This window comes from Daphnia pulicaria, chromosome 4 (assembly GCF_021234035.1).
Source record: "Daphnia pulicaria isolate SC F1-1A chromosome 4, SC_F0-13Bv2, whole genome shotgun sequence".
In the NCBI taxonomy this organism is placed as follows: Eukaryota; Metazoa; Arthropoda; class Branchiopoda; order Diplostraca; family Daphniidae; genus Daphnia; species Daphnia pulicaria.
This window is the reverse complement of record NC_060916.1, coordinates 6,674,522-6,817,685: the sequence shown is the minus strand read 5'-3', so window position 1 is coordinate 6,817,685 and position 143,164 is coordinate 6,674,522. Positions and strand designations below refer to the sequence as shown.

Below are 143,164 nucleotides of genomic sequence, written 5' to 3'. Positions count from 1 at the left end.
ATCAATAGGACAAGTTAATAATGTGTCCGTTCTATTTGTTACTACTGTTAAACATAGGGGGAAATGCAATGACCTTCTTATCATTACACGCACAATACTTGGTTACTCGTCGTCCTCGGTGTCCATCTCTTGCTCTCCTACCAGCTGTTGGATTCCATTTTCGACGATATCGCCATCGTACGCGAGTCGCCTGATTTGGTCCAGATTTCGGCGGGCGGCTGTTGCTGCCTCCCGTAGGCGCAACAATATACGCCTAAGTTGATTTAAATAGCTCGGCAGAGTTCTGCTTTCTGGATCGTAGTCCTTTTCTTGATGTTTTTCTTCGCCCCTCCTTGACGGTGGGCGATCAGGGCGATCAAGACTCCGGATGTTCTTTTCATCTTGATCGGCTGAACGCGCACGCCGGACGGCGGTCCTTCTGGTGAATCTGGTGACTCTTGAATTTCTTGATTTTTCTTCTTGCTTGGCGTTCTGCAAAATTCTTCCCATTCTTGAATTATTTCTTCGGCTAGGTCTTCATTTCCGGGGCCTGCTTGGCTGCTTCCTCCGTCTTGCCGTGTCTCTTTTGGGGCTTCTTCTCTTCGTGTCACCATCATTTCCGTCCGCGTTCTATAGGTTGGTGTCTTAAGAATTTCTGGTGCGTGAATGACCGTTAATACCTTGTATTTGTTTTTTCGTGCCGCATCGTCCGCGCTTGCCGACCTTGAGCGTGGCCGCAAGTTGTATCCGGGTCCGTGCAGTTCTTCTTCCTCGGCTCTTTCTTCTGCTGGGTCGCGTCTCATCATTTTTGGAAAAATCTTTTCTGTTGCAATGTCTACTGTTGTCCGATGCGCTGCTGCTTTCTTACTGCATCGTTTTAATGTGTAGGCGTTCGTCTTTATATACCGACTTTCTGCTGACTGGCTTGTTTGATTGCATTTGGCTATTTGTTTGCAGCTGTTTGATGCTGCGTAGGCGTTCGAGCTATTTGAATCCGATACTCTGCGTGTTAATTAGTTATCTGGCATATGACTACGGATGTGCAACTGATATGCTGCTATATATATATTCTTCGAATGATGAGTCTTGCAACCGTTAACCTATGGCAGATCGTATGTTGCTATATGCGTCCGTCTTTGACGGCGCGATCGTATGGCCTGTGTGTTGTTCACAGAAGGGGGTTGGGCTTAGCTTTTTCCTTTGCCGACGATGCTCATTGGCTGTGGGCGGGCCAATGGCGTTGGGTTTGGGATTTTATGCGGCCGGTCCCTCCCTTTTTGTGATGGCCGCTCGGCTGCAGTTGCTTTGACTCTGTCTTTCTTTCTTTCTTTCTCTTCTTACTTTTCTTATGATAGGCTTGTGTGTGGATGATGCTTGATGGGTGAATAAATTGATACATATATATTCGAACCTTTGGTATGTTGCTTACGGTGGGCTCATCAGTTGATTTGCCTGAAGCCGTAGAGCGAACTCTGTCAGCTCTTTTTGATGTTTCATCTGCTTTAGTCTAAAATAGGCCAATGCCAGACAGGCAAATGATGCTATTGGGATGATCACTGTTGCTGATATTAAGCTCGTTTTTAATGAAGTGGTCCAGTTGCTCAGGCTCCAAAATCGCGACTCAGCGTGTTTATTTAATGTGATCTCTGAAATTGATTCTCCATTGTCTTCGTGGATCCTTGTTATTAGCTCGTTTATAACATTTTGTTGCTCGAATTCGCTCGTTTCGTAGGCTTTGTGTTGCAGTAGTTGATACTCCAGCTCGTTGTCATCGAGATCTGGGAACTTTTGTTGTAAGTTGATCGTTGCCAGGTGGTAGGTTGGATATACTCTTGTATAATTCTCAGATGTGCTATTCCAGGAATACGAATGCCCATTTAAATTAATTATTTGGTCCTTCCAGAAGCATTCTTGGAATGGGTGGAGCGAATAGCCATCCCGGCCGACAGTATAATTGTCGAATCGAGGCTCGAAACCGCACTTCGTTTTCTGTCCTCGAATGGTGACATTCTTCGCTTCACATTGTTGAATTATCAAGTGTACTCCGTTTGGTTTCAATCGACTACAAATAGGTAAGTTGTTTGCCATAGCTGCCTGCATTCCATTATTTTCTGCCAGTAGTTGTGTCGTAAATTTTCTGAGCTGTAAGTTGCCGCAGTATATTTCTTTTATTTCCTTCAGCAGTGCGTTTTCTCTTTCTAGTGTTTTATCTTCGATATATTGATGATGTTGAGCCAATAGTGGTCCAATTTCTTCTGTTTTGCCACTTGTTTTCCTCCTTTCGGGTTCGAATATCCACTGCTGATTTGTCTTTTTTGGTGAGCAATTTACCGCCTCTACTCGTTTGTCTTTGTAGGCCTCCAAACAATAAACACCGTCTGTTAGTGCTTTCGTTTGTGGATTCCAAACAAGGGGTATTATTGGTCTGTAGTTCTTGCGTCCTGAATCGCCTATGTAGGGCAACTTTTGTTTATCGCAACTTTCTTTTATTCTTTGTAACTTGTGGTCGAAAAAGCCCATGCAAAAAGTTGGATTTTTAAAATATTGCACGACTAGCGTTTGGGAGATTTTATACCATTGCTCATCCACCGGCCTGCACTGATCCAATTCTAGTGTCTGAAAGCTCAAACACATTCCGTGTTGACGGTTAAATAATTGCATGCCCTCTTTTTTCGCTCTGTTGGGCAGCTCGATATATCCGTTTTTTAAGTTTGCTAATTTGTGAAACGTGTGATTGCAGAATTCATACGTTTTGTCTTCATAGTGAAATTCCAATTGGTTTATTTCATCTACTAGCTTGAATGATCCGTCGTCTTGTTTTGTCGCGGTCCCTGTTGCGCATATTACTTTCTTTAATTTACATTTTTCGTCTTTTTGTAGGGTCGGTGTCTCCCAGATGATGGTGACGTCGCGGGATACTACTGATGTCTCGTCCGTTTTGTTTGTCAACACGCCGAACGGAGACATAACAGGGCAGGTAAGACAATCTCTATGTAGTTTTATCTTCTTTGTTGCGCAGTTCTTTTTAGTTTCGACTACCTCTTGCATCCAGGTGCCTTTTTGTGTAGGGTTTCCTTTGAATTCGTAGGCATTTTCGTTTAGCTCTGTCATCTTGTTGCCATCGCAAACATGGCTTTTAACTAGTTGCCTACACTCGTCTGCCGTAGTCACGGATGTGACCATGGTGTCGATTGTGTCGAATGAGCCAAAAAAATATCCAGACGTTGTCCTTGTTTTTCGCCATGTCATGCATAAATCTGCACTCCACACGGTGTGTGGTTCTTCCGTTACATAAAAATCATACGCTTCTATCACCGATTGGGTTGAAGTGATGTTATCGTCGCAATACGAGGGTAGGTTGATGTCCATCAAGCCGATTACTTCTGCGCGTCCGCATTCGCATACGGTAATGTTGTTTCCTCCCGTCGTTTGAGAACTCGCGCCAATGATGAGTAGTACGAAGAACATCTGTAAGGGAAGGTGTTGCAGATTTGTATTGATTGGTGAAATACTTGTTCAACACTAAAGGTACAGAGAGGAGGGATGTGATCCTTTTTTTTTTTTTTTTTGTTTTGTTTTTTTTTTTTCGATATCCTTCCTTCTGTTGTTCCTCTAGTTTCTTCTTGTTTGTACGACGAAATCCTTGTATTTTCTTGGGAAGATGACTTCTCGCGTGAGTATTCTTCTTGGCGCTGCGACCTTAGCACCAGCATTTGTCACAGCAGTTTTTGAAGCTGTGACTCTTGCCTGTGTTCCAGTCGCTGTCGCCGCTGAATCTGCCCCGCTCTCCCGTGTCTCATTCTCCATTATCGTTTGCGGATTTTTGGTGGCTGCTGCTCGAGCATCAGGTTTTTCCTTAGCATTCGATGACGCTAAGGTCATCTCTTTTGCTCTCGTCGCGGCCGCCGTTGAATCTCCTTTGCTCTTTTGTGCTGCATTCTCTATTACAGGTGGCGGGTTTTTGGTGGCCGTTACTCGAGCATTAGATTTTGCCGTAGCCTTTGTTGACGCTACGGTCATCTCTTCTGCTCCCGTCGCGGCCGCCGTTGCTGCTTCTTGATTCTGATTTTCATTTGTGTGTATCCTGTTGTTTGGGTTTTTGTCAACTGGCGCTCGAGTGCGTGATTCCACGACAGTCAATTTTTTATCAGCTGTGAGGGTTTCACTCACTCTCGTTCCGGTTGCTTCTGAAGCTGCTTCTTCAATGTTGTCTGTTTGTTTTTCACTGTTACACTTTTTCATTCGATCCACATGCGTGACGTATTCTTTTCCTTTCGGCGTCAGCAATTTATAGTTCACTTCTGATTTCTTTTCTAGTACTGTATACGGTCCTTTCCACCTCATGTTGAATTTTCCTGGGATATCTTCATCCACTTTTATCATTACTTTGGTGCCTACGTCGTATGTCTTTGCTGTTTTCACTTTTCTGTCGTAGTATTGTTTTTGAATTTCTTGGGCTTCCATTAGGCGGTCTCTTGCCGTTGATTTTGCCAAGGTCCACATTTTGGTGAACGCCATATTTTGATCCGTTATGAGTTCGTTTCTTACCGGTGCTAGAACGTCTCCTGGTTCTCTTGCATCCCTTCCAAACATTAAGTAGTGAGGTGTATATCCGGTGCTGGCGTGTACCGACGTGTTGTACGCGAATGTCGCATGTGAAATGTAGTCGTCCCAATTCGTCCGTCCTTTTGACAGATAGCTGGCCAACATGTCTGTCAAAGTACGGTTGAATCTTTCGACTAATCCGTCACAGCAGGGTCTGTACGCAGTCGTTTTCTTTCTTTTTACACCCAGTTGACTGTAGAAGTCGTCCATTGTTTTTGATAAGAAATTTGTACCTTGGTCCGTCAGTACTTCTTCTGGTACTCCATGCGTTAAGATAATTTTATCTCTGAACGCTTCATGGACACTATCCGCCGTTTGATCTTTCATAGCCGCTGCTATCATATACCTTGTTGAATACTCGCCCATCACGAGTATATACTTGTTTCCTCTTTCTGTCAGGTCCATCGGTCCTTGAATGTCCATTGCCATTAATTGCCATGGCTTATCCGGAGGTGTTATGGGATTAAGTGGTGCTTTACTTGACCCTAAAGCTTTTCTCTTTTCGCAGATTGCACATTTCTTTACGTACGTTTTTATCTCTTTAATCATTCCAGGCCAGAAATACCTGCAGCGTATTCTGCCTATTGTTTTCTTTGTTCCTAAATGGCCTGCCAATGGGTCGTCGTGGTATCTGAATAGGATTTTTTCTCTTAGCGCTTCTGGGGCTAGTATCTTTCCGTAACTGGTTGCTAATAATCCGTTGTTTAACACCGTAAATTGCTCTTCTTCTGAATCCGATTCTTGTGGGTCTGTTGCCAAATCGTAAGTGGGTGGGTTGAGGGTATTTCTTTTGCCAGTTTTCTTTTCTTTATTGTTGCCTTGTATTTTGTGATACACTTCCTCCCTTACTGCGAATCTCTTTGCTTGTTTATCGTATGTCTCCCGGGCTGCCTTGCAGTAAGCATCTTTTCCTTGTTCTGTTGTAAGACTCTCCACAATGAGACAGATTGGCGCCGTTGTCACATGTGGAGGGAGATACGTCTTTGTAGGGAGTGGAATTCGACTTAATCCGTCTGCGTTTGCGTTTGCCGATCCTGGGCGAAACTTCACTTCCACATTATACTTTTGTGTTTGTAGGACCCACCGTGTTATTTTTGCCGTTTCGTTTTTTAATGGGTTTTTAAATATCTTCACCAATGCCTGACAATCGGTATATACTGTAAACTTTGGACCGTAAAGGTATGTGTGGAATTTTTCTAGCGCGTAAATTATTGCATATAGTTCTTTGTCGAGTGTGCTCCATCTTGCCTGAGTGTCAGTCAGATGTTTGGATCCGTATGCAATTACTACGTCTCTTCTCTTGCCTTCCACCCATTGGGTTTGTCCCAATACTACTCCAACGCCGTATCCTGACGCGTCGGTTTGCACTATATATTCCTCCGTGAAATCCGGGTGTGCTAAGATGGGTGCCGTTGTCAATCTGAGCTTAAGTTTTTGGAATGCGTTTTCTTGTTCAGTGCCCCACACAAAATCGACGTCGTTTTTAGTCAGTTCTGTGAGTGGGTGGGCGATTTTGCCGAAATTTCTTATGTACTTTCTGTAAAATCCAACAAATCCTAGAAAGCTTTTTACATGCTGTTTATTTTCTGGTACAGGGTAATTTTTTACTGCCTCAATTTTCTTTGGGTCTGTCGCGGAACCTTCTTCTGAGATTATGTGTCCTAGGTATAGTACACTCAATTCGAAGAAACAGCACTTGGAGAGTTTTAGTTTCATCCCTGATTTTGCGATGAGGAAAAATATTTCTTCGATATGCTTGATGTGCTCCTCTTCTGTTTTCGAGAATATGATCACATCATCTAAGTATACTAGTGCAAATTTCCCAATAACTTTCCTCAGAATTTCAGTCATAATTCTTTGGAAGCATGGAGGTGCATTGGTCAAACCAAATGGCATTCTTTTGAATTGGTAATGACCATTTTGCGTTGTAAAGGCTGTCTTGTGCCTATCCTCCTTCTTTATTGGTATTTGCCAGTATCCACTGATGAAATCAAGCGTCGAGAAATATTTTGCTCCCTTCAAGTCGTCTTTTATTGCTTCAATACTAGGGATTGGGAATTTGTCCTTTATTGTTACATCGTTTACGAATCTGAAATCGACACAGAATCGTATTGTTCCATCCTTCTTTTTCACTAATAGGATTGGTGAACTATACGGACTTTTACTTTCTTCAATCACATCGTTTGCTAACATCATTTCTACATGTTTTTCTATAACCGGCAACATCACTCGTGGCTGGCGTCTTGGTGGTATATATACTGGAGGGCCCACTGTCGGAATACTATGTTCTTCTCCAATGGCTTCGCCGAAGTCCGAATCTGAAGTGGCGAATATGTGTTTATTTCTTTCCAGTACTTTTCGAAGGTCTTCTTTTCTGATTTCTGTTTTTCCGATCAATTCTTTTATTTCTTCTTCGAGTTTTTGATGTATAATGACGCATACTTGACATGGTTGAATTTCTGATACTTTGGCCACGATGTGGTACTGTTTGCCGTTATTTTTGTATGATATCCGCCTGCTGGCGGTGTTTATTCGAAACTCTAGATTTGTTATGAAATCCATTCCTAGGATGCAACTAACCGCTAAATTTGGTACTACGTGGAAGTTGCTTTTAATCGGGTCGCTATCCACCGAGTGTAGTTTCACTTGCAGTTCTACTGTTTTAACTTTTGGCATTGGATCCCCACATGCTGTAATGAGATTGAGGTTCTCTATTGATCTTTCCTTCTTTGCTGTTTGCGGTATCTGTTTTTCGAAGTCGGAGGAGATTACACTCGTTGTGGAGCCCGTGTCTATTAAAGCTGCTACTCGTCTGCTGCCTACTGTCACTAATATTGTAAATGGCTTATACTGTATTTTACACTGGGATGGGTCGCATTGCTTTGTTGATACATGTCCGAATGCGATTATTTCCGTACGTTCTTGTAGTTGTTGAACGGTCTCCTGGTTGGGTCTCTGGGAGCTTGAGTTCCTCTCACGTTTTCTTCGCGCCATCTTTGGTATTTGCGACACGCTCTTTTTATGTGTCCTCTATTCTTGCAAAAGAAACAGGTTCTGTCTTCAAGTCCTCCCGGGATCCCTCCGTTCCTTTGGTTATCCCAATTTCCTGTAGTACGATTTAGCGGATTACTCCTTGGTGGTTGTGTTTCTTGTGCTCCTTGACGTTGATTCTGTCTCCAGTTGTTATCACCTTGCAATCTTTGTCCCAGCGGGTAATACCGCGTGCGTCCGTCCACGTCCTCCGGGTTTTGCCTTTCTCTATATCTTGGGCTATAACTTCTGCTCCTTCCAGAAAAACGGACTTGTTTCTCTCCTTCTTGCTTCTGTTCGGATATGTGTGCTACCGTTCCTGCTGCTACACCTGCGGAGTCAGCAGACAACTGTATGTTAGCTATAGCTTGCATAATCTGTTGCAATTCGGGGTTTTTGTTTTTCTCGTTTTCTTGTTGCTCCGCTTTTTTATGGGCTTCTGATTCTTCTGTAAGGCGTCGCAAGTCTACGACTTGTTCGCATACTTGTGCTTTTTCCACTACTTCTTCGTAGGTATCTGTTGCTTTCAAGCTATTCCATAGGCTTGTCCTGATGGTTAGGCGCATTCCTTTCAACAAAGCCTCCTTTTTAACAGCGTTTCTTAGTTGTATTACTTCAGCGTCCTGGCTTTCTGCCGCTGCTCTTCCGTAGGCCGATTTGTATAGCTCGTCGATGCGGTGTCTGTATTCTCGTATGCGTTCGTTGAATTTCTGCTCTATCTTGCTGAGTTGCGCTCTTCTCATATCTTGTATCGTCGCGTCATCGAATCCCGCTTCCATGGCTGCTGTCCACGCTGCAAGGTCCGCTTTGATATTTACTCCTAGCGAATTATTAAATGCAGCTGCTGCTCTCCTTAGTTTGGACTGGAAAAATTTCAACTTCTGATCTTCGGTCCATCCAGCTTCTACGCCAACTCTGTTTGCTTTCTTTAGCCAGCTTTCAAATGTAGTGTTGTCATCTAGGTCGCCACTGAATTCTGGAATATCTTTTCTATAATTGACGGCTGCTAGATTTAGCATTCCCGTTGTCATGGCTGCTGAAAATGTTCGGAAATCTCCTGGATCGATTCCTCCGGCGCCTACTTGTCCAATAGGTCCTTGGGGTCCAGGTGGGCCTTGGGGTCCTGGTGGTCCTTGGTTGCCTGGAGGTCCTTGGTTGCCTGGAGGTCCTTGCTGGCCAACTTGCCCTGGAGCGCCTTGTTGTCCTGGTTGTCCATCTTGCCCCGGCTGGCCATCTTGCCCCGGTTGTCCCGGTGGTCCTTGTTGGCCTGGTGGCCCTGGCGACGGTGTTGGGGTATTAGGCATTTCCTCTTCTGTATCCGTCTGTTCGGATGAGTAATCTTCTTGGGTTGATGAAAGGCTTTTGTCGAATGCCGGGATTTCTGTTTTGTTTCTTTCGAATATGTCGATGAATTCTTTATCGACGCCAGCTATTTCTTTTTCTAGTTTAGTGATCTTTGCTTCTCTTTTATCGTTTTTTGGCTTTTCCTTAAGCTTTAGTACTTTGTGTTTGAGTTCGAAACTTCTCGTACTTAATTGCTGTAGACGTCCTGCAATTTGGCTTGGCCTTTGTGATCTCCGCAGTTCTGTCTCTGGTTTTGTTTCTACGCTGTCTTTCGGGACCACTTGGTTTGAAGGTGAGTCTGATTTTATATTTACCTCCAATTTGGGTTGTCGGTTGTCGGTCATGTGGGTCCTTGATGTTCCTTTTCTGGGTCGAACTGTCGTCGTCTCCAGATAGTTCACAAAATGTTCAAATTTGCACAATAGAGTTTAGACACTTGTACAAATTGAAAGGTTCAATATTTTGGCACGTTCACCACTTGTAAGGCTCGTTCCAGCCTTACTTTACTTGTAAGAAATGGGGACGCAACGACTTGTACGAGGATGACGTTTGTATTTGAATACACGAGATTAAACATAAAAGTACACGAATGCGACTATTCAATATCAGAATAATAAGAGAGAAAGAGTTTACCAGCGTGAAGGCCTGCTCGGAGAAGACTGGTTATACAAGGGAAACAAGGGGGCTTTTATACTGGTCAAGGCGGAAGTCAGCGTCGTAGATTGATCTCGTTATTGCTGTTATTGCCGTGTTGGGATTGATACTCTGGCTGATGTTGATATCGCGGTGTTGGGAATGGATACCTCCCGTGTATCGACATCAGGGTGTCGGCAATGGATACTTCCCGTGAGTCAGCCTCACGGTGTCGGCACTGGATACCTTCCGTGAGTCAGCCTCACGGTGTCGGCACTGGATACCTTCCGTGAGTCAGCCTAACGGTGTCCGAGAGCGGATCCTATTTGCTCAACGGACTCGTTTGCGCAGACGTCTTTTGAATTGCGCGCTTATGGCTGTCTGTGCTATAGATGCGCCGCTTGTTTGCTGGTTGCGGGTGCCCTCCCGTGGCTGGGTTCGGGTACTACTCTCTGCCAGAGCGGTGAGTTAGCCCGATCCTTACACTTTTTGACGGCATTCCCGCTGAAGGTAGATTTTCTTTTTTTTTTGGGGGGTGGGGGGTGGGGGGGGGGGGGGGGGTTTCAACACTTAACTTAAATTTTTTTTCTCTTTAGAAGCCGGGAAATCAATTATCATTCCAGAAGTCCAACAATTTGCAGCCGCGGTCGCGGAGATGGTGTTTGAAAAAGACTCACCATTTTTCATTTTGACCTTGCTCGGCGTCTCCATAATTCTGACGTTCCTCATACCGTTGGTCTTTTCGATGTTGAAGACCTGCAAGTGCCCTTGTCAGGAAAGTGAGTATTAAGTTTAAAAATTCTAAAATTATAATTATTAATATTTTTTTTCCTCAGATGATCCAACCGTGAATAAGCTCTTCAAAACCTTGGCTTCTGTTCTGGAAGCATCAGCTGCAGCGACAAACAAATCGCCGGAAGTTGCACCGCCGGCCGATAACGCAGCAAAAGTAGGAGTGGCTTTCGTGCAACTTCTTAGTTCTTACAGCTGCTCTGGCTTCAGCTCCGGTATTAGCTCCGCCTTTAGCTCCACCTTTAGCTCCGCCTTCAGCTCCAGCTTCAGCTTCGTTAGACTTAAAAAATCTTGAGAAGATGACGCAGGAAATCTTGGTGCATCTGAAAGAAAAAACTCGAGTTGATATGGAGACGGAGACGACGTTGTGAGGTAATTTCCACCCTCATTTTGCTACTCTTTTTCACCCTCTTTTTCTTACTTCCCCCTCTTTACTTTTTTGGTTTGCAGAATAGATCGACTATGGTAGACGTACCGTTTCTTTCTATTTTTTGGTTTGGTTGTTTTCTGCGTTCAGTTTTAAATTTTCTTCCAGTCTGTGTTTCTTAAGTATCAAACGGCACTTCAATTCTTAATGTACGTTGTCTTATTTTTCCCTTGACCCCTCTACTCTCTCCAAGTCTGTAGAGTTGGAATTATGTAATTAAAAATAATAATACAGATATGTCACTGTCAGTTGGAAATGACAAACGTGGATTTGATTTCCTTGTATTTTCTTATATTTTACAAATTTCCAATAGTTCAAAATATTCCTTGTATTCGATATTGTGTGCTCTTAACCGCCGAGCGTGGTGTGGCAACAGCTTAGAAGCATGAAAAAAGTTGAACTTCAATGTTTCTATTTGATTTATTAGCAGCAACCGCAGAAGCTCCGGCAGCGCGTTTTCATTTCCAGCTACACCTGCAGAAAAACCTTCAGCCGTTGCAGCAGCAGCTCTAATGAACATCGCCATAAACGTGAAGTAGCTGCTTACGCAGCAGAAGCTTTATTGTTTGTCATCGAACGGAAATTCATTTTCACCTGGATGTCCCCAAAGGTGCTGGGAAACCGGCCCAAGAGCTACTGGTGACCTGGGCGGAGATCATGCCTCAAAGGATTTTCGTGAGAGACAGAGTGAGATTCCTGGGAGCAAAATTACCATGGAAAAAAATCAGCAGGAAGAGGACGTGGCTCAACAGGGGCTATTTTAATGCTGATATTGGTACAATTTGCACCTATTTGTCTTTCAAGTACTATTGGAGAGCCAAAATGGGTGGAAGATCCGGAGGAGTTCGCCGCATACGTCGCCAATCTGGTGATAAAGACCAAACTTCCTATGTTGAAAGGAAGTTTCGGGTTATTGCTATAAATGGTGATGAAGTACTTCATCTGGCCCCCTGCCAAGTATTGGTGGCACGTACTTAAGAGAAAATGTAAGTATTAAGCCAACATTGTAAATATTTATTTATATTTAAATAAATTTTTTTGCTGTTTTTCCAGTCTCTAAACCCGATGACTCAACCTCAACTTCAACTTCAACAGCTCAACCCAATATGTCAAACATTGAGCAGGTGCTCATGCAGCAGTAGACGCTGCTGCGTGAAATGAAAGACCTAATAGGGGGCCATTACGGCAAGTCTTTGCCCCAAACTGGAGGCAACCAACCAACTGGTGCAAACAACCCAGGCTGAGCAAACACCCAAGAATCGGGTGTCCCGGGACACCGAAGAATCGGGTGTCCCGGGACACCCACCAACTGGTGTCCCGGGAATTTTTTTTCCCCAAAAAACGCAAAATGTTTCTTTTTTGTTTTGTTCCCCGATTCAAGCTAATGGCCATTGCGAATTTCCCGGGACACCCACCAACTGGTGTCGCAGTAATTCCCCTCCCCCCCCCAGAAAACGCAATATGTTTCTTTTTTGTTTTGTTCTCCGATTCAAGCTAATGGCCATTGCGAACCTAGAAATTAAAAGATGCTGAATAGAAAATGTCGTATTAGTCATGAAACAAAAGCTGTCGGCGATTCTTTCAAAAACTACTTCAATTCGGAGGAGGGCGCCGTGCCATGGCAAAATGCAGCAGTTGATAACGATGGATTCGATCCATGTGATAATTAATTTGATAATTATATTTTCACCTGGATGTCCCCAAAGGTGCTGGGAAACCGGCCCAAGAGCTACTGGTGACCTGGGCGGAGATCAGGCCTCAAAGGATTTTCAAAGAGCTTTTATTTAAAGATTAATTAAATTACATTTCATACGTGTTTTATGGTCAATTCAACATATATCAAAAGAACATGCCTTTGGTATGTTTACTGTAATTATGTATTTTTATCCCATTACAAGAATTCCAATCTCCTGTCCTTACTATTCGCTGGAAACCCTTTTAAATCAAACGTAATTTTATTTGATAGTTTCAATATTTTCATGAAATAAAAAAATTGCTGTATAAAATAGCCATACCCGTGGCAGAGAAAATCAAGGCGACGAGGAGGAGAACGTTATTTTTTTAAAAATTGTATCAAATCCTGTTGCCAAGACGGATTAATAAAAACGAAGCGCCAGATCGAGCCGGATTGAGCCGACATTGAATTTAAAAATTTAAATTTTAAATAAAATAAAAAAAAAGCGGGTGAGACGACGACACAAAAAAATGTCGAGAAAATAAATTTTCTCGTATCACTAATTACTCGATTTTATATTTCAAACTATAAGTTCGAAAACGTCTCCGTAAAGAAGAAAGGGTGAAAAAAAACTGCTTTATTGCCGGATTCAGAAAAACGAACAACTTTAAAACCATATCAAAGTTGTATGATATCTGGTTACATACGTCAAAAATGACACATGCGCGGCAACACAAGAGAACATCTCTAGATGCCGATGCTAGCCAGAATGAGAGCTTCTTTCTTTGTCTCTTGCGCCCCTCTACCGGACATTTCTACGCATCCCTTAACACAAACAAACTAAGCACATATTTAGGAGTTGCCAGATTGCAAAAAATCCAAAGGAGCTCTTCACATCGTATTTCCTTGACTTTTCAATGATAATTCTAGACAAATTACTTTTAAAGCTAATGCGCGTGTTTAAAAGCTTTTAAGAAATTGGGAAATTAGTTTATGGTTATTTCCATTTATTGGCTTACAAATATACAATCTTTAAGGCGGATATGTAAATATCTTGCAGTTTCTTTTTGTTCATTACATGTCTTATTCGACCATTTACCTATTGAAAATGACTAAAAGAAATATGTGTTGTCTTTTATAAAAGTTTGTGATGTCTCATAAGTGTTATACCCAAGGATGATAAATTCAACATTGAAATAGTAGCCACTAGTAGCGCGTATATTGTTCGTCAAATTTTCACAAGAAAGTTTATTTTTTAGCGCTAGATGGAGGTAAGAAACAATCGGAAAAATAATCGACAAAAATTAAAGGAAAATCAAATTTTTCCCACAGAAATTTAATCGCCGATTATATTTCAGCGATTATCGCTAGCTGCGGATTATCGGCAAAAAAATCGCGCGGTAAGTCTGAAGCTACGAATCCCAAGGTAAAAAAAAATATGTTAAACTTCGAAACCCGCTCAATATGTTAGGATAAATTTTATTTTGATCGAGATAGTACCAGCCCCATGAATAAATCTGGAAGCTTTCTGGGAATTCGCTCCTTCATATTTTGTCAGTAGTGCAGTCACTTGATTAAAGCCGCCATCTCGGTTACCCCTTGTCTTGCCCAAAAATTCAGGATGAAATGAGGCTGCATTAACAACAAGAAATTGTGTTCTGCACATTCGTATTCAAGGTTCTTAATTTTTTATAAGATTGGTAGTTAGGGAATTTAGAAGCGAATTATACCCAAAAATAGAGCGAGCTTTAAAGTTTAACACATATATTTCCTGCTAGGTAGCATAACCCCTTCATATTGAAAAAAATTGGAACAGTCGTAGTCCCATAAGACCCCTTGTTAAATTGTGGTAAGTGTTTTTTTTTGGGGGGGGGGGAGGAGAAGTAGGTGCAATGTTTTTCAGTGGGACTGCGGTTAGGGTATAGGCTATAGGGGGACAACACTCCTTACAAGGGCGCATCCAAGCAGCCGATTTTACTTCGTGATTATAACTTCAGGAATATTCCTGATCGATATTTCTCTTCAGCATTATCGAGGTTCTGGAAGTGATGAAATTGGATTTCTCCTTGAAACTGTAAAAAATTTAAAATTTTACAAGATAGTTTTAGAAAACGATTATTAATAATTATTAACTGCACATATTTGTGCGTGAAAATATGATTATGTTTCAGACCTGTAACAGGGTTGTTTTATCGGCCTGTTTTGGGTCGGTAATGAGCGCATATAAGTTAGCTGTTACAGCCTTGTAATACAGACTTTGTAAAACATGTCTGTTACAGATATGTTTTTCAAATTATAATTCAGATAGAAATAAGCTGGTCTGGGGTTGAACCATCGACCTTTCTACAATCCATTTTGCTATCCACTACGCCATATTTGTCATGTAAAAGCTGTATATAATATCATGAATACCGTTCATGTTCTAGTTTAATTGATTGTTTGACTTAGGATTTCTTTCTAAAACTGCTGATTATTATTCTAAGTCGCATAGTTTAGTATTATAACAATTATTTTAGAAAAATGTAAATATATATTAGTAAATATAAATAAGCCATGTAGTTCAGGTTTGTTCCAGCTCTGTGAATCAGTTTCTTGAAATTAAGAACATTACAAATGTATCTCAATATAGCCCTTTGAATCTTGGAATAACTGTAGTTAACCCATAATACAAGGAAGAAAGCTAGTATTATGCCGATTTGAGATAATGCAACGATAACTTTAAAAACATTATTTACATGGCTGTTTACAATACAAAATCATACTTTGAAAGCAAGAATCAGTTTATCATATAATCAGATATTTTCCTATTGTTTGTCTAGTCTGTGATCCAAAGTTTTTACAAACTTGCTGTACTGCTCTTTTTCAGCTTGGTGACACAAGCTCTGAGAATCAAGGGTAATACAGACTTTTATCTATACCCTGTTGGAGGTAAGTGAGCCATAGATATAAATATTAATTAAAACAGCCCTGTTTTATGTCCGAGAATAGCCAGTGATACACTGAGAAACCAAATCTATGTATCCCATATCAAAACCAAGGTATAGGTACATGTATGTTTTACATAGATAATACATCCTTGAAAATCAGACCTCATTCAGGTCTGTTACAGATGTGTCTTTAGTATGTTTCCAATTGTATGGGAAACAGAGCTAAACCATAGTCTGTTACAGGGATGTGTGCTACCTGGGAGCAATGTTTTGAATAACAATAGAACTGGCCGCACCACTCATTGCGTAAAGAGCGATATGTTGGACCCATTTAGATCTGTAGCATCGAAACATCAACACAAGCATGATCTACCAGTTTTTCGCTCTTGTTTGTTATCATACTCTCACCAGCGTGTCCGAGAGTAAATGTTTTGTTTTGAAAACTTGAGTCCTTGAGTCCTTTTTTGACAGAAATCTCATCCCATACCAAAGAACTGTTTCTGATATGTTTTTCTTTTCACGTTTAGTTACGCGCTATTGCTTCGATTGAAAAGTCGTTTAGTCCAAATCAACCGATTATTCCCCTTACTAGACTTTGAATGGTACTATACTATGAGATGGCAAGAGAAGGAGTCCATTGCTTCCATTTCCCCTCAGATGATCGTAAGTCTTAGTACTCTTTACTGTTAACAGCAAACATTAGAACAATCAATCCGTGTCGTAGCGTATTCCTATATTCAGGGGACGAAAAAATAGTTTCATGTTATTTTATTTCATAATTGGGAAAATTGAACTCATTTGTCATTAATATTTAATTGTTTATAAAACGTAAAAAAGTAAATGGGAATCTTAATGTACGTTTATGTGAAATGGAAACTAAAAATTTTAATGAGATTTTTTATTAAATGTTTTTTCTTCTCACGTCGCGTGGAGCGTATCCTGCCCCGGGGGAAGAATAGAATAGGGAAAACCGCCGGACACCTTTGTTCTCCCCTATTCTCTTCCCTCTATTTTTCCCCCGGGCTAGGATTTCGTCCCTGCGCCACCAAAATTTATCGGCATGTTTTCTTTCAAAAATCGGCAAAAATCAGCGCATCATTAGAAAAATTTGAAACTTTGTCCAAATGTACACGACTATGTCGTCTACCGTTGGTGCAAGTTTTAAGTAATAATTGATATATTTGATTTTTTAAATATTTTTTAAGTAGCATACACTTTAGCGTGCTCCAATGCTTTCGTCCTTTTTGGTATTGGTATTGGTAATTTTTAAGGTGCACGACTGCGATCAAGGATTTTGCAGTCATGGCTCTCTGAACATAGGGCCTCACGCACCGGCAGGTTTGGTTCCATTATTTGCTGGGGTGGTCAGTGCGCCATGCAGTGGTGTTCCCACGGCCTGTACACTGACACGTTCCCTAAACATAAACATCCGCTCAGCCACTCACAAAGAAATGATAGCTGGTGTTTTTGCAATGAAGCAAGTAGCCTCTACTGCGTTTTGAGAATGTCATGTTTATTCGGAAAATGTAACTCTAGGGATTGGATCGTATTCAATTGAATTTGGCTGGTGTCAAGCCACAGCTGAGAAAATTTCTGAAAATTCATCAAATGAGTCAAATCTGCATGGATATCTGTGAGAGATTCGATCCGACAAAATTAGCTGAGAATTTAAACTACCGTTGAAGTCGATAGTTAATGCTTTAATTAAATGTATTATTGCATAACATATCAAAAGGATGCAAGTATTCAACAGTTTATAAACGCAATTACGGAAATTATACTGATGGGAAAATATGAGCACCATTAAAGAATTGATTTCTTGGTCTTTCAGAGGAAATAGATTTAAGAATCAACCAGATTCCAACTTTTCTCACGTTTTGGCCAATTTTTGTCACATGTAACGCTGAATAACTTGTTCATCACGCGCGCTTATTATGATCACAACTTTTTTGCAGTTTCGCCAGTTTGTGTTTGAATCCTCAAAATAATCTTGGATAAGTTTATTTCCTTGTGTACAAAAGTTGGGTGTCATATTAGATACTCTAGCAAAATTCTAAACAAGATAAAGATTTTCAACTATATTAGTTCATATATGGCGTTTTGAACGCCACTTCGAACGTAACCAAATACCCATTTTTACATTTTTAATAATCGCTTACCTAAAAGTCAATTTGCCAATTCTTTTTTATCCAAATGGCAGTCTTTTCCCAGTCGTTAAAATTGTCTTGTGTAATCTTCTCACAGTCCCCAATATGTATTTTTCTAAGGAGATTAGTTTCTTTCATAAAAACTTCAAAACCTCTTTTGGTGATAAAACTACAGCGATAAAATACTAAGGTCTCCAGATTGTAGAAAGAATGAAGATTTGCCACTCGATGTGGGATTTCGTCTTTGAGGGTGTCACATCTTTTAATAAGGAAATAAATAAGTGAGGGGGAGGACAATAAAGTCAATAGATTTTGAAAAGCAATCCAATAGTTCTCTGAGGTTAAACACAGAACCTCAAGTTTCTTCAATATGGGCTGATCTATTTCGAAACAATTTCGTCCTTCGTCGGTAGTACTGACCATCTTATAACTATTACTCAAAAGGCATAGAGTTTGATGATTGGGACAACTTTCTATGACGACCATACTATTGACTTCAAGGAAGAATCTATTGATGCACAGTGTCTCTAGGGAACTTCCAAATTTCTGCAGAAGAGGAACAATGCCTCCATCAAAAGTCTGGTCCTTATAAAAAAAAACCTCATTGCCTTCTCTTTTTTTACGAAATTTCTGATTACAAATACGCAAAGCTTTTCTAAAGAGAGTAGACTTATGAGATCCACGTCTTTCAGTCCTTCAGTTCTCATCATTAAAAGGAAAACTTTAGTAACATTAGGGCATAAAAGTAAAGATTTTCTTAGACTTCGGCTCTTCCCTACCAAGACAGGTTTTTTTATATCGAAAATTTTGGTGCAAAGGAGAAAATCCCTCCAAAAATGTAGAAATTTGTGTTGCTATTACAGAGCTTCGAACTGTGACAGTATTAAAAATACGTGATTTCAGAGTCCATGAATGAATGTCTCTTTTGATTAGTGCGAGATCCAAAGTGCGTAGATTAGAAGTTGTGAGAAGATCACTAAAGAATGGGCTGATTTCTAATCGACATGGTGGTTTTTCGATTAATTTCTCCGTAATAATCTTGACAATTTTCTCCAACAAAAAGGATGCTAAAATTTTTATTTATTAAACGGTAAAAAACTAAATTTTAATTCATGCGAAACATTCAGTAACTTACGCAATCCATCAAAGCGATTCACTACACATTTCTCTGATTCAATGGCTTCAAGCACTCCATCTTCAAGTTCACTCAATGGCATATTATTACAAAAGTTATCCTGCGTCTCACCAATAAAATCTATACAGGTTTCTGAAAGGGACTTTGCATTTTGAACTTGCGGCATATTGACGAAAATATTTAATAAAAGAATGTTCAGCTATAATTCTCAAGCAGGGAATACTTTACAACAGATGTTCTTAGTGGACTGATGAGAATATTTTTGCGACTCTTAAACTTAATAATAAATCTGACGGAGGTGGGGATAGAGAGAAGACCAATATCCTTTTACTGAGCTCTGATTGGCTCGAAAAACGAAGAGAGAAGGAATGGAAAGATGACCTTCAGGAAGGTTTATTATCATTCCACACAAGTCCCTGTTTTTTTCAAGAAAGCAAAGTCTTTTCAATTCCTTACAGGTATACATGTCCCTATGGTCCCATTGGTGTGATATAAAGAAGACGTTTATGAAGGCCTCTTGGAGGAGTTTCCAGAGGAAATTCAATTAATCAAAATTGTAGGTCAGTTTAAAGGGGATGCTCGGTGCAAAAAATGCTCTCTACTCCGCTTCCACGATTCCACCCATCATCATGTTGGCCATAATGAACCCGTGTTTATATTACATTGTGCCGCACGACTTGCTGGGCAAATTCCGGGCTTTTAGTATAATAACGGAGTTAAATGAAAATCAATTAACACCTACTTCTTGGTTCTCTATTACTTACTTACTCCTGGCATTATGGTTAAATTAATGTGTTCTTTACCTCTGACGATTAAAACTTGCATTTTGAATGAATGATTAAAGACTATGTGCTAAACGCCAAAACATGGAGTAGACGTTACTGGTTCCATTTTCTTTGTTGTTTGATTAACTTAAGCTCAATTCCGAAACCATTCCGACCGTCTCTGAGCTTTTTTACATTAATTATCAAGTACAAGTTTTTTTAAGTTTAACTTACCGAATTACCGTTGACTATTAATAATTGAATGAGATATCAAGTAATTCCAACTATAAAATTATAACCACTCATAATGATCATAATTTGGAAATGTTGAAACTCGTGTTTAATTTCTTTAATAATCGTTATATTATTCTTAGCCTACACAGTAATTGGGAAAAAATGAAGAATAAAACACTCTGAGCAATCATATAACTTGTCGAAGGACTTGAACAAAGTCACGACGACCTTTTATGTAACCTAAACAATTATAAACATAAAAGATTAGAAAATAAAACTAAAATAATCAATTTTCATTACTTCATTACCTGCTCACATTAATTCATTTTCTTGAAAAAAACTAGAGACTTAATCAGTGTTTCTTTTCTTATTCGTCCGAAATCTTCTTGGATTAAATCGATGTTGATCCACCGCGAACCTTTATCTTCTATGCTTGAAAAAATGTTCCATGTCAAGTTGTAAATTCCAATACTTAACTCCAATTGAGAAGAAACTGTGGTTTTCGACAGCAAAAAAGCACAACTCTATCGCTGTGCGAGAGTAAAAAGCGCTAAGCAAAAATCTATCAGTAATATCGCCCATTGTGGCTGATTCAGTCATATCATCCATTTCATTCAGAAAGAGTGACGTGTTATTGAAAGCCTTTGTCTGAAACAATTTGCCAATGCCAAAAAGTGCATGCAGTTCGATCCTGATCCTGATCACGAATTCCAGGCTGCTGTAATATGATTCTATCAAAACATAAAACAAAGAGAAACTTCTGAAATACAGACACTTTAATATTTATCCAAGGGAAGTGGGACACTTACTTGCTTAATGAAGCCTGAATACTCAAGTCAAGAAGAATATGTGCAAAACTGGAGATACAAACTCTTTAACTCGGAAGATAGAACTACAAGTCGACATCCTCTGTCCAGCATGAGCTAGGTTTTTCGCCGTCCTTAATTATCACCCATCGCTTGCAGCCTGCATTTCCCTCGTTGTACAGTTGAATGTTTTTGCTTGAGCCGAATCCATAAAGTAAAGATCAAAATTTCCTGGGTTCTGTGAATTTTGACCAAAAGAGCTCGTCCTGTGGTCCACCATTCCATGGATACGAAAGCAATGCGGTCCACAACCTGGCGGAAGAGAAATGTTGGCACCCATCGTGGCAAAATCATTTGCACTATTGTAGTTTCCTATTTTCTTCGTGAAGTTCGCTGCTTGCGGATAACTGTTGGTCAAAATACTTTTAAGAAATTTGGGACATTCCTTTCGATCAGGGAGAATGTCTTTGCCTTTGTTGCAACAATAAGCGAATTTTTTATCGCTTGACATTTTTTTTTAAATTTAGAACGTGACAGTATCCGTATTTCAAGTCCATTCTAATCCCAGTTCTGGTCAGTCAATTTCTTGTCGCCAGTCTGTTTCCATGGTCTCCTCTAAAGGTAATCCGAGCCCGTCCATTTCTTGTCTTCTTCATCACCGTTTGGTTCTCGAAGTTGCGGTGACGTTCTCAAAAGGTACGAATACTGTCGTACTGCAAACTTTTTATGAACCATAAATATTGTGAAGTTCAAACACTTTCACATAACAACCTGATTGAAATATATTTCCTGATCATTTAAAATAGATTCAAACGAATATATATAGTGAAATACAAAATGCCTTAAATGAAAAATTGTGAAGTGTTAGGCGGTTGAGAGTTCATCGAGGGGTGGAGAAAGTTGTACATTTTTCAAAAAATAAAATCATATAAATATCTTACTTGTGATCTTAATAAATATAATAAAATATTTGCCACGTACAACACTTTGATTGCCAGACATCTCAGCCAAAACCAACTCGGCCAAGGCAACTCGGCCAGAAGCTTCTTTATGTTTTTTTTTGTGGCCAAGTCATCCAAAATATTTACATCATTTTCTGGTCAACTCGGCCTTGGTCAAAACTGGAATGTTAAAAAATAGGGCAACTCGGCCAAATACGGAAAAAATTCTTTTGTATTATAATTAAAATGCAGTGACAAAAATATGACGAAAATATAGGACAGGGGCAGTTAAAATGAATCAATCGAAGTTGCAGTCGTCTGGTTCCAATCTTTGGTCATCGACATTTTTTTTAGAATAAAATTGGCACAGTGCACTTTGGAAAGTTTTTCAAGAAACACCATTGCAGAAATTCACATTTCATTATCGTTGTAAGAAACCCACAGATCAAAATAGAGTTCACGAGGGTCCATGGATGTACTCGCTGTTTCAAAGTTTCCAGAACGAATTGGTGGAAATGGTTGACCATGGCATTCAACTGGCGACTGATGATCCCATGTTTAAAGAGGTAAACGGAGCATGGAATTGTATTCTAGTCCTCCAATAGACTGAGTAGACGAAGCAGCTTGATCCCTATTGAAAATGGGAAATTATATTACTGTTACTACTAAAAGAAGTGCTACCAAATATCTTACTTTATTGGAGCACTAGTTGACGAGTACTGTTGAGGATGGGCTTGACGTGTCAGAGATTCATCTTGAGTTGACTGAGAAGACGAACCAGATTGATGGGTCAGAGATTCATCTTGAGTTGACTGAGAAGACAAACCAGCTTGATGAGTCAGAGATTCATCTTGAAATGACTGAGAAGACAAACCAGCTTGATGGGTCAGAGATTCATCTTGAGTTGACTGAGAAGACAAACCAGCTTGATCCCTATTGAAAATGACAAATTGAATTACTTGTATTACTGCTACCAAATATCTTACTTTGTTGGAGCACTAGTTGACGAGTACTGTTCAGAATGGGATTAATGTGGCAGAACTTCATCTTGAGTTGACTGAGAAGACGAACAAACTTGATTGGAAAGGGTATCTTGGGTTGACTGAGGAGACGAAGCAGCTTGATCCCTGTTGTGAGGACTGGAATGCATTCTTATTCTTTTGGATGATAATTGACAACCGATGTCTTTCTGCAAAAAAACTAAATGTCATGTTATGAACTCACAATTCCAATTCCAATAAGGTCTTATTACCTTGTTTTTACTACCAGGAGGACGTCCTCTTTCTTTTTAGATCTGTTGTCAGGTAATTCATCTTTAGTTGACTGAGAAGACGAACAAGCTTGATGGGAAAGAGTATCTTGGGTTGACTGAGAAGATGAAGCAGCTTGATCTCTGTTGACAGGACTGGAATGAATTCTTCTTCCACCAGGAGGACGTCCCCTTTTTTTAGACTTGTTCTCAGGCATTTCTTCATACTGCCACTCACAAAATTGGTCTGGGGCCTTTCGGTTCTTTGCATCCGACTTTAACATATTCAAAAATCAGTGTACAGTGTACATACCAGATAGTTAATATTGAATATAAGAATACAAGACAAGTAGGTTTACCAATTAGCTGTATTGAAATAAGAGTAACTTTACCATACGAAACATGTAGACAGAGCGAACCAGAGATTACAAGTAAATGACGCAGGTAAACTAACAGAACTATAGATAGGAAACTTGACACAGGGAGATCAACACCAGTGCCATCTGGTGGAACACAGGGAAGAGAGACTTAGTTTGAATACATTCACGTTTAGTTTCAACAACAACATGGTCTTGTATTTTACATTTGCTTTGCGTAACATACAACACTTATTACAGGGCACTTTAGTTAGGCGATAATCGAATAGGCTCTGAGCATGATGTTGAGGCACTTGAGCACACCTTCAAACGTTTGGGCAACAAAGTTGAATTAAAACGAGACCTCAACTATGAGCAGAACACCAAAATGATCGACTATTTCAAGAACATTGACTGGAATCTATTTCATCACTTGGTCGTTTTAATAATATACCATGGAAACATAGAGAGGTTTGTAACAGTCGTGAGAAGGATTTTGAGAATTTTTGTTCTGAATTTTCAGGCATCAAAATTCCCGGGCTGTTGGGGAAACTTTTTTCCTTAGTGTCTATCGTGGAGAGCGTCTAATTGAGAGTAGTTTTTTATACTTAATTAGACATTTTAGAATTAGATTAAACCTTTTAATTATCATTCAAAAAGTTTTGGATATATGGCCCAGCCATTTCCCCAATTCTCCCTTCCAATAAAGGAATCGGCAAGTAGCAAAATAAAAGAGGACAGCGTTTTACCAAGGGCCATTTTTGCCGCCTCGCATTTTTTTCCTTGCTTGGCCTTGTCCGCTAGGTTTTCAAACAGTTAGAGATCTCAAGAATGGATCCCAAGAATGGATCTCAAGTTTCACCAAGTGATAAAAGAGATCATAAATCTTCAGCAGAATATTGACTGGAATCTCTTTGATCATATTGTCGTTACTATTATGTCTCATTGACTTTTAGGAAAATTTATCACAACCGACTGTCGTGATTATGACATTCAAGATTTTTGCGACAAAGTTCTTGGGCTGATGAAAACCCCAAATTTCTTTCTCAGTGTCTGCCGTGGACATCAACTAAATATTAGTAATTTGTATATCTTAATTATACATTTTGGGATATCAGTAAAAGTTTTATTTTTCATTTGTACGATTGATGAAGTTATTAGCCCAGCCTTTTCTTCGATTTTCCCTCACGAGAATTCAAATGGTAACTGGTTTACTCTGGACGGTTTTTTTACCGAGGGCCTGCCAACTCAAAATTTTTCATTCCTTGGCCGTTTCACCAGATTTCACAGCAGTTCGACATATGGAGGGAAGTAACAGATAAGCAGAGCGGTAATAACTATTTCTTTCATTAAATGCTGCAGTACTGTTGCAGTCTGTATTTGGGTTTATTTTTTACACAGACTTGATCCTCATCCCAGAAACATTATCAAAGTGTTCAACGATTCATAATCAGCTGCAATTGGCGGATATAAAGCACTTCCCTTAAATTACCGCACAATAAAGAAAAAAGTGGATTTTTAGGTAAAATATTAGCCGATCGCTATGATACCCCATTTCGTCTTATTATTCATATAGGAAAATTCGGAAATTGCTTTCCATTTGACTCCATAGTAGACCCGAACTACGAAAGTAAATTGTCGTGAGAAATGATAATAAGAATTTTGGGAAATTCTTGTAAAAATGGAACACAAATGAAGTTTCATGGTATACAATGACTGAATTTTGGTCAAATTTTCTAAGCGCTATTTTATAAAAATTTTTACATTCTATGGCTATGATGCTGATAACCACAACATTGTGGGGGAAAAAGAAATTTAAATTTAATTCCCTGTTTTGAAATTCTTTATTTTTCTTCTCATGATCCGGTTAAGGAAGGGGAAGGGAGACCGACTGTATAGGTTTGTCAAATCTCACCCTCTCCTCGCACTACATGTTTCCATTTTTTTCTCCCTTACCCGCTCTCTGCGTGATGAAAACCGCTATTTTCCTTAGCTATTTTCGTTTGTATGTTTACCCTCTTTTGCCAAGGTAGTCAGCTCTCACCCAATATCTTACGTGTTGGTTTGTTTACCCTCGTCAGGTAGGTCGGTCTTTGCCCATTTTCTCGTTTTGTCGTCCCACGAAAGAGACAGAGGCAGCTTCTTCAGTCTCTAGCCAGACGTCATACAGACTTCTTCTAAGGCCCATAAAGTGACGAAGGAGAGCGACTCTCTTCCTCTCCTCAATTTTTCCACCATATTTTGCAAACCAACGACATCTACTGCCACCCTTTTAGAGGGACCAGATGCCGAGCAGTTAGGATTCTCGTTTCGTTCAAATCAGCGTTCTCATCAACCTAAAAGAACACAAAAGAAAAAATTGCATCAAAAGTAGAAACTGGTTAGTTGCTTAAAGTGTTCATATCTGTTTGTTCTCTTTAGCCTTAATACATACAAATCAACCGATAATTTTACAGATGAAAATGATTTCCATTACTGTGATGATTATTAAATGAACATGGACAACTCTCGAGATGTACACATTAATGATGACTATTCAAGTATACAGTACCCACGCTAGGTATTGGATCACCACGGTCCAAAAGTAGCGTTTTAACCCACGCGAGATAGGCCTAACGACGGTGTCTCGCGTGGGATTTTTTTCAGTAAACTTAGGTTGCTCGTACGAAATTTATTTTTTCTTCTCAGAAAGATGAGTGACTACTCTTCATCTTTCTGATTTTTAATTTTTAAAAAGTGTTTGGGTTCTATGGGTAATTTTATCATTTTTAAATATTGGATCACCCAAAAATATTTCGCATGGCCTGTCCCTACCCGCGGCATGGCCTTAGGATATGACGGGGAGGAATCCTTTGTCTGCCATATCCTAAGGCCATGCAGCGGGAAGAGAGAAGACGATTTTTCGCAGTCCCACCATTGAATTCTTTGCGTGCCAGATTGCCTATCATGGGACAAGTGTGAATTTGTACGCGCTAGATTAATTTCGACTATGCCACCTTTCACCAACTCTTCTAACGGAACAAGACGCTATTCTCTGTCCGATCAACGGCCTGGCTAAATTGAAACCCGTTGCAGCCATGACAGCAGCAGCACTGATAAACATCCCAGCCTTCATAGCCCGAATCCAGAAGCTGGAGCAGTAAGTTATGTCAGCGAGAGCAGATTTAGCACCCACTCGTCAAGTGAATATTCCGCCACCACGTGACCACGGCACCCTGTTGTGTCAGTGGCGTTTAAGAACTTTAGTGAGAAGTTAGTAGAAAATTTGGCGACTAAATTGGAGAGTTTAATGGTCAGTAGAAGTGTTGGAAGGGATAGAGGCGTGCCATTTGAAAGGTTCAAGTAATGTTATGACGGATGCTCTCTCTCTCAATTTAGACGGGAAGTTGCTGAAATGTGAGAGAGATCATGTTTTTTGTATTTTGAAAAGTAGTAGGCCTTTGGGTTATGCTCCACGTGAATTGTTCTTCTGGTATGCACTGTCAGTTGCACAAGCATGCCGTTGGTCAAACCTTTTAAAGATTCCGTCCGATTCCTCCACCAGCTCACGCATTTGAAATGTTAGGCATCGATGATCTTGGTCCCTCTACACACTACGGATTCTGGAAGCAAGCATGTAATAGTGGCGATTGATTATCCGACGAAGTGGGTGGAACTAGCAGCCGTCCCTTATACTTCTACTTCAATTTATTCAAGACGATAATATTTATCGCCATAGTCATCCGAAAGTACTTGTGAGTAACCAAGGTTCTGCGTGTTCATCGAGAGAGTTCGGCGCCCTGCTGATGGAATGGAGAATCGATCACATCCTGGCTACTCCGAAACATACGCAAACGAACGGTTTATGTGAAAGGCTGAACGAGACAGTCAGAAACAGAAATTTCTCCCTTTGAAATGGTTGACGATAGACGCCCAGTGATGGCTCAAGGCAATAAGCTCCCGTGGCCACCTGAACGTCCCAAACCGTATGAAGTTTTTTCCGAAATTCGTAGGTCTGTATCAAGTGGTGAAAAAAGTGTGTGAAACTACTTATTTTGTGGAAGACTTGCCCTTAAGGCGGAAGAAAAAGGAGTTCAAAAGATTTAATGCCCATGTGTGTCAAATCCGTCGCTTTCACGCTCGTGATGATGTGGAGTGGGAGTTGGTAGAACATTCCGACGCAGGAGAAAAAGAGGAAGGAAGTTCTGAGTCAGAAAAAGTAAGTGTAGCTATCAACAACACAGAACAGCCAGAATTCTCACGAAATGCTTCGTCGTCTAGACCACCACGTAAAGATAGAATAACTTTAAAAAACACCAATAATACTATAAGACTAAGAGAAAAATTTGAGAAAAATGTCGTTAATTTCAATATTTGAAAGATAAGAAACACAAAAGGGGTCCATTTTTGCAATAAGATGAAATATTATTTCCATTGTTTGTGATTTGAACTTGCCGTTTTCTGAAGAAGTGAATCCAGGGTGCTGGCAACGTATTCGACCACTGCACAGTCCCATTACTGGTTTCTAGCCGAAGCAAGATGCAGCATTCCATTGGCATGACAGCCATGAATAATTGTGTCCAATATCTGTAATATAAATTAAATATTTCATTCCTGTTTTAATACTTAGGAAATACTGGTTTGAATACCCCAGAATGGAAACGGATGTAGTTAAATAAAGATTCTCGTCTTTTTCTTCTGTGCTGAGGGTTTCACATCTATATCGTTGTTCACCATCGTGACTGGGAAACCATTTTTTTCCCCTTTTCTTCTTGGTTTGACTTGACAGATAGACACGAAAAAAATAAGCTTGATTGTGTTGGCTGACACTTTTGCAGTAGAGTGGATAGTGCAGTCTGGTTTTGCCATTACCTCTCACATAAGGAACTATTCTGATGTTCTGTATGATGATAAACTCAGAATTTTGACTCAAGTAGTAAAGAGATATCCCTTGGATATCCAGGGGATGGATCGACAGACGAACTCGACGTTCAGTTACCTGAGGACGTCAGGTACGTCAGGTAACTGGGACATGCAGTGATGATCCAAATGTCGCTTCGTGTGACATCAAAATGAGATATCCGTGAGAAATTTATTTGGATAGACGAATTTTATGCCTGGAGGATCTTACATTGCGCTCAGCGGATATTTCATAAACTGCAAGAAGATTTCGAAAATAAATTTTATTTTCTACAACAATTGAATTGAACAAAATTACGGAACTTAAAAATAAATTACAAATTCAATTATTTTTACTTTAAGTTTAAGTGATAACAGAATTGGGGAATAAAAAAAACTAGGAAAGGGAGTAAACATTTCTTTTTTAAGGGAAAATACCATAGAATAGATGCCACAGCAGCCAATGCGCGTTCAATCGCATCTTTAAACCCGTTACCACCAATTGAGGATATCATGCCAACCTGGGGGGAGAGGAGAAATAAATGAATTTGTGAACATCAGACAGTTATGAAAAATAAATTCTCAAATTACTAATTGGCGTCTAACTTCTTCGTCCCTCAGGGAAATTTCATAACGTTCCAGTTCTGCCATTGTCTGCAACGGTAGTCCTTGTATTAGTGACAGTTTTTTGGTTAATAAAACCATTTGGTCGGGCCTGATTTTTCAATTGCTCAAGATCTTTGTGGTGCTGAAATTAATTTTCTACAACCATTTCAATACGCCATAGAACTTTCTTCACATCTGAACCCCTAATACTGTCATTTGGCAGTTCCAAATTAGCCGAAGAATACATGCCTGAACCTCTGGTAGTCAAATGGGCTGGGGACATAAAACATCTGCTATATATTACCAATGATACACCGATAATTGCTGATTGGGTAAAAAATGAATACCGTTAACTCTCAGATTTCTAAATACACCAGCACTCCTTGGCAACATTGACGTTGGCTCTTGAAGTTGCAAACGGTGATATTCTGGTACCGGGCCACCTAAGCCAGATGACTCACTAGACAGGAAGACGGACCAGCTGTAGGATAACTTTGTACTGATGACGAACCAAAAGTGGAATCTTCGTGCACTGACGTCGAACCAACTGTACTGTAATGGTAGACAGATGCGGGACCAGCAGTGGGATAATGGTCCAATGTTGAAGGACCAGCACCTGGATAATTGTGTGATGATGATGGACCAACAACGGAATAACTCTGCACTGATGAAGGACCAGTTGTTGAATTTGACGACGGACCATCAACGCAATTACCCCGCACTGATGAAGGGCCGGCGGTTAAATTAATCTGTACTGACGACGGACCAGCAACGGAATAGCTCTGCATTGACGAAGAAGCCGAAATGGAATAACTCAGGACTGATGACGGCATTGGGATAGCTTGACACTGATGGGCCAGCAATTGTATTGCTTTGCACTGATGACGGACCAACACCTGTAAAACTGTGCACTGGCGATGGACCAGCAATTGCATAACTTTGTCGTTGGGGAAAAGTTGCACCATAATTGTGTTGAAATGAAGAAACTTCTGAAAAAGTAAAAAACAAATGAATACTTCCTAAATGGAAATAACAGTTAACACTAACGCAAAGAAGCTGGTAGGCTTGAAAGTTGTTCGTCACTTCTGAGTCACTTTCTGAGCTATCTTCTTTGTCCGTATCCGCATCAACAATGGCACAATGAACACGTTTAGATACTGGTGGTGAATAGCATTAACGTGGACTTCTAACGAGGCTAATTGCTTTTCTTCCACTGTGATCAATTTGCATTCCATGTGATTCGTTATCGGTGTTGAGGTCTGATTGCTGCTTGGCCATGGCCTACTTAACTTCTAGGCCGGCGTTCGAACTATATGCCCCTTAGTGTAACTTTTTACACCCCATCCCCTTCTGCAACCTAGACGGTACACAGCACATCTAGCGGTGAAATCACCTACTACGTGGTTGACTGGATACAAAGTTGTAATAGAAATACACTTTCTGGAAATTTGAAAATTAAAAAAAAATGTCTATGAAATAATTAGTCGAAACACCTGTTGCCAATGGATGTCTCTTTATTGCACGTCACATAAAAATAATAATTAAAATAACAAGCAGACAAACTTGTAAGTTAATGATCATTGAGAGTATGCATAAGCTTAATTTTAAAAAATTAAATGTTCCGATCTTGCGACATTTTTTATTTTGGAAATAAAGCAAGTTAAAAAAAAAGAAATTCGTTATCATGAATTACATTCCAACGTGGAACGGAGAACAAATTGGTTAAATGCAATTGATGCCAATTGTGGTTTTAAAGAAAGGACATTTAGAAACACTGCTGGAAGAACTTACACAAACACCTTTGTTTGTCAGGCTCACTTTGAGGAAACATGTTACGAAGGTAATAAAAAGAAAATGAAATTGTCTGCGATTCCAACAAAGTTTCCAACATTTGTCGTTGGCTACCCACGGGAAACAAGAAAAATATAGCTGGAAAGTTGTGGAACAGAAGAAATCGCGGAAGACGCAGCACCTAAAAAGGACGTCTGGGCAAGAAATATGTTATTTTCAACTGATGGAAGATTTCTCTTGTGGCCCTCGATGGACTCATTAATACTTGTCAGATAAATGGATGGGTGGATCGAGGTCGTCGTCTCTTTTTTTACTGTCTGTTGTCTGCTGCTGCCTGGGCGGCCCTTTTCCATCTTGTTGTTTCCATTTTGTTGTCTTTTTCGCCAGTGTTGCAGTAGCTCAAGATGGATAGAAGGGGCCCTTTTTGTGTGCGTTTCTGCCATGCGAATAAAGTTCGACGATTTTCCATTACTGATGGTATGTTATTTATAAATATTGTGTTTGAATGCAAAAATTAAAATTTTTTTTTATTTCAGTTTGTTCTGTAGAATCAACCAGCGCGACATAAAAAAAGGATGCCAACCTGATGGCCTTTTTGAAATTGGCACAAGCTCTTTTCCGAAGAGGAATGGTACAACACTTTTCGTACTACATGGAAGGCGGTCATTAAAAAAACGATTCCGAGGAACCCCATCATATCTCCAAGTGTAGCAGCATTACACTTGGAGATGAATAATGAAGTTGTTTTTCGTTTTTTTCATTTTTCCATTTACGTTTCTTGAATCAAAAATCCTTAATTCAGAAGAAATCTCTTATTTTTTTAAATTTCCCATCCTACTTCCTAGACTTGAGCACGAAGTGCCCATCACAATTTATGTTTCAACCCCATCACCAAGTCATATAATGAAGTAAGTTTATCGTTATTGAGCTGATGATATTGCAAGGCATAGCAAGAACATCAGCTGTTCCATTTGTCCGTGGCAATTTTTATAAATGTGCAAAGGCAATTTACGGTGCCGTTTAGGTTAGTGGAAGGAATTCATATTTAATTTGTTCGATACTAGAAAACACGGAGGAAGAAATGACGGAGAGACATCTCATCAACGTGACGTCCTGTTAATAAAATGACTACCATCTCTCCCCCCCTCCCCCTTTTCAAACGTAGGAACCACGGAGGAAGAGATATTTTTTATCCAGCTCACGTCCGCGTCTTCCGTGAGACGGGAGGCTCCAAGACCAGCGGCCCGACAATAAGCATACAGAAAGTCCGTGTGAGCGTTGTGTGGGACGTTGGCCACTAGCAGGAGAAAATCTGCAAAAGTTTTGTCGAGTTCGTGCAGGAATGATTTTTCCAGTTGCGAGGTGGTGTGATATAGAGGGAAGTAGGTGACTACGTTGACTGTGCGCCCTATTGATACGGAATAAAGAGAAAAATAAATAAACAAAGATTCACTTTTTTTTAGAGAACAAAAAAGCTAGATGGGCGAGAAAAACGTACCGAATGGCGCAAAGTTTTGGCTTGTGACCAACGAGGTTCAACATCGTCGTATCAACGAAAAAGGATCGCCACGAAATCAGCAGCATTATTGATATGACGAAAGATAACTTGAGAGTTACCCAACAAGACGCCTCGCCCATAGCCTAACAAGTGAAAAATTCAACAATTTCCTGCAAAAAACGTTAAAAATGGAAGAATTCCTCGTTACATTGGTAAAGGATCCGAAGTAGGAACCGCCGAAAAGGTATGTTGATGTAAAATATGTGCGCAACCAGTTGACATTAAATAAATATGGCAAACCCTTCTCTCCTTTCATTCTTGTGAGATTAATGCGCTTGGGTATAGGGATGCTGTTTAGCACCTCCTTTCTCTCTCTTCTCTCTCTGACAGCTTTGACAGCCATTGACGCTATCTCGTGCTCTTTGATTCTTAACTAGTGGTTTGTTTCTACATCTACTAAGTATTAGAGTAAACTATATATTGCAATTAAAGTATATATATCTGCTATTTTAATTTATTAAGTGAACTATCAATACTCGATAAACTGCTTGCCAAATATTATTCTTAACAGGTTATGGGCCCAGATTAACGTTTTTTTTTTCACAAGGTTTAAAAATGGCCACTCAAAATTTATCTGCTAATGAATTGAGGGATTATGCAAAGTTTAATGGAATAAATTTTCCCCAATGGAGGTATGGTGTCATGCTAAAACTCAGAAGGAAGAAGTTGGAAAAACTTGTGCTCGGACAAGATCCAAAACCAGCAGAGGTAATTACTTTAACAACACACTTTGTTCCGTTAGTAAAGGAATTCTTAGAAGAACACGATGGTTTCTTATTTAAGGTTTGATTTCCACTGAGTAGGAAATAAGATTTTCCACTGTGTGTTCTGTTACGTAAATTTTTGGGATCCCACCCATAAGGTGATGTTTGTCATAGTAAATGTTCAGATTTATATATTTTTGGATACCACCCATGAGGTGACGATCAAATCACAGTGATTTTATTTTGGATTCCACCCATGAGGTGATGATCACATCACAGTGATTTTTTTTTTTGGATTCCACCCATAAGGTGACGAGTGAATTGGTGACCAGTGAACATTTTTTTGATGCAATTTTGCTTGATTCCACCCTTAAGGTGAAGAATGTTGTTGAGAAATGAATTTCTTCCTGTTGGAATTTTCAGAATGAATTGATTGTTATTGGGAATCCAATATTAATACTATATTTTTTTTGACACGAGAAAAACAAATACTAAATCAGATGTTTTTTATCTCAATACAGACATTTAACGATGCAAATGGAGTAACGAATCAAGATGTTATCGACAATTGGATTGAAAGAGATACTGATGCCTGTTCCATTATTTACTACAATATCGAGCCAACATATCAAACTTCAATTGAAGGATCTGCCACGTCAGCTGAAATGTGGAACAGACTGGCGCAGGAATATGCACAAGTAGCAGTGGCTAATTCAAGTCAACTCACAGCAAAATTCTTTCAGTATCTAATGGACCCCGGTAAAAACATTTTAAAATAAATATAGGAAAAAAAAAAAAAAAAGTTTTATATCAATGTTTTACGTAAAATAGGACACACTGTATCAGCTCATGTCAATAGAATGAGACAGATGGCAGAAGAACTCAAGAGTGTTGAGGCTCCCGTCACCGATCAACAACTTATTGAGAGGATCCTTCAAACGCTACCTCCGAGCTACTATAACTTTATATCGGCATGGGAAAGTGTTCCGCTTGCAGAGCGTTCGATTTCCAGTCTTACATCACGTCTAATACTTGAGGAAACAAGAATGAAAAGCAGAACAAACGGACCAAATCCGGCAGATATTGCCTTTTTTGCGTCTCACCCGAACAACAAGCAACAGCAGGCAATTGATTGTAATTCTGAGAACGCCTACGCAGCAAGCAAAAGTTACAATGGTGGTAGAGGAGGCTATCCAGGCTTAAGAGGTAATCGAGGCAGCTCTTCAGGTTATCGAGGTGGTTATCGTGGCGGTAACAACGGTTTTCGTGGAAGAGGTACGAACTTTAAATTCTACAATTTTCAGACCAATTTATTTAAAAAATTTTTTAAATATAAATTTCAAGGCTTTCACCGAGGCCCTAGCTTTGATCAAATTTACTGCTGGGCGTGTAACCAACCAGGACATAAGTCTTTTACGTGCAGAAACAAAGGAAGAAATGAAGAACAAAGATCTTCAAGGCAGAACAAATTCGATAACAACCGCAACCTGAACAACGACAACAATGGGTTTTCCGCCTTGTCTTCCTTCTGTTTCGTAGCAAGAAAGCCGACAGACTGGTACGCTGATTCTGGCGCAACGCACCACATGTCTGAACAACGACATTTTTTTACTACTTTCAAAGAAGTTCCTCAAGGGACATGGCACGTCAATGGTATAGGATCAGCCCAACTGTCAGTACTTGGAGTAGGAAAGATTCAAGTGTACTCCCTTGTTGATGTCGAAAGAAAAGAAGGAGAACTCACAAATGTTCTTTTCGTCCCAGGACTGGGTACAAATTTATTTTCTATTGGTGCAGCAACAGAAGTTGGCATCACCGCACACTTCATCGACAATGAGGTATATTTCAAGAAGAACAGTAAAGACGTTATGGTGGGTCAAAGGCTTGGCCAATCCTTGTATCACTTGAAGATAGTTGCCAAAAATCCAAGCAAAGAAGTATCTGCGACTACTGCTGTAAAGGCTCAAACCTCCCTCACACTCTGGCATCAAAGATTAGCCCATTTAAACAACAAAATTATTTTGAAGATGATATCAAGTAACTCTGTCAACGGTTTGACCCTCAAGAAAGAAAATTTGGAACACGGTCTATGTGAAGGATGCATTTTCGGTAAAATGCATAGGTCTCCATTTCCTACAGGTCGTAGCAGAGCCAAAGAAGTAGGTGAAATCATTCACTCTGATGTCGGTTTTGTCAACGTTCCAACACCAAATGGAGAGACCTGTTTCGTTTTATTCAAAGATGACTTCAGTGGTTGGACTAAGGTTTATCTTATGAAGAGCAAATCGGAAGCCGACGACAACTTCCTTAAATTTGTGGCGTTTTTGGAAGCAACCACGGGCAAGAAAGTAAAGATCCTGAGAACCGACCAAGGTGTGGAGTATAAGAAGAACAGAAGCTGGCGAGAAGAACGTGGCATTATTCATCAAACAACAAATCGTTATACACCCCAGCAAAATGGTGTGAGCGAGAGATTGAATCGCACTGCCATGGAGTCTACACGCAGTGCTCTTTACATGAGCAGAAACAACCCGTCTAATTTGTTAATGAAAAGCAACAAAAGAGTATTAGAATTATGGGGAGAATTTCTGCGAAGCTCTATTTATGTCTTGAATCGTACACTCTCAAGCTCATCTACCAAGACTCCATTTGAATTATTTTACAAAAAGAAACCTAATCTAGATAATCTACGAGTGATCGGTTGTCGAGCCTATGCGCATATTCCTGACTGTCTAAGGAAGAAACTGGATCCAAAGGCAGTGCCATGCTGGTTAGTAGGCTACAACGAAGAAATAAAAGGATGGAAGTTATGGGAACCAGTGTCAAGAAAATTCATCACGAGTCGTGACGTAATATTCAATGAAGATCTACTGATTAACGACTTCGACGGTGACGAAGAAAAACTAAGCGAAAGCAGTCTATTTGACCCACTTCTTCTCACAACAGAAATCCTTGGCTTGGTAAGAAAAAAAAAATTAATAATAATAATAATAATAAACCTTTTCTTATTGTACCAGACTTTGAATTTTATTTTTTTTACTCTTCTTTGGCATGTCAGCTGGAACCCATTCATGATGAGACGCAAGAAGTTGAAGAAATGGCTGCTGCAAACGTTCAAGATCAAAACGGGGTGATTCATCATGAGGTCCAGCCAGTAGGAAGAGAAGATGAGGCTATTGCCGAAAATGATGCTCAAGAGACACATGCTACATGCTGCTCCACTACTGCACGTTGAAATGGAAGAAGAAAACGACGATCAACATTCAGGAATTATGGAAAATGATCCGCTGATCCCAATAAATGAGCTTGATGAAGATAACGAGATTCCAGCCCAAGGAGTGGAGCAACCAATCGAATTCCCGCGCAGATCCTCTCGTCCAAAACAATACAACGCGAGATACAAAGAATTTCGACAGTCTCTGGGAAGACCTCTTGCAAAAATTGGACTCATTGAAACATTCATAAATAGACACGCATCAGCCTTGTTTATTGAAGCCTTTGAACCACAAAATTATCAGCAAGCATTAGCCTCCCCAGAATCAGAAAAATGGATGGAAGCGTACAGAAAAGAGTTTAATTCCCTGATGGAAAACAAAACATGGGAACTCGTACTTCTCCCACCAGGATGCACGGCTATAAACTGTAAAATGATTGGAAAATTGAAGCCAGCATACGAAGGAGTACCTGAAGTTTATAAGGGAAGACTGGTAGCAATTGGATCGCGACAAAGATACGGAATCGATTACGACGAAACCTTTGCTCCCGTTCCACATAGTGAAGCAGTGAAAGCCACACTAGCTGAAATTGCATCGCTGGACCTGGAGATGATACAATTCGACATTAAAACAGCATTTTTGTATGCTAAACTAGACAAACCTATCTATATGAAGCAACCAGAGGGTTTTGTTGTTACTGGAAAAGAAAACTTTGTTTGCAAACTCAACAAATCACTGTATGGCCTCAAGCAAGCACCTCGACTGTGGTTTAAGAGATTCGACGACGTTTTACTTAAATTTGGATTGAAAAACAGTGCTGCAGACCGGTGTGTTTACGTTCGCAGAACTGAGGATGAGACCACTTTTGGCGTAATTCATGTTGACGATGCCATTTTTGGTAGCAACAAACCGCAGGTTTTAATTGATATCAGATCTCATCTTGGAGAGGAATTTCAGATCCATTCACTTCCGCCAACGCGATTTATTGGCATCAACATCAAGCGTGATCGCCTGAACAAACGCATCTTCATGTCACAACAACATGTTATTGAGAAATTGGTCGCAAGATTTGGATTCCAGGATGTGAAGCCAAAAGCCGTCCCTGCAGACCCAAATGTGCGCCTCAGCTCTCATTTGAAGTCGAAGAGCGAGGGAGAGAAAATTGAGAACTATCGTGAAACAGTTGGCGCTCTTCTCTACTTGGCACTGCAAACGCGCCCAGATCTTGCATATGCTGTTGGTCAAGTGGCAAGGTATTGTCAAAACCCAAAAGTTGAGCACTGGCAAGCAGAACTTCAGATTTTTGGCTCTCAACGGAACAAAAGACTACGGCATCTGGGTCGGCGGAGAAAGAACAGGACTTGTCGGATATTCGGATGCTGATTTTGCTGGAGATGTCAACGACCGTAAATCTACTTCTGGCAGCATATTTTTTTTCCACGGTGGACCAGTAGCCTGGGCCAGCAAAAAGCAGCCTTGCACTGCCCTCTCGACAACAGAAGCAGAATATATATCTGCTTGTGAAGCTGCAAAAACTGCTGTTTGGCTGAGTTACCTACTTCAAGACTTCACCGGAGAGGAACAAAAGAAGGTGCCACTATATTGCGACAACCAAGGAGCTGTCAGACTGGTATACAGTGCTGAATTTCATCAGCGAACCAAGCATATTCAATTGAGATGGCATTGGATCAGGGAACAGGCAGCCAATGAGATAATAGAAGTCAAATTTGTAGGAACTGAAAATCAGCTTGCTGATATTTTTACAAAGGCACTTGCAGGACCAATTTTTCATAACATGAGAAGGAGAATCGGCGTCGGCAAGCTTTCCGATTAAGTCAATTCGGGTTTGAGGGAGAGTGTTGATGTAAAATATGTGCGCAACCAGTTGACATTAAATAAATATGGCAAACCCTTCTCTCCTTTCATTCTTGTGAGATTAATGCGCTTGGGTATAGGGATGCTGTTTAGCACCTCCTTTCTCTCTCTTCTCTCTCTGACAGCTTTGACAGCCATTGACGCTATCTCGTGCTCTTTGATTCTTAACTAGTGGTTTGTTTCTACATCTAGTAAGTATTAGAGTAAACTATATATTGCAATTAAAGTATATATATCTGCTATTTTAATTTATTAAGTGAACTATCAATACTCGATAAACTGCTTGCCAAATATTATTCTTAACAAGGTATTGGATAAGAAAACACGGCACCATGGAGCACCAGTTAAATATGTTTTGGAAGATGGTCCAGTAGGCCGTATCTAAGGCAATTTTTACGGTGACAATTATCACTAGGGTGGTTGTCACGATGCAGCCAAACAGCTGGTGGCTGGTCGTGGTGTACCCTAGATAAAAGGTACCTGCCAATATCAAACAGGATTATTATTAGGTGACAAACAAAAGGAAAAGAAAAATATAGGGTGTGTGAAGACTCAAATCAGAAGGGAAAGAAACGAGGAAAAGTAATTCGTTTCAGAACTAGTGCTCGACGCACCACCATACGGCATAGGATGAGGGTAGCTTTGATTCCTCTCTTCTTGCACGAGCCACTGGTTATATAATAACTCTCACGTTGCCACGGACGACTTTTATCACAATAGGACCCGGTGCATTGTCAAAGATTCAAAAGGAATTAACAACACTATCGACACCAACGAAACTGTCTAGTTCTACTTCCATTAATGAAAAGTTAATTGTAGGTGAAACTACAACTGAAACAAAAGACTCCGATCATTTTTGTGTTTAAGAGCTGTAAATTTGTAATAAAGGTCATTTCAATAAATAAAATTTAGAGGAAAAGCAATTTTCATCGAGGTTTAGATTGCGGGCCACCGTAACACTCGTAGTCTCTTTGTGTTTAACATAAAAAGTAAAACAAAATAAAAATGATGCTGGGTGGGAGATTAAGAATTTTTTGAACGTCACTTTTTGAGGAGTCTTTGGGATGTTTGGAATTTTTTGAACCTCAGGTATTGAGATGTTGTGAATGTTTTTGGACCTCACATATTGAGGAGTCTCTAAGATTTTGAGGAATTTTTTGAACCTCACATATTGAGGAGTTTTTGAGATTTTGGGAGAAAGAAGGGAAAAACAAAACAAAAAAATACCGTAAGCTGGCCAGGTGTCGTAGGCATAAGAGGAAGCCTTCTGTGCGAAGCATTGGAAATCCGATGTTATCGGGGTCTTTGGCACATCTGAAGAGGGGCTCAGTCGTCAAGTTAAATATGATGGAGCTTAGCCCATCGCCCTGTCGTACTCGGGATGTTGATTCGATTGGGACTAGGTCCTCGTTGACGAAAAATTGGGAGATGTTATTCTTATATATGTCAGCCAAAGTTGACTGGAGTTCAATAGGTATTGAGAGGCTGTTGGACAGCTCCTCCAAAAAGTCGTGCGGTAGAGAGCCAATCGCTATGGCGAGGTCGTGCCAGCAGATGATGAGATCTTTTCGGAGGTGCTTGGCTTCCCATATAGGCAGTTTCCAGAAGCATGGAGTGCTCCTGAATTCCGTGGACGCCAGGCAGAAAGCCTTTGTGTTCGGTTGACAGCCATTAATTGTTGCTGGCTACCGTGCATAGTCGAGACGCGATGGTGCCCGAGAAGACCTTGTAGAGCGTGGAGAGGATGGATATGGGCCAGAAGTTGCTGAAATCCGCCGGATCACCCTTTTTCAAGATTGGAATGGTCCTTGCTGACTTCCATCCCGTGGGAATTTCCAAAGCGTAAGACAGCCTCGTACTGTTTCTCCAGAAGCCTCCCCTCCGGATCAAGTTTGATAATGTCTCGGTACTCTATTCCATCGGCCCAGGGGGCTGTGTTGGTGGCCCTCTTGAGTTTCCTGATGTAAATTGCTACAAGACCATGAATTAAGAAGAGAAAGAAAAACCTTCAAAGTATATTTTCTTGCATACTTCGTTATTGATATTGATGTTTATTGTTTTCTTACCAATAGGAATTCAATTCAAATTTAAAAAAAACTGTTGAAAAGACATACGACATTCAGAGTTATAACGAAAAACCTTTTAGCAGAATGTGCAAATATGTACACAATGTATAATACCGTCAGATATGTTTCCAATGTTTACGATGATAGAGGATGTGAATTAGAAGAAGAATACTGCAATGTTGATTCCTTAAATGTTTAATCTGATGCAATGCATTATGATTATAATGAAATGATGTGATATGAATAATATATATGGCGCTGAATAAAAATAATAGTGCCGAAACGGAATGTTTGAGTGCCGAAACGGATAGATTTAACAAATGTAGGAGGACGAAACGGACACTTTACATTAATACAAGACCAAACATAAAGATGAGGATTTTACATGGGTGTCGAAACGGTAAGAATCGGCTACAGTGCCGAAATGACTGGAAAAAATGGTTCAAAATTCCTCCGCGCTATTAAAGAAGATCGATCTATATTGGGCATGTAAAGAACATTTTTCTCCGCAATTAATGCATCGTAATCCAACTAAGAATCAAGTTGATATTAGAAATCGTTATCATAATAAATTTAGATAATTAACTTTAATATACCATTTGCTCGTGGTTTAAAAGATGAAATAAGTCATGGGTAAAAAAAGAGTTCCCAATTGAAATTTTCTTCAACTGGGTGACATCCTTCCTTGCTGCATCAAAGTGAGGTTCATTTTGGTGCCTGACTCGGCTTCTTCAACAAGTTTCAGAGATTGCTGCAACCTTATCTTTATCAAGACTTTCTTAGTAAAAAACGAGGATTTAGGCGCCATAGCAGATACATATCCGAGTAATTGCGACACCAGATGTTCGGTTTCTGATTTGTGCATACTAGTTTTGAATACATTCACGATGTTTGGGTTGACGTCAAATCCGAAGATTCATAGAAAAGAGTTATTTGCACTTTCATTTCCGACAACGTTACAAATCGAATCAATGTGTTGAATACTTTGCAAATCATTAAAGTAATGATGACACGATTCGACTTGTCTTTCATGCACAAAAAAAAAGTATCGAAACCTTGAGTTTCACTCTTGTTGTAGACAGGCAACTGAACGATTGTTGAATGAACAAGAAATAGGGAACTCGAAAACCGTCTTAGTGTAGAAATTCAAAAACTTTTACAGATTCCTTTTTACCCATCGAAAATCTAATTAAAAATAAATACGATCCTCTTTTACGACATCGAATATGTAGTTAACTATATGATTTATGACTTGTTGCTGATTTCAAAACGGTCATAGCCAACAACAAAAATGTTCTCGTGCTCTCCTCGAATTGTGACCTTCCCAAAAGATTAAAAGTCTTAAACCTCCGTACTTTGAAATCAACCCAATGAAACTAATCACCATTTTCTACCTTCATCAATTTGGAAAACGATGGCACATGTTGGGGAAATCAAAGATCTATGTTCAAATCCTGTGTTTAAGAAAAAGGGAATCATTTTCATTAAAACTTACGTCCACTTTTCCTTAAACCTAAATGCCATGCTGGCCAACAAAGGCTATATCCACACAGCGGTATCAGAGAAAAAAAAACAAATTAATGACCAACACTTACCAACTCAGTACATGGAAGTAAAGGTGACAGTAGGCTAGACAATCAGCATTGGCAAAAGAAAAGAACCCTAAACAATTGAACAAATTTTAGTTAATGCGAGTAAGAGAAAATATGCTGATTCTCAACATCAAATTCGTTGCAAATAATATAGTAAGTCTTCTTATCTGATAACCGAAAATTGAAGCAAGCAGACCAAGCAAGTTATTTTTACAACAGATGGACAGGACAGAAAACATTTTGCAATATAATCATTTCTTTCATTTCACAAATTAGTCCATTTTTCCAGCAGTCATTTTTTGGTTAATATGAGTCAAGTATAACCTGGTTTTCATCGTCCGAAGGTCCCAGACCAAATTTATGTTAACATTATTATATTTATTGTAAGAAGTATTACATGATTAGTTTCTTCAATATTCATTTCATTTCTGTGGTTTCCCGTTCTCGTGTTTCAGTTGTATAAGCAACATAACAATTTAATTTTGTTTCGTTTTTTTGCAATATGTCAAACCAATACAACGTCAAAGTTGTTGTCATCTAAAAAAATTAATCTTCGGCCATTCTTCTTCTTTTCTACATCCCTGCAATTACTTCTTCATCGTCATTTTCAAAATCATCATTTTCGTGTTGATCAAGTTCAAAGATAACAATAGGCGCATAATCGATCCAGTTCTCATATTCAAGAACAAAATTGTGCAAGCACGCTGCAACCATCAACATTGTGCATTCGGCGGTTTGAAAAAATTGAGTTATTTAAGCAAGCAAATTTTTCATTCTTTTAACCCGATGGCCCTCTCAAAACTTTGACGACCAGACTTGAGGACTACGTTGAAGGCGTTTTCATGTTTTTCTAGTTCCCGATTTTGTTAGAGAGACGCGGGAGGGCGACTGACTTTACCGTTGACAAAGAAATTTTGCATCATGCCCTAGGTGAATTGAGATACCTAATTTCCGCTGCCATAGGGGATTTTCTAAACAATAAAATAACTGAGCACACTGGAAAGAAGTCGTTATTCAAAATTATTCACTCGTTTCTTTTGAAAAAACCTGCTCTACGTCTTCCATCTCACGGTGATCTACCTGTGCTTCTTGAGGATTTTGGCAACTTCTCTAACTGCTACTGTCTCTAATTGCTCATAGCCCAACAAATTCGTCCCCCTTGATCCCATTCCAACATTTCCCCTGAAGAAATCCTCTAATTATCTTGTGGTTCCTAAAACTAATACTGGTGAATCTCTGTCTCTCGCTGGGTGTCTATCATGACGATATGAAACTCTTGTGACTCCGTTGCTGAAAAAACCTGATCTGAATCCTGATGTGCTGAACAATTACTTGCCTGTGTCTAACCTATCCTTTTTATCAAAAGTTATTGAGCGCGCTGTCGTTAAAAAAGTTTCATGCTTATCTGGAGACTGAGTCTGAGTCTCTTTTCGTTCCAGTGCAGTCGGCTTACAGGCCGTTTCATTCGACTGAAACTGCCCTTTTGAAAGTTGTGAACGATTAACTTGTGTCTGTTGACAATAAAGGTGTATCTACTGTTATTTTCTCAGATTCGTATTGATTGGCTGTCCTCTAGATATGGTTTCCGTTGCCTCACTCTTGTTTGGTTTTTATCCTACTTCTCTAATGACGTAAATCTGTTAGTATGTCCGGCCAATTTTCATCCCCTGTTCTTTTTCCTTCTGGTGTCCCACAGGACTCTGTCCTCGGCCCTATACTTTACAACTTTTACACTAACCCGTTTTATGATACATCTGTTAGTCACGGTGTCTATGATCATCAATATATATTGATATATACATCAACTAATAACGATCAGAAATATTTATCGTTTCGGATCTCCTTTGATCGTGTTGACCAACGTCGGGCTTTCTCCTCCATGTTGGCCTGTATTGCTGAAACGAGAAGATGGGGTGCGCTTAACAGGATGAAGTATAACGATTTGAAGAGACAGGAGTCATGATGGTGTACTCGAAGTATGGCTCTGAACCTGCCTGTAATCCTTTAACTGTCGGTGATGCTGAGAATCAACCTTCACTCCGTCTCTTCACTGCGGAGTCTTGGCGTGATACTAGATGCATATCTAACGATGGATGCGCAAATTCGGTCATCTTGCAAGAAGGTATTCTTACATTTGAGGCGTATTTTCCATCAAGAAGTTTCTTTCTCAGTCTGCCCTTGCCCAGCTCATTCATGACTTCGTTATCTCCCAGATCGACTACTGTAGCTTTTCTAGCTGGGCAGTCGGAGAAATCTCTGGATCGTCTACAACGAGTGCTGAATGCGGTCGCTCACCTGCTCAAAGTTGTTAGGAAATGTGATCCGATCACCCCAATTCTCCTACACCTTCACTGGATTCATGTCGCGTTCCGCATTGATTTCATTTCGCGCTACTCGCATATAGCTGTCTAAATCGTCTTGCAATTCGATATTTGCTAGAACTCTGCGCTCCTCTGTCTGCCTGTCTTCTCCCGTTTGGCACGTGATAGGCTAATTTCAATGAAGCCTCAAACTATGACGTATGGATATCGCTCTTTCAAAGTATATGCTCCCTTATGCTCCGCAGTTTTGGAATTCCCTCCCGTAGTGTGTTCGTGTCTCATCCTCCCTAGCTCTGTTCCGTTCCTGCCTTAAAACCCACTTGTTAAGTGTTGCATTTGGAGATGAAATTTATCGATGTGCTTGTCGGGAACGAAAGCGCCTTATTGATCATGTCATTGGAAAAGGCGCTATATTAAATAAAATACATTTTTATCATTATTGTATTGATTGTATGCATTGTAAGCCTAATATTAAAATTACCAACACATTCATATTAAATTAGTATGTTTTAATTAAGCAGCATGAGGAATGAGGCAAACGAGAAGCACAAGCATTCAAAATTCGTTAAAGCAGTACGTAATTTCTCTACTAGGACCTAACCTTCGGATTTCACGAATTTTTATTCGCCACTCCTTTACTTCTACATTTTCTCCAGTTTCTATTTCTGTCTATCGGCAAAATCATCTGCTTTACTTCCAAGACGGCGTGATTTTGTTGCATGCCGTTGCTCGGCGAAAGGTTTCCAACGAACGTTAACCACCCCGACATACGACTGCTGTGGTTTTGTTTTACGTCTGAAAACAAGTATTTTAACGGATAAGAGAGGGTCAATAGACTGAGAAGCTGGCGGGCTGACGGATTTTCGTAGCAATCCGTCATAAAACTGTTAGCAGTAGCGCCCTTGAGGTTGCACGCATAACACAGGATCCTTGATTGCTTTCAAGGATATGACGTTAAATATACTGTGATGTGTTGAATCACATCTTCAAAATCGGAAACTAAACAGCGTCATTATATCATGTAGTTGTAAAGTGCGCTATAGAAATTGAATAACCATAACCACAACCAATCTGGTTTGTTTAAAAAAGATGACCTACTGACGCAAGGAAGTCGGAATGATCACTCGTGGAGCCAACCATTATGAGACCGTCTGCATCGTCGAGGGATAGTTGGCTTCGAACTAGCCAGAACGGACAGAGCTCCAGGGGGGAGATTACAATTCTCATTCGGGAACTCACCAATGATTGTTCGACCGAAAGAACCCATTACTGGGTAAACGGAGCAAGTTGCAGCCACGGACGACTACTAAATATCGGGAATGGCTTCGCTGAAACCCTCCCATCGTACCCACCAAACTTTTGCGGGTAGTTCTGTGCCGACTACTCTACGTTTGTTTAAAGTCCAAGGAAAGTGAGATGGGAAACCTCCTTGAGGCCAGACTTTTAGGTTTTCATGATAACGGGCTCAAAGAAACTAAATAATCAAATCAAATCAGAAGAACTAAAGAATCTCCAACTGGAAACTCAACAAGCAGAATGGCACGATGGCAAGGAACTGTCGTCCTTGATAAATTCTCTCTGAAGGCTGTCCGAAAAAACTGAGGAGAAGAAAAGTTCCTTGAATCTAACAAAAGGGAATTTGAATGTGAATTTCCTTCAGGAACTAGATCAACGTCCCAACTCAACAAGGAGATCAGCAACACTTTAAAATCTTCTAAGAACAAATTATTTGAGAAAAACGAAAAAAAAGAAAACTTCATTAAAAAACGCGAATCTATCAGAACAAGTAGACAGCTGCTCTTCAGGGGGAAGAAGAACCAGAGATTGGCGCGTCACTTTTCCAACGTGAGATACGAATTAGATTTATTTCCTGTGGATTTTTCATTGTCAGAAGAGAGAAAATTAGAAATTAAGCCAGTCGAAACCGACGAGACAATAATTGTTCTTAATGTTGCGAATGCCACTTTCTTTAAAACGGTAGCTGCTGAACAAGTCAAGTACTTAAAATCGTGGTTTTATCCTTTCATTCTAAACCACATGGCAAACATATCCAGGTATTTTTTATTTGTTTGCTTGATCATATTAACTAATAATTCAATTTTCTAACGGAATGATGACTCGGGCGTTTCTGCAAGAACCGATGGATTCTTCTTCAGTGGGTTTTTTAGCGAGGAAAAATTAAATTTAGGTTTAGTTTCCTATATTGGATATATGATTTCGACCACAATCATTGCTTATTGTTTTGGAATTCCACGTCTTAGAAAAGCTGAATTTAAAAAGACTTCTTTGGATAAATTAGTGTAGTGCCATCTTCAGATAATTTACAAGACTGATGCAATGCTATATAAGACGGATGCGTTGTCCATCATGTCTTCGAGCATATTCATGGCCCTGCATATGGACAATGACCCTCTTCGTGTACAGGCTTAGGAGCATATTTCTAGTATATTCTGGAAAATCGTTGTGCCAAACAAATGTTTTCCATATTTGTCAGGTATGGATATGGACTGGTAAAAATATGATCAAAACATTCCTTCAGAAAATAAGGGTTTAGTTTGTCAAGAAAACAAAGAACGCGATAGTAAAATATTGTGTCATGATTTTCTACTGCTGAATGGTTTTCCTTCAATAATTGGGCTTACATGTCTTTCACAGTGCATTGGGCTTGAAAAAAGATTTTATGTATGATTTTCTTCTTTTCTACATAAGATACTAGGTTTGTAGAGAAATAATTTCAAGCATGGACCATGGACCCTAAAATAATATTGACTTTTCATCTTATGATTAAGGATTTCACCTTTTTGTGGTGGCTAGCTACTCATGGTTTGTTTTGTAATTCAGGTGCAGTGAGATGCAAAACCTTAAGGTCAGACCTTTAGGTATTCATGATAACGGAAACAAATTAGAAGATCAAATTAGAGGAATTAAAGAATTTCCACATAAATCAGCAAGCAGCACCATGGCAAGAAACTGTCATTTTTGACAGCCTCTCAAAGCAGTCAAAATCGAAGAAACTGGAAGAAGAAAATTTCCTTGAACTCAACAAAGGAGACCGCTTCATTGACTGTGGAATTCCTTGAGGAACAAGATCAATATCCCAGTTCAACAAGAAATCAGCAACACTTAAAAATCTTGTAGGAAAAACTAATTTGAATCAGACGAAGAAAATCTCCAAAATCTATGGCTATCGGAAAAAGTGGTCATCTGCTCTTCAGGAGTAAGAACCAGCCATTGCCCAAGCACTTCTCCAACGTAAACGATTCCAGATATACTCGAGTCATTTTTTTATCTAATTTGGTTACATTGACGAATATATTACCATCACAGGATGCAGATTTAATGCGTATCTATTGCCGTAATTTCCGGCCGAGTTTATCCTTCTCCTGTAATTGTTTTCATTATTGGCAGAAGGGAATAGTTGTGGTTGTGTCCTTGAAGCGGTAGATGAAAAGGTAAAAATACATGAGACCGCCGCTTTTACGATTAATTCTCGACGACATGGAAAATGTATCAAGGTATACTTAGTCGTATATTTGTTTGTTTTATTAATTTGACTAATATTTTTCATTTTTTAACATGATGTTGACTTGGGCGCTTTTTTCACTCCAATTACCTGGGAGCTGCGGTAAAAACCACTTTAATAAGTAAGCAAATTACCGAACCTTAAATTTAAAGTAGGAAAATTCACAACCACAACCCATCACAATCAGCCAGTTTTGATGGAGGTTTATAGAGATCCGGATACTAGCAATGAAATGCTTATAATTTTCGCTTCGTTACTTGGAGACGTGACTGTCGCAGAATTTCTCTTGTGAGCAGTGGGCCAGGAACTTCCACTGCCAGAATCACCTATTCTTGGCCAAAAATTGCCTCCAACATCGAAGGAGTATTTACTAAGAAAATCGCTGCCGGAATGCCATCTCGCCAACCTAAGATTTTGGCACTGAAAAATGGTTTAGCATCCCCCGGAATTGCATTGACGAAACTACCCAGGGTTATGTGGAGCTGGCCTTGCCGATACCCGTGCAGACAAATGCCGACACCATCTTAATTTCGTGGGGAAAAACAGAAGACGGGGGTAGGTTTTTCTTAGTTGAATTAACTGCCTATCAAACTTCTTACACGTCAAAAAGGAAAACAAAACAAAACTATTTGAAGATTTGTAGAATTGTATTGAATTTGTCTTGTGTTTTTTTGTTATTTTTTTTGTTATAATAGACAAAAATTTCTTGGAAACTATATTTTTTGCGGTTTTATTTAAAGTGGAATTTACCGCAGCTCCCTGTCAGAACAGGTAAATTTTGTACCCGAGAGGTGGTTTAATTCCATTGGATTTGATTCCGATAAGGCACCGTGTTTTGAAATTTCGCTCTTTAGAAAAGCCTATTTAAAAAGGCTTCCTTGGAAAAATTAATTAATTGCCATCTTCATGTAATCTCCAAAACTGATTCATTGCTATATACCACCGATGTGTTTTCCAAGAGGTCGTCCTGAATATTCTTGGTTCTGCATATGGAAAATTTATCTCTTCGTGTCCGGGCTGAGCGGCATATTTCCAATATCTTGAAGAACCTTTGTGCCGAAAATTTTGTTCCATGTTTGTCAGCATTTTTAATGAACAGGTCAGACTGTTCCTAACATTACCTCTTCTGTATGTTTAGTATCTTAACTCGGGTGCTATATTCTGAATTAAAGTTTGAACTTAAGGTGATACGGAGGAGGATTATCCTGGGTCGGCTGGGTGGGTGTTTCTCAACTGCCCTCAGCCTGGGGCTAGCGGGGGGTGGGGTGATGTTGCCATATTTAGGAAAACTACATATATGTCGACTGTTTTTTGGAGAAGCGGTTCGTTTGAAGTAAAAAAATTAGCTCAAGATGTTGCTCGTGTCCTCACAGGACATGTAGAGTAAATATGACTTTGACACGAAGTGGTTCCTAGAAGAAGCAGCGCATAAGGATTCCGACACTCTGTCAAAAGTAAGTTGAGTTTTTTCGGATTAGTCTTAATTTTTATCGTGATTTAATAACGTTCGTTTGATAAAATTTAGGATTCCGTGCGTTTTGTTTCTGGTTTGAAGAAAAAATTCACCAAGGCCATGTTGAAGGAATTGGTTGTGGAGCACGGAACGGTCAAGAGTATTAAAATGACTCTGAACTACCCATTAGTCTATTTCCAGGAGTATCACGAAACGATGAAGGCAATGAATTTCTTAATGGTCGCATAGTGAAAGATGCTAGAGTGGGTGTCTCAAATAAATACAAGCAAAGTGTCCGGCAAATCCTTCTCCGACTACCATATAACACTTTAAAATTTTGGTGTTTCTAAAAAAAAATTGCTTATCATTTCAATTCAATTTCTTTTACTGCAAACAGTTATGGAACTTCGAGAACCGGACAGGCCACCATGCGATTGCAGCATTTTCAACAAAGCTTGAGGTTAGTACAATTTGTTTCAATTTAAACCCCTTGTTTTTTTTCATGCAAGAACTATTGTTGTATTCCTAATAGGTATCTGTAAAGATATATCAGCCAGATGGAACTCACACCTTTTTGGAGTATCCAGGAAGCGTTTTTAAGGATGTACAGGTGGCGTATAATGGTTACAACCATTACTATAGTGTGGCTGACGTTGAAGAAGAATTCCAGCCTGGTCAACCTAAACGGATCATAGAAAAACTGGAGAAGGTAGAAAACGAGAGGACTGTTCGCTCAGCATCCACCGAATTGTACAACAGGAACGATTTTTCAACATAACTTGGTCACCATAGTTCACTGTCACCGGTTTACTTGATTGGATTTTTCCTTAAAGTATGTTTGTTGTGAGCATAGTTGGAAGAATTGATTATCTATTGCGGAAACTGGTCGTGACACCAAAATGTGACAAGAGTAAGATACAGTAGCTATAGAAACCAGTGACTACGCTCATTAATAATACCTCTCATAGTCTAGATCGATTAATTTATTATTAAGCAAATCAAGCAAATCAAGAAATGGAAGAAGCTCTTATCAGGTAACGCTGGAAAAAATTTCATCTTTCAAATGGAGAAAAAACCAGTGCGTGGCTCAACAGGAGCTTTGTTTTGGATTCTCATTTTTTCCCAATTCATACCCTTTGGTGCTGCAGCCAACAGGGGAGCCATGGTTGGCTGACCCCGACGATTTTGCTGCTGAGGTGGCCAATATCGTGGCAAACAACGTGGTGAAAAAAGAGCTTCCTATGTTGGAAGGAACCTTCGGGATTCTGCTGATGTTACTCATCAAATATTTCATCTGGCCACCGGCCAAGTATTGGTGGGGTGAACTGAAGCGTAAATTCTCTAAACCCGATGACCAGCAACAACCAACCTCCCCTTCAACATCTCAACCAAATGTGTCAATTATTGAGCAGGTGCTCATGCAGCAGCAGACGCTGCTGCGTGAAATGAAAGACCTAATGGTGGAAGGGGGAAATTACGGCGATTCTTTGCCCCAACCAACCAACTGGTGCAAAAAAAACAGGCTGAGAAAACACAAAAAAATCGGGTGTCCCGGGAATCCCTCCCCCCCCCCGAGCAAATGTCCTTTTTTGTTTAAATCCCCGAAAAGGGTTTGAAATAATTGTATCCCCAATTCAGAGAGTTCTAAGTTCAATTTTTCAGTTTAAAAAAATTGCTCTCACCCCTCCCTTATTTTCTTTAATTTGAAATTTTTTGTTGACTTGAAGGGTCTTCCACCAAGTCATATAATGAAGTAAGTTTATCGTTAATGACCTAGATGATATTGCAAGGCATAGCAAGAAAATCAGCTTCGTAGGGAGGTTCCGTTTGACCATGGAAATTTTATGAAATGTGAAAAGGCAATTTACGGTTCCGTTTAGGTTAGTTGAAGGAATTCATATTTAATTGGTTCAATACCAGAAGCCATGGAGGAAGAGATGACGAAGAGACATCTTATCGACGTGAATGACAATGACGTGAATGACATGACGAGAATGACATCTCATCGACGTCCTGTTAATACTATCATCCATCCCCCTCCCCCTAGGCTGTTTCATTTTACACTTTTTTTTGAATTTTGCGGGGGACGCTTAGTATATCTTGCGTGTTACTTAAAAAATAAGTTCTGTAAAAAAAATAAAAAAAAAAATAATTTTAGCACCCGCGCCGACGAAAAAACTGAAAAAACCCCGAAAAAATTTGACTTTTTTTGCAAAAACTCAAGTTTTTTTTTAATTTTTTCAATCCAACGCTTAATACATTAATTATTACTTGGTACTTAATAGTTATACCAAGTTTCGTTAAAAAATAACGTTATTTAAGACCTGCGCCAGTCCAAAACCTAACTGGCATATACCCACAATTAGGCGTATACATGTCAATGTAAAAAAAGAGAGTGTGTTAATTGGCGTCTGTAAGTGTTCAAAAATGTATTATTCATTGATTTTTCATATTCACTTACCCTGCTAAAAGTCTAGTCAACAGGGTAAGCGTTTGCGTGGACGGGAATGGGTCAAAATGACCTCACAGACGGGCATAGAAGGCGGCCTTAACGGCGACAAGTTGCCATAATGGGTAACAGCATAGCCGGGGTAGCAGCTTTGGGACAGTTGCTAGATTTATACGATGGCTTTAACCAATCAGGCAATGCTGATTTCTCAATGAATAATACATTTTTGATCACTTACAGACGCCAATTAACACACTCTCTTTTTTTACATTGATATGTATACGTCTAATTGTGGGTATATGCCAGTTAGGTTTTGGACTGGCGCAGGTCTTAAATAACGTTATTTTTTAACGAAACTTGGTATAACTATTAAGTACCAAGTAATAATTAATGTATTAAGCGTTGGATTGAAAAAATTAAAAAAAAACTTGAGTTTTTGCAAAAAAAGTCAAATTTTTTCGGGGCTTTTTCAGTTTTTTCGTCGGCGCGGGTGCTAAAATTAATTTTTTTTTTAATTTTTTTTACAGAACTTATTTTTTAAGTAACATGCAAGATATACTAAGCGTCCCCCGCAAAATTCAAAAAAAAGTGTAAAATGAAACAGCCTAGGTCACCCCAATCATGGCCTACTTAATGGTTAAGGCCTGTAAACTTGAATCCTGCCCCATGAAGGAGAGAGGATCTGTCAAATTCCCTATCTTTTCCCCGGGCAAGAGCCAATCAGACGAAAAATGGAGGGTACAACTTCGCCATCTGGCGTTCAATACTGCTATCTCGTTAGAATGGTTAGGTAGCTACATATAATAGTTTTTTTACGGGCTTTATGTAGCAAAGATAGCCGTTTGGATAGCAATGTCAGCCACCACCCAACGGCATGGCGTTCAATTCTCGGTTGGAAGGTATCTTTTTAATTTGCAGTTTACAACAAAGGTTGTGTTTCACGGAATAATTTATTCGAAAAATTTTGCTGAAATTATGCGCATTGTCCTTTTTACCCTATTTAGTCGTTTTCCTCAACATCTGCTGTTGAACTCAGTAGGAAAAACGCATTTCGTGGCATCTAACAATTTGTTATTTAGTTTACAACGAAATTTACATCTTAAAATACCAGATGGCGAAGTTATAACCTCCATTTTTCGCCTGATTGGCTCTCACAGGGACAGGGCTAGGGAATTTGAACACGCCTCTCGCCTTCATGGCAGTGGATACAAGTCTACAGGCCTTAACCATAGAGTAGACCATACCCCAATAGACCCCAAAGGAAAAGAAGGGGAAATGTTGTTATTTCCATCGCTAGGTGGCTGAGATGATAAAAAAAACAATATGGCCAGAAACCAAAGAAAATTCTTCGCCGTTTAAAAAAAAATTAATCACTATTTTCTCTGAATAGTCCGGTCGGGCTAGGTTTTAACCCCAAACAAATTGTAATAAGTTGTTTTTTACATGAGTTTTGTTTATATCCCTTTTATGTATTCCCTGTTAAAAAGCTCCCGAAAATATAAATATAGTGTACTTACTTTAATTTTTAAAATATGCGTGTTTTTGTGATTCGATTAAAAGTATTAAAATACAATAAAATATTAATTTTTATAAACTAACTATGTTATTTATTCCCTGTCGCGTTCCGCATTGATTTCAAATCACGCTACTTACATATCGCTGTCTGGATCGTCTTGCCCCTCGATATTTGCTAGCGCTCAGCGCTCCTCTGTCTACCTGTCTTCTCCCGTTTGGCACGTGATACCATTTGACGGCTAATTTAAATGAAGCCTCGAACTATGACGCATGGATATCGTTCTTTCAATGTATATTAACACTGAGTCCACCACTCAAAGAGGCCAAAATTGGGGGTTTTTGGGGTTTACAATTTTTGGAAAAGGGTGTATAAGGCCTTGCAGCCACTACCCGTATAAAGCATTTTGTGCGAAATTTTACGGAAAACCCAATGGTGAAATCCGCAATGTTCTAGCTAGCATAGTTTTTAAGTTATTTAATAAAAACTAAGGGACCCCCCAGAAATTGTAGCGTTTTTCCTGATTTTTTACATCAGTTTTCGGACAAAGCAGACCTTTAAAAAAAATCGAATTTTTCAGAATGAAAGATTTTACCCCCTTTAGAGACATCTCGCCCCGTTTTTTTTTAAACGCTTACTAGCAGGGATATTGGAACTAGGGAAAATCTTGCACTTTCACTACGCCATACACTACACTATATCAGGGGACGAACAAATTTTAAGAACAATCCGGTTTCACCACTCTATGCTACATTCCACTACTACATACACAACACTATATGGGAGACAGGCAAGTGAAATCGGGATTTTACCATACTAAACCACACTACACTACGCCATCCACTACACTACACGGTAGCTGGGGTTCGTTAAGTGTTCACACAGTGAACCCTCCAATAGACGTTGCCAAAAGTCACGTGACGCCTAATTTTACCTAATAAGATGATGCCTTGAGTACTCTCGACCATGCCTACTCTTGACATGGCACGGAAAGTGTGTTTAACAAAGCCAGGGGTATGGAGAGACCCCCATACCTTTCTCTCCATACCCCTTACAAAGCTGCTATGTCCCAGCAAATTGCGCAGACGCGCCAAATTATAGCAGACTATGTCTGAGTTGTAAATGGCATCGAATACCTTCGAAATGGGCCAACTCTACACAGTAAGAATTAAAAAATATATATATTATCAATCAATCTATTTACTTGTTTTATGGGTTTTTAAGGAGTTTTAGATAGTGAGCACTCTAGAGCTAGCACTTAACGAACCCCTGGTGTAGGATCATCCCCTATCCGGTAGTTGCACATACGCTCACTAGGTGGCGCCACGTCATTTAAAAGTCAGCCAGGGGTAGTGAGCCAAACAGCGCGTCATATTTTTTGAAGATTTTCGCCATTGACAGACGTCATTTCGCCTAGCGGACGTTTTTGAAAAAAAAAAACAAGGGAGATCTATTCTTCTGGCCATTAATTTTTTTTTCATTGATTGTTGAGAAAAGAATGGAATCGATGTAAAACAGCTGGGCTTTGTTGGCTATCGATGGTCGGAGTTCGAAAAAAAATTAATATATAGATATCGGGGCGTTTAACAATGCTGTTTATTTGTTTTCAAAAATTAAGTATAGTTTAAGAGATATTTCGAAAATGAGGACCCAACTCTCCCCTAGGTAACGCGTAGCCTAACGTAAATAGTGAAATCAAAAATTTTCTTATGACAATCATCACTCCAGTTTTGCCACCACCCATCTAACCAGTGTTCGGAAGATCAATTAAAAATTTAACTTAAATCAAAATCAATCAATCAAAAATTTTCAAAAAAATTTCCAAATCAAAATCAATCAATCACAGAAAAAAATAGAAAAATCAATCAATGAATCATGATTTTCACTTTTGAGAAGAATCATCAAAGAAAAAATGATTTAGATCAAAATCAAAATAACTCATAAGTTATTTAAAATCGCGATTTAAATCATTTCCGATTTAAATCCCCAATTGATCTTCCAAACACTGCATCTAACGGGTTTAATTAATTTAACTCGAGTTTAATTAATCAACAGAATGTAATGTGAGTCAATGGAATGGAACGACAAATTATAAAGGACCCGTATAAAATATATACTCGTCAGACGTTAACACTGAAAACAAGTCCAAGAGCTGAATTTATTAATTTTACTCTGAATTAACATATCCATCTATCTGAGCCACATCTGGTTTGATTCCCTTATAGATATATCTATTATAATTATCACATCGACGTATAATACGAACGATTCCTCTTCGTTAGATAGTTTGAAATGGAGCAGCCATTGCGAAATATTAATGATTAAACCTAAATGGTTGCCTTATATATGAAACTCAGAGCCTTAGACCCAACAGGAAATAGCTCTCTGATTCGATCGGTCATCGGTCATCGGTCATCGCCGAAGAACTTGAGGAACATTTTTAAAATGTTAGATTATACTCATTTTGCAGCTCTGGGTTATCTCTATGCTCTCCTCTCCGTAGTCACGGTCACGTCTTCCCGCTCTTGTCGCGGTCGTGAGTTACCTGTTTACCACAGATCTTCCACTTCCATCAACTCCGGAGGCTTTTTAAATTTAATTTATCAAAAACAAAAATAGTTCGACTGAGATTTTAACCTCGGTCCTTTGGTATGGCAGCACGGGTCGCTGACCATAAGGCTACCATTGACATGTATGAGTTGAGGGAAAGCATGATCCGTACGGTAGCTCCCCACAAACATTGCTTTATGTAATGCAACATGTGACTGCGTGATATAGCAGTGACTGATGCTATTCCCATTTTATAATTTCAAAATTTCGATTTATTTGAAATTCTCTTTTCGAAATGGCCGAGATTAGATCCTCGGTCCTTCGACATAACAGCCCGGGACGCTGACCATTAGACCACAGGTGACATGCTGTTTGGGTGAAAGAGTGGCCGAGAATTGAATTCCGTATTTCATCGAGATATTTTTTTTCATATAGAGAGGCGACACATAAAACACCGCAGGGTTGGAATTTCACGAGGGGGTTTCGGGTTGCCCCGCCAAAAGAAATAAAAATGACTAGAGGTTATTGGGTTTATAATTCTTATTTTTGGGTTCAGTCTATAACTCTTCATTGTTACATTTTGTGGTGTTTTTTGTTATTCCCGTAAAGGGAGACAAAGTGTGCGACTCTCTTCTCTCAAGAGTCAAGTCCCGTCCAAGTTAGAAGAGGCTTCCACTCAGGACTCAAGCTCCGCACCCATCCCTTTGTTTTCTCTCGCGCTAAAGAAAAACAAAGGGATGGGTACGGAAAAAAGGGGAATTCTACTTTTTCGTTTTTCAACTTAAAATTCAACTTAGATAATATAAATGAAAAAAATTGACAATCATACCTGATATAAAGCGGAAAAAAGGGGAATTCTACTTTTTAGTTTTTCAACCTAAAATTCAACTTAGATAATATAAATGAAAAAAATTGAAAATCATACCTGATATACAGCTAGCGCAGGGTTATTTTTTTTAACAAGTCGCGTTTCCCTAGCCCTAGCCGTTCAACTACAAAAAAAGGACAAAGTGGCCTAATCTGCATAAGGTCCTCTCGGCTTTCCAAAGACTGTTAGAACCGGCTAAAAGTACTTCAGGAAATGTAAACCAAAATCTGAAAAAATCAGAGGTGTTTTCACTACTTTTACCAATGTACATACCAAATTTGAAAGAATTTGGTTAAAAACTGTAGTACTGAGAGGACTGCAAAAACAGCGTTTTTGCATATTATCCTCTCGGGCTTCCAAAGACTTTCGGTAGGTACTGCATATTAATAATTGAGAACGCAGATCAATCTAGTTTTATTATGCAAATAACGTGTAGCCTTTATGGTTTCCATACTGCGAAGAATTTCTTAAGCTATATAGCACATCTCATGAAAGGACATGGACTTTACGAATTGCTATCGCTATTGTATGAAGAAAATGTGGATCTAATTTTATTATCAGTAAAAGGCTATTTCCAGGTCAGTTAGAGGTCATCTTCTAACTAATTCTGCTATTAATGCTTAGTCCAGGATGAAAGTATTTTCCTAAACGATTGTAATGATATTTGTTGTTAATATGTAGAACAATATTAACCAATACAGTTTAATTATCTTGGAATCGGTTGAATACGAAAACGATGGATATGTGTTCAATGGTGATGAAACTCCAAGATGTTTAAAGAAGGAAGATGTTGACGACATTCTTTTTTTTTAAGATCTCTTCTGATATTGACACTGAAAAATGTGAGGAAATAAATAAATTTGAAACACTACATAAAGTGAAAACTATCGTGAAAATCAACATCATAAATAAGTCAAAATCATCAAAGACAGGAAATCTCTGGATTAATCCAGAGTTCTATGAAATCTTATGGTAAAGCAAGTATAGGATTCGATGATAAATTTCAAATTACTAACGATGTTTTTGGTGTTAGGTAGAATAACTCGTCGAAAAGAATGGGGGAAATCCAAAGACTAATATGGGTCTTGTCTCGACCAATTTAATCAAGATAAATTCACTGATGATGGATTTGTGTGATATTCACCTTAAAATTAGTGAAAAAACAAAAAAAATTCAAGCTTCTAGGATAATCAGCTCCTTTCCCCTTTCTATTTTCGATAACAATTGCATCTTAAGGAACTCTAACAAGTTGGAACTTGCGAAGGAAATTGCAACTCGAGCAAATTATGATCCGGGAACTGAAAAAAAACAACGCAAAGAAAGAAAATGAAAAATTAACCATTTATGGTGGCCAGTTTCTGCACAGACTATCTTAGCCCAAAAACGAAAAATATTCTAAAATTATAACGAATAATTGTGAATACAGTGTACCTCACTATGGAAAAGGGATCAAACTAGTGTTTGATGGTTAAGATATTCCATATTTAAAAGACATAACGCATGTAAGAGAACAAAAAGTGTTTAACCAGAAATTGTGTTTTCAAATTACATGAACCTAATTAGCACTAAAGAAGAATGTATTTTGAATTCAGGTAACAAACAAAGAATCATATTTGAACTAGGTAAAAGCCTAAATGATAAAGGAGTAACTGTTATTCAAAAGTCCGATGCTGACCTAAAAATAATAAGTACCATACAAGAATGTGCGGTAACAACAACTAACACTATTTTTATAGGGGAGTACACCGATCTACTCATCTTACTATGCAACTAGTACTGCACTACTACAATTATAGAAATGAAGAAATGTACCGAACCTAAAGCCCGAAAAGGAGGGGGGGGGGGGGTATGTGGAATGAAAGTAGGGTTAGGAAACAACTTGTGTAATTCACCTTTGTTTTTCCATGCCTTCCTTGGTTGTGACACCACATCAAAGCTTTTGGTAAAAAAATTTTAAACTAACTTTTTTTAACACTATAACGAGATCTCTGCATGGCTATCAGGTGCAAAAACAGTAAAGTAAGAATAAACCAACCCGTTTTTTAAACTTGTCATTGGTCATTGGAGTCACCCTTAAGAACCAAAAACCAACAAACAGAAACTTTAAAAAACCCGCATGTTCCATACCAAGAATCATCAAAATTAACGTTGCTACTAAAACCAACTTCGGTTTTTAGAGCTAAAACTCTTTACACAATTCATTACTAAAACATCAGGTATCGTCTTAATTTTACGTGGAATTCAAGATCGAAACCCTTTTTAATTATATATAAATGTTAGATAATATTTCCAACATTATAAGAAGTTCTAAATATATAAGATAAGATAACATTTGGAGAAAATTTGTGAAAATCCCTAGTGTTCCCTTTAGTGTTTTTAACAGTTAAAGTCTCTTGAGTGGCTCGTTGCGCTAATAAGGCCGTTCTTTATCCAATAAAGTCAGGTCAGAATAGCAGATTGACCTCAAACAAATCACAATAATTTGCTTTTTTCGTGAGCACTATTTCTACTTTGAACCTTTTTAATTTCCTCCAAAACCCTCCATCCAAATTTTTAATTAATTTAATTTTTACTAAAATATATTTTAATTTGGAAATAAATATATTTTTGTAGTTCAATTTTGACATATCAAATACAAATAAATTAAAATTTTGAAAAATGAATTCTGTTAATAATTAATTTTTTTTATATTCCCACCCTTTACAAACCTAGTAAAAGATTTTGAGGAGGGGAAATTATTTCTGAAGTTATGAGAGTAAATATAAATCCAATTTTTCAACAAATTTCACCCCGCCCGTGTTGGTTTCTTACACTCGCCGCATTGATTTGCGTGGCGCAGCAAAATACTGTTGAAAGGAAATAAGCGCCACTGTCTCCTGTTTATGCCAAATACTTATGTATGACTTTCTTCATTTTACTCATCAGTTATTTTACTTTGATTGTGAACAAAAACCACTTTGTTTTTTGCCTGTCGAAAGGGGTGTGTGATGAGGGCACATCTGGCAACTCCGCACCCATTCCACCAAATCTAGATGTGCCCAACAGTCAACAGAGAGGCTCGCGCCCATTCAGTCCCCTTTTTCCCGTCATGTAGTAATCATGTCATTGATGATGGTAATGTCTCCCTCTCTCCGCTACGAATACTGATTGGATTAAGCTAAACATAGGTGTATTTCACTTCATCAATAAATAATCAGATAAACATAGCCGGACAGAAAAAAAGGGTTCAGCAGGGAGAATAGCAGAATTTTAAATTCTCAGTCCAAATTGTTTTTAATGCGGTGGGAAATAATAACTATATTAGCTTTTTGTACATTTGGGAGATAAAAAAATTATATTTAAAAAAAGGATCGGGGCGAGGAAACATACTGGATATAGAACCAGCAATTACATAAAAGTCTGTTTCCGATTAGCGCATTCATCGCCTGAACAGAGTCGTTCCTATCCTCGAAATGGACAAGGGCGCAGTCCTGGATTTTCTTAACATGTTGGATGGGTTCGTGCGCCTCAAAGGCCTCCTTGAATCGTCTTTACATTAAAGGGATCCTGAACTGCCGCATGAAGAACACTTGTTGCTGGGGTTGGAAACCATGAGCGGATGAATTCTGAGTAGAAAGTCTTCAAAGAATGGGTATGTTGGATGGGCAGCATAGGGGAAATGGTTTTTAAAACAACAATGAAATCCACAACAAGCTCTGCAAAATTAAAAGAATATTCGACATCCAATTGTTCTTCATTGCCATCGTCTACATCGTTCTGAATTGCTTTAAAGTTAAAAGCAGACATTTCCTCTTCATTTTTTAAAAAAATTTGGAAACAAACCCATAACTTGAGTTGAAGACATGTTGAAGAAACTGGGAAATTTACGCCTTCTGCTAGTTCGAAAGGTGTCTTGTTAAAAAAATACGCAATGTTGACGAATTTTGCTGTCATAATTAGTAACAGTTCTTCAGAAAACGTGTGGTAGCCCATTACTTCCTCAATGATCACTCAGCACAAATCAATAAACTATTAATTGTCTCGAATTGGTGTTGATTTACATAAATCCACTGCAACGCCAAACAAACTTCCTATGTAGACCTCTCTGTTGGCATCACTACAGATTCTGCGGCGACGAGCAGCGATTGAATCTACATTGTGTTTTTGAACCGTAATCTCGAATCATCAATTTCTCCATCTACGAAGCGCCGTTGGTATTCTTCAATAAATACTTCCAACTCTGCCACAGACGTTAGCTCTTGCATAGAGCCAAAAACTCTTCCAGAGGCGGAAGAGGGAACGTAGATGTGAGGCGTCTTGGGCAGCCCAGGTTCACCTGGCAATAAAACACGTATTCAAAAACAGGTATTCACATTTTAAAAAACGAAAAGCAACTTACCCACATAACGAAGATCCATGGCTTCTTGACAGTACTACAAGGCAAGTGATGATTATCGTGGACTTCGTCCGGACAAGCACTTTGTCTTTCGTCGGCTTCAGCGAGATCGGACTTACTATTTCTTGTCCAATTTTTCAAGGAATATTTTTCCCTCGTCCATTACCATTGCCAACTTATCTTTTAGTGACTTGTATTTTCTTAGCCAGATTTGGTTTTTGGACGAACAATGGTTGAATTTCTGAGTAAGGTAGTCTTCTTTTTCTTTACTACGATCATTTGTTTCACCACGATATGTCCTCAGGTAGATTTCCTCCATCGCATCTAAATAGAACACATGTATGGTAAAATTTTGTAACGATTCCGGCCCCAAAATCTGTGGCCGGATTGGTTGGGGCCAGAAAAGTTGAGACTAAATAATAACTATTATTATTTAATATTATGTAATAACACTTAAAGGGTCAATGGTGGTGGTGAAATTATCCTTTTTGACTTTCTTCCCCTAAGTGATATCCAATGGATGGGAACAATGGATGGGGCTTAACTCGACTTTTCTATATTCAACATGTAATATGGTGAAGTACTTTCGGCAATGCCAATTTCCTTTGTTAAGATAATTAAATATGAGAAGGTTAGGGGGGGGGGGGTATGAGGCTCTTTCGAAAAAAAAATTTCCTCCAATTGTGCAATTTCCAAATTAAGGTCCCTAATCTGGTGTTTTATAAACGAACTCTGTGCTTCTTTTACACCTCGTATTAATTATCTATGAATAAGTTTGCATTATATATATATCTATATAGCAATTACTTTGACAGCTCATGCGAATGTACCTGACCGGAGATTCCGCAAAAGAATACCAAACAAAAATTGCAAACGGTTAAGGCGAAACCGTTATAGAAATCTTAACAACTTGGCCATACTCAGGTAGGACCAACGACCTTGATCGAGCAACAGTCCCTCGAGAAACTGGAATTGGGCTACAGTATAATCCGATGCCAAGACGGCCTGGATAAGTGAAAAACGAGAGCGTTACAATTAAAACTTTTAATAAAATGATAAGATGAAGTTTACTTCCATGCCTTCCTGGCCACTAATTCCAACTCCGATGTGATCTGTTTTGATAATTTAAACTTTGTTGGCTCCATCGCCGATAGAAAGCGTGACGGCCTGTTTATCCTTTTTGACAATACCGACCAACATGGCCTTTTGGAGTGTTCACCCGGAAGCAAATCACCGCTTTGCCTAAAAAAAATGTAAATGATGTTTTTGTTACTACCAAGGGAAATTTGGCGACCACTTACATTGAAGGGCGACGTCAAGAAAGAGCATTCTCATCTCAGTTTGCAGGGCGTAGACCAGCGAGTGGCGTAAACCGTGTTGCTGTCCTCGTTATCGTTGCTCAGGGATTCTTTTCTTTTCTCTAGCGGGAGCTTGACATCTTCGAACTTGTGACCGTCGACAATAAAGATGTCGACCATGTCATCAGCCAACATTTTGCATGAATAGCCAATATTGATGGCCGTTTCTAGAATCAAAAACAAAAAATTTTCACTGAGTCAGAGTCACTGAGACAACGAAACTTATTTTGGAAATCTCGAGGAATAACTCACCTTGTTTTGGAAAGGATTGGATTGAAAATTCTTCACAATTATCAACTTAATACTCCTTCTTGAAGTTTATCTTCAATGGCCGTGGCACCTAAATGACTCAAAATATTTAAAGCTACATGTCTGGGTAGTATTTATGACATTTTAATCGCGCCCAAAGTGGCTGCAACTGTCGAAGGTCTACTGTTTTCTATCAGTTTTGTTTGTTTTGCAATTCGCTAACTGAGTTATTTGTCGATTTGTTGGATTGTAAATGTGCTGGGCATCTTTTGAGTGTAGTTTTAAGTTATCTATCGTGGTCATTCAGTGCCAATTTTTACTTTTTCTGTTTCTCGTTAGTTTTGTCAATGTGCCTACGGCAGTCTTACGTCATGAACTTCTTGCCTACCTCCTTGCCTCATCTCTGCCCCAGGCTACCAGACTATTCTCTGTGCACCATTAAGTAACTGTGTCTATCTACTTCGCGCACGCGTCATGGCTGTCGAGGTAGGAAATCGGCGAAAAGATCACGTGCTTTGAAATGTTTTATGCACATCGTTCTGATTAATGCAGGATCCGTAAATTACAAGTAAGACGTCATATTTCATTTCCTTGCAAGAAATGGTTTTGATGTATTGGCGATAACTGAAACATTTATGGCTATCGGCGGAGCGTGGTGACGATGACTTGCGAATGTTGTGTCCGGATGGATTCAATGTGTTTCATTCACCAATGATGGGCAGAACTGGTGGGGGCGTTGCTGTTTTGGCGAGGGATACTATTGACGTTACTTCATTTGACTCTCTTGACTCCACGCCGAAATCTTTTGAGCATATGGTTTTGTCACTAACGATCAATGCTGTGTGCATTCGTCTCATAGTAGTCTACTGCCCGCCAAAGTCTAAACCATCGGTGCCCTTTCAGTGCTTAATGAAAGAGTTGGCGACCTATTTGGAATGTTTGTCAGTGTCTTCAGGCAAAGTCATCATTGTTGGTGATTTTAACCTACACATTGATAATCCTGATGACTCCAATGTGATAAGATTTGTTGCACTCTTGGAATCCTTGAGCTGGGTTCAGCATGTAAAAGGTGCAACACACATCCGTGGTCACACTCTCAATTTAGTTATCTCTCTTTCGTCTGATCAGTTGGCCAGTGAGAGTTTTATCTCGGTTCTTATAAGTGATCACTTTGCTGTAGTCACTGTTGTGCCCCCGACATGCCGTGCCAATGAAGTCAATCTCCTTCAGATCAACTTCTGCTATTGAATTAGACAGATTTGAGAGTGATATCGCAAAGATTCCTTTCGTCGTCTCGCCATCGGATTTCCTGGATGACCTTTTCAATCAATACAATATGGGAACAAGAGATGTTCTCGATCAACATGCACCTCTCAAGCATCGTACGTTTGCCGTTCGCCCAGTAAATCCATGGTTTTCGGGTGAGATATATCAAGCGAGGAGACAGATGCAGAAGTTTGAACGCGTGTGGCGTAGACGGAGACTTGAAATCGACAAAGAGATTTTACTTCATCACAAGAATCAGCTGGCTAGACTGGTGATTGACTCGAAGCTTACCTACTTTCGGACGAAAATTACTGAAGGTGGGCCCAACAGCAAGGCTCTTTACCGTCTGCTAGACCGTTGTTCATTAAAAGAAAAAGGCCACTTGTCTTCCTAAGTCACACCTCACCAACACAACAAAAACAACTTCAACACGGGTGAAGCAAATATTTCTGTCCAGTCGTTGCAAAACCACTCGAAACCTTCATAGTTCATTGAATATGCAATTTCGCGTGACACATCAACGCAACTTCCGTGATACTATTGGTGGCAAGTTGCACATTCCAAGGAAAATTGAGTTCCAAGATTAGTTTCGCATCCGGAGAAAGCACAGAACACGTCTTTAAAATTTTCCATCTTATTATTTTTTTTTTGTGAAAATTAAAGCATTTTTTTTATTGAAGTATTTGTGCAAAATAAATGATCAGAGTAACAGTAACCTTTCGGTATTCTTGTGAGTTACTAGTCTGCTTTGTTAAATCTCACGTATTTCGTCCAGATGGTGCCTTTCCTGTTCGCTGCTATATCCCTTTAAATCATGAAAAAAAATCTAATTGCTTTCTTACAGTAGAAAATTCCTTTTAATCACAAATTACCTTATAGCATTGCGTAAATTTATCCATTAAGTTGAGGAAGTAGCCCACAGTGCGTAATATTCCTTTTAATTGCTGATAGTAGCTCAGCACAAGAGATGACAGTTTCATGCTTGGGTGTGACGTTGTATATAGAACGTAATCCGTGACAGAAAATGTTGAAGCTGTCGTCCGGAATGCCACGCAAAAGTATTCCAGACAAGAAAATTGCCTATAAATAAAAAAATGCATGATATGGAAACTGTAACAAAATTGTTTCATTTATCAAAACATAACATCCTACCATATTTTTAGGAGAGATAGTTAGGCTTGCAGGTTGAGACACAAGAATCACAACTGTATCACCCGGGTTGGAATTTTTCTATGATTTCATCTGAAAAGGAACTTAGTGGTCGAGGATTATAATTTTTTGTTACCAAACAAGATGTCATTGCTGATATAGCAGACATTGCGCACGCTTGTTGTGCAGAAAATCTTTCGACAAATTTTATTTTCGTTGGATATCCGGGACGGTTAACTTTGCCGAATAGGCCATCACTTCTGCATAAAGTGATAAATTTATATAAATTACATTTCACACGTTAAGATTTTCCAACCTTTGTGTTTGTCAGAATGACTCTTCCAGTTCTTCGAATGCTTCTTCGTTTAAGGGTACTTTTTCACCGGAATATCTGGTGCAAGTGAAGACCAATGTCAAGCTTTCTCTTTTTTTTCCTGACCAAAGTATAAATATTCCTTATTCGGTTTCTTTGATTGCAACAAAGAATGTTCTTTAACACATTGGTTCTTGCGTATGAATTCAGTCATTTCTTCCAGGAAAAGATTATGAATATCAGATCTGCTGTGGATGCGCCGGCTCATTCTGTACCGGTTCCACCTGACTCTGCTTGCTCACACTATTTGCATATTCATTGTTTGATCCATTTACCCCATTGGAGGTTATTGAATTAGTGAAAAATTGTACGTCTAAGTCATGCCCACTTGATCCGATTCCTACACATGTTTTGAAACCTGTTGTACATGTTATGTAATCATCATTGGCTCGTTTGATTAATTTGTTATTTGCTACCAGCACTTTTCCTGACCCCCTCAAATTGGCAATTATTACGCCACTTTTGAAGAAGAACAATCTTCACCCCGAAAATCTAGTGAATTTCCGCCCTGTTTTGGGTTTGCCGTTTATGTCTAAATTGTTTGAAAAAGCTTTGCCTTCTTTCAAAAAGTCTTCTCATCTTTTTGTGTCGTTCCAGTCTGCTTATCGTTCCAATCATTCTACGGAAACTGCTCTATTTCGTGTGTTTAATGATTTAGTCATGACTGTTGACTCAGGAAGAGCGGCTGTACTGACTCTTCTCGACTTCAGTGCTGCATTTGATACCGTGGATCACCCGACACTTCTCTCTCGTCTGGAGGCTCGGTTAAGTGTATCTGGGACGGAGTTGCTCTGGTTCCGTTCGTATATTGCGAACAGATCTCAGGCGGTATCTATCTCGAGTGTTACTTCGTCCCCTACAACTATTCATTTTTGTGTTCCTCAAGGCTCTGTTCTGGGCCCTACGTGGTTTGTACTTTACAACTCGCCGTTGCTTAGCATCATCAGGCAACATGGACTATCCGCACACTTTTTTGTGGACGACATTCAAATTTACACTGAGTTTGAGATATCTAAGGACGGGCCAAAAAATATTGGAAAGATGATTCACCGGTGCAACATCGAAGTGCTTTCGATGAGGTGAAACTCCTGAGTATCATCTCGCCATTTACTGTCTAAAAATCTAACTGTTGCACTTCTTCGACACAATTTCTAGCTATGTTTGAAACTTCTACATTTCGGAAAATTAGAAAGCATATGACACCGGATAAATTCCTGGCGACGCACTGACGCTAATCTATTATTTAACTTGAGTACTTGACGCAGGCTTTAGGAAGTTGGATAATTTGATAATAGGCCTAGCTATCAGCCATAAAACTATTAAATATTTAAACAGCATGAAAGGGTCAATAATAAAACTATGGGAGAAAAATTTAATCTATGTTATAATATCCCTGATTGCCTCTATCTTATATAAAATGTCAACAAATAATTCAGTATTCCATCATGGAACAGAACAGTTAAACAAATCCCGATAATGATTTTGATCTTGCTGATAGTCGTAGAAAGAAGTAGTAGATAGAAATGCTAGCCACCATGTCGCTAACGTTCGACCCACTTGGGATCTGTCTTCCGGTTATCGCTGGGGCTAAATTACTATTTCAGGTTACAAACAGACTGGAGAAAAGCGCTCGCGGGTGGGACCAGCCTTTGCCAGGAGACCTGATGGAAAAGTGGAATGTTTGGGCACAGACGGGCTGGCCAAGCTATCGTTCCCCCGTGTGAGCCGATGTTTTCGTCCCGCCGATTTGCCATTTTTTAGGCTCTGTATCTCGGCTGATTGTGTTTGCCGACACGTCATCAGTCGCGTTTGGAGCGGTCGCCTACTTCCGCACAACATTAAATAACAGGGTCCATGTAAGTTTTGTGATGGAAAAAGGTCGTTCAGCATCATTGAGGCCAACGACAATTCCGCGGATGGAGTTAAAGGCGGCTGTACTGGCCGTGCGCTTGTCAGTACTAATAAAAAAGGAGCTCCGCATCCCAATTGCTTCTTTTGAATATCACACCGACTCCCAGATCGTTTTATGGCAGCTGCGATCCGATGACCACGGGCGTCCGTCATTCGTGCGCGCAAGACGAAAGGAGATCCTCGCCCACTCGGCACTCAACGACTGGCATTTCATTCGTAGTAGTGATAACCCAGCCGACAAGTGCACTCGCGGTAACACACCGAAAGACTTTGGCCCTGGTTGCCGTTGTATTACTGGCCCCTCTTTTCTCATGGATCCGTCGTAGGTTGCAGCGCCATTTGATCATCGCGCCGCTAAGCCATCTGAAACGGAAGACGATGAAACACCGACCATGAGCATTGGGCATCTGGATGTCACGCCATATTGCTGCCAGACGAAGGCAGCTGCCGTATCTAAGCTCATCACCCACGCCACGGAACTAAGCCTTCTGAAACGCGAAGTCACGATCCGGCCACGCAAGCAGAGCCGACCGTTGGAGAGCTTGCAGAAGCCCTTCGCTGGTCTCCCAAAGTGAAGTTTTCGTGTGCGAGTACAAGGCCCTTCTTAACGGAACCGAAATTCCTCGGAATTCAGTTCTGCGGCACGTTGGCCCATACATCAATCCGGAATATGGCTTTTGAAAGTGGACGGAAGGTTGGAGCACGCCGAACTCCCGGCGCGCACTTGTCACCCGACTATAATTGCACCAAACCACCCGATGACCAAGTTAATTATAGAAGATTGTCACCAAAAAGTGCGGCACTCCGGCGGTTAGCACACCTTAAGCATCTTGTGCGAGCAATATTATCTTCTCCAGGGTCGCAGGGCCATCCGTCGGACATTGAAAAAATGTGTCAAGTGTAAACTCTTATGTTCCTTGCCCCAAGCACCGAAATTGGCAGGCCTGCCGAAGGAATGTCTTCAGGCCTTCCTTCGTGTTTTTACAAATTTTTGCCTTGATTGTTTTGGCCCATTCCATGTCGTCATCGGAAGGCGATCAGTTAAAAGGTATGGCATTCTTATCACCTGCCTTTCCTCTCGTGCGGTGCACCTGGAGGTCCTCGACTCAACGGATGCTGATTACTTCATTATGGCCCTTCGCCGGTTCATTTCCCTCCGCGACAGTCCAGCCCTCGTATATTCGGAAAACGGGACGAATCTGAAGGCAGGCAACAAGGAGTTTGCCGAAGGAATCAAAAACTTAAACTCAATTCGCGTATCAGGAGAAATGGCGGACCGCGGAATCAACTGGCGATACTCGCCACCAACCGGCTCACACTACGGCGGAATTTTGGAACGGCTAATTGGCTCCAGCAAGGCAGCATTGCGTGCCAGTCTCGAGACCCGCTAAGTCAACGACGAAGTGCTGCGTACCGTGTTTGCCGAAGTGGCATCGCTCTTAAACAGTCCACCCCTCACCCATGTTCAAACGGATCCGAATGAGCCCGAGCCGCTGACCCCGAATCATTTCGTGCTAGGTGGACCGCACCATCATCGTGCATCCGATCCAGAAGAAGCATTTGACGGACTCCCGAGGCGTCGCTGGAAGCAGGCCCAGTTCATCGTCGACCAGTACTGGCGCCGATGGATGAGAGAATATCTCCCCAGTCTCATCGAGTGCAAGAAATGGGATAAATCAGTTCGCCCTCTTCTAGTTGGCGACAAGGTTCTAATAATGGACGAGAAAAACAAGCGAGAAGAGTTATTAATGGGTTTGATCGTGACTGTACATCCGAGCCAAGACGGAGTAGTGCGGAAAGCAACAGTCAAGACGGCTAAATCTGAACTAATCCGACCCACTGTTAAACTTTGTTATATTTCAGGTCAGCGCCCGGAGTAATCACGTTATCAGCTCTGCGCCGGCTGGGACTGTGGCGCACCAGCGCCAAAAGAGACGAGAAGGATCTGGCAACGGATAGAGCATACGGAAAGGAGGGGGAGAACAGGGAAGAAGAACGAGCGTCAGAAGTCGAGTTACATTTTGTGTGTAAAAACCCGTTTTGGTAACCAATAAAACTGAGTCGTTCACGGAATTTCATAAGTGTATATCCCGGATATTTACTTAGTACTCGTAGTTTATTACAGTAAATGGTAGTTTCAACTGCGTTGAAGAGGCAGCGTTAGCAATTTCTTGTTGCGCCATTTTAACTGCAAGACCTCAAAAATTCACAATGAAAGGATTTGGGCTTAACGCTTAACGCCTTGACGCTGATCACAAGCTACTGCTAAACGACAAACAAAAATCGACGCGCCCCAAGAAACGAGAAATATTTGTTGTCAAGGGCAACCAAGGTTGCAATTTTCTGATTACATGCAATCGATTGCCTAATAAGATAGTAATTACATATCTGACTTATTTTCTTGTATTTATAATTTTAGCTTAAAATTATAATTTTTGAATCACAATAAAAGGCACAAAAAGCATCAGTTAGCGAATGAAAATAAGGTCGGAATAAATGCGGTTTGACAATTTTGTCTGAAAATCAGTTAGGAGGAAGGGCCTGCATCAACAGTCAGCCATCATGGATTACCCACCCCATGAATAAAAAACACGTAGAAAGGGGCTACAATGGTCGGCCATTAAGGATTACCTCATCCACCCTTTGAAAAAACCGGAGGAATGGACTGCTGAGCACTCATGCGTAGCTTTTGCAACTTTTACAGAAAAATAATTATTCACTCTTCTTTTAAAAAATAATCGGTTCAAGCTAAAGAAAATCATAATCTAAACTTTTATAACCATTATGTATTAAAAAGAAAAAGTAATTGCGTCCATATGCGCGCGATACAGCACAATACAACCAAATTTGCTTTTTTTGATTAGAGAAAGAAATTGAACTGAAAATGAAGGTTGAATTTCTTCAGCAGAATGATTCCGTGTTATTAAACCGGTAACAGAAAAAAAGGACAGAGACGGACACAGGACTTCTAGAGAATTCAGAGACAGGTGAAAACCGTTTGCTGCAATAAGTAGCACAACAACCTTGACAACAACGCCGGATTTTCTTCATTCAGCTTTTTCCAGTTGTCCGTTCCTATAACCTAACCTGGACAAACAACCAGAACAACGACTATTTCATGAATATTTGGTTTAATCAAATGATTTCAGCGTGACTTACCCGGATAACGGCGGTAAGTATTCAATGGAAAATTTCTTCCGGTGCTCCGCTGGATGGTGAGGGTAAGCAAATCCAGGCAGTTTTTGGCAGACATTTGGCGAATCAGATGCGTTTCACAATGAATTTTTAATTCTTCCAGCAAATACTTTTCAGCAGCGGCCAAAAGTCCTGGCGCCATAAGGTCCATGTTTGTCGCTTTACAGAATAATTTCATTCAGACCTCCAAGTACACGTTTCTGTCGTTTGTCACCTTAATTCTATTGGATCAGTTCCAGCGACCGACCATTTTTCTTTCCCTATGCGTGCTGATTCTACAATTTGTCCTACAATTTTTTCCCGTTTGGTCGTCGTTGACACCCGTCATCACTGCCGTACCTCTAAGTATTGTCCTGCTCCTGACGGCCATCAAAGATGCGATCGAGGATTATGTAAGTATTTTCGTTTCCATTTCATTTTTTCGCTTTGTCACTTCTTCTAAAAATTAACTTTTTTTTTTCTTTTTTTTTGCGTGTGTTAAGTACAATATAATATTGACAGAAAAGTAAACAGCAGAGATTCGCTCGTTCTGCGCGATGGCAAGGTGAAAGAGCCCTGGCACAAAGTCCAGGTGGATGACATCATCCGGGTGGAGAATAATCAGTATGTTGCCCATGATGTTCTTCTATTGACCACGTCCGGTCCCAACGGATTCTGCTGCATTGAAACGGCTGAGTCGGACGGGTAAGTGTGGCTCAGTCTTGTGTCCGGTCTCCTCTAATCATGTCTTCATTGTCGCAGGGAGAAAAATCTAAAACAACGCCAAAGCCTATTGGAGACAGCCGAGATGGGCCAGAACGAGGCCCAAATCGCACATTTCAAAGAAGAGAAGATTTGTGAGCCGCCCAACCGAGCTTTAGATCAATTCGATGGCCGGTTGCTGTGGAACGGCAAGACATCTATATCCATATTGTGGACAAGTCACCGGCTATTTAATCCACCGTCATTGCCTTGTCGAGTTTCTTCTCGTACCCAATCGTTCTCAACCCGCTGTTGCCAATCTAAATTTACTTCAGTATGATGTCATCCGTCTATTCCAATCAATACTCATGAACCGGGACGAGAAAATGATAGAAAAAAAATCGAAGACGCCGGCCAAGGCCTGCACCACGAAACTCAACGAAGAGCTCGGCCAGATCGAGTACATCTTCTCCGACAAAACAGGAACATTGACGCAAAACGTCATGTCCTTCAAGAAGTGTTCCATCGGCGGAACTTGCTACGACGTTTACGACTCGTCAAGCACACAACCTACAAAAACGGACCAAACGGACGATGAGGTATCGTCCGTACATCCTGAGAAATTTTGCCCGTTCATTATACATTTGACTCTTTTTCCCCGTTCCAGGAAACCAAGCCGGTAGATTTTTCGTTCAATCCAGTTCACGAGCAAGCCTTTAAATTCTGCGACAAGACTCTGGTAGACTTGAGTCACAACGATCCCACTTGCCAGAAATTCTTCCTTCTGTTGGCGCTCTGCCACACCGTCATGCCTCACAAGAACAACGGTATAACCTCTATTCTGTAATTGAAGGTCATAAAGATTTTTTGCTTCACAAAAACATTTATTCTACGTTACAGGCAAATTAGAATACCAAGCACAGTCGCCAGATGAAGGTGCTATGGTTTCGGCCGCCCGAAATTTTGGCTTCGTTTTCAAGGCTCGTACTCGGGATTCCATCACAATAGGGTCTTTGCATGAAATTTGGAATTGTTATTAACATACTTCATGAGAATCAGTTTTTCACGCTGATTCTCATGGTATTTTTTATTTTTTTTTAAATCAACCGAAATGTGTGTATTTTTAATTCAAATTTGGAATAAGCTCCTTCCATTTCAAAACGGGGTCTCAGCCATTTTTTAGGGGCGGAGCTTAATTTGTGCTGAATTTGTAGACGACGCTAACGAAAATAAACAACTTTCTGTGCCAGTATTAATGTTTGTGTTTGTATCTATTTTGATTCCTGAATTACGGTATGACAAATTTTAAAATAATATATAATTACAATAATCTGTATCTTAAATATTATTATGTATTTCAAGGCTCTTGTGTCTTCATTATTCCATTTATTTGAATGGCTTACAATGCTCACAAATTGCTGGAAGGTTACGAAAAGGCTAATAGTGATAACCTCCCAGAAGTAAACATTATTGCTCTTGCCAATTTCATAGCCAAGGACAGCAATTTTATTTCACCTGAAATCTCAAATACCAAAGCTATGCGTAATGGCAGGGAATCGTACGGTGAGTCTGCCATTGGTTATGTTCAACTCAAACGAGAAGGCCACATAACCACTGTATTATCTTGTGTCGCTCCAGAACATAAAGTAACTTCAAATGGTTACAAAGTAGAAATCGTAGTTGACTCTGCTAAAGGCGAAATAACGTCATGTAAATGTTATGGCTGCATTGCAGCACTGGGAGGGTGCAAGCACCAGCTAGCCCTTCTCGGATGGATGCATCGTCGTTTTGAAGACAAAACCCCTACGGAAAAAGCCTGTTATTGGAAAAAGTCCAAGCTGTCAAACGTCGGGAAAACCATAAAGTTCATTTTGGTTAAAGATCTTGGAAGAAAATCAAAGGAGAAAAAAAAATAGGTGTAAGAAGAAGAATAAGTTGTCTGCAGAATCAATCCGAAAAAGAAAACCAAAAAGGAAAATTTACAAAGTGAAAAGTAAAATCAATGTCAGAAAGGATCCCGATGGTGTTTCATTTTTACAAGAAGTGATTGCTCATATGGATTGGAAATTGAAAAAGGGAAACGTAAAAGTGATTCCGGAACTGGCAAAAATATTTCTGCCAGTTGACCAATTTGACTCTATAGATATCCATTCTCTGTCGAGAGACTTCAAAAAAAGAAATCCGACATCTACAAGTGTTCTTGATTTCTTATGTTTCTGCGAATCTAGCATGACAGAAGAACTGTGTAATGAAGTCGCTAAGTCAACAAGTGATCAAACAGATAATCCTCTGTGGAGACGGTTCAGGTAATAAATACTTCTTATTATACAAACTGTAACTTTCATGGCAGCTACAATAACATTTAATGTCTCCTTATAAATTAGATACCTACGTATCACCGCGTCAAATTTGTATGCAGTCGCTCACTGCAATACTGTAGATGGGTCACTCGTCGACATACTTCATGGGGCGAAATTAAGAGAAACGTCAGCTATGGCCAGAGGTACCCGTTTAGAGTCCCAAGTTCTACAGATCGTATCAAAAAAGCAGAAAATGACATTTAAACGCTGTGGATTGATTACTCGTCCGGAACACCCTATTTTCGGCGCCTCACCAGACGGAATTAATGAAAACTTTACTGTTGAGATCAAGTGCCCAACTAACTACAACAGCTATTTCAATTTCATTGATTCGTCAGGTAAATCAACGAAATCAACACTTGAAATGACTGCAAGGACTTAAATCAATTTCAAATTTTAGGAAAAATAAAACCACAGTGCAAGGCCCAAGTTCAGCTGCAAATGCATCTATCTGGAAGGAAAAAAAGTCTTTTTTGTGTTGCAAGCCCAAAATTCGAGATCAACAGAAAAGTGAAAATTTTGCCAGTAGACTATGATGAGAACTATATAAGAGCCATTATGGTTAAAGCTGAACAATTTTGGAAAAATACCATTGGAAAATTTTTACTGCAATGACTTGTTGTTCATGTTAAATTCTGTATTGTCTGCGTACGCAACACTGAAGCATAACGAGGAAATATAAAACAGATAAGACCACAGTAAGGAAAAAATCGTTTTTACAGATTGTTTGCATAGAGTAAAAAGCGTTAAGGACGGTTATTCATAAGCAGAAACAAATGAGAGATTGCTGAATACAAGTAAAGCGTTGATAAAGTAATTAGCATCTAGTTAAGCAACTCTGCATGTTAATCAATCCACAGACTAGAAAAAAGCATCGTCCGCACACGAAACCAATGAATTGTGAATGCATGCGTGTGGGGCAAGGAACTTGAACTCCCGGATGTGGCGGATCGCTCTCTCTACGTGAATTCTGACTCCAGCTATTTTGCGACCAGTAAGAACCTGTTCTTTAGACAGTTGTTTTCCTTCACTTACACTTGGCGGACGAACGACTTCACATCCTTTTTCCAACACCATACTTTGGACTTTTTTGAAACCTCTATCAAGCATAATGACCATGCCTCGCTTTAACAAGTCCAAGAATCCGCAGTGGGAGACGATCATTTCGTCCGTTGCTCTCCCACCATATCCAGCTGAACAGAAAGAGAATAAACCATTGGGTGTAATCACAACATAGAATTTAATAGTGTTAGCCTTCTTGTAGTCTGACCATGTCAATGCTTGTTCGAAAGCATCAACTGGCTTTTGTATAGCGATTTCTAGACAATCTCCAACCCCACTTACTTTTTTGAATGATTTACGAAAGCCAATGGGCATAGCTCGGTGAATCGATTCATCATTTGGCCACACAATTAGTTGTCTGAAGTAACTTGAGATCAAGGGCAAAAACTGTGTGAAATATCTGGAGGCTTGACTGTAGGATATTCCAAACTCGTGCCCAAATACCACGAACGATTCATTCAAACGTAATTTTCTTAATACTAGGTAAATAACATGTAATGATGTAAGGTTTCCTTTTACCTTAAACTTAGAGCCAACGAGGAGAAGTACAGAAATCCAATCGCGATCAACACCGAGATAAGTTCTTGGATCACATTCCATGAGTTGTATTGCCCGTTGGCGACTTCTAAGTTTAAATTCAGTCGTACACTGAACAAACGACAGGGGGGAGTGCAGTACTGATGTGTCATTTGACGTAAATGATTGATGCCAAGATGAATCTTCTTTCGGCCTTGATGTTCCACACGAAGAGGTATCACCCTTATTTGAAGAGGTCTCTTCATATGAAAGATATCTTGCACATTTCCTCTTCTTTCTCACATTACCATGAGACGACGTGTCAATAGCGAGGGGATCTATCACTTTTCGTTTAGCTGATAATGGGGTGGAACTGATTTGCCAAGACTGCTGTGGTGATGTACACTTGATAGGTGATGGACTGTTGAAATCCTGTGCTGTCACATACGAAGGATTAAGTGTTGATGATTGCGAGCTCATCAACTTCAGAACAGGACTAGTTGCCAAAAGTGGCATACCTTTCCAGCAGGGACTACTCGCTGCATCTTTTTTAGGCCAAGTAATAATATTGTGTTGAACTCCTTTACTTCGAACGACTGATTTCTTGCTAACAGTTTCGTTTTGAGTTTCTTTGATTGAAAGTGACTGGAAAAATTGCTTGTAATCAGTCTGTGTTTCTTTGTTGAGAACAATAGGTGTCAAAGTTTCCATTTGTTCATGACGATTGCAGTTGTTTAAACAAGTTTGATTGTGTTCACAATAAGCATCTATAAAAAGACATAAGAACTGTTAAAACAGGTTGAATAACGTGTAAAGTTTTATTATACCTCCAAGGGTGTGGTGCAGAGCCATATTACATTCTGTGGTTGTTGACATTCTAGATTCACACTGCGAACTGTAATATACACTAGAAAGGCTGTCAACAGAAATTCTGCCTGTAAAAGTAAACATATGTTGAAGGATAGTTGTTATTGTATACTCCAACACTAATGTTACCTTGCATATCTATGTCTGATGAGTTGACAAAGAAATCCTCAAGTGTCTGCGTTTCTTCAGTGCTGGAAATAGGTGTTGGAGATTCTATTGGTTCAAGATGATATCCGTCATTCAAAATCTGATTTCGTTCACTTACATCTATACAAAGACATAGGCAGGTTAATGGTTTTACAGGTTTAATAACATATGAAGGCTTCATATACCTCCTATGATTTGGTGCAGCTCATCGTTAAATTCTGTGGTTGTTGACATTCTAGATCCACTCTGCAAACTGTGATATCCACTCGACATACTTGCAACAGACATTCTGCCTGTAGAATTAAGTATAAAGTTAGCAACTGATTGTTACAATGTAGGCCTACTCCAACGAACAGTGTTACCTTCAAGTCCAATGTCTGAATTATTGGCTGAGAAATACATTGATTCATAGTCTACTTCACAACTTGTTGCTATTCCGTTGCAAAATAGATTAATCAATTAGTCAAACTGTAGTGATTGTATATAATGATAAGGAAACATCTTACGTGTTGCTAGATTCAAGTGTGGTACCACACCATCTTTAAGTTTTAAGTAACCGACACCACTCTTAAACTTCTCATAATCCTTCAAATCTGTTTCAAGCTTGGAAATAAAACATGGTTAACTCCTATAGAAATTTAACTCACATGAATATAGTACTACCTCAAAGTGTTTTTCACACACATGCATTCTTCTTGTTTTTGGAATCTTGGAACTTAATGACAGAGTATCGAACCACAATTTTCTCTTCAATTCATTTCTAGGGAATGAAATGAATTTAACATTCGGATCACTTATTGGTGATGTTTTACATCCAGGCACAACACAAATATCATGTTTCATTGTGTAACTTAATGAAAACCTAACAAAAGTAATACTTCAGAGTGAAAAGTCAAAAATAAAATGGCACAGAAAGTTGTTTATTTTCGTTAGCGTCGTCTACAAATTCATCACAAATTAAGCTCCGCCCCTAAAAAATGGCTGAGACCCCGTTTTGAAATGGGAGGAGCTTATTCCAACTTTGAATTAAAAATACACACATTTCGGTTGATTTAAAAAAAAAATAAAAAATACCATGAGAATCAGCGTGAAAAACTGATTCTCATGAAGTATGTTAAAAACAATTCCAAATTTCATGCAAAGACCCTATTGGGGTTGGATCATCACTGTGCTTGCACATTTTCATCCAAACGGAATTCGTACTAATAATATACCTTGGATGCTTTAGGTTGGATTAGGCGAGACGGAGGAAGTCCACGAGTTGTTGTGTGTCCTGGATTTCAGCAACACTAGAAAAGGAATGTCGGTCATCGTTCGTGGACCAAACGGAAAGATCCGCCTCTATTGCAAAGGGGCTGACTTCGTCGTCTTCGATCGACTTCAATCCAGAAACGAAGAAAGAATAAACCAGACACAAGGAAATCTACAAGTAACCGACTCGTCATACTTCTTCTTTCAAATTTCTTCATGTCTTTTTGTTTGCAGAAATTCGCTGGCGAAGGATTACGGACCTTGTGTCTGGACTTCCGCGACATCAACGAGAGTTATTTCGAAGAATGGAAGTTACGTCTTCACGAGGATTCCACACCAAGCTCGGTGTGCTGTTGCTCTCCTGACAAAAGAAAAGAAGATTTATACCACGAAATGGAGCAAGGTCTTACTCTTCTAGGGGCCACGGCCATTGAAGACAAACTTCAAGACGGGGTAAGTTGGTAATCGTGAAGAATATCTTTTTTTGCTAAAAAAAATTGTGGGATTTTATTTGTTGCAGGTGCCGCAAACGATTGCCAAATTGGCATTAACTGGAATCAAAATATGGATTTTGTCTGGCGATAAACAAGGTGAGTCAAGATTTGCCAAATATTTTCGTTTGTCTCTGAACCATTTTTTTTTCTAGAAACGGCTATCAACGTTGGTTATTATTGCCAGCTCTTGACCGATGACATGGTCGACATGTTTATTGTCGACGGACAGAATGTCGAAGATGTCGAGATCCAATTAGTCAACTGTGAAAATTCGCTGAGTAACGACGAAGAGGACCGGAACACGGGTTACGCCTTAGTCATCAACGGCCACTCACTGATCTACGCCCTGCAGACCAAGTTGGAGAAGCGCTTCCTCGACGTCGTCACTAAATGTAAGGTTCCTTCCAAATTTCCATTGGAAATCAGTAACCACATTTCCTTTTCCTTTCAGGCAAGGCGGTGATTTGCTGCTGGCAATGGGTGACAACCATGGTGCATGGTGGTCAATTTGATCAAAGAGAAGAAACAGGCCGTGACGCTCTCTATTGGCGATGGAGCCAACGACGTTGCCATGATCAAGACGGCTCACATCGGAGTAGGAATCGGCGGCCAGGAAGGCATGGAGGTAAATATCTCATCATTTGATTTTAAAATTTTTCTTTCATTTTAATCGCTCTCGTTTTTCCTTTATTCAGGCCGTCTTGGCATCGGATTACAGCATCGCGCAATTCTGGTTCCTCGAACGTTTGCTTCTGGTTCACGGGCGTAGGTTCAATCTTAGAATGGCAAAAATTTCTAAGTTCCTTTTTCTACAAGACTTTTGCCTTCACCATGTGCCATTTTTGGATTGGCTTCTTCTGTGGATTCTCCGCCCATGTACGTTGTCGTAGCACTCGTGCGCAATCATCAAAAACTCGTTGACCCTATTTTCTATACTATTTGCCATGTATTGTTGTTTGGGGGTTGTGGCAGACAGTCGATCTTTGACCCGATATTCGTCTACACCTTACTCTATACGTTGCTTGGGCATGTTCGACGAAGATGTCTATGACGAGAACAACATCAAGTATTCTAAACTCTTCCCGCCTGGCCATCACAATTCTCTGTTCGATAAGGGCGAGTTCTTCATGAGTGCAATCCACGGATGTGTTACGTCGTGCGTCGTTGTGCTGTCAACCTACGGTTCGTTTGATTTTTGCCTTTCTTTTCCTTCGAATGAGATTCCTTTTTTTTTCCTGACTTAATTGCCCTCCTGTTTTATATCGGCAGTTTCCTACAGGGATGGCGTCTCTCAACAAGGGAACCCCCTGCCCGACCACCATCTGATTGGAAGCGTCGTGGAAATTATCCTAATGATGGTTGTCACCGTGCAAATTGCGCTGGACACAGACTACTGGACCCGTTACAATCTATTCGCCATACTGGGCTCCTTACTTTTATACTGTGTGCACAAATGTTCATATAATCTTGTCATCGGCGTTTCCTACGTGACCAAGGTAAGCAGGAACACTTCAATTTTTTACGGTTTTAGTACTCGGGATATTTTCGAATTTTCGCTAACGACGAATTTTCCATTTTTCAGGCTATGGGCGAAGCGACTTTTTGGCTCCCACTTCTGTTTTGCATCGTCATCTTAATGTACTCTATGTGGTGGTGTTGTGGAGATACTTTTTCCTTGGTGATTATCGCGTTGGTATCGAGCCAAAACTTCCCGCCAATCGGTACGTATTTCTCGCCCATCTAGCTTTTTCTTTCTTTCATACAAATTAAATCTTCGTTTATTGATTTTTTCTCTATTTCGTTTCAATAGGGCCCAGTGAGGTTGACGATCGCTTCGCTCCGGCTACGCTTTCGCTCACCAGGAGGGTTTCAGCGAATTAATCACTTCGGGGGAGATTACCAAGACGGGCTTGAATTTCGGCAGCAAGGCCGGCAGCAACAACCCGGCCAACAACATCAGCGATTGTCTCCTGAGAGAGACTTCACTGAAAGCTGAAGTAGAAAGTACTCCAACTGATATCATTGACGAAAATTCTATTGATTCAACTACTTCCGAATCTAATGGAGAAGTCTCGGCAGTTCCGGATTCCACTGACAGTTCCTTTGAATCGGCTCATTCTGGAAGAGGAGAAACGTCATCTATATCAGCTCAAAAATATTCCGGCTCGTCTAACATTCCTTCGGCCGGAACATCTGACAGCGGAAGCGGAACCGGTCCTCAAAGTCAAAGCAGTATGAGTGGAACCAACAGTAACGTTGCTGCATCGACTACATCCGCCAGCAGCATCGAAGGAAAAACGGAAGAAACCAAGGCAGGCGGAGGAGCCGGTCGAGGTTCTTGCTACTCCAATTCTGAAAATCAAGTTGGACATCCTCCAGATGAGCCTGAAAACTATTATGAACTAAGTGGGAAATCGCACCCCAAGCCTTGCCAAAAGAAAGAAGAAGATGGTCAGCAACCCGACGTGACATCGAAAGGTCAGTCGACTACTACTCTTTTGAACTTGGATAGAGAAAGCAATCAAGCCTGTGAACCAAATGTGATTATTGCAACGTATTCTTTAATAGGCAATGACGGCAGATTCTCATCTGAATAAGAGGAAACTGAGCAAAGCAGCAAAAAGCCCAAGAAATCAGAAAGTCCTTTTTCTTTTTCGAAGTTGTGTCATTTTTGTTCACGTTTTTCAAAGTAGGCTAGATGGCACGGCGTACACCGAACCTTTGGAAACTTTTAAATTAATTGAACTTTAATTTGCTGTAATTCGGAACAACTATACGGTGGCATCTAATTTCTCTGGATCAGGACGAAGAGTACCATGCCCGATGACGTGTCCAAGCTAGGGCAGCTGTTGCAAAAAGAATCAGCATTTTTTAAAGGTTGAGCTTCAGATAGTTCTCACGGCACCGCACGAACACTTTACGCAAATTGATTTTGAGGTCAGCCATCGTATCAACAGTGACGAGGAAGTCATCAAAGTACACTTTAACATCGGGAAGATCCCCAAACAGTTCGGACATGACTTTTTAGTAGACCTCCTTTCCTCAATCAGAGGAATTTGATAACAACCTGATGCCACACCCGAGCTACAGAAATATTTCGACTTTCCAATCTTCGCGAAAAGCTGGTTCATAGTGGGTACGACAAAGTGCTGACGTTGAATCGCTTTCTTTAACTCAAACGGATTCAAGCAAATCCTGACATCGCCATCCGGCTTTCCCATCACTAACATATATGCGACTAACTCATTCTGTAGGCTCGACTACCGGCACAATTATTTTATCCGCCACCATTTGATCCAATTTTTTGTAAACTTTCTTGTTCAGAAAGAACGACAGACGTCCTTCAGCACTTACAACCGGATCATATAAAATGTTTTCTCAGTTTCTGTGTTCGTTGGCCCATTATCGTCTTTTTTAAATTTCTGCCCAGATTTTCTTTCTCGCTGTCCGCTCGTTAATCCCTTAAACTCTGTTTGTAGTTTCCCTTACCTAACCATGTTTTTGACAAAACTCGAGTTATGTTGACCTTCTCCTGCTCGTTTCTCATGAAAGTGTTTCCCTGTCTATATTTTCTTCAATTTTCTTTCGAACCTCTTTTTTTCTTTGGTAAAAGTGAACTATGGCTTCCCATTTTACCATACTTTACTTTTCATTTACCTTACTTTACTTTTCGTTTACTACATTATACACATTACTTGCTCTAATGAATTTAACTTTAATATGAAATGTACTAAACTTTACTTTACTATTTACTATCATTATATAATAAAAAAGTAAAGTATAGTATATAGTACTTTTCATGTAAAGAGGAAATATGTAGTAATTTTTAAGTAAAAGGATGGTAATAAATTGAAAATGTAGTAAATGAAAGTAAAGTAAGGTAAATAAACAGTATGATGTAGCAACAGCCAATCGTAATCAAGATGAGAGCCAATACGAACATTTCAATTACCATTTATGTTTTGGAAGTTGAGCCTAGTGTACGGTCTTAAAATGCCTAAACGTAGCGCAATACAAATTAAGTTAGATGAAACTCTTGATTTGCTCAATATTGAAAGTGAAAAAAATTTCATATTGTCAAATAACAATAAAGTTCTAACTGATTGCATTCAATATTTAGAAAGAGAAAATGGAATTTACATTTCTGAATCCACGGAACATTTCACCGAAATTGAAAAGTTGAAGTCGATCATATTTTTTTTTCTTTGCATAAATTATTAACCACAATATTGCTTTGGTCTTAACAGAGACAGAAACTGTCGAAGGAAACTGATTTGGATATAATTAATGAAGAGCAAATAAATGTGTTAAACTGAGATAATGATGACAAAGGTGGAGTAATCGTTGAAAGCGGTCCGAACCGCGATTACCGCATCAAGCTACCAACTGTTCGACTGTACTACGATAAGTCGTTGATTTGTGCGAAAGGACTTCCCCATCGATCCCGTACCAACACAAGCAATGTGGTTGGAGAAAACCCCCCAGAAGATGAGGACAGCTGTCCGGTGAGTTTTACGTCCCAAGTAGCCACGAGGAGAAGCGCAAGAACAAATAAACCATGCAAACGTTTTATCACACAGTTTTAATCCAAATATTTACAAGTGTGATTGTAATGTATGAATATGATTTTATTGAATTTGATGGGAGTTCTTGAATAGGATCAACTGCTGGTCAAAAGATGGGGAGTCTTGAGGTGGCTATCGCCTAAGTGTATCGTGTCTGTCCTTGTGTGCGCAATACAACCAAGTTTATCTTAACATCTACCAGTATATTCTGTAGCTCTGCTAGGACTATGGAGACGCTGATAAGCCAAGTAATTGATGATGCTATAACAGAAAGCAAACATGTAAAAGAGAACGACATCTAGAAGATTGTGCACCAGAATGAGAAGAAGATTGAGTAATTGAAGAGAATTGAAGCATACGTCAAAAAGAAATTGGTATAAAAAGTTCAGAGGGAAGTAGAAGACGCAAAAACAGATCTTCAGAAAAACGTGGAATTCTTAGACGCAATACACAATAAATGTACTTTCAGTTGTTGGCTTCATTTGCTTGGCATTCAGGGCAAAAGAAAATTCATGAAATATGCAATGCAAATGAAAGAAGAAGCCGAATAACATTTGGAGACAATTAAGAAAGAAGCAGAAGAAGGTCTAGAGATAATCAACAAATTGTCAGAAGAAAACCAGAAAAGTTTGACTAAAATGAGGGTAGATGCCAAACCCTTGGTCCAAAATACATGTTGCCAATCTTGTCTTATGGTTTGAAATTCATTAGGCGATTGAAAGGGAAACGGCAGGATTTATTGCATTGTTTCTTTACCGTAACAAGTTTCTTCGTTCTGGTCACTTTTCCCAGTCTGACAGAAATTGTAGCCAAGGCAGAACCAGCACAGAGGGTATTCTGCCAGATAGCATCGAAAAATTGGAAACGTCATTCAACGAACGTTGGAAGCCAAGACAAGATCTACCATACTGCCAAAATGTACGTCCAAGTATCCGACAAGTACAGTATCCTGCTTAGAAATTGGGACACAATTTTTTTTTAATCCATCTAGCGGTGCATTAAAAAAGGAAACATGACAACAAAAAAGCTAGATACAGAAGTGAAGTTCAAGCTGTCTACTATCCCAACAGTTGACTTAAACCCATTTTTGGTGGACGTTAGTTTTCATAATTAGATACTTACTCATAAAGTTCAATTTAACGTTAATATTGTGTCTGGTGCTAGGGAATAGTCTTTACAAGTAATCTGACAGAAAGTTGAGAAGGCTTCTAATCTTTATGAAAACTCAACTTTCAGCAAGGGGAAAAATAGTCTAACAATTGTCAATACTTATTTATAATGATAAAGTTATCATCATACAGAACACCAGAATAGTTCCTTGTGTTATAGGTAATGGCAAAACCAGACTGCACTATCCACTCTACTGCGGTGGATAGTGTCAGCCAATACAATCAAGCTTTTATTTGTCCATCCGTCAAGTCAACCAAGAAGAAGAGGGAAAAAAAATGGTTTCCCAGTCCCGATGGTGAACAATGATACAGATGTCAAATCCTCAGCACAGAAGGAAAAGACGGACATCTTTATTATACTTTGACTTTTTAAAAACTATTCATCAGCATCCGTTTCCATTCTGAGGTATTCAAACCAGTATTTCCAAAGTATTAAAACAGGAATTATATATATTTTTTCTATTACTGGTATTGGACCAAATTATCCATGGCTGATGAATACTTTCATGCCAATGGATTGCTGCATCTTACTGCGGCTAGCAATTAGTAATGGGACTTGCAGTGGTCGAATACGTGGTATGTACCCTGGATTGACCTCTTCGGAAAAGGCCAGTTAAAATCACAAAGAATGGAAAGAGTTTCATCCTATTGCAAGTATGGACCCCCATTTGTGTTTCTTATCTTTCAAATATTGAAATACATTTTTTCAAATGTTTCTTTTAGTTTCGTAGTATTATTGGTGCTGTTTAAAGTTATTTGATCTTTACGCAGTTGACTAGACGATGAAGCATTTTGTGAGAATTCTGGCTCTTCTGTGTTGTTGATAGCAACACTTTCTTCTTCTGACTCAAAACTTCCTTCCTCTTCTTCTCCTGTGTCGGAATCTTCTTCCACCTCCCACTCGAGATCATCACGAGCGTGAAATCGACGGATTTGACACACATGAGCATTAAATCTTCTAAACTCTTTTTTCTTCCACCTTGCGGGCAAGTCTTCCACTAATAAGCTGTTTCAAACACTTGTTTCGCCACTTGATACGGAGCTACAAATTTCGTCAAAAACTTCATAAGGTTCGGGACGTTAGGTCAGGTGGCCATGGGAGCTTATTGTCTTGAGCCATCATTGGGTGTTTGCCGTCAACCATTTTGAAGGGGAAATTTCTGTTGCTGACTGTTTCGTTCAGCCTTTCACACAAACCGTTTGTTTGCGGATGTTCGGGAGTAGCCGGGATGTGATCAATTCTCCATTCCGTCAGCTTGGCGTCGAACTCTCTCGATGAACACGCAGCACCATGGTCACCCACAAGTCTTTTCGGTTGACTATGGCGATGAATTATGTTGCATTGAATGAATGGAATGACTTGACTGGTAGAAGGCTCTGGTACGGCTGCCACTTCCACCCACTTCGTCAGATTATCAATCGCCACTATCAAATATGTGTTTCCGGAATCCGTAGTATGTATTTAGGGAACCAAATTCATCGATGCCTAACTTTTCAAATGCGTGAGCTGTTGGAGGAATGGAATGCAATCTTTCGACGGTTTGACTAACGGGCAACGGCATACTTGAGCTACTACAAGCTCACTTGCTGCTACTACATACAAGAAAACGCATATTTCTTAACACTTAAAAAAAAATTTTGCCATCAATAGCGCTCACTAACCCTGACAAAAGTCTTTTCCCTTTCCATATGTCCTGCATGGGGATCATAATGATAACTATTGAGAATTTTTCTACGAAGGAAGGAGAGGACAGCAAGAAGAATTTTCTACCAGAAGCAAAATTTCTTTTTATAAAAACTTTTCTATCTACTATAAATTAATGAGGTTTTTCACTGGAGTTTGGGTAACTTAAATCTAAAATAAAATTTCCGCAATTTGCTGTCCACCTAATGTAAGAAGGCTTATTCATGTGGAGCATAACCCGAAAACTTGCTACTTTTAAAAATACAAAAAAAAATGATCTCTCTCATATTCCAGTGATTTCCAGTCCAGATTGCGAGATAGACCCACGCCGGTTTTTCGTCCCCTCATAAACTCGCGTTTTCTCTGTTTAACAGAGAAAAAGGCGCGCTGTGCGGGAAGGGGGGGTAGGAAAGGGACAAAAACAAGCAATAAAATAAAAACTGTTTTCAATTTACAATTGACTACATTCAATATGAAGCGAAAAATAAAAAAATGAAGAATATTGTTCAACTAGTGAACTTCTTCATTTCAGAGTTTTCCGCGTCTACCTAGCTCCACCCGTTCTGTAGTTATCCCCCCTTAAAGAACCCTAATTTGCATACACTCTACAGAGCGTTCCCAAACTTAGGGCTTGAGTTAAAAGTTAACCTTCCCTTGATAGAGAAAATCCCCAAAAAAACAGCTTCATGCTAACCATAATGGCTACGGCCAAAAAAAATTCGTCGCAATCCGACGAAAATTATATTTTTGAGAACGCCGAGAAAAAAGCCTTTTTCCATAAGGTTCTCTCGTGCGTTCCCAAACTTTAGGTAGCTACTGTAATTGCAGGGATGGAAAAAGAAGAAGAATGGCCAAAGATTTAATTGTTTGAGTTGAAACAACTTTTAGTTTGTATTGGTTTGGCAATATAATAAAGAAACGATACAACATTTAATTTTTTTGTTACTAAATGTTTTGAGTAAGTGAAGAAACTAATCATGTAATACTTCTGACAATAAAGAAAATAATGTTAACATAAATTTTGTTTGGGACCTTCAGCCGATGAAAACCAGGTTATACTTGACTTATTTTAACCAAAAAATTACTGCTCAAACAATGGACTGATTTGTCAATTGAAAGGAATGATTGCGAAAATGTTTTCTGTCCTGGCCATCTGTTGTAAAAATAACTTGCGTGGTCTGCTTCCTTCAATATTCAGTAATCAGATAAGAAATCAATCCAGAATAGAAAGATGTGTTGAAGCGACCTGTTACAAAAAAAGTTTAATGTATATTTCTGCATATTTTTTAAAATGTGTTACCGTGGAGCTTTCACTGTCTTTTGTCTTTAATCTTTCGAGAATCACCAATGATACTTGTCCGATCGCCTGTGATGCAGCAATAATGGCGTTGTTCTTTGCAGCATTTGATTCACTTTGCGATTTCCATGTTTCTAAAAACTCCTTGTCTCTTGCGTTTCTTTCGGATTCTAGATCCGTTAACCGATTCAGCGTTTCACCCGCTTTAGTTCTTGTTTTCATTTTCTTTGGGGTGGTAGGTGAAGTTGATGACTTATCTTCACACGAACGTTTCAAGTCTTCGTTGGGAAACTTTGAATTCGAGCCGGCTCCTACCTTACGCACATACTGCAATCTAACCGTGTTGTCGAAGCCAAGGATACAATTCATTCGCTCAAAGTAAGGCCACTGTGATCTTTTGACGCTCCCATCCTTCTGTAGTTACTCATTGATGTTGTTGTAAAGTTCCCGTAAAGATTTCCACTTCGCCATGCACCTTTCAACAGATACAGTAACTCTTTTCGTTCGCATTAAATAAGAAATCTTTACAGGATAGAAACGCAAAAATTAAAAGGCAATGATGAAAAAGTAAACAATCCAATCCTGCCCATATCCGTTTTTCGGAAACTCGTTTCTTTTGAAAACGGTGAAGGAACTTCTCGTAACAGGAGAGAAACATGAGAATTTCTTTGTCCTCCCAACGCTGACCAGATTTGGCAGCATCACATTGAGTAGATTGGGTTAGTTCTTCATTGCTTTCCAAAATAACCTTCTCCGTATCTGCAATAAAACATGCAATTATGGTTGAAAGTAGAAAACTATGAAAGAGAGAAAACATTTACTACCTTTTCTAGCTAACGGAGTAAGAACTTATTGCTGCGAGTGAGGGTGAGTTGCCTTATCAAACGGTGGTGCACCTTTCGTAAAAATATTTTGGAAGCGTTATTAAAAACGCGTTTTTCCTACTGACCCTCCCGGCCATTCGGATACTTTCGGTACCCGCTGTATATATTTATTTTTATTACCGTTCCAGCTTATTTGTTGTGTTGTTACCCAGTGTTGGTAGCTGTCGTCGTCTTATACTCGTCCACTTCTCACTTATTGAACCAATTGTCCCGAAAATACGCATCGATGGTACCTCCCTCTGTTGATAAATAGTGCGTCAAACTTTAACTTAAATTTTTCTATAAATTTAAATATTAAAGGACGATTCAGTACCTTCATAAAGGTGCGCTTTGGATCTATCGAACTGAGTCTGTGTTTCTTCATATAGAACCTTACGGAATTTTTCTTAGATCTCATGTTTTTTTTTTCTTTGCTGAAACCTTTTAGTGTTTTTAGCCAAGCGTCGACGGCCTTCAGAACATGGAAGTGGCATAAAATGTGATCAGCATCCTGTAAATCTTTCGAAAGTGCGGCGATTTCGGAACAGTCTTTATCTGCCATTGTTACTTTCGTATAGCTTCTCCCTTTCATTTTGTTGTCATTTTTTTCTTCCGCTTCTTTCCCTGATCTTGTCAATGGTCCCTTAGCTTGTTTATGTGGTTACCCTACCTGGTGCGGTAACCCTTTCAAGCTCTTCTTCGCGACCTTGTCTATATTTCCTAAACTTGTAATGCAATGACTCATGGCTGATCTGCTCCAACTTTGGTAAATAAAAGAATAAATATAGACATAATTTCAAATTGATCAGAATGGTTTATTAAAAAAGTGAGTGGAACAGTCTGTTTTAAAAAATCAAGTATAAGGAAACAATCGTTTTTCATTTTGGCGAAACTTGGGAGAAAGGCTTGAAGCCATAGGAAATTTAATTACGATAGTGTTATTCAAATACCACATTAAGAAATTGATTTTCAAGTTATTTTTTCTTTTCCTAGGAAATTAAAGGGTGACTGCTTGAGCCGTCGCTAGATGGGAGGTTTCACCACAGTTTAGGTTTACGGACTCCAATAGCACTTTTAACCGTTAGAGGGGATTGGATTTCGGATTCCAATAGCAAAATTTACCACAGAAGGGGTACGGATTACGGACTCCAATAGGCGCGACCTTAAAATTACATCCTTGTAACAACTCACTCTTCATGATAAATTCGTGCACTCCCTTTTTCACCTGAAACATCATTTGGATAGCGCTACGCTATATTTAAATTTCATTACTTCAATGAGGTTTTTGATGAGCACACACCCAATTTCTAAATTAAAAGAATCAAAATTTATTTGTTGCTTAACAAATTTTATGTAATTGCTATTACTCAATGGATATTCAGTCTTTAAAGAAGATGCAAAAGATTTCTACCCAGGCGAAGAAGACCAAGAAATCAAAACAATTTCTGGTTAGTGTGAAATATTTTCGAATGAATGAGAGATTTTGTAAATAATAGATCACTTAATAAATTGTCTTTACCATTGAGAAGAACGTTGAATGGACTAGCTCTTAAATTCTGGCATGCTTCGATTTCCAGGACCATTCGAAAGGGAGTGGCAAACGGGGAGGGACTTAATCAGTCTTAGGATTTTATTTATGCCTTTTTTACTATTACCAATTATCTCGTTATTTCCGTGACAAAAACGAAGGTCAAGATGCTCAGGAACTCTGAAACAGATAGATCAGATGTTACCATCTTTACTTTACTATCCTTTATCCTAACCTTACCTAACCTAACCTTACCTAACCTAACCTAATGATTCAACTATGTTTGCTACAATGTCGGGGGGGGGGGCAAAGTCGCGTTCCCGTACATAGATATCCAACACAACCGATAAAAAAACGTCGAGCTCATTCATGCAAAAAAAATAATAAAATAAAGAGTTTATCAAATTAACAAAGACAAGTTTTAAGAAAATTTATTCGCTCGCGTTTTGGGCGAAACAGTAAAACCCAGTGCAGGAAGTGCTACATGCTATTTGCATGTACACTTGTTTTTCTCCAACATTTTCTCCAATATCTGCATCATTTTTGTAATCTGGCATTGATTACACAGAGAAGGTGGAAAAGACTACGGCAGGGCAATCAGCGACGGCGATGGATATTCCGGAGGTGCTGGGAATTCCGGAGGGGCTGGAATCGGTGGACCATGGAAAATGAAGAAAAAAAGGTAAATTATTAAAATTAAATATTTTTTTAAATTATTTTTTAGAATTACTTTTAAATTTCCAGACCATTTTGTCACTTGCCTGGCCAATTGGTGTTTTGGAATGTGTAGTTTTGGCTTCCTTCACCCTTCTGTACCCCTCTACGTCTTGGTCAGAAATCAAGGTAGGTGGCATATTGCTAACCGTTGAAGTGCCAGCGCATGGCGGCTTGGGGTCGGGCGCTTTTGTCGATGTTTTGACTAAAAAAAGACTAACAATTAAATTTAATATTTAATTTCCCAAATGGGATAGCAAAATAGCGATGCCTATTCAATTTCTTCCCTGGAACCACCTGAAAGGGCCGACATGCCCCTAATTTTATACCGAGACCCAATAAGAAAGAGCCTGTCAACCTTTCTGCCACATGAAAAGGTTGAGATACAAATCGCTGCCTTAAAAATAGCTGGTATTTAAGGAGCAGATGTGGCTGTTTCTTCCCTTACTGGTGGTGCAGGGGCTATCCCCTACTTATGTGGAGCGGTTGCGGCGTCTGGAGTTGATATGGCATGCATTTTATCATCTACCAAGTGGGCCAATTTGAGTAGGTAGACCACTCGGTAGAGGTGTCTGAATTAGTAAGTAAAATGCGTGCTTTTCGCAAAATTCCTCGCTAAATTTTAAATGCCGAACACCATGAAAAAGAACATTTTCTAAGGTTCACCTTTTGAAATACTTGGTATAAAATATGTATAATTTTCTTTGATAATCAATTTTAAAATTTAATTTTTCATTGTTTTAATCCAGTCTCATAACTACCATGCAAACGGATCTCCTGAATGATCTGATTGCGTTTTTGAAGATATAGCTCTTTTCTTAAACTTGCTGTGCTCATGTATTATGCTTGCTATTTATTATTTCAAAAAGATGAGGCAATACATAGACAACATTGCCTTGGAAGGCTATAAAGGAACGGATGAAATCGTTTTTTTATTATCAACAGAACAATTCAATTTCAACAGATTTTTTTCAACAGATATTTCAGACGTTACCAATGCATCCACTTTGCTATTAATAGTTCTTTCGTTGATTCTACTTTAACAATATTTACAATAAAACAAAAAATTTCAAAAGTCTCCTTTAATTAATTCGAATTGTGCTCAATACTATTTATTAAATCCTTATTTTCTTGGTCCAGCAATAAGAAGATATTTACTTAATTAAATTTATCTGTGCTTGAAATATTTACTTTAAACAGATTATAGACTTTGACCAATTCCGGACGTTTATTATAATAAACAACGTAAATATTATATTGAGTTTTGCTTTCACCTTTTCATGCTGATAGAATTCTAAATTAACAAAGTTAGATATCCAAAAGATTTTTGCACAGGGGAAGAATTTCTTATTTCTAAGAAAGCCAAACAATTCATCAATTGTAGGTTTTTTAATGAATAAGATTTTGTAAATGACGTACACGTATAGACTCTGGTAGTCTTGAATATCAGATTCTACCAATTTTTACAGAATCATAAAGCATTTTCGCTAAGTTAACTTCTTCAATCTTAACGGTAAACCCGAAAACTTCATTCCAATTTTTCATAATCATCGCCATATAGACTTCCTTTTTTGTCCCGCAACTAGAAAATATTTTAATGTATTAAATTTATCTGTTCTTGAAAATTTTTTACTTTAACCGGTAGACATGGAAAAATCCAGGGTGTTTATTCGGAACACAGTATAAATTGTATTGAGTTTGACTTTTCATACTTTTCATGCAATTTCTCATGCTGATAACAATCTAGATTAAGAAGTAATAATTTCCGATGCCGTTGTTACGGCGGAGAATAATGTTTTCATCTGAAGCACATTTATTTCCTTTTTCAATATTTTCACCATTTCCTCGTTCCAGCCTTCCTCTTCTTCAGCTCCTCTATTAGCAACGCAATTTTCTCTTCCACTACATTTTTAAATTCTGAAATCTGGTTATAAAATAACTACTTTTAAATGAGACAAATTGAGTAACTACCGTATTCGCTTTGCAATATGTGTGGCGTAATTCTTCTTTGAAGTTTCACATGTCTGGTATGAGCGATGGAGAGTATTTCCAAGGACTACGAACAATTGTTTGCAAACTAAACATTCTTCTATCTAAATATACAGAAATTAAATACATACAAATTAATAAACGATAATTTTGAAAGGAAACTCACGATGGTGCTGTTCCCTAAATTATCTCTTTTGAAAACTCCATACTTCTCTTTAAAGAACGGCTTGCCTAAGTGACATAGTTTTGTACATTCATTGTGCTATAAATATCTTCGTATGGAACTGCAAAATTTTTCCACTGATTTACTACAATTTTCTTTCTTTCTATGTCCTTTTCACTAGTCATTTTAATGATTTTAGGAACTCGTAAAATCTAGAGTTTAATTATTTAAACTTGAATATACAGAATCCGTAATACTTGTTTATTGTTTATCATTCCAACGAAGTTGTCATGTTTTTCAAGTTAATGAGTTCACAGTGATAGATTCAAGTAATTGCTCTGAAAGATTTCTAATACAGTGTCTTCTTCTAACATGCCAGCTGTAAGCTTCCAATCAAAATAACTAATAAATGTGAAGTTAAGTTGTTGCACTGTTTCAGTACGGCCAGTACATTCTACCAGTCGTTGTACAATTAAATGTTTTACCAAGTGATTCACTCAAAGTCAACATTTTTGAAAGTATTGCTGTTTTTCGTACCAAAATAAAATAAAACTGATATATTGGACAAATTTCACTTAAGCTATAACCGTAAGGCCAACTTCCTCTACTGGTGGTTCCACTTGCATCCGCTTGTGTGGCAATCGTCAGTATGGCCTCTCAAAATGCCAATTTATATTTGAGATTATTAGAAATTTAGTATAGAGATTTCGCAATGATAAGTCTTGGAGATGTTGCTCTTTATTCCTAAGAAGATCAATTATGGTATCGTCATCGTCAAGATTTTGTTCAGAAAACCATTCACTGCTAACCTTCCCTTGGAAACCCACGACATCCTACAAATATTTTATCCGTGTTCTCAATAAAATGTTTTTATGTTGAGGAGTAGCAGACGAGCGACGGTATAAGTGGATATGTCAAGGATTTATCAAATTTTGAAGGTTTAAAGATATGCCATAAAATCAAGAAGGTACACGTCAAGCAGAAGAATAAAAAAGAAAATGCAAGTTAAAGGAATGACGGCCAGGTTTTTATTACTTAGATTTGATTCAGTTTTCTATCATATTCTAATGTAAGAATGTTCTATAACATATTTCCACGAACGTGTGCAGCTGCATCGAAATCCTTTCGAATGAGCTACCTCCAAAACTGCTTGGAGGTATGTGGTCAACCGGTATAAATGTTTTACCACATTAAGTCACTCAAGTGTAACAGTCGCGATTTCTTTAATTGATCCGAGCCCGCTGATGGCCCCCGAGATAAATCAACTTGCACGCCTTTTTTACAACTGTTTTGACTTCTGACATTGTACTTCCCAACGAAAGCAACCGTTCAATGAGGAAATGTCCACCATGAAGAGAAGATTGAGCTGTCGTCGTTTGCCCAATGGCTATACGAACTACTTGCAAGGCCCAAGAAGCTAACTATAAGAATGCAATAAATCTTAAAAATACGTGCTGTTATACATTATAATTACAAAAATTGAAAGGGAAATAGAATTCGATTGGATGAAGGAGAAAATATCAATGAAAACATCGTCTACTACATCGGTGGTTATATGGCTCGAACCACTTCCCGAAAGGGACTTCCATGTCAAATGTGTGCGCAAACACTATGAGAATTTAAGGAAGTCGTGTAATTTCTCTGCCAGTGAATTTACACGAAATAAAATGTTGAAAACTAACTTTCTGTAAATAAACCTTTATTGCTTAGTTGAAAAAGCTTTTCTATCGTGCTATAAAACTGGTTTAATTTTTTGTGTAAATGCGTTTTTTGATATTCTTGACACTATAGTTAATTGAAAAACTTCCTCGGATTGATTTTGACATTCATCACGCTACTGTTCTGATTAATTTGATTTGTGACTTAACTATTACTGCGTTTTAAAACAGTACCAAAGCCAAAACTGAACTCAGGATAGAGAAAAAGAAAACGGATTCCCATTTGAAGATGAATTTTTACAGAATGTCAGTTGGCCCTCCAAAAATAACTATCTATCCATCTACGTTTGATTGGCGCTAGGAAAAATAGTTAATGATCATCAGAGCAAAGATATTGAAAATGAAAACAATAACTGGTGAACAATCGACGACCAACTCTTTTCCAACTCTAACGAACCCGCTTCTTTTAACACATGAACATAATCTGAGAAGTAAAATTAGTCAAAAACTTATTCCTGCATAATGCAAAACAATTATACATCTTTTATGGACCGACCAGTTAAATGTAAAACAATGAATGATAAGAAATCAACAAACTCTTCTCCTATTTTACCTGATTTAAATGTGTTGAATATAAAAAGCAGCAAACTGGGAAGAGTGGCAACGCTGCACGGGAAAGGGGGGGGCCAGAGTTTTTCTTGTACGTGGAGAAGACGGTGTGGCGTGTGGTGCTCTTGAGAGTGAATACACAGATTCTTTCTACAGTTGACTCAAAGTGAAAAGGTTGATATCCAACATAATATGCAACAAAATCACTACCTGTGCTGCGGACTTATTTTCGTAGGCCAAAAAGAATGTAATGAATTTTTTAATAATGAATTTTATATTATCTTTAATAATTATTTTTTATCTTATTATTTAATAAATTGATTAAATAACACGATAGATTAATTCCTAAGCTGGGACTTAACTCACCGTGCCAAAAAATACAATGGAGATAAGATGAACAATAATGTATAATAACGATAACTAGTCGTAGAATTTAGGAAAGGGCTCTGAAAAGGAAGCAAAGGGAAAAACTCTGAAAATGGAAAATAAGATAGTGAGCACCATAAATTACACAAAAATCGTAAACATATTTCCGAAGACACTGGTATACGATACCATCTGTTTTTTTAGAACTTGAAAGTAAAGTCGCACAACAACAAAGAAATATAGGAAATCGTTATAATCACCTTCTGAAAAAACGTCTTTCGAAATAATATCTAGTATACAAATAAATTGTCCGATAATTGGTTGCTTTCCAGCCACCCAACTTCTTTTATGGTTGTCCTTATTGGCAGAAATCATTTGGAAGATACAAAATAATTCAACTAAATCATCCAATCTTTTAATAAGATGATTACTTATCTTGTGAATTCAATTCTCTTCGGAAATTTTCCCATGTAAAATAACTCTTAAATATCGCTCAAATATACCCAGACAATTAAAATGCATATAGTCAATCAGCAAACCTCTTACAATATCAATTCACAGAGTAAAAGAAGTGTTGGTTTATTTAGATGTCCCTTTGATTTTGATCTGGTCAAAAACTTTCATCGATCCGAGGTCTAGAGGTCATCGCTGTGAATTTCATGTGAGTGTTTACAGTCTCGCCAATTTCTGTATACCTTTCACTGATCACAAATAAAATGAAGGATTTTACCGCACGATGTTTGGTCATTTACATCAATTTCTTTTTCTTCTAAATGCTCAATCGTCTTCAGGTTTAAGTTTATTTTAAAAAGTTTTAAATAAAGATTAATATTTGACACAGGGAAAGGGTGACTATATAACATTCGAGTTCAAGACTCAACAAATAATTGAAAAAAAATCTGCTTTTTCACTTTGATTGAACCCGTCAATTAAGAATTGTAATTTGGTCCCAATAAGACCAGATTTCAATAAGAAGAAGCTCTTTGATATGTCCAAAATGTTGAAAATCAGAATTAATTATTGTTCTAGGAGTTTTAAAAATTCTGTGTTCAAGGAGGTTATGAAGAACTAAAAAGAAGATTAGCAAGGTCTTTAATAGCCGACCATTTAAGTCTATATTTAAAAACAATAACTGAAAAAGAATCTTCTATACTCTCTCAACCATTTAAAAATTAATTTCAGTATCAGACTTACAAGGTACTTATTGCCAGAAAAGGTTGATTGGTCAACACTTGAATAGCCCATTATAAGCTATAGGTTTCATATTCAAACAGCAAATCTCCAGAGTCAAATCTCCAGAGTCAGACGAATATTGAATGAGTGTTCCGCATGAGCGTTTGCAGCACCAATTTGAAAACAAATAAAAAAGGGTTTGAAATGAGTTTGTTGCACCAGACCAGTTTCAAACGTAAAAGCCCCACTAGGGATGCATTGAATAATTTTGCAGTCTTAAAGTATACTAGCAGTTTTGGAAAGCATCGTTATGAAAAAAGTTGCAACTGATCAAATCACAGAACAAATTGAATCTTCTTCGCGAGCTTTAAAGTTTGTTCCACTAACTACTGACCAGTAGTTATTTAGCATAGAAATTATAAAATCAAATGAAAAAATAGGAAAAAACACTTACATAATGAATTTATCTGTTAAATTGAAAATAATATGGTGAAGTGTTCCGTTTTTTGTTTTTTGTTTTCAAATTTTTTTATATCTTTACGTTGTTTTGGTTGTCACTGTAATATGTAAGATATCGTACTATTTGCATGTGCGTCAGAATTATCTTTAGCAGAAAAAATATCGTATCCCAAACATATATCGTATTACAAAAAATTACGAAAAATTAATTTGAAGCAGTGACCTTTTAAAACACAAAAAAGTAAAATTTTTGACAAAAAAAGGAAGACTTGAAAAGTAGGGAAAAACACTGAAAGAAATGATATTATTTCTTTTTATTTATTTATAAACGACCAAACTAACTGAACAACCCATAAAAGGTGTAAAGAGTATTGATTCTCAAAAGAAAAATGTAGATGGATACTTAACGGATATGAGTGCAACAAAACTTTCGAATGGGAATAGTATTATAAGGGAATTAGTATGTATATACATGGTGTAATACATTGCATTGTTATTCGCAATGAAACTTTTTGCATTTCAGAGGGAACGAGCAACAGCACAATACAGAGATGACAGAACAAAAGTGCTAGAAAATCAAGTAAGTCAGTTTTCTAGGGAAGGAGGCTAACCATACCTGTTGATGTTAAGAGCTCCATAGATACTTTGAGCTCAACAGATAAAGAATGCTTGCTTGATAAAATGAAGAGACTTATTTAAGCATCTTATTTTGTTGGTATCTAGGATATGTGATTTTTTTTTAGTTAAAAGTAAATAATATTCGTAGAAATTGATTGCTTCAAGTAATCTTTTAGAAAAGCAAAGAACATAAAAAAAAAGCAAAAACTTTGTTATGTGGGATTATGGGATTTGACCCTTTCTCCCATTTTATTATAAATTAACCCAAGGAGGTAGGAAGCCATCCTCGATCATGAGGCTTCACAAGAACAGATAGCTCTACTTACAAGCCCATCATCAGTTGCAATGTCTTCTTAAAAGACGAGTTGCAGATGTGTGCAATTCGTAAGTAATCTCAGAAAAATTTAAACAAAACAAAAAACAAAAAACGCTGGGCGGATAGAATCATTCCATTGCTTCCAATTCTTCAAAGCAAACCACCCAAATTTCCAAGTGATAAAAGTATCTAACAATTAAAATCTATTTGTCTTATTATCGTTTAGGAAGCAAAAGATTTTATGAAAAAGGAAAGGGTTTGACAATTCCTCGTCTGAAATAAGATTGATTTGGAATTGCGAGAATTATTTGTCGAATTCTTGATCAAAGTTATGTTTACAATATTTCTGATCCGCAACTAGGGTGGTTTAAAGGGACTGCAACTTATTGCTCTTCTTCAAAGTTACATCAAGTCGTTGTGGTTTATCTGTTAATTGATTGTTATTTCTCCATTGAGTTTACTTTTTTCATCAATTTACTGGTTGTGCCATTTTGTAAGACTATTATTCAGGAGTATAAGTTGTTGTTTATTTATTATTGAATTAATTATTGAATAAATCATTTTTTTAGTTTGCCTTGTTAGCATATGGGGATTCCCAAATTGAATCGAGAAACCAAAACTTACAGCATGATCAATCCCACTCCCGAAACAGTTCTTAGTGAGACTGCCACTACGGAACCCTGTCCACCAAAGAGGACTGGCAATGCTAAAGAAATTGTTACATTCTATTCTTACAACGTCGTTCTTACGACGTTAAGGAGAGAAAATACCTACCAAACTGGATTGGTCCTCTTCTACCAGACAGCATTTTGATAATTCTCTTTCTATCAAATTTTTTTTAAAATTTACCTATTGATGTTTTAGAAGATGATTTCAACCCGTCTTTCTTGCCACCCTGCACAGGTATAATTTTTTTTTGAAGCGTTCATTCCATTGAAACTCGTGCTACGCGTAAGTCTTGTCTTATTTCTTGTCTACAAACTATTACATTCCATGTATGTACTTGTCTGTGTGATGTCCCGTCAGGTCACTGTCAGTTATCCTTTATCACGGTAAACTCTTATCTCGTAAACATCTGCGTTAGACAGTGAACTCTTAATCCCTTTGGGGTGGAGCTGTTGCAGGATTGAATTAACTTACTCTTGGAGAAGTCGCCCAAAACTACTAACTTAAAATTAAATTTCTGTAATTTTTGATAGACTGTCTTATACGATAAGACTTCTATTGCATGTGTTCATACACTAAGCTGGGGTGTAGTGAGTTGAATTTTTATTCAAATCTTCCTTCACAAGGAATTTTGAATACCACTTGGGAGAAGCCCTCCCTAACTCAATCACTAACTGTTGGAATCCCTTCAGTCACTTCAATCCTGCAAGCGAGAAAATTTGCGAGTCTAGGAAACTCGCTCGTGCTATATTAGCACGGGTGTAAAACCGTTTTATGTATTGATTTTAAAGTTTGTGAAGAAGTGAATCGAGTAGTTCTACTCGAAGCGTTGTACGGAATCTCCTGGAAGGATGGTAGAGACGAAGATTGGGTACAGGCCGTTGATATTCAGGCAGAACGGCAAACGGTTTTGACGGTCGGATTGAAGGGAAGGAGATTCGCTTTATTGGGCGTTATCACGTGTGGTTAAGTCCTACGGGAATAGAAGATTCGTCGAATTTTGATAGCGACTATAGTTGCATTTGTGACGAGGTCAAGTTAGATATGTTCCGAATTGATCTCAGTATATTTCTACTACTCTGTCTTACTAGTCAATCGACCTGGCACATAATAAGACGCGTAAGCTGCCAGCCAAGGAAAAGTGCGCAAAAGGTGTCGGCTAGGGTGAAAAAATCCATTCGTTAGAGGGGGAGAGACTTCGCGCTATTCTCCTCTTTCATCCTGTGACATCGGCTGCTGCGTTGCCTAGTAATTGGAAAAAGAAAAAGCAACCCCGTACTATTAAATCATAGTTGACACATATAAAATTGAATTAATGTGGACTATAGGAGGCGCGAGTCTCGCCTCTATTCTTGTCTTCACGGCTTCTCCTCTTAGGTAGTAGCCTCTGGGTTTTTCATCTGGCAGTACAATTCTTCTAAGTCCGAATGCTCCGAATTTTGTTTAAGTCCCGGATCCACTTCTTCTTCTACGCTCCGTTATTCCGGGCATCTTCCATCTCCAGATGCCTTCCACCAAAATTTATTCCGTCTTCTGTTCTCAATTTTACCGGCTACTTTCAATGTCTTTAGCCACCATCCGCTCCGAAATGATCTTGGGATCCAACTGTGTAATTTCGATAGTCATCGAAATTATCCCTTTAAGTCCCAATTCTATCATTTTGATAAAAGGGTGGCCTTCCCTGTATATAAAAGTGATGGATGTTCCGCCGCACAATGTGTCCTTTCGACGGCCTATTTTAAGCAAAAATTCGGGAACATTGCCCAAATCTGCCGTCTGACGATTTCTCGTAACCATCGATTTGCATCAGTATTTTCTGCCATTATTTGGTGGGCCTTTCGGCTGATCAATCCGTCGAAAATTTCATGCTGGCACGGTTCACTGTTCCTTTTGTCTGGGCGGCCGGTCTCGGTAACTAAGCCTTTTGCGCAGCATCCCGTCTCGCCACTTCGTCTTTGAGGGCAACTTCAGTAAACTCCTCTTCGTCAACTTCATCGACCAGATTGGGCTCTTCGAGCCTGGCCGGGGTCGGTTGATTCACTACTGGCATCTTTGGTGGCCCGTTTCGTTCCGTTCCAAAATCAACTACCATTGGACCCGATCCATGAATGACCCGATCGCCGACCATCTTCCAATAGGCCTCTGCACAACGTCGCAGTTTTCGGCAACTCCACGACACGAACTAAAACCGAAAAAGGGTGAGACTCTCTTGTCTGAGAGCTGGATGATTCATCATTTTGGCAAGCTTTAAGGTGACGAAGGTGCGCCGAGCTCCTATGTACGCTAAAATTTTTCCTACAAGCTTGACAAACTGCGATTTTACAATGGCAATTGCTGTTTCTAACAATATGAAAGAGTTTTTTTTTCGAGAACGTCTGTATCCGATAACATTACATGCATTGGAGGAGACAAGATGGTACCACCTGTAAATCGGGTTGTGTTAGCTTCGTGAATACTGGTGTGGTGAGCTCGGTTACTCGCGACAGCTAAACTTGGATGGCGAAACCGCAGAAGCTTGGTGAATTTTTCTTAAACAATTGAAACAGAGCTTTTTTACCTTAGCAATTTCGTACCGCTCCTCCACATTTTTTGCTGTATCGCCGTCAGTGGGCCAAAGTTCTCCAATGCAGAAGGGACAAAAGATTTTTCTTTTACATGTTATTGACGTTGAGTTTCTTGGAGGGTTTTAAAGCAGATGAGTGAGAGATTGAGCTTTCACTATCTTCGAGAATTTCAATCTCTTTCAGCAGGCTCTTCCAAAAGGTGTTGCGATCTAACTCATCTCACTTTGTCGTGCCAAGTTACGACGCAGATCAGCTAAGAGTTTGTAGAGGAAGATGCAGACGAGAAAATCGCCATACGAGCCTGGCTAACTGGCTTTTTGTTAAGAGCTTCAATTCAAAGGACTGGGACTAGAGAATTGACGAATTTTCTTAGAAAAACTCGGTAAGTTCTGGGTTTCTGTAGGGCCACTAGTGTTTGCATGTGAGCCACGATGATTTTCAACGGCTTCCGAAAACAATTCTTGATTAGGTCGATGGTGACGGTATGTTTGTGCCCTCTCTAACAAATGAGTGCTACTTACTTAGTGCTACTGATAAGATGCGAAATGGAAAGCGTATAAGCGAAGCGGAAGACTTATTAATTGAGGAACCCTTCTGAGAAAGAAGGGGACACAACTAATAACTGTCATAGTAGAATTCCTATTTGGCCGTACGTTGCGAGCACCACTATATGGCCTTTTATGGCCGTACGTTGCGAGCACTACTATCGGAAGTAGCCGTTTTATCTATTTAGAATACTGCATACATACCCCTTCACACGCTTGTTCTCTTCTTTACCAATCTTAAGAAGTATACAACAAAATATAGAGGAGAAATTCAAATGTATTAAATTCAGACTTGAGACGTACTAACTTTTTAAAATGTAACGATGAAAAAACTTCATATTTGAATAGGCATAATATAAAGATTAAAGTCAAGGGACAAGTAAAACCATATTCAAATAAGCTGGATGGACTCAAGATGGGCAAACAAAGTCACCGGTAGAAGCAAACATAGATGCTATTTGGACCAATCGTAAAAAAATTAAAAAGGGGCTTTGTGTACGAAGGAGACATTTCCCATATCAACAGTTGGAATGGACAAAATCTCCTCCACTGTGACATCAAATTCTACCAACAAACTCGAAGCTGATGAAGATTGTAGATTTTCTCCGGCAGCAGATTGACCAAAACGAGAAGTAGATAAAGCTTGTTGATTCTCTGAAGGAACCTGTAATGTATAAGGAATTTAGTAACTTCCTAAAAAGATGTTATTAATTAGAACAGGCCAACTCACTTCGTTTGGATTGGCTCTAGCAACAGATTGACCAAAATGTGGAGCTGATATTTTATTTTTATTTTTATGTATAAAGGCGTACTCGTATAATGAGTGTTGCCTGTGTATTACAATAGGAATGTTTAACAATTCGTACAAAGCGTTAAGTTATATAATAAAATAACAGCAACACAACATCGTTCCTTCAAACCGGAAAGGAGGTAGGAAGAAGGGGAGGCAAAAAGAAAAGTGAAGCATGGTCTAATGTGCGTAGGCGCGGTATCGATTGGCTCTTCGTCTTCAAATCGGGCCATCTTTTGGGATGGCCCAACTTCGGTCAGAGCCGCCCGACTTGCCCGACTTTAGCTATGTGTCCAATCTCTTTAGTCCAAGGGACGAGAAATGACGTGACCTCCACCTTTGGTAGAGTCTGGTCATAATAACTGAAGGTACCCTGGCCAGGCGGCATGAGTCCGGACTGGCTCCTCGTCCACGAGTCTGGTTTGTCATTTAAGAACGGCCTTACTCTGGTCGGAGTCGCCCGGCTCATTTCCGTAATTGGCGTGTAGGGTTCATCAGCTTATTGGATACGGAAACGTTGGGAGACGGTTATGAAGTTGACCATTTCATCCCAGAGGATTTTGTTTTGTGGAATGCAGGTGGCCAAGCGGCGCATAATGACAAGGTTTGTTTTTGAAGGTTTATATAGATGTGTGATGGAGGCTGCAGTGGAATAGGAAATTGGGTACAGTTTCATCCTCCATTTGGCAGTCGCAAAGCGTTGACACCCGTTTGTCTATTTTGGCCAGGTAGCCATTTAATATTGAGTGGCCCCTTAGAATTTGGACAGTGGCTGCTGTCAGTCGTCGTTTGGCCAGCATCGCTGAGTGTGTAACGGTGGGAAAGAATAATCTGGTTATCGGGCAATTGATGATGTTACCCACTCATTGTTCCAGTCCAGCTTTAGCTTGTCCCATAGCGCGCTGCGACAGAAATCGGTGTAGTTGCAATTTTGTGGATGTGTTAAATTACGGATTGATGAGACTATGTTGTTTACTACAGCCGAGGATGAGAGGGCTATCGGGGAGTCGTCTTGCATCAATACTTTCCGGCCGATCCGTTCCTTGACAGAATAGTCGAGCGGTAAAATGTTGGCCAGAATGAGGGCTGACAGGGCCTGAACGCCGGAGCCTGAACGTCCATGACCCATTTGATGCACCAATTATGTCTCGATGCACCACCCCAGACGATACAGCCATACAATAACTTGGAGAGGAATATGGATATATAAATTGTGATTAGTTTCTCTCAAGAAATGCCCCATGTGAGCTGACAGCATTTGTTTACAATAAAAAGTAGACGCTTGATGCTGGTGCATTTCTTCGTTACATGCTCACGCCAGTTCAACTTTGTGTCGATGGTGAGAACCCGAGGTAAGTGCAGCTACTGAAGGGGTTAATTGGTGTCTTGTTTACATGGATTCGAGGGGGGTCTAATTGATTCCGTCGTCTACGAGAGAAAAACATATACACAGTTTTAGCCGCATTGAACGTAAGCTTAGCCTCTGCTCCCCACGAAATGGCGAGGTTTATCGAAGCCTGCAGGTTCCTACGAGCTATCTCCGGGTCATAATGCCATGTACAGAGAACCAGATCGTCAGCATAGGCTATGACTTTATAGGCGAAAGGGAAATGCGCGTCAAGCAGGCTATCTACCAGGACGTTCCAGAGAAATGGCGACAGTATACTGCCTTGTGGGCAGCCTAGGTCAACTGTAGCTAATAGGGTGGCGTCCGCGCATGAGAGCTCAGCTTTGCGTGAATGTAGGAAACTGCTAATAATTTTGATAAGGTAGTGAGGGCAACCTTTTTTTAGTAACCCATTTAAGATCGTGGGCTGCCAAGCGGTGTTGAACGCGCTTTTGATGTCGAGGAACGCGCAGCAAGTGGTTAGCTTCTCCTTAAGATTGCCTTCAATAAGTTGGACAAGTGTCGATCCGGCTGACTCAGTCGATCGACCGACTCGAAAACCCGTGTTGGCTGTCGTTAAACCAGGTTTTGGGGGCGGACTCAGAGAGTGATTTTAAACGAGAGTGGAGGATGCGCTCAAAGACTTTCGATTTTGAGCATATGATGCTGATGGGTTGGTAGGAGCTTGGATCGTCAAAGTGTGGCTTATTAGGTTTCCGCAGAATGATTACCCGGGAAATTTGCCATTCAGCTGGAAAATATGAAGAAGCAAGGCATGCGTTGAAAAGTGCAGTGACGTGCTGGGATATTAGACTCGTGCAACATTTTAGCAATTCTGCCGGGCAGCTGTCGATGCCTGGCGATTGGTTGGATTTTAGGGTGGTTAGGGCAGTTATCACCTCGGCATTAGTAATGGTCATAAATGATTTCAGAGGCTTGTTAATTTTCTTTCGGACCTTTTCCTTAAATAATAGGTGCAGTGGGGAAGAAAGTGCTTCTTTAGGGAAGAAAGAACTGCTGAAAGCTGCCAGCATTTGGTCTGAGTCAGAATGAGTCTTTCCGTTGGTTTTGATAAGCGGAGAAGGGCATTGGTTTGAGGAGGCACTTGTAATTTCCTTCAGCGAGCCAAAAAGGTCGCTATTGAGGTCACTAGAGCAGAAATTTCTCCAGCTTTGGATTTTACTCTGTCGGACCTGTTGCTGATACCTAGATTTGAGAGCACTATATGACTTGATAAACTCGTCCGACGGAAAGGAGCATTTGGCTTGGTAGGATCGTCGCAGTTGGTGGCGAAGAGCCCAGAGTTCTTTACTCCACCAAGGCATTTTTGCCTTTCCCATCGATGGGTGGTATGGTAAACGACTTTTCACCGCACAGGTTTGAAGCAGATTAGCTAAACAGGAAGTGAAACAGTCTATAGATGCAGGAGAAATATTAGTTGTAGCAAGATTTAAGGCGGGAAGGTTCGTAAGTTCCTTTTCGAGTGACGTAAGAAATATTTCTGTAGAGCATAACGACAAAAGCGGGATAGCCCTAGGGTTGTGCTGCTTTTGAGCGGAGCTGCTTTCTCTGTTTACATTGACCGAAAAGGAAATGAACGGGTGGTCGGAGAGGGAGGGGATATCCGGGAAGTTCCATTTGGATATATTCACCAGGACTCCAGCGACGGTTATGTCAGGAAATGACGAATTAGGCGGGTGGTGGTTTAGATTGCATAGTGGGACGTTAGTGACATCAAGGCTTAACGATCTGCAGAAATCTTCGAAGATAATGCCCTTACTGTCTAGGAGCTTGCTGTTTCAGAGCGGGTTTTTGGCATTTGCGTCAAAGCACAGGATTGATTGACTAGCGATTGTAGGCGTGAGTGATCTAGAGAGATCGTGAAGAAAGGATTGGAGATCGTTTATAGATGGCCGACAATATACCGAGAAGAGGACGAGAGGCTTGCCATGAACTGAAATTTTGGCACCCGCACCACAGTTGTTTATTGCAAGTGGGAGAAGAGAGGGATTTAGGGAGCGCTTCGCCAGTATGGCCACTCCAAATGCGTGGTCATGAGAAAGGGAGTGAAGCTGTACGAAGGGGTCTGGAACACATTTTAAATATACGTTGGGATCTGAGACTTGTACGGTTCTTGAATAAACACGATGTCGATATCCATATCGATTAACAGTTGGGACAGATGGAGCACCACCGCTCGGGCGTGCCGCATTTTTATTTGTAAGCACCTAATTTCTGCCGGTTGAATTCTGGTGCAGGCTGTCATGATGAGATATAGTTAAGATAATGACTAATAGCTTTTGCATTCACGGGGCACCTGGATCCTGCACAGTGATTTTTGGAGCAGTTTGCGCATTTGAAATCTTTTGGTGCCATCGTACAGGAGCTGGTGGAGTGGGGGCCAGCACATTTACCGCAAGTTTTTACCGCTGAATTTCAAAAACGTGCAAGATGTCCACAATTTTGGCAAGCGGAGGCAACGTCGTATTTCTTTTGACGGGTAAGCCATGGCTACTGCGTGTGTTCGACTATCGACGGTAACGCGGCCTCTCTCAACGAGTTGATCGCAACTATCCTTCGAGGACAGGCCAAGTCTTACATAAAACGAGGAGGTAGTTGGCTGGATTGATAGAATTCTCACTGACACTAAATTGTCTTGAAGGGCGGGATTTTCTTTTTGTAGCTTTTCCATAATCGCGGTGCTCCGCAGACGCTTTTCGCTTTGGCTGTCTGTACCTTTTATTGTCTGAATATCGCTTAGTCCGTTCAGGCGAGCGATCGCCGGACAGGATATTTGGGAGACGGAGACTGATTTGAAAAGGAAATGTTGGCTATTTTGGCTGAAAAAGGTTCTCGCTTGGTCCCTAGCCGCTATGTCTTTGAAAATAAGAGTGACTCTGTCTTTGCCCTTCTTGAATTGTTGGACTGTTGGCCATCAGGATCAAGGTTCATGAGGGAGTCAATCTTATCTAGTGAGGCTTCGGTTTTAGACAATCCCTTGTTTAGCCATGCAATTAATGTTGGCTTCGTATCGAGGATCCTTGGCTTAGCTAGCCACTTGCGTGGGCCAGAGGAGGGTGGGCCAGCAGGCGCATCGGTCTTAGCTAGAGTGGCGTTGGGTATCAGGGCGGGTGATTTAGCCGTTTGTTTGATTGTGGCCGAATTGTTCGATTGGTTCGAGCGCGACATTTCGAACAATTGGACGTCTTTATCGGCCAGAGCTAACTTTACCGTGTTGAGTTTGGCACGGAGCGCAGTAAAATCGACTGTTAGGCGGTGGCTATCGTTGCGAGTTGCTTCGAGTTGCTCTTTCGTGTTAGAAAAGTGGTTTTTGAATTTGGCTATAATTGAGTCTCTGTCTTGCGCTAGAAACTACTCGAGGTCGCAGTCGAAGGCTGCGTTGAAACTAAATGCAAAATCGTCCTCGTCTTCTCTAGATTGCTTAGCATGTGACTGATCAAGTGGGGACACAACAGAGCTGTTGCGCTTTTTTTTACATTGCTGGGAGGGGGCGGGGGAATTTCTGGCTACTTTACACTCGACGCAGTATTGATGAACTTTTGACTCACTTTATCGTAGGCACAGCTTATTCACAGTTCACAATTGATGAATGGAAAAGCCAGAGAACCCACAAATAAATTAGTATTCACTTGAAAACTGGGAGCTGTCCAGTAAACACGTCTGATCTAGCAGACATGTAGCAGACGTCCCCGTGGAGCTGATGAAGCTAAGAAATAAACTGAACGGACCAAAAACTTGCAAGGAATTTATTTACTTGACTGAATGATCTATTAAGAGTAAACTAAATACTCACTTCATCTGCTGGTTTGTCGTTCACAGCCTCAGTTTGACCCAAAAATGTTGGATGGAGATTTTTTGAACAGCGTATCTGCAATTTAAGAGAAATATAGTATTTGGCTTGAAAGATTCATTGCGAGTAAATTAAACTCTCACTTCATCTGGATTGGCATTCACAGTTTCAGTTTGACTTCAACACGTATGATGGAGATTCTCTGAACGTACCTACAATTTAAGAAAATTTATTAACTTTCTTGAAAGATTTTTTGTGAGTAGATTAAACACTCACTTCATCTGGATTGGCATTCACAGTCTCAGTTTGACTTCAATTCCTCGACTGCCATCAATTCCTTTATCTAAAAAACGTAATGTTAAAATATGAGTATTTCTTTATGGGTTAGAACATGTTTACCTAGAAAAATATCGCAGATAACCAACTCAAAGCCTTCTGCTTCCAAACCTGTGGAATCTGGAATTACTGGAATTCCTAGTTAACAACTTAGGTGAGTCAATCTGAGGTTTACGTTGCTGCATATTTCTTAATTTTTCTGCGACCTCTAAAACTTCTTCGATCAATATAAGGTTTTGAGCATATAATATTTGTATATTTAAGAACTTCAATACGAAAGGCCGCTAAAAAATTTCAAGTACAACATCTCGAGCGCAGGGGAAAATAGGAAGAAAAATGAAAATTTAGCTATTTTCTCACGGCTTGCAGGGTCAAATATTTCTTTAAAAAATCTGAAATTTTGTAGTTATCATTATTTAGTACTGGGCACCCCAATTTAAAATGCCGCCTTGAATTTCAAAAAAAATTTCAAAATGAAACACCCTAGTAGTTCTTATGCCAGCGCTGCCGTCTTTTACGCGTCTCGATGTCACGATCTTGAAAACTAGTATTTCTTTCAACTTTTTTCATTTTTTTTTTTTCATTTTTTTAAGATCCCCATTAACCATGTTGCGGTGGAAGACAGATCGTTTGCGTTCGTATTCCTTTCTTTGCTCTTCCAAATTTTGAAATTCCATTTTTCACAATCAGCTTCTTCTTGTTTTTTAAGCCAATCCTGGTGTTCATCAAAAAATTTTTGTTTCGAATCTTCCATTAGTTTAAGGATTCGCTTTTGTTGTTAGAGGATTAAATTATCCTTTGGCAACCCAATTTTTGCGGTAGTCGCATTAGTGTCTGGTGATTGAGATAGCGAAGCTTGTATTGTTTCTGGTATCGAAACAAATGTGAATGGAATTGATTTTTTTGTGCGAAGAGATTGATATCACCTCGTCTAAGATGGGATTTCATTTCATCTTTTCATCAAACATTTTTGAAATAAAAACCATTTATTTTAAACATTATATTGAAGTTTTATAAATTAACGTACTACTGTTAGCTCAAATTTCAAAAGAAATTCAAACTGTTCGTTTCCAATTGATTTGGTTAGCATTGAATGGAAAACTTGTTGAACAGGTGGTAAAACTAGTTCCGTTGCAAAACTATAATCCTTCAACACCGAGTTTTCATTTATTGGGTGTTTGCTTTTAGTGTGTTTACTCGAGCTAGAAGTAATTGAATTTGAAGTCACAATAATCACAATAAATGCAATACTTCGGTAATTGAGTGATAGGAAGATGCTTGCTTCGATATTTCGTAGCAAACCCCCCTATTGGCTATTGTCCGGTATGTGTAATCCCGAAACTATTTAGCAGGAAAATTTCTTCTTAAAGGTTTTTTTTTTTCCTGCGCTATACATTTGCCTTAACATTTTTTACCCAATTTGTAGTGGGTAGCTTTCTATTTAAATTAATGGGGTGAATTTTATGTTCTTCCGTTTGTAAGCATCAATGCAACTTGCGATCGAGAGTTTTTCAGCAACCCATTAAGACTTTCTCCATTTTCTACATTTTAAATATAAAAAAAAATCGTTTATTTAAAAACTTGTGTATCATGAAATACCTACGTAGTCTTCTCGTAAACTGGCAGACATCAATTTTATATTGACTAACTTAAAGAAAATATTTCTGAGATCCGAGCCAATAGGTATGTAAAAGGAAATGTTTTGGATTTTTTAAAGATTTCTTCAATTTTCGGTAAAAGTGTCCTGATGAAGTTTTTACAATGTATTCTCTGTTGTCGCCATTTTCTACGACGACAGCGGTCCCATCTCTCTGTCATGTGATGCTGCACAAGCATGTGAGCGCCCAGCGGTAACGCGGCTAAATGATGAGCTGAAACATCGGGTTGTTGTTAGCGCTAATGCGCGATGCATTCGTTGTTCCAAAACATCGGCAGCTCTCTGCCACTCGGGGGCGAAGGATTATCGGTGGGCGGGCAAGCTTTCTCGGATGGAACTGTTGAACACTTGCTGGGCCAGGAAGGTACCTCCATAAAACGTAGGGCGTTTCCAAATAATAGAATGGCCTTTGCTAGTTTGTCCGGGTCCGGTTGGCCACCGGATCTGGAGCCGATGGCCAGCTTTTCCATGAATTTTATAGCTGTTTTCGCCCTGCCGCTGGATTTATGATTGTGGGGGGGGGGGGGGGAGATCCGAATGACACACCCTATTCTCGTAGGAAAGATTGAAGTTTGGCTGTTACGATTGGGCTGTCATTTGTGATTGTGGGGGGAGGAACATCCGAACGCCACGCCTCATTGTCGTAGGAAAGATTGGAGGTTGGCTGCTCCGAATGGGCTGTCATCGGAGTAAATATTTACTGGGGAACCGGCCCTGGTATCCATGAAAAATAACCGGAAAGAGTTGTTGAGGCGTCGAGCGGTTGTGTTTTTGTCGGGGAATAAGGTGACGGCCGGCCAACCGCTGAACTTGTCGATACAACTAAATAATGGCGGCTGTCTACCTCGCTGAGAACCGCATGAAGAAATTCGAAATGCAATGTTACCGTTTCATGGGGTTACAGAGGTTCTCACAGCAATGACGGGAGTCGGCTGACACATTCGTCGCATGAAGCTGCGGCGTTCGAAATGTCTACGACCATATGGGGCCAGTAGGGCGATAGCCGAGCTAGTAGGTCTCCCTCATAACGTCAGCCTACACCTATCGATAAGGGAGTTGTCACCCCAACAGACCCTAAAAGCAAAAAGGGGGGAAATCTCGTTATCGCCAGCGCTAAGTGGCTTATAGGATGAAGGCCGGCATGACCAGAAAACGAAGAAATTTTGGGGAATTTTATCAAATTTTCAATCGTTAATATCTCGGCTTCTTTAAAGAGGTGGGCTATTCCATCATTTTGAAACAATCAGATGGTTTTTAGGTACAGCAGTTGACGAGAAAACTGCTGCACAAAAACCGAAAAAAAAATCAAAATTTCTTCTATCCCCCCCCCCCATACACAGTTTTTTTTATAATATCTTCCAAACGAAAATAGGAGGCAATTGCGGTTTTCATCGACTTAGCGAAAAATTCTAAACAAAATCCATCTATTTGTTTATTTTTAATTACCCTTAGCGATGTTTTCCGCAAAACCAGAAACTGAACCCCCCCCCCCCCCAAAAAAAAAAAAAAAAAAAAACTCTTTGAGTGGCGGATCACTTGTTAAAAAAGGATCGGTATTATAGTAAACTAATGGGTGAAGCAAGGCATCGAATTAATAAACAAATGTAAGAAATTGTTAAAAAAGATTAGGTCCTACTGAGAATCGAACTCAGATTATCAGAGTCAAAGTCTGATGTGCTAACCATTACACCATAGAACCTTATAACATAAGAGCAACAAACTAAATCAAGTCTTATTTTTCTAAAAATAGAGAAGGCTATATCATTTAACTAAAACCTTTCTCTTATTTGCATTAGCAAAAGCCAAAAGAACAAATTCAAAATTAAAAGAAAAATTATTCACCCATTGATGTAATTACAACCAAAAAGTAGCAGACAAGCAAAAAGTCATGCGCAGTTTACGCGCATGCGCAGTTGCGCCGTGTCCCTTCATTCCTGCAGTCGCATTTTCCTTGTAATATTACCGTACACCATCAACCAAAGCAAAACAAAACAAAATTTCTGCTATCGGCCGAAGTGATGCGCATCTGCGTAAACTGGGCACGACTTTTTCGTTTGTTACTACTTTTTGATCTATAAGGGAACTCGTTCGAATCGGGTTATTCTTATTCAATTGAATCTGAAAATTAGTTGAGTAGAAGAATGATGCAAAAAATAATAAATAAATCTTTTTGTTAATGGTTTTTATTTCTCGTATTTTTTACATAAATTTATAGCTTCTCATCAAGAGTTATTGTTAGCCGCAATAAAGTTGCATATGGCATGAAGAAGGTAGTACCGGAATTCTCTATCCTCTAAACCGAGACACCAACTATCATGCCACATGTTATAACTAGATGGCACTCCCTACCAAGCTTCTTATCCAAGGCTAATTCTTAAAAATCAATCAAAACATTCATCAGTTGATTGCAGTATGCAGTTGATTGGGTTTTAGGTTTTGAAACAATTATTGGTATTCGTTTTAAATTTTACAATGCAAACAAAAATAAAAAACGTTACACGGCAATTTTTTAAATATTATTGGAATTCCGTTTCTCGAATTCTCGTCCTCTAAAAATTAATCTACTTTTGTCTGCTTCTACGATTCTACGTAGCGGTAGCGCTATCGTTGAAAGTTGTAGTCAACAAACACTTAGCATAGCTACTCAGTCTCAGTCTGTTTTCAAAAACCTATCGAATTTCCCTGCGCACTGTCATACGTCCTTGGAATAAACTTTTCGTGAATCACTGAATTTCTGAAAATATTTAAAATTCTCTTACTTACTGATTCATGATATTCGTAAGTCATGTAATAATTTAATGTTTTTTTCAATTTTTTTGGCTACTGACTTGAGTCCTTCTTTTGACAGGATATGTTGAAGCCATATATACATGAATGAAATTTTCTCATATTTCTTGTTTTTTATAAAACTTCAATATTTCTCGACTTTAGTTATAAATTGATCATGGCTAGAGCAAACTATGGGGCACTTGCTGAGACTCCAGAAGTGGTATTTGGTGGTGGCCGCCCACGAAATCCAAGCTTGGGCAGATCTGAATTCAATCAGGTAATTACATACAATATTACATAAACGATAAATTTGCTTATGAGATGTTCTGTTTTATTAAGCTAAGTGAAACCATATCAAGCAACTTATTCACCATCCAAGGAAGTGGTTCGAATTTAGAGAGGGCATTAAAGTCACTTGGTACTGAGAAAGATAACCAAGGTTTGCGTGATAGTGTGTATGTTAATGCAAAAAATATATATTAGATTTACTTGTATTAATTGGAGGCCAATATTACAGCCATGTTATTCAGATGAGTGCAAATCAAATAGTCACCCAAACAAGTCAAGAGTTAGTGACACTGGCTGCTACTGCCAGGCTAACAGGTGATAGAATGTCTCATCTTCAAGTGGATCGTCTAAAATTAGAGTTTGAAAAGTCACTACAGAGATACAGTGCTCTACAGAAGGTAAGATTATTTTTTTTTTATTTTGTGGTGTCATTAGTATGTGGGTAATTGAAAATATGTAGGAAGTTGCCAACAAAATGAAATCGACAATTCCGTATAACCATTGGGAAGAGGAACCTACTTCAGACCGCCAAAATCTTTTGGAAAGGGTGGCAGAGGAAAAACATCAAAAGCTCAAAGAGCTTAAAGAAGTGGAATTTGAACAACAAATGTTAATAGAAAGAGAACAGCGCATTCAGCAAATCGAATCTGACATGATTGATGTGAATCAAATTATGAAAGAACTTAGTGCTATGGTCCATGAGCAGGGAGAAAACATAAGTATCAAGTGTTGTTTTTTTGTTACAGTAATAATTGTTTAAAACTACTATTGCCTTTTTTAGACTCGATCGAAAACAATATAGACCGTACCTATACACATGTGGAAGAAGGTCGCCAGCAGTTGGAAAAAGCTTCTTCGCATCAAGTAAAATATTAAAACTAGATGCTGGCTAATAAATTTACAACTATAGTCTTATTATTCAATCTCATAGAAAGCACATCGCAAGTGGCTCTGTTTCCTGACTGGTCTTGCTCTGACGATAGCCGGAATCGTCAGCTTAGTTATCTATCTAGAACTTCGTCCTTCCTAGTCCAGCCACAATGGCCACGTTAAAAACAAAATAACTAATTATTTAAGTGTCTCCAGTTAGCGCCTTATTTCTAACCACATGAAAATTGACGTGTTTATATTACAAAAAAATTTAAGTATCCAATCTTTTGAACTCATTATATGCGTTTTCTATTTGATAGCTCGACTGTTTCATTTCTTTACTTACCCGTTCGGTGACATCCAACTCCACCGAACTGTGTAAGGCTAAATCGTAAATGCTGTTTAAAAATACATTGGAAATTGGGCTTCTACATATGCGTCTAGTACAAAGGCGACCTTTATTCATGTTCTTTTCGTTCACGCAGTTATTTTTTGAAGAGTAAATTCGAACGTGTTTTGGCAATAAGAATGCCCTATAATCCCGATCGGTGAAGGATGATGATGCATTCATCTGTCTTGATTATAACATGCGTCAAAAGTGAACTTTTTATTCAAAATTTCAGAATCGTTCGTTGGAAATCCTTATGGTAACGCACTGTGTGTTCAGGCACGACTGCATTCTGTTGCGATTGTACGTACCGCTATGAATTCTTCACTAGTTAAAGGAAGGCATCTTGTCTCAACGCTCTCGCGATTGAAAACGCAAGTCCCCTAGCAACCCTGTGGCAAGAAATAAAATTTATTGGCGTAATTTTTTAACATATGCAATGTTTATTTGTTTGTGAATAGGGAATATGTTTTGTTGCGTTACGTAAACTGGCTGCAAATTAAGAAAGGGAGGAGCTTACAGCAAAGAAACTATATGAACCAACGGTAGCCAACAATTCAATAGTTTCTTTGCTTCGTTGGTAGCTGGCTGTGACTTGTTGTCTCAGTTTCTTCATTTAAAAAACTTGCGCGTTTCTTAAACATGACGGGAAGCGAGAAGGACACTTTATCCTCACGTTGGGACCAAGTAAAGGGTCACTTGCGTGTCAATCGAGCGCTCTTACCCCTGAAGGCTGTGATGTTTCTTTTCTACGGAGGTTTGATTCATTGTTTTGTAGATACGAAATCATTTTGGTAACTATTCCTTTTATTTTCTTTAAACGTAGCATTTTCTGCTGTCCTTTTGCCGTACATAACTCTTCACATGCTCCAAATTGGAATTACCATTGAAGAAGTAGGGATCATTTACGCCGTTCTTCCGTTTGCTTCTTGCCTTGGCCCGCCCATTGCAGGTGAAATAAATATTTTGCATTTTTCGTCATTTTTTTACATCGATATTTAAAACTGAATTGTCCCCTTAAATCCTTATTGTGGTCGATGTCATCGCAACCACAAGCAAAGATCCAACTGCATTTTTTGCAAGTGGATGAGAGTTTGAGCAGTAATTTGACTCAAATTCTTTTCATAGGCCTAGTCATTCTCTTGGTTCCAGTGCAGTATCACATTTCCAAGTATCTAATCTAGTCTTGAAAAAACAATCTGGAACTGGGAGTTTTTAACCATTTGAGTCAATAAATCCCTTGTTGGCACCTCCGCAGTATAACAGATGTCTTGGTACGCGCTTGTTCGCAACAACAACAACAAAAAACAACAACTAATTGTTTGTTTGGGAACGAGCGATTCATGAAGATGAGATAACGATAGATGAGATGTTTGGTTAATGTAGTTTGTAGATCTCATGCATCATATCTTTTACTCTAGGGACAAAAAGTTCACAGGATCGATTCCGGTTTCTTTGTATATTAGAGGTCAAATAACGAGAAGAGAGGAAGGCCGAGTAGCTCGATCGAAAATTAAGGGGAAATATAAAAAACAACAAATTTTGCGATAAAAAATCCCAATAACTCCCATTTGGCTAGTAAAGTAGTACAGATTAGTTCTTGTGTAGGCCTATGCGTACATATTTTTTGTACCAAATTCCATCTGTGTTGAAAATTTAATATTTTTAAACGCCTTGTTCATTTAACAGGAATGATTGCTGATAAAATAGGCAACTACAAAGTAGTTCTAATGGGTAGCATATTTGCTACTGCCGGATTTCACACATTGTTGTTGACGATTGATGCCCATGGGATAAATCCTACTCAAGTAGTGACTAACAGCAATGAATCATCAACAAATGATTTGTCGGTAAAACTCATGTGCGATGATATTGGAAGAACTTTTCTGGAGTTACAAAACAATTGCGCGAATAATACGTGTCCGTATGATAATCTTTGGCTAAGAGGTCAACCAACCATTCGTTTGATGACTTCGGAGTGCATTCCATCCTGCGACGAAAAAGCAAATAGCACAGATACGTGCTTCTTAACAACTGAAACGAACGATTGCTACCATTCTTTAGATGAGGACCTATTTTTAAAGCTCGAACTGGAAAACAACAGCGTGTCTGCAGATTCCAGCTTCTGCTCGTTTCCAGTTAATCAGTTATTTTTATCGAATTCTTCTGAAGTTTCCTTGAGCTGTGACTGCCCTCTTCAGTGCTCGGCATTGATGATACAACCGTTGCTTCCTGCGTGTTCCGCAAAGGACGATGATTCGTCACTATCGACAGCGGACAATTACGATTATGCCAAACACAATAAAGGATTCTGGCTTTATCTATTTCTCCGGATCATGGCAATGGCCACACTTGGAACGAGTTTTACCATGCTCGATGCAACCACAATCTGCTTAATCAAGAAATATAAAGGACAGTTGGGAAGGCAGAGACTTTTTGGAGTATTAGGATCTGCCGCTTTTGCCATGACTACAGGAATTCTTCTAGATTGGGCGGCTACTCTAAATAATGGTAAGTTTTTGTATCCCTCTTTATACCGCTTTATACGCTTCTTCAGTTGTCTATGAGTTGGGAAATAATTGTCTGGTCGCTTTCAAAAGGAGCCACACAAAACTTATTTTTAATATGGGTTTAATTTTTAATGATTATTAGGCCTACTTGCAATTTTTTGACGGGTCATCAATCGAATGACGGGTCAGAGGTCGGCATATAATAATTTGAATATCAGACACACGAAAACTAAATTAAATTTTTTAACTGCAAAATCCAGCCAATGAATTTACATTTAGTTCTTGTTCTAATTTAAAATTATTTACTTCCGCAAAATTTACTTGTGCCAATAATAATTTCTTATCATAAAATGTTAATGTAAATGTTCTTACTACACATTCGTAATACTGCACACAAAATAATACATTTTTCTAATATTGCGGTGACAACTGTCTTATAGGAATTCAAACCTCTCATCAATGCGCTTTTCCCTGTAGGTATCCGGGATTACGCCGTCGCTTTTTATTTTACCGATTTGCTACTTGTTTTAGTGATCGCATTCTTACTGTTCCTCGAAGTGTCGGTTGAGAAATCAGAAGGAAATTTTTTAAAGAACGTTTCAAAGGTGTTGCGATTGGTAAGAATAATATTGTGGAGTTAAGAACAAAATGAAAGATTCTAATGTTTTGGTTTTAACACAGGTTCACATAGACATATTCATGGTGATGATGCTTCTCTTGGGAATTTATTGGGGTTTCTTAGAAGGTAATAATATTTGGTTCCAATATAATTGTTAATCAATTATTATATTCTTTTTAATTATATTTTTTAGCATTTCTCTTTATTTTTCTCATTGAGGTAAATGTTGCAATAGGTTTGATATTACATAGTATTTGTTAGTCTTATGTGCACATGTTAATTGAGCATTTTTTTGCAATGTAAAACAGTTGAATGCATCGAGTTACTTACTAGGTAAAAATAATTCTGAAACCATAATTGATCGCTCAATAAACGACAAATTGTATGACCTCTAGGATTCACGGTAACGTTGGGTGCTTTGGTGGGAGTACCCTTCCTTTACGTGTCGGATATTATTGTGAAGAAAGTTGGAAAACTGGTGATTTTGATAACCGCCTTCTTCATCTACAGCGTCCGTTTTATTGGATACTCCTTTATAACGTAAGTGTACTTGACCCTCACCACAAAATTCTAAAGGCGATTTTGCAGACCTTGAAATGGCAATTTGCAAAACTCGAAAACTTTTATTTTAGGGATCCTTGGATGAGTCTACCATTTGAAGCTTTGGAAGCGGTAATCCCGATCTCCACCAAATTATGTGTTCTTTTCGCCTGAATTTGATGTCCTTTCATTTTAAAAACAAAAAAAAACAAACAACAGGTTACCATACATTTGATGGGAGTTTCTTGCTCTATGTATTGCGCTCAATACGCCCCACCCGGGCTTTTGGCTACTCTTCAAGGAATGGCTGGTTCCTGCCATTACGCAATCGGTAAAGTCATTCGATACATTTGTTCCACTTTGAAAGAGAAGCGTAAAAATCAATTGGGGAAAATCATAACATAACATTTTTTTCAGGCAGAGGAACGGGTAGTTTTATAGGTGGTATCCTTATCGCTTCATACGGAACTCGTGAGACTTTTCGCATGTTTGGAATAGCAGCTGGAATATGCGGAGTCCTTTATGTCATTTTTTATTACACGTATCTGCGAAAGAACAAACTGTCTAGAACGCGGAAGGTGCCAGGTATTAGTCCGAATAGCTTCTTTACTTATGTTATGAGGGTTTTTAAATAGTTCAGTCATTTATTTTATTTTTAATTTTTAGCAACAGACATTGAAGAAAAAAACGCAGAAGTAATTTTTCACCAAGTGAAACAAACAGATGCTCAAGATGACGATAATGAAGATAGGATAAGCAGAATATATTAATGACCTTTTCTTCCGTAGATATCCCCATCATTACCAGACTATACATGAAATCGACAACAATCTTTAACGTACCTGCTGTCAAATAACATAATAACTAATCTCGAAATAAAGTGTATTAAACGAGTCAAATGAGATACTACGAATGCGTCGCATTGAATGGCTACAAAATGCTTTCGTTAAAGCTACAATGATTCTTGGCAAATTCGGGTCAAATGGTCGAGATTGCCTTGCAAGAGCAGATGATCACCATCATTTTGGAAACAAACATCCCAATCCTGAATGTGGTCTAGTCCATTTTCAGATTCAGTGTCATCTACACCAGCTGCAAATTCCCATGTCAGGTAAAAAAAAAAAATAATTTACAAAAAGGTAATTTAATTTTAGGGTGAATAATGTACTTGTTAATATTGTTACCTGCAAAAACAAAACCTCTCTTTACTCTCGCTTCAGACGATGCGGATATCCTAACACAGGTAACACGGTTGGGGTATGTGTCGCGGAAGAATTTCAGATCTGTTTCTCTTCTTAAATCAGATACAATCCAAACAGGAAAATCACTGCCTATTATTAAAACATGACAATGTTCAACATTATAAATGTTTAGATATTTATGCACTTGTTTTTTAGTTTTAAACCTTTCAACATTTCAATTGCAGTTCTGCAGAAGAATCCAGAATCCTGTGCACGTTTCTCTTCTCCCCAAACTATCATTTCAGTTCTATATTCTTCTTTATACGCACCATCACTCATAAGCTTATCCATATCTAATCCTTTTGATTCAGACCAATATTTTTTAATAGGGGCAGATATTCTGATGATGATACTATTTGGTATTCCAGCTAAATGTTAAAACAAAGAATTTGTTTTGAAAATCTGTGATGATTATGTTTGAATAGAATGGTTACCGTGCAAAAGTTCAGCGATATAGTCCTTTCCGCTCTTGCGTTTCCCACTCAGACACAAGATTCTTCTAGGATTAATCGTCATTTTCTAGTTACAAGAGATTCCAAGTAATCCTCCACCATCACCGGGAAATCATCAGCATGAATGAAACCAGTTTCATGAAACGGTATAAAATTTTTGAATCGATGCCAAAGTTTTAAGCAAATTTTGGTGTAACACTTGTTGGATTTGACAGATTATTGAAAGTGTCTGCTTCAATATTATTATTAGTCGGTCAATTTTCATCCGTTAGATGTCACTTTTTCAGATCATCACTTATATTTCACCAAAAAAAAAAATATTATTCGAAAAGTTTTATTATTTCCCCGAACAGTGCAGTTTTTCCATCCCGTCTGAACCAATGGAATCAGAAGTTGATTCAAAATAGTTGCTCGTTTATTACTTCCGCTTTTGTAAGAGAATGACACAGATAGGTCGGTAGAGGTAGAGCCAGACTGTTCCAGAATGGTCGGAATTATAAGCTTTCAAAAGAAGAGAGAAAATGAAAGAGGAGGGATCTTGGATAGTCCCCTCTCTCCCCCACAGGTACGTTTTCACCCCGAGGCGTCGTATACTTGTGACGAGCTCCAGCCGGTAGCGAATATCCCAGGGTTGGCTCCGGAGCGGAAATTCAGTTGTCATTTTCACCTGCAACAGACGAGCAGCTTCTTTGTGTTTTCCCCTAAAACACAAGGGCAGACAAAAGAAAGAGCCAATTGACGTTTATTTGGAGGGCAAGCGCTTCTATACCTCGTTTGAATCGACAGTGCTTGTTTGTTTTGATCACCACAACATTTGTGTGTACATTGTGCGTCCCAACTTTGAAAAATAGTTTCGATCCCGTGGCATGGCGAACTGAAAAGAAACGAGACGATTCCGGTGTTGCTCCGCCTCAACAAACGATCGATGGATCCGACTTGTCATTGAAGAGAAACAGTCTCTTTAGTATTTGATCAATTGAAAGAAAGAATAAGCGTTCCAGAGTCTAAGTGGGACGGTGCTGCGCTGGTCGCCACTGTCTGCCAATTTCACGAGATCATGAACTTGTACAAACGCGGTTTGATCTTTGCTACTTTTCTCGGCTGTTCCCTGTCGGCAGCTTTCCTGGCCGCCTCCATCAGTACTGATTCATGGGTGTACGCAGATGTCAAGCGTGTGACTAACCCGTACGAGTCTGACGGCCATGTGTTTTTCGGTCTCTTCAAAGGCAAAAGAGAACTCAACGTCGGTTACGGATGGAGAACTTATCCAGTATCAGGTACCGTACCAGTTGGCTCTATACTATATAGGTATACATCAAGCGACCTCAATCAAGCAGCAACTCGTTTTACCTTTTTAGTCAAACTCTTTTCAGTTTGGCAGTAGAGCGTAAAGACGTCAACAATTAGAAATATAATGTCAACAGAGGATAGCCTTGGACTTTTTAGAAAATTATTGATGCAACTCATATAGCAGTTGGCTCATTTAAAATTTCAAACCCGCGGGTAAAATTGAGAAATGGAAACCTTGAAAATAACCAACAAGAACAGCGTACGAAAAAGGACTCTCAACCGCGTTGTAAGGATTATTGTCGCTAATAAAAGTAAAATCATCATTTTCAATAATATCCAGGTGCAAAACCGCAGTGACCTTGTGTTGCTGTCTGTATAGTTCTTGGCTCTGTTTTCGCCGGCCCCGTGATTTCCGTTCCATAAATCTACTTTTTCCCCAAAAATATTTTCACTCGCGTGTTTTGTTTGCACCTAGGTGGAAGTGTGTGCAAGCGGGGGCTGTCAGTTATCCATCCAGCTATTTTTTTTTTTTTTGTAAAGAAGAAAAATATCTATTCATGTCAGAGTTATTTTCAGTACTGGAATTATTCATCTTCGCCAGAAGGGAACCCAGCAGCAACTGTTGTTTTTCTGTTTTGTCGGTTAAAAAATGAAAAAAAAAAAGAAGGTGCATATTTATGCGTATGCACGGTTGGTAAGGCAAGAGGCCTTTGAATTCTCCACGGGACGTACTACCTACCTACTGCCTAACGGTACTTCTTCTGAAATGGAAGAGGAGTCAGAGAATGAGGTGAAAGGGAGGCTTGCTATATAAATTCAGGAAAAATATAGGAAGAGTTCAACCGCTTATATTCTCGAACACGGTCAGCTGAGAACGAGTCAGAAATTCCTTCCTGCTGCTGCTCGCAGTTGAAATCACCTTTGAGGCCATACAGCCATTTTTCTTCTCTTATCTCCAATTTGTTTTTCTTGCGGGGGAAGCGAATAAATATCAAACAGGGCGCTGCAGTGTGTTTGTTGTTACGCAGCCGACGTCAAACGGTGGGCGCCTTTCTGAACTCGTGACATTTATTCTGGTATTTCCAATTATTGTATCCCGAATCGAGTAACCATTGTATACTATATAGAAACTCTTATTGTGTTCGTTGCCTACGAGACGCACCAAATTGGAAACGAAAAGGGCTGTAATTCGGCTTTTTTAAAGCGTCGGAAACCCTTAAATTCTGTCATTTCAATTCAGTGAAATAAGGGACTTCTATTTCTAATGAAATGAAAACACGATCGCACGTAATCTTTGCACGATATCCGATAGTCACTGAACGGTAAACTGATCGGATGGTACACAGACAAACGCCAACAACTGTATCTAAAGATAATGTGAGAGTAAATTTGACGATTTGTTTTTCATTTAAAAAAAAAAGAAGGACGTCGATTGACGTAAGACTTTCACAATTCAAGCCGGGAAAGTGCGTAGCATCTCCGTTTGATCAGATTATGTTTGCGCAAGCCTGCATGGACTACATATGTCAACCCAAATTATTTAATTGCTAATCAATTATGTAACATTTAATTCAAGCCAACAAGCGCGGAAAAAACTTTTTTTGTTTGAAAATTTATTTCAAGTGCAATAAGATTTAATTTTTTAAAAAAGCTCGTTCAATGAACTATTTTTGTGGCCCTAAAATCGGAAATGAAAAGCGACACCAAATTTCTTGAATCATTAGCTACACTTTCCTTTAGTGAAATTATTTGCCTGGTGATGATTAACGACCTTAAAATGTTAATATTGTTCATTTCTTATTCATAAATTAAGTCATAGAAAACTTCAGTGGCGAGTCAGACTTTCTGAATTTTGGCCTATGGGTCACAACCGTGACGTGCGTCAGTGGGGCGATTGTGTTCGCCGTAATTGGAGCTCTGATGGCCATTGTGAATACGACGTTGACACCTGTTGAGACCATTGCCGGACGAACCGGACTCTTTCTTTGGAACAGTCTTTCAAGTAACAGTCCTATTATATACTTAACAGTCCTACAAGTTAACGACGCTTTAAAATGCGTCTTTAATTGTGGGGTATTCACCGCATTGTTGCTTTTGGTTGTCCATTTTTAGTCGTGTTTTCGGTGACCGCAATGGTGGCCTGGATCGTCCAGTTTCACCTTCGTCTCCGTTCCAACGTTCTGGTACAAGAAGACCGGGATAATCACTGGACTTCTGAAGGGAGAGCCTATCTCGGGTATTCGTTCTGGTGAGTTTATATAACTATTATATGTTTTATATTGCTATATTTTGCGCGAAATGGCGGCCATGTACCATTTCGCAGAAGATGATGACTATTAAAACTCGTCGCTAATTGTTGGCCGCGGTCCCCTCTTGTCTTTCCCGTTTTTCGTTCATTAGGTTCGTTATCGGGTCGGCTCTAAGTCACGTGGCCAATATCATCTTGCTGGTTCTTGTCAATGCGGATGAACGCCGGAAATATGTCAAACCTTTGCCAACGGAGAAAACGAACAGTGCCGTACTTCTTTACTAGTTTTTATTTTATTTTTTTCTTAACTGGCGTGCCTCCCCTGGTGTTCCTTATTTGTTCTTGAATTACATCATGCATAACGAAAGCGTGATGTATGAGCAGGTATATGTTGGATCCAGGATTAGATCGGTATGACCTGTCATTCGTCAGCTCGTTCGTCAGTATTAATAATGATCTGCTTGAAATTATAGTGCCAGTGCCGTCGCAAGCACACAACTGCTTTTCCCCATTATTATATTTTACCCATTTACTTTTTTGATTTCGATATTTTTTTTTGTCCCATAACTTTTGAAACTTTTCATTTTTATTTTTTTACGTGCCTATATTAATAATATGACGCATCCACAGATATTTCTGAAAATTTTGTTTTCTCCTTTGGAAATCCATGTCAGTGTCAGCGTCTAAACGTAATACAAAATACTGGATTGCTTCGTAAAACATTTGTTACAAACCAAATATCATTCACACAAAAATATGGAAATCCTTGAGCGTTGAATAATATTTTCTTATTGTAATCATGGTCTTGCTTTATATAACGCATATAATCTACATTTTGTATGTGTTATTACAGAGATCACCGATATAGTAACATATGACGATACGGATAATATATATATACTGACAACTCATAACATAAACGCGTAATCAGAACGATTTGGAACCACTTATTACGAAATCATAGAAAAGGATGTATATTATTAGATCATACTGTAATATATATATTTATATATATATCAAGGAAACAGGGAAGGACTGGTATGGACCAGAGGGAGTTTCTTGAACCGACGTAATAACAGCGAATCACTGCTGCGCATTTATATTTGGCGCGCCGAAAAGCCAGCACATCAGCGACGACTTTTATTTTATTTCTTTCGAGTCATTATTTTGTTTTGCAAATTTGTCTTCTTCTTATTCATTTATTAATTTCGTTCTTGCAAGGTGTTTCAGCAAACGGTCACCGACGCCGGAGAAATCTAAAATATAGCCAAGGAGAAAATCAAATCAATTCAAGCCGGTTGGAGAGAGAAATAGCTGCAACACAAGATGACTGAAAAGAGCGAAACGGCTCGCGTGAACCAAATACAAACGAACCTGATCGCATTCTTCTCGCGAACGGAGCGTGTGCCAATATGCAGTCGAACTCCGGTCGTCGCTCAAGATGCAATTCCAGTGACTCATCTCTTCTTCGCCTATATAAGACGTATTGATTTGTGTAGGTGTGCGTGCGTGTGTGAGGGAGAGAGAGCGTCCAAGTTGCCGGGGATAACGCAGCAGAGTAGCGACCAAGCCAATGAGTTGAAAAGAAAGATTGTATCAGTATTAAGGGACAGAGTAGCGGTATATGAGGCTCTGAGGGAGTTCTGGGAAGAGAAGAAGAAGACGAAGGCAAGGCAAGATAGAGAATATATCAAAAGGAATATAAGCAGAGCGCAAATTGAACGAGCTGCGCCACAGCTCGCGCTAGTCTCTGCGGAGATGATTGAATGCAACTAATACCTGATGGCTCTTTGGCCGATAGGACGATCCTTCCGATGAAATCATCCTTTGCAATTCCACCATTGAAATCCCAAACGCTGACTACCAAGCTAGATTCAGGCAACTCGGCTGCCGCAACATTGAAACTTTTCATGGGGTATGGCCAAAAAACCAATATTTAAAAAATCTTATTAAATGCATCGTGAAAAATAAATGCATGTACCTGATTGTTTCGCCCCAGACAGGATCGATGGTGTTTCTCTTGCGAGATGATTTTTTCGTCTTGATATGCTTGCCAGCCACCACGAGAGAGACCCTGACATACGGCACTGGTGAAATTGAAAAAAATAGGAGTCAAAAGGTCGAAGATTGTCTTATAAATACGGACACATGACAATATAGCAACAAGCAGAAAGACGAATAGTGAATAGTGAATGAAGAATAGCGGGTTCGAAGAGTTGCATGTCAACTCAACAAGTTCTTTAGTTAATATTATATTTGACAATTGGGATATAGGTTGGTGCTGGTCTATAGAAAATAGGACTAGCGAATCAGAAAGCTAATTCAGTTCTCCAACTGACGCATAATATTCTGCTCTGAAATTTTCAGGAAAGAGGAAGAAAAATCTTTTCATGTTTAGAAATTGAGATGTGTATAGATCGAAAAAATGTTGAACAAACCTATTGTGTGTGTATTTAATTATCGAGAAATGCCTCGATCCATTTTTCGTTAGCTAATTTCATTAGTTTTTTTTTTCGATTGATATGTGATTACTTTCCACCAAACAAATCTGGCGTTCCAAATTTAATTTGCGGATAAATGCGAATAGGTAAGTTCAGTGTTGAATAATAACAATACAATTTTAGTAATAGAATTTGCCGCTGAAAGTTCGTTGATTTCCCAGAAATGAAACTATAAATTGTGTAACTTCAATAATAAAATAATGGCTTGAGTAGGCAGGTATCGATTTTTTAAATAATATTTCGTCAGATTCTAAAAGTATCAAAACAATTTAGGTAAGCAAATACGTACGGTCGATCGATTTGGTTTGTGGGGACACTCTTTCGACGAATCAATTAATTCTCACTGGATAAAGTTTGCAAGTATAACACTGAACGAAGAGGCCATGAAACCGTAATAAGTAGGTAGGCGTATAAACTAAGTAATCGATGGGCGCGAACGAGTGAAGAATCAAACATTCTTGTCACAAATTTTCAGTCTGCTCGTTCAAGCATTTTGGGTGGAATGGTATAAGCGGATCTTCCAAAAACCGATAGCTATATCGCCCTTATACTCTTCTTATATTAATTCAATAGCCGTTAAGCTATTTGATAAAGGTGAAACTTGTGCGAGAGGCATTGAATTAGAGGGGACAGTATGCAGTGATTTAGAACTTGCAGGTCGAAACGGCTTTTAAGAATATTTCAGCTTTAAAAGAATTTTAAGTCGGAGATAGCCCACAGCCGGAAGGAAATAATCAAATCAGTGCTTATGATTGCTTGATATACCATCTCAAGATTTCATGCCTCCACCTGCGTGTGGATTCTTTACGTCAACTTATATATTCCTATGAGATTTGATTCCAGGGAAGAGACCGAAATGATTCGACAAACATTGTAAAGAATCATTGGGTCCATGTATAAAGGGCTTGGGATGTACGGACGTTTATACTCAGAAAAGGGCACTTGTACGCAACACTATGAAGACGTCCTGCCGGGGTACTCAGTTGAACTTTGTCGTCATCAGCCTCAAAGTGCTGGTAAATGTTAAGTCCTTGATCGATATTATAAGAGTTAGATATATGCCAGCTACATAGTATATAGCCTTGAGGAAGCACACTGTTGCAGAGTTTGAAGCGATATCTTACATCTACCATTGTTGGCGCTTTCTGCACAACTATACTAATTGTTATAGAGCCCATCGTAGTGGACAATGTAACCAACAACTAACTTACCGGAGCCTCCGAAATTGGTTTGTAAAAGTTGTTTTCCTCGGAGCAGGTCCAAGTTGAGTCTTCGGGCGGAGGGGAGGTACGTCAGTGAGACAAGAATCTCTCCTAATTCGGGAGAATGCGAATCCTGTATACGATGCATAAATAAATAGATTCAAACGGTACACTGTAGTGATCCATTTTCACAGCAAAGAAAATAGTCAGAAAATAGATTAGTGCACAAATGGAAATGTATCATTTTACTTTGTCGCCACTTTTTGCTTGTTATCTAGTCTCTTAACTAAATCTGCAATAAATTGAAAACTTCTTGGTGCCTCAAGTCAGACACAACTTTCGGCCGGTGATGAAGATTAAAGTTACGTTGATGGGCTGTGGGGGGAGTAGCTACTCTGTCAAGCTCATCATTATTATCGTAAAATTTCGATTCTGCCATATCTTCAGACCGGAAACGGATTGTTAAAGTAGGCTACAGATATATGAAGAAGCTTGTTTGGGTGTAATTGACACAAAACTTGGTCCAGGATCAAATTGTGTACGTACATAGTCTGTGCCAAAGAGTTCTTCGCTCCAATTGATCATTACTACAATATTGTAATAAATTTTAATTGGCTCGTTATTTTCCGATGCGCAATCATATATCGTTCGGAATATATACGTACAACCAGCATTCATCTATATATTTATGTACATCATAAAAAGTAGCCCAGCAGCCTATGCCTATTATCGAGAACCCCATGCCGTTTCCGTTTGCTGTCGTCAGCATTCGAAACGCACAAACAAACGGTACAGCCAGGACTGCTGGTTGTCTGACACAGCGCCCTATTCAGACGTCATATAACGGTTGCACACGCAGCGATCGAAATGGTCCGACATTTCAGACGAATCGTTCCAAACCCAAAAAAAGAAAACCCAAAAGAGAATAAAACCTCAATTCCGTTTGTAGACTGACCGACGTAATCGTGTGATTTTTCTTCCATTCCAATTCCTTACGCAATGTAAGTATATAACTGTATAGACGATCCATTATATCATAGAAAATATGTGACGGGACGTGGCTTTTCTAACATATGCAAAAGGATGCTACAATGGAAAAGTAATAAAACTATCAACAAATAAGTCCCCGTTTTGAAATCCAATTAGAAAAATGATTACATCTTTTTTTTTTCGAGTTTTCGGGATATTTCTGGACCAGCCCAGCCAGCGGATATTATTTATCTGAATTAAGTTGTTTACTATATATGCCGCTATATAAAGATTACAGGCAAAGCAATACACTCTCTCTCTCTCTCTTTACCTGGAATTGAGTGCTGCTGGACGCCGGAGCGGACGATATTGTTTATAAAGGCTTACTTGATCGGTGGGTCGGATCCTTTTCCAGATGTGAACTCCTTTGATAAGATTGAGATCGGAGAGTGGAAGGAGGACTTGGCCGATGACGTGATGCCGGTGGGTCGATCGATTCAGATCCTGAACTTTGAGCATCAGCGTTCGCTTCAGCACTTCTCGGTGGGCCAGCTCGTAGGTGAAACCGTGATTGAAGACCGGATTTTGGGTTTTGCGTTGCACCGGTGTCTGGCGGCCATCACGTTGATCCGGTAACAAATACACACGAACGTATCTGGCGAAAAAAGGAAAAAAATAAATCGAGCTTTCCGGAATAAAGCGCCAATTTGCGATAGAGCCATAGAGGCGACCAGCGTCTATTTTTCTTTTTTCTCTACTATCATGTCCTTTGTTGGCTGCGGTTTTGCTACGTTCACCCAACTGCCCACATTATCTAGTAAACAAAATGTTGAAGCCATCATCTTTTAAAATAATTGCGGCACAAAATACAAGCGGTTGGCAGCTCAAATAAACTGGAGCGATTGTCTAGTTTTTGATGCTTTTTTTTGTAGTGAATAACTTCATGTTATTCCCATTGAAAAAACCGGAGCAGGATTTATTTGCGTTAAGATGACTTTCGTTGCCAAACCCCCTTGGGCTGACACTCTGTTCAAAAAAGGGAAATGTATAGTTGGTTGACCTTAAGGGCATCAATCTGCTGCATAGATCTGTGCTCTGCCCACGGATCGCCCACGAATGCCTTTTTGCAGTTTCGTAATGGTCTTTCAGCTCGATATAGATATACTGTATCCGATCTGAAATTCGAGCAGCACGTTATGAGTCTATACGGAACAAAAGGGGTTGGATAAATATGAATAACTGGGAATGGTGGGGTGTGGAGACCGAAGAAATATCAGTGAAGACAACTAATGGGAAAACCGAGAAACAAAGGGAAGTAAATGGGCGGGGGGAAGGAAGTACGAAAGCGGAATCATAATCAAATTATGATGACTTATACTAATTAGAAAACGACCATGGACATGTAATATAGGGAAGAAGGTACAGGTGCTGCAGCATGGGCCAGATGAGAATAATACAAAGACAAGAGGAGAGAGAATTGCCCGAGTTATAGTTCTCCTATTATTTGTTGTACATATAAAGACGGCGGAAGAGATGGGGGGAGGGAGAATAGACGGGGGGAGAAATGAGGCATGGACACACAGCCATTCGTATGTGCATTGCCTTTTGTAAATGCCAACTGCTTTGGCCAACGCTGAGTTTGTGCGCTGTGGCAGGAGCAGCAGTAGAGTCTCAGCTTGAGCGAAATATCGACCGGTCCGCAACCGACAGAAGCAGCTCGCAATGGTCTAGAAGATGCGCGCCAGGGCTGGAGCTAAATCGCTTCCCAAACAATGCGATTATTTTCAAAAGGACAAAATAAAAACCTCAGCCGGATTACAACGTATACACAACAAGGTCTGCTGCTGGCCTGCTGCTGTCTTTTCTTTTTTATCATCAGGTTCATCTCTTTTACGACCCATCCTTGGACCCATCTTTATAAGAATATGAATCGTCTCTACAACTCTTTTGTGTGGTGCTGTTGTGTATAGTTTCCGATCCGTCGTTGGCAAACAAAACGCGCCGCTTTTGTCTGCGCTGGGCCAAAGATCAGCTCTAAGGCTATGCATACAGGATATTAGACGCTGTCGATGGATTGGTGGCGCTTGTTCAATCAACCGAATCAAGCGCAGAGAAATTTTCGGAAACATTCCGTCCGGAATCACTACGGATCCCGGAGGGGCGGGATTCAGCATTTTTTAAGCGCACCGGAGAGTGTAGACAGACACAGAGGTCGAGTGAGACTATATGGTGGATATTTCGACCCAAATATTTGCTTCAATATGAGAACAGATATGAACGCCGAGCACATAATGAGTTCACCCAAGTCGCGACGCTTTCCTTATAGGAGAAACGACTCGAAATGAGAACGACGAAAAGGAGTCTAGATGAGCTAGCGATAGCTGCCGGCGGTATAGATATACTGTCCACTAGATATAAGCTCCGTGCCGGAATAGATAGAGATATCTACCTTTTGAATCAGTATACGCCATTGCCGTCGAGGGCGGATTGCTGATGCTGGTCGCGCGTTATGAATTTCATGATGCGTCTACGGTCTAGTATACGTAGGATCTAGCTAGCTGGCTGTGTGTCTATAATGTGTATTCTAGATGCGTCTCAGGCGCGCCTTGCAACGCTGTTTACCTTGTGTCAAATAACTTGATTGAAAGGGAATCCTCTCCAGCAGCTCGGCATGAAAACGGAAAGGTAGGGCGCCATTAAAGGTGATGCAACGGCGGCTCAGCGGCCGTGTGAGACGCACAAGTTTCTCATCAGTATGTCACCACATCACCGCTGTATGTACGTATACATATCTACGCAGATACTTTCAAGGTATATAGCACTTCAAGGTGCTTTGAACAAACTCTCACTCAAAGACCCCCCCCCCCCCCCCATAGATATTTTCACTGCTGTTTAGTCGTCATGAGAATATGGCGCACAAGAAAGAGCTCATCAACGTTGAGCAGGACTAACGCTTTAGACGGCGGCTGCTAATGAGCTTCAACATCAGTTCATCCTTTTGAAACCCTTCCGAAAGTTTCAAAGTTTCCATCGCAAGTGAGCGACGAGTGCGTAGTTTCGCCGTGCTCCGGGCAATGGTATATTATAGACAGCCAGGCAGACAGATCATCTCTCCTTCCAATCTCCTTCATTCCGGGGAAACTTCCAAGACTTAATAGACAGCGTCAGCGTCATAAATTTCGCGATGGCATTGGAAATCGGCTGCTGCTATAGCCTATACCTATATAGGCTAATATAGTATCCAGCCGTGGATGTAAACCTCTTCTGCTACATCACATGATGATCAATAATGCACGGGTCAATATAATTGGTTAATGTGACGTGACGCAGGGCTATATAAGTGGCTAGAAGCGACTGCATAAGCTCCCGCCGACATCGATCTTTCTATTGGCTAAATAGGAGAGGCCACACATAATAGCCGTATGAGTAGTAGGATGTAACTATATAGCCCGCGACTAGACTTATTGCATGACGGCGTATTATAGAGCTTTATACACTGATATTATATATATATTAGCGTGCTCAGCGATTTCTTGTGAATCCTTCCGTATTCTTGTCAAGTCTCTCGTCATGTAATACTGACTTAATGTCACGGTAATTCCGCATATTCTTTGTCACCTTCTCTACGATTATGCCAAGAATAATGGCACGTCTACTTCTGAGCGAAATAACGTCCAAACGCCTCGCAATATTAGTGACACACTTGGTTGTCGGCTATCAAAAAAAGCTGCACGGCTCGAGATGTAACATCTAAACCGTTTTAGATTAGAGCGCCGAATCAATTCACCTCTACCAGTTGAATCATTTGATGCAAGGGTTATCATCCGGTATTCACATAATGGGAGTGCTGCTGATTCCAAGGAACTCGCTCTCTCACTCTCGAAGAAATTCATGAGTGAAATTAACTCTAGACTAATATACCATTCACAGCATGACTATTCTAAATGTGTATACACTGTGTACGGTACACATGTAGAGCTGTTGGTGCATACTGCATGGTACCGACTGGTCTCTAGGAATGATTTATTCGATCGATATATAGCAGCATCTATCCGCTGTGAAAAGTTATATGGGATGGAATGCCGAGGGCATTAACGCAGTCTCGAGTTCAATGAATCAAATCAAAGCGCAAAACGAGCGGAATCGATCCGACCATCCGACATCGACACTTGATACCAAATAATCTGGTACGCCATATGTGACTTTGCATAGTGCTGATGATATGATTCAAACTTACGGGTTGGAATGAGGCGGATCCTTGCGGTGCCGACTCGGAGTGAAGGACGAGTCCTGCGCCAACTGGGCCGGTTGCTGCTGCTCTTGCTGCTGGCCGGCGTCGCTTGCGGGAAGGGCGGCGACGGTGGTGGCGACGACCACGGCCGGCTTGGGCAGCGGCAAATGGCAAGCTTCGACGATTTTGACCAGGAGGATTTTTTTGTGATCGTCGTAAATGAGCGAGAAGTGGATCTGTCCTAGTGGCGTCGCTTCGATGGGTCCGTCAAAATGGAGGTCGACGTCGCCGTAGCCGCAGAGCCCGGCGTCCATTGACACGCCTTCCATCGACTCGACCGACGTCTGGGCGTACAATTCCGGCTGGAGACTCTCTATAGACACTTCTGGCGTCAAGCTGTCGCCATCAATCAATAACAAGTACATTATGAATAATCTTTCATAAAGTTCAACGACCTTTCACATTATATGACATTTAACAAAAAATGAATTTCATATCACGAAGGAAAAAAAAGTAAAAGGGATATCTATAATGTGTTTTTTTCTTATATTCTAAATGTAAAAGGCTTACTGGTACTTTTTGCGCCTGGTCGTGGAGCTCGTAGGTGGAGTGGTGGCCGAATGGCTGCCATTGGCGCCGGGAGCTGATTGCTGCTGGCCGGACGGGCGGCTGGTCCATCCGCTCCAGAATTCGATGGTGCTGCGACTTTCGAACGAAGGTAATGTCTGGCCGAACCACAGGACTCGTCTCTGCCAAATTTGGCGGTACATTTCCGTTTTGAGACTGCTGCTGCGGACTTCTTTCAGAAGGTGACTTTCTTCTTCGCCGTGCTGGCCTCCGCCGTTGGCACTGGCGGTGGCGTTGTTGGCTCCGCCGGCCGTCGCTCCTTCTGACGACCTTCAATGACCATTTCGAAATATATTTCAATAAAATATACATGTTGCCGACACGCCGACTGAATTTTATTGGCCGCTTGTTGCTTGCAGCTGTACGACCCAGACAAGAATGGAACGAGTCAAGTCTAGTATAGTAAAAGGCTATAAATATATGGTAGTCAGTGGATGAGATTAGTATCATTTCCTTTCATCACTCGCGTCATAGCATCAGGAGATTGCTAGTTGGCATACATCCGCCATCCAAGCGTATAATATCGCCCAGCGTTATGGGATATCCAAAATTGATTTAACAGTAATTGCATAAAGGGTGCCGAAAGCTACCGGCTATTGCATCAAAAGATTATGACGATCAATTAACTTTTAAAATGTTTTTGAAATCAAGTCTAAGACGTACTCCTCTAGTAGCTTATATTTTTAACAAATTTTTAATAGTAGCTATATTTTTTAAATTACTGTAGTAGCTATATTTTTGCATTGATATTTAAATGCGCAAAAATGTACATCTTCTGTGTAAACGTGCTTTTGATTCACCCATAAGACCATACAAGAAAAATTTCAGATTAATGAAACACAATTCGAGTGCTACCTCGACTAGAAATTTTGGCGCTTGATTGATTGTAATAATTGATTTAAGACGAATTTGCAAGTGATCTTTGACTCAGACTGCTCTTCCAAGTCAGCAGATTATAATTGCTTCAAGTCAATGAAAGGCAAATAAGTAGAAACAGAAAAAAAAACTGTTTCAACGTGGCAACGAAAATGTGCAGCAGTCGACGCTCACCGAGTGATTCCATAAAGTCAAACATTTATCATAATCAATATCGAACGTGCGTATACAGTCTAGAGGGGGAGAGAGAGAGAGACATGCGTGTGTGTGTCTCCCGCTACGAGTTGCATCAACAAAGAATGCTTAACGACTGTTAATAGCGCGTTTTTATAATATATAGCTAAGCATATAGCTGATGCTGAGCTCTGCTGTGTATATAGCTTATCAGAATCGAGCACATATTACTGGGTTAAATAGGAAATACAGTACATACTTGGCACTGTGTGTGGGGGTACCGACGCTGTTCGGATGAAGAGACGCCGAAAGGTTTTGGCCGCCGGATTGTTGGGCGGATGAGGCGTTGATATCTTGTTGATGCAGAACGTACTCGATATCCTTCTTCTGCTGGCGCCAGTCTTGCTGGCGCTCGTGGTCGCTGTTGTCGGGACAGCAGCAGCAGAACCGACAGACGGCGTAGTAGACGTCCATCATCAGCATCCAGACTACTTTTTGGGTTGCTCACGCCCCTTGGTCCTTCCGCTTCTTCTCGCCTTTTTCCGATTCGCTTCCGCTTCTTTCAACACTTGCTCCTGCGGCTGCTGCTTCACTCTCGCCGCTTTCTATTGTAGTCTGTGTAAAATAATTAGCATGCGACAATCTTAAATTCAGATGGAGTTGCCAGGCTACCGTGAGTGATTTTGATTTCACGATTATTACAGCACTCCAGCAGCACAGACAGAAAATAGCAACGGAAACCAAGGAATATTATGGGTTTATGGCTTACCAAACATTTAATTTTTTCTACTTTTATATGAAGTTTAACGAGTTTAACGTCAAGTTCGTTAGACAGAGCCTCTTTAATGTAATGTGCAAATTCTACAGTTTATACGGAAAATCTAAATTCGTTCTTGAGTATTATACAAAATAATCAATTCATTTTTAAATGTAGATGAATGAGGCACACTTCCATCAAATTAACTCTTAAACCAACAAACATGAAATAATGCAGCGGTAAACCACATATTGATATTGCTGTATATGTCTATCTGCACTGAGCGTGACCAAAAAGAAGAAAAAAGAGTCAAAAAAGAAAAAAAGCCTTAAGTTATATAAATAACCTATTAATGCGTTCAACATACGCACAGCTCTGCCAACCGTCGGTGTTTAATGGTGTGCTTCAAGACGCAGTGTACATATACATAGTAAGTATATGGGTTTTTCAGGAACACTATGAATATTGTCATTATATACGCACCGACGGTGGGAATTGATCAGAAATTATCGAGGTCGTTTTGCAGAGCGCTGTTTATGTATACGACAGTGTGTGCAATATCTTTCCTTGCTGAAATGCAGGGGGCCGATTATTATTGTCCGTATATATAGTCTACTTCTAGGTAAAGGAACGTTGCCAATGATGGAACTGATACACGAGAGGTTTATCGACGTCTAGGTAATAAATCAGCAGTCAACTGGAGTGCGTGTATAACAGAGTGGTCACGCAGTCTCGGCGTTATCAGATTAGATTGCGATTCGCGGGCATGTCGCGGTTATAATAGTTGCACAAAGGCTTACAATCAGGGAAACGAGAATGTATAGATATACATATGCAGTAGTCTGGCGGAACAATAGATTTTGCGATGACCCCACGCGGGTCCGGCCGGCCAGGAAAATCGGCGTCTGCTGCCAGAAGAGCAACAGCAGTCCGGCCAGAGAAACAAATGAGGATCAAGTCGTCCTAATAGGCAAAAGCCATAAAGGGCATGGAAAGGAGAGGCTATAGCGCCACCATACTCTCTCTTTGTTGTGTGGTCCCCATATAAACTCACCAATAATAATCGATAGCGGCTACTACCCGTCACTTTACGGGCCATCTTACCGGTTGAATTATGGGCGACTATAGGTCTCACTCTGACTCTGCTTTAGGACTCTAATGGCCTCTGCCATCATGTGGGGTGGGCCATCAGCAATAAAACAAAAGGTGTGATCAAATCCACTCTTAATAGTCACATTTACCTAGAAAAAAAAGTTAAATGGTTCTAAAGCGCAGACCGTCTCCAAAAGGCTCTATAGGCGCCAACCAGTTAAGACTCTTTTAATAGACTTGCTGATAACCTCAAATGTTCATCCCTAAACAAAAGATTAGACCACCCAGAAAGAAAACACCAACTCTTAAGACCTTATAGCTCTATACTACTTAAACAAAAAGTCTGTAAGCTCTAGACTGCCGTCAGCACAGCAGCAGGTATCAATAAATGGCGCAACTTTCTATTTTCGTCTATAGCAGCAAATAAAAGAGAGATCCATTAATTTCATGATGGGGGGGAAATTGCGACATCAATCTCCCTTTTGGAAGCCACAAAGCCCGCGAGTGAATAAAAATCAGGTCCTAGTACTCCAATGCAGCAGCTCACATAATGGAATGACTAAGTGTCGCTTGTCAAAAGTTTGATAACTTACATCATACGGCAACTTTTGTCGAAAGATGTGTGAGACGCAAAGTCGAAACGTGTAATATATCTACTATACTGGTCGTCTTTGTTGTTTGTGCTATTGGGTTTCAAGAGCAAGGAATGGCGCCGTGTTTTGAGTCTTACCTGATGCTGGTGTAATGGAAGCACTATCGGAAGAGGCCATCCACGGCGCAACGAGAGTGGGTAACGAATGACTGGTAGAGCGATCATCAGGTTGCCGTCAGTCTATAGGAGACGTACGATGGGGGATGGTATAGGAAAAGGTGACGGGCGGGCGGACGGGCGTCGGGGTGTCGGCCGCCATCTATAAGAGAGAACATGGGGGGTGAGGATAAGAGAGCCTATAGTGGGGGAATGAGGAGGGGAGGTGGTAGGATCTTGACGCCAACTCACGAGAAGATGGAACGATTGCGCAGGTTTTGCGACGCAGCCGCGTCTGTACTACTACAGCACCAAAAGTCTCTCGTTTGGCTGGTGCATCAAGCCGCTCAGATACGGCAGCAACATATTGCGCACAGCCATAAGAGTCTCGTTTATATTTATACATCTAAACATATATGATGTGCTCTAGGTATATCCTGTCGCTATAACAACATACCCGGTATGTCTGCAACAACCGGTGACGAGATGTGTACCTCTAACGCAACCGCTCCGCAGGAACTTTTATTCTTTCCTTTTTTTCTCTTCCAATGTCGAGCGCCTTTTTCTTAATGAAATTGTCGTTTAGACTCGTCTTGTCTATTGGACGACTGGAATCGTTTATCGGGCAGGGCATTGTGGGCCGTCTGGCGACGTACACCTCTATTTCTCCTGCCCAAAATGAAGGACGGACGTTATAAACGGCCATCTTGAGTGGAGATTCTGCTGTCGTTTCTCTATTTATGGCTGATATTTCTCCCTCGATTTGCCCATCGTCGTGTCTTTCATTGATGCCCCCCGCGCGCAGCGAATGATGCGTTTGACAGTCCAAAAGAGGTGGGCAAATATTCGACAAACAAATCATTAGTCGTTCTCTGCTGCCGCGGTGTAGCTCTGATGATATATAGAAAACGGGAGGAGGAGGAGGAGGAGGAGGCAGCAGCAGTCGTCGTGATGGCGGTGTGACATAAGAGACGTCTATTATAGATTCGGAGAACGCTGCGCTAGTTCACAGCTGAATCGTATCAGCAATCAGCGGCCGGGAAATAATGAGAGGAAAAAGGGCTGATTTTTTCCTTCTTCTTTTCTTTCTCTTTCTTTTCCTCCGTCGTCGTGTTTTGAACGGGTTTCAAAAGAGAGGAAAATAGAAAAAGCGTCGCCTGCTGATTATTGATTAGCAAAGAGAACACCTGACAAATGACCGACGAACCCCCCAGTGTGTGTGTTGCCCCCGTTAGGAGAATAATTTCAAGAAATCCAACTATCCATCAATTACAGACTGCTCGACTCGTAAACTCAATCAGAGAGAGTTATTGATTTTTGTTGGGCGTCTTCAGCGGTGGCGGCGGCGGTGGCGGCGGCGGCTGCTGAACGTCGGGAATATATAGCAACAGCAACAACAGCAGGGATGAGTTTCCTTTAAAAGGACAAGAGAGAGAAAGGATAGATGTATACAAAAGAGAGAGAGAGAGAGATGTGGAGAGAAGAGAAAGGGAGAGAGAGAAAACACAGCCAAGGAGAGAAGAAGAAGAAAGGAATAACCAAAAGAGTCTTTACAGTGAGAGAGAGACGATGCGGTTTAGCGAATATTCGAATGTTTCACAAGGTCCGTGATAGTGGCAGCGCATCCAGCAAAAGAGCGCTGGGATGAAGGATTTTCAATGCAATTGAAAGAGAAGAAGAAGAAGAAGAGGAATACAAAGGCACGCTCGGACCGATCGCGTAATCGCCATGCCATTCGACGTCATGAATATGTCAGATAATGCCCTGCATAATGACGAATCATCTCGATTACAATCGCGGGAGCGGGGGACAATAACGATGATATACGAACATATGACGTATAGATTCTCACAAAGGCTCTCACAGTACTGCACTACTCCTTATTATTGTCTCCTACTTTGCTCACTTCCTTGGGAAAGATTGAAGGCTTGGTTATGGGCCCCAAAATGTTTATTGTGTCCCTGGGGTTTCCATCCGTTCTGTGATTGGCTGCAAATTAGGCAGAATTATCGCGTGTTAAAAGGGAAACTTTTCATTTTCATTTATTTTTTTTTCAATTCGCCGTATTAAACTACGTGTTTGAGAAAATTTTCAAATCTGTTGGTGTTTTTGTTCATTTTATATACAGTCATGCCTGAAAGTTTCTTGAACAGGCAAATGGCTCTCTATGTTTTCAGTTTAATTTGACGGAAGGGATACTACGGTGCCTACCGTACCCCCGATATTTTACGCCCTTTTCTCTTTTTCTTTATATTCTTCTCTTCCTTTACCTACGAAAGAAAAAGAGAAAAAGGCGCAAAATACTGGGGGTACGGTAGGCACCGTAGTATCCCTTCCGTCAAATTAAACTGAGAACATAGAGAGCCATTTGCCTGTTCAAGAAACTTTCAGGCATGACTGTATTTATTAATTCGGTCGAAATTCAAATTTTTGTGGTTCCCGCCGGTTTGTGATTGGCTGAAAAATTGGGCAGAATTATCCCGTGTTAACAAGGCTATTGTTCGTTTTAATTAATTTTTAATTAAATTTTCCGTATAAAACTATACGTGTCTGAGAAGATTTTCAAATCTGTTGGTGTTTTTGTTAATTTTATAATTTTTCTGTTGTGTTTGTTCAGAGCCATTAACTCTGGTTTGTTTACAAATGTCGTAGGCGGCTGTCGTTTGTCATTGTTTTTGATGCTGTCATGTAGAGAAATCAGAAATGTGACTTGGACGACTTGGATTTCGGTTAAGTGACTTTTGCATGTTGCATCTTTAGATTTTTCTACTAATTTACACTCTGTTTTTTTCCTAGGTGTATATTCTATGATTCTATGATGGAATTCCTTTTACTGGTTGCCTTTATTTCGTGATTTCAAGTATGTATGAAATTGAGCTTTGCATGTCATGTAGGTTTATCTTGACCTAGTTTTTTTTAAATGTTTATAGCCCTACCATCAACTTATTTTTTCAAATTCTAGATGCATCCTGTCAGTCATTGTAATAAATAGACTTAGCGCCCAGTCACTTTCCATACTCGAGATCCTCATGTTGTAAATAGCCTATATCACATGTATGAAGCCCATATTGGTATACAAATGTGCCGATACAAGGTATGTTTCTATTACTGTTATCACACCAGAACAGTGAAGCATTTAAGACCATTACAATTCAGATTTTCATATAACCAGTATAACGGTATTCTTGCTCATGAACCTTAGGATTTTTTCTCCTTTCACAATATTGACGATGTAACCTGCAAGCTGCAACAGAGTGTTTGTATTAGGGCTGTTTATTTTCTGTTTAGTAGGCAACCGCTGAGGGCTAGGTAGAGTTTTATTTCTCATAGGTAAATTTGTAATTAACATAGAGAAATCATTTGTCCAATTGCTACCTACAGTGATAGTGGATTTTTTTAAAACTAATTTACGCTATGATATTATCACCGCAGTGCCATTCAAAAAGTCACTCGGTTTCGCGCTCAAGAACAAATTTTTTTCTTTCGACAGATTTCTGTGTTATAAACACGACGATCAAGAATTGACAGCGAACGATAAAAGATGTCACTTTTTCAAAGGTGTATGCGTGAATCGTGGGACCGGTCGTCCATCAAGTCAGGTCGGATATGTGCTGATGTCACTGTTCAAATGTTGGAAGGGAAAATGTTATGGCGCGATGGATTATGCCAGGCTGCTGGCCGAGCCAAGGCGGCGACGGAATTAACGGTACAAGGCCCGCGGTGGTGTGTGTGTGTGTAGTATACGTGAACAATATAATGCCAGCTGATGGCCAACTCAATGGATATCTTCTGGCTGGCCAACAATCTGGCCTTCACAAACAGGTAGTCGAATAACGGTTCATTCTTCTTCTTTTTCTTTTTTTACCTGCCTCTCCCTGAATTTTCTTCTTCTTCTTCTTTTTCCAGTCATTTCATTTTTGTTTTTTCCAGGTGTACGTCAGCACCAAAACTGTTGGGTTCTTGGCGACCCTTTTTCTTCCGCCTTGTTCGCCATTGGATATACCTTAGATTGCCTACCTGGCGACTCCTCCCTCTTATCTACCCATTTCGTCATTTTCTTCGCATTTCCTTTTGCGCCCCCTTTTTATTCCTTCTCTCCTCTTGCTCTCACCTTTCTGCCTTTGCACCGTTGTCTTTTCCCCCCTTCTTCTTCCTCCTTCTACGTACTATGTGTGTGTGTACATGTATACAAGGCAGCCATAAGATAGCTACTCTATCCGCTTGCTGCTGCTGCTGCTGGATTCTTGGTCTGGTGGTTTGTCGAGCGGGCATTGACCAGGGCCAAAATGGCTCCGCGCGCCAAGTCCGATGGGAAGCGGCTCCGTTTTTTTTTCTTTTTCTCTCCGCAGGGGCACTGCTGCTGCTGCTGGCCTGAGTGGGCAGTGCTGGGCAATAAGGCGACTGCTGCTGCTCATTCAAAGTCCCAATAAATACGTACACCAAGTTTGCGCCCACTTCCCGACTGCGAGAAAAATAGACATTGTTGTTTTTGTTTCTTCTCGACTTTTGTGAAGAAACAACTGTATTGTATATTTAGGGCTCCACGTATACAGAGGCCGGACTTGGTGCTCGGCGTCAGTTTATAAGACATAATTTGAGTGTGTGTATTAGCTGCCGAGTGAATTTATTTTTTTAAAAGCAAAAGAGTCTTTGAGTGCGCCTTCAACAGGTGGTTCGAGTCGCAAGATTTTACGCTTGAAACGGAGTATTTTTTTTTTCTTCTTCTTCTTCTTTTTCTTGGTGCATTTCCTCACTCCTGAGTTTCTATGCACGGCCCCTTGCTGTATCTTTCTCGATTTTTTCCCCAATTGTATTTTTCTATTCGTTTGTGGACGAGGAACTCAACAACAACAGCTCGTCGCTGGCTCCAGTGAACTCTAGCCTTAACAAACCCCCCTATAGACGTCTATGTGTGTGTGTGTGTGGGTGTTGATTTCGTTTTGACGTTCGTCGTGTGTTGGAGTGTGCGGCTTTTTTTGTTTTGTTTTTTCCTTTAGTTTATTTATTTGGCCATCGTTGTCGTCTTGTGCCAGAGAAAAAGAATTGCAAACATTTCTGAGCTGACGCTCTTGAGAGGTGGGCAGTGTGTGTGTGTGTGTGTGTGGCTATATAACACACAGTCACTTATTCTGGCTGGCCTGGCTCGTGTGTGTGTGTGTGTGTTGACCAGCTCCAAGTGGACTGACGACCAGCCAGTGACTCGCCTGCGCTCGACTCTTTGTGTTTTTCGCGATTAAACCCTTTTTCTTTTTACTAGCACGACATTGGCAGTTCCGATCGATATCGATCCTTTTGCACTATATTGCTGATCCGCGCGCTCTCTCTCTCGTGGCGTGTGTCCGGTTTTTTTAATTTTATTTCTCTTATTCTTTCTTTTCGTGGGGAAGAAAACAGGCCAACATCACAGCCCGGGTTGTGTGTCTTAAGTCGGCTCCTCTTGTGGGTTTGTGTGTGAGTGTTGCCCGCTGCTGCACTTAATATCGCCGCCCGACTCTTATCCATCTTTCAACGGATATATCTAAAAGAAACCAGGCTGCTGCTGTTGCTCAGCCAGAGAAAAAGAAAAGCCAATCGTCATCTCAAAGAAGAAGAAAGAGGAAAGAAGAAGAAGAAAGAAGAAGAAGAAAGAAGAAGAAGAAAAACGGGCACACACAACAGCGAGAGGAGACGGAGCAAAAGTGAGAGAACTACAGACGAAATACCGGTCACGTTCGTTGAGACGGACGTTGGCCCAGCAGTTGAGAATGCCTTTCGGTGAAGTCATGTATCGCTGCAATGCGCATTACTGTTTCAGCAGCGTCTTCCGCAATCGGGTCGTCGGCTTGGTCATCACACTGGCCCTTATGCAGCTCTTCCTCTTCTCCTTTTACCTCAACGGCCTGCACAGTCAAGTGGTGGTGACGGCCAATACCGGCACTGGCACTGGCACTGGCGGCGGCGGCAGCAGCAACAGTCCCGTTTCGTCACTGGAGCAACAGGATGAGCGCCACCAGCAGCAGCAGCCGTTAGCGCAGCAACAGTTGCATCCGCACCAGCAGCCGCCACATCCGCCACATCCGCACGGCGACATTTCGCTAATGGACAGCGGGGCCGCCGCGGCCGCCGCTGTTCTCTCAGACATTGACCTTGGCCAAAGGTCACGATCAGTGGGTCAAGAGGTGGAACGGGCGGGCGAAGAATTTCTCAACCCGGCCATCATCAAAGCCAAGGCCGCCATGGGAGACGCGGCCAAAAAGGCGCTCGATCACCTCATGACCAACAAGAAACCGGCCATGGATTTGATGGCCATGGCAGCCAAGAAGTTATCCAACGACCCCAACGATCCCATGGCCAAACTCGGATTGAATCTCCTGGCCAACGCTTTCAACAACATCAAGAATAGCCAGCGGGCCGTCCAGCCCAAATCGACGCAGCAGGATCCCAAAGAGGGGAATAAGGGCCTTGTGCTGGACGCCAATGTTAAAGAATCGACATCATCGCCTATTGCTAACGATGTCGACGATCAATCCAAATCCCAATACGCTAATCTAGCCCAAATGGGCTTACAGATGCTGACCAACGGGCTGGCCGATCCGTCGTCGCTGTTGGCCAGCAAGGGAGTGGCCAGCAGCAGCCCCGACATGCGCATGCTGGAAATGGCATCACAAATGATGTTGAGTTCCAAACTGTCCAAAGCCGGATTTGATCCTCAAATGGCCAAAACAGCCTTGGGCCTACTTAAAGGAGCTGTGGCCAGCCAGAAGCTGGATCCGAGGGTTATTCTCGGTCTTGCCACTAAAATGATGTCCATCCAACAACAATTACAGCAACCATCCTCATCCGCTTCTGGTGACACTAATAATGCTGGCGGACTCAACTTGTTGAGCCAATTCCTCTCCAACGGCCAGCTGATGTCGGCGCTGCTTAATAGCGCCGGGGCCGCCGCCGCCGCTGCCCAGCCGGCAGTTTCCGTCGACCAATCAAACACGATTTATCGCAATTACGTCAAGTTGACCAGCCGGAAGCTGCCGGCCCTCAAATCAAAGATGTCGTCGCCTTATTCAATCCCGTCCAGCAAAGTCGTCGTCGACATTGGATTTCATTTCACGATGGAAGACGTGGACACGTGCCGATCCAACGCCACCTACCTGATCATGGCCGTCTCCTCGGCGGCCAACACCGAGGAGCGGCAGGCGGCGCGAGAGACGTGGATCAGAGATTTGCATCAGCTGGTCGGCGGCAAAGTGGACGTCGTCTTCGTTGTCGGCCAAACGGCCAACGTCACTCTGCAGCGGGCCGTCGAGGAGGAAGGCAGGACTCACCGGGACTTGATCCAGACCAACGTGCAGGAGCCAATCGAGAAGAGCGTCTTCAAGACGCTGGCCGGCCTGGTCTGGATCGACCGCCACTGTCCGGAGATTGAGCAAATCCTCAAGATCGATGATGACGTCTACGTCAGCGCAGCGACGATGCTCAAGGCCATGGAGAAAGGAAAGGCTAGGCCCACCATTACGGGCAGCTTGATCGACAGCATGAACCCGTTTACCACGACAGGTGAGTTGTATACATAGTAGACGACGACGAATTAGATATCTAGGCCAATTACTTAGCGGGCCAGCCGAGTGTGCTCCGCGGGTGAATCGGAAATGATTCGCAATACAATCCGATACAATGCGGCCGGCACAGATATATATGTTATAATCTATCAATTGAATGTTGTTGTTGTGCTGAGCCCAGGAGAGACAACAATCTTATACAACATGTTCTCATCTTCTTTTGTTATTCTCCTTTCGTCGCAGATGAGAAACACAAAACCACGAAAAAATCGTGGCCTCTCAAGGAATTTCCTCGTTTCATGCTTGGCGGAGCTTACCTGATGGGCAGGCCGGCAGTGCCGCGTTTATTGGCGGCCGCTCAGGTGACTCCCGTCCTCCCCCTGGAAGACGTTTACGTCACGGGATTGTGCGCCATCGGTGGCAAAGTGGAGCTTATTCCCAAAAAAAGGTAAAAAGGGAAACATGGGCGTATAGACTTTATAGAGCTTTTATGTCTGCTGCATTGCTATATATAGACTGGTAAGGTTACTGTATGCCATTGCCTGCGGCACTTAATCGACCAACTCCCGCTGTTGATTCGGATATGTAGCAATGGTATCGGCTTATAAGCCGTTAGATCAGTGGTTGACGTCTGTCCCTGTCTGTCCATCTCATTCCAATGCTGACCTTTACACGTGTCCACGCATTTCGGGTTGAGTTGTCTAATTAAACGGCCATTGTTTTGTTCTATTTCCCCGCAGTCTGTTTGAAGAAGAAATCAGCGAAGAATTGGACACTTGCACTTTTGAAGATTTCGCCTCTTGGCGCTCGACTGGCGCCGCTGACGTCAAACAGACGTGGAATTTTGCTCAAGCCATGAAAAGGAGCGGCGAAGTTTGCGTAACCACCAACAAGTGCGCACGGACGTTCATGGGCATCTGCATCCCGTCTTCGTCCTAATAGCTCATGCTCCATTGTCTTTGTACATCGAACTGTTTTTTTTGTCTTTTCTTTATTTATCGCCGTTTTTAGAATAATCGGACTGGGCTTCAAACAAGCTCCAATCTATCA

The 143,164-nt window shown here is 40.0% G+C and overlaps 7 protein-coding genes, 2 long non-coding RNA genes, 1 other non-coding gene and 1 pseudogene across 18 annotated transcripts in view; 5 read left to right on the top strand and 6 right to left on the bottom strand.

Moving 5' to 3' along the window:
• Positions 1-7,490: 7,490 nt before the first annotated feature.
• On the bottom strand, positions 7,491-9,302 carry LOC124337659 (translation initiation factor IF-2-like). Its single transcript, XM_046791700.1, has one exon. The coding sequence runs from the start codon at positions 9,300-9,302 to the stop codon at positions 7,491-7,493; it is 1,812 nt and encodes a 603-aa protein (XP_046647656.1).
• A 12,351-nt stretch (positions 9,303-21,653) lies between these two features.
• Positions 21,654-23,120, bottom strand: LOC124335758. 3 transcript variants are annotated; one of them, XR_006916897.1, is made up of 5 exons: positions 23,081-23,120; positions 22,692-22,963; positions 22,426-22,628; positions 22,133-22,372; positions 21,654-22,070 (listed from the first exon to the last, which is right to left on the bottom strand). It is a non-coding gene; the product is annotated as an uncharacterized LOC124335758 (long non-coding RNA). The 3 variants fall into 3 exon arrangements; XR_006916896.1 differs by having other exon boundaries at positions 23,048-23,118; XR_006916895.1 differs by having other exon boundaries at positions 22,692-23,108.
• Positions 23,121-30,191: 7,071 nt separating this feature from the next.
• Positions 30,192-32,065, bottom strand: LOC124335761. Its single transcript, XR_006916902.1, has 4 exons — positions 32,026-32,065; positions 31,818-31,960; positions 30,585-31,727; positions 30,192-30,500 (listed from the first exon to the last, which is right to left on the bottom strand). It is a non-coding gene; the product is annotated as an uncharacterized LOC124335761 (long non-coding RNA).
• Positions 32,066-70,031: 37,966 nt separating this feature from the next.
• Positions 70,032-98,067, top strand: LOC124337658 (annotated as a pseudogene).
• An 11,747-nt stretch (positions 98,068-109,814) lies between these two features.
• Positions 109,815-109,886, bottom strand: Trnaq-uug. Its single transcript has one exon. It is a non-coding gene; the product is annotated as a tRNA-Gln (tRNA).
• An 852-nt stretch (positions 109,887-110,738) lies between these two features.
• On the top strand, positions 110,739-112,545 carry LOC124335751 (syntaxin-12-like). Of its 4 annotated transcripts, none has more exons than XM_046789194.1 (7): positions 110,739-110,974; positions 111,119-111,233; positions 111,296-111,411; positions 111,474-111,642; positions 111,705-111,963; positions 112,026-112,108; positions 112,176-112,545. In XM_046789194.1, exons 2-7 carry the CDS (start codon positions 111,132-111,134, stop codon positions 112,272-112,274), a joined length of 828 nt encoding a protein of 275 aa, XP_046645150.1. In that variant the 5' UTR covers positions 110,739-110,974; positions 111,119-111,131; the 3' UTR covers positions 112,275-112,545. The 4 variants fall into 4 exon arrangements, with proteins under 4 accessions (XP_046645150.1, XP_046645149.1, XP_046645148.1 ...); XM_046789193.1 differs by having other exon boundaries at positions 111,036-111,233; XM_046789192.1 differs by having other exon boundaries at positions 110,740-110,965.
• Positions 112,546-112,775: 230 nt separating this feature from the next.
• Positions 112,776-116,980, top strand: LOC124335748 (major facilitator superfamily domain-containing protein 6-A-like). Its single transcript, XM_046789184.1, has 12 exons — positions 112,776-113,259; positions 113,329-113,454; positions 114,192-115,013; positions 115,490-115,629; positions 115,694-115,757; positions 115,825-115,850; positions 115,940-115,964; positions 116,027-116,171; positions 116,264-116,303; positions 116,391-116,502; positions 116,589-116,756; positions 116,838-116,980. Exons 1-12 carry the CDS (start codon positions 113,145-113,147, stop codon positions 116,939-116,941), a joined length of 1,887 nt encoding a protein of 628 aa, XP_046645140.1. The 5' UTR covers positions 112,776-113,144; the 3' UTR covers positions 116,942-116,980.
• A 56-nt stretch (positions 116,981-117,036) lies between these two features.
• Positions 117,037-118,125, bottom strand: LOC124335753 (phosphomevalonate kinase-like). Its single transcript, XM_046789196.1, has 4 exons — positions 117,847-118,125; positions 117,577-117,780; positions 117,356-117,502; positions 117,037-117,263 (listed from the first exon to the last, which is right to left on the bottom strand). The coding sequence occupies exons 1-4, from the start codon at positions 117,926-117,928 to the stop codon at positions 117,124-117,126; spliced, it is 573 nt and encodes a 190-aa protein (XP_046645152.1). The 5' UTR covers positions 117,929-118,125; the 3' UTR covers positions 117,037-117,123.
• Positions 118,126-118,214: 89 nt separating this feature from the next.
• Positions 118,215-122,116, top strand: LOC124335752 (clarin-2-like). The gene is made up of 4 exons (XM_046789195.1): positions 118,215-119,141; positions 120,968-121,156; positions 121,267-121,402; positions 121,555-122,116. The coding sequence occupies exons 1-4, from the start codon at positions 118,922-118,924 to the stop codon at positions 121,685-121,687; spliced, it is 678 nt and encodes a 225-aa protein (XP_046645151.1). The 5' UTR covers positions 118,215-118,921; the 3' UTR covers positions 121,688-122,116.
• Positions 122,117-122,461: 345 nt separating this feature from the next.
• LOC124335749 (synaptotagmin-17-like) lies at positions 122,462-134,665 on the bottom strand. Of its 2 annotated transcripts, none has more exons than XM_046789185.1 (10): positions 134,562-134,665; positions 132,242-132,597; positions 130,876-131,202; positions 130,312-130,701; positions 126,462-126,729; positions 125,115-125,238; positions 123,384-123,489; positions 123,182-123,306; positions 122,777-122,874; positions 122,462-122,658 (listed from the first exon to the last, which is right to left on the bottom strand). In XM_046789185.1, exons 2-10 carry the CDS (start codon positions 132,463-132,465, stop codon positions 122,629-122,631), a joined length of 1,692 nt encoding a protein of 563 aa, XP_046645141.1. In that variant the 5' UTR covers positions 132,466-132,597; positions 134,562-134,665; the 3' UTR covers positions 122,462-122,628. The 2 variants fall into 2 exon arrangements, with proteins under 2 accessions (XP_046645141.1, XP_046645142.1); XM_046789186.1 differs by having other exon boundaries at positions 130,882-131,202.
• Positions 134,666-137,401: 2,736 nt separating this feature from the next.
• The window catches only part of LOC124335747, a 6,472-nt gene continuing 709 nt past the window's right edge, over positions 137,402-143,164 (top strand). The window contains exons 1-5 of one of the 3 annotated variants that reach the window (XM_046789182.1): positions 137,402-137,439; positions 137,542-138,401; positions 138,510-142,112; positions 142,358-142,562; positions 142,855-143,164. The exon at positions 142,855-143,164 is cut by the window's right edge and continues 709 nt beyond it. In XM_046789182.1, the coding sequence (XP_046645138.1) occupies positions 140,324-142,112; positions 142,358-142,562; positions 142,855-143,053 (2,193 nt within the window). In that variant the 5' untranslated portion in view covers positions 137,402-137,439; positions 137,542-138,401; positions 138,510-140,323 and the 3' untranslated portion in view covers positions 143,054-143,164. Of the gene's footprint in view, positions 137,440-137,490; positions 142,113-142,357; positions 142,563-142,854 lie in introns of those variants that run through there. The other 2 variants (XM_046789183.1, XM_046789181.1) reach the window with 2 other exon arrangements.

What these genes read in the sequence shown, in the direction of transcription:
- LOC124335748 (XM_046789184.1), top strand. Translation starts at nt 113,145, where the DNA reads ATGACGGGAAGCGAGAAGGACACTTTATCCTCACGTTGGGACCAAGTA. An exon ending in CCTTGGCCCGCCCATTGCAG is followed by an intron (nt 113,455 to 114,191) that starts GTGAAATAAATA and finishes TTCATTTAACAG; the next exon opens with GAATGATTGCTGATAAAATA. An exon ending in CATTTGAAGCTTTGGAAGCG is followed by an intron (nt 116,304 to 116,390) that starts GTAATCCCGATC and finishes AACAAACAACAG; the next exon opens with GTTACCATACATTTGATGGG.
- LOC124337659 (XM_046791700.1), bottom strand. Translation starts at nt 9,302, where the DNA reads ATGACCGACAACCGACAACCCAAATTGGAGGTAAATATAAAATCAGAC.
- LOC124335752 (XM_046789195.1), top strand. Translation starts at nt 118,922, where the DNA reads ATGAACTTGTACAAACGCGGTTTGATCTTTGCTACTTTTCTCGGCTGT. An exon ending in GAGAACTTATCCAGTATCAG is followed by an intron (nt 119,142 to 120,967) that starts GTACCGTACCAG and finishes TCATAAATTAAG; the next exon opens with TCATAGAAAACTTCAGTGGC. An exon ending in TCTTTGGAACAGTCTTTCAA is followed by an intron (nt 121,157 to 121,266) that starts GTAACAGTCCTA and finishes GTCCATTTTTAG; the next exon opens with TCGTGTTTTCGGTGACCGCA.
- LOC124335753 (XM_046789196.1), bottom strand. Translation starts at nt 117,928, where the DNA reads ATGACGATTAATCCTAGAAGAATCTTGTGTCTGAGTGGGAAACGCAAG. An exon ending in TGCAATTGAAATGTTGAAAG is followed by an intron (nt 117,503 to 117,576) that starts GTTTAAAACTAA and finishes TTTTAATAATAG; the next exon opens with GCAGTGATTTTCCTGTTTGG. An exon ending in GAGAGGTTTTGTTTTTGCAG is followed by an intron (nt 117,264 to 117,355) that starts GTAACAATATTA and finishes GGGAATTTGCAG; the next exon opens with CTGGTGTAGATGACACTGAA.
- LOC124335749 (XM_046789185.1), bottom strand. Translation starts at nt 132,465, where the DNA reads ATGCTGATGATGGACGTCTACTACGCCGTCTGTCGGTTCTGCTGCTGC. An exon ending in ACCCCCACACACAGTGCCAA is followed by an intron (nt 131,203 to 132,241) that starts GTATGTACTGTA and finishes TGGTCATTGAAG; the next exon opens with GTCGTCAGAAGGAGCGACGG. An exon ending in ATCGGCCAAAGAGCCATCAG is followed by an intron (nt 122,875 to 123,181) that starts GTATTAGTTGCA and finishes CGTCTTATATAG; the next exon opens with GCGAAGAAGAGATGAGTCAC.
- LOC124335751 (XM_046789194.1), top strand. Translation starts at nt 111,132, where the DNA reads ATGGCTAGAGCAAACTATGGGGCACTTGCTGAGACTCCAGAAGTGGTA. An exon ending in GCAGATCTGAATTCAATCAG is followed by an intron (nt 111,234 to 111,295) that starts GTAATTACATAC and finishes TGTTTTATTAAG; the next exon opens with CTAAGTGAAACCATATCAAG. An exon ending in AAAAAGCTTCTTCGCATCAA is followed by an intron (nt 112,109 to 112,175) that starts GTAAAATATTAA and finishes TCAATCTCATAG; the next exon opens with AAAGCACATCGCAAGTGGCT.